Source organism: Bos mutus, chromosome 22, assembly GCF_027580195.1.
Source record: "Bos mutus isolate GX-2022 chromosome 22, NWIPB_WYAK_1.1, whole genome shotgun sequence".
NCBI lineage: Eukaryota > Metazoa > Chordata > Mammalia > Artiodactyla > Bovidae > Bos > Bos mutus.
This window is the reverse complement of record NC_091638.1, coordinates 14,804,500-14,929,552: the sequence shown is the minus strand read 5'-3', so window position 1 is coordinate 14,929,552 and position 125,053 is coordinate 14,804,500. Positions and strand designations below refer to the sequence as shown.

General features: G+C 48.4%; 3 protein-coding genes across 13 annotated transcripts; 2 read left to right on the top strand and 1 right to left on the bottom strand.

The window, feature by feature from the left end:
- The first annotated feature begins 5,607 nt into the window (after positions 1–5,607).
- SEC22C (SEC22 homolog C, vesicle trafficking protein) lies at positions 5,608–24,840 on the top strand. 7 transcript variants are annotated; one of them, XM_070360634.1, is made up of 9 exons: positions 5,608–6,210; positions 8,964–9,131; positions 9,219–9,330; positions 12,594–12,802; positions 14,650–14,813; positions 17,158–17,337; positions 20,768–20,886; positions 22,332–22,397; positions 24,296–24,840. In XM_070360634.1, exons 4-9 carry the CDS (start codon positions 12,621–12,623, stop codon positions 24,494–24,496), a joined length of 912 nt encoding a protein of 303 aa, XP_070216735.1. In that variant the 5' UTR covers positions 5,608–6,210; positions 8,964–9,131; positions 9,219–9,330; positions 12,594–12,620; the 3' UTR covers positions 24,497–24,840. The 7 variants fall into 7 exon arrangements, with proteins under 7 accessions (XP_070216735.1, XP_070216733.1, XP_070216734.1 ...); XM_070360632.1 differs by having other exon boundaries at positions 5,608–6,427; XM_070360633.1 differs by lacking the exon at positions 8,964–9,131.
- Positions 24,841–37,961: 13,121 nt separating this feature from the next.
- On the bottom strand, positions 37,962–70,994 carry VIPR1 (vasoactive intestinal peptide receptor 1). Of its 5 annotated transcripts, none has more exons than XM_070359421.1 (13): positions 70,782–70,994; positions 58,826–58,934; positions 54,620–54,727; positions 50,667–50,773; positions 48,975–49,081; positions 48,428–48,560; positions 45,854–46,007; positions 45,255–45,315; positions 44,983–45,049; positions 44,517–44,608; positions 41,620–41,749; positions 41,349–41,390; positions 37,965–40,681 (listed from the first exon to the last, which is right to left on the bottom strand). In XM_070359421.1, the coding sequence occupies exons 1-13, from the start codon at positions 70,857–70,859 to the stop codon at positions 40,490–40,492; spliced, it is 1,380 nt and encodes a 459-aa protein (XP_070215522.1). In that variant the 5' UTR covers positions 70,860–70,994; the 3' UTR covers positions 37,965–40,489. The 5 variants fall into 5 exon arrangements, with proteins under 5 accessions (XP_070215526.1, XP_070215527.1, XP_070215525.1 ...); XM_070359422.1 differs by having other exon boundaries at positions 48,975–49,078; positions 70,782–70,993; XM_070359425.1 differs by lacking the exon at positions 48,428–48,560 and having other exon boundaries at positions 37,962–40,681; positions 45,874–46,007.
- Positions 70,995–101,755: 30,761 nt separating this feature from the next.
- Positions 101,756–105,267, top strand: LYZL4 (lysozyme like 4). Its single transcript, XM_005891073.2, has 4 exons — positions 101,756–101,894; positions 101,999–102,148; positions 102,796–102,874; positions 105,198–105,267. Exons 1-4 carry the CDS (start codon positions 101,756–101,758, stop codon positions 105,265–105,267), a joined length of 438 nt encoding a protein of 145 aa, XP_005891135.1.
- Positions 105,268–125,053: the final 19,786 nt, after the last annotated feature.

Genomic DNA, 125,053 nt, shown 5'->3' with positions numbered 1-125,053 from the left:
GACTGAGCGACTGATCTGATCTGATCTGTGCTGCCAGAAAAACACTGATTTCTGCTTTATTGACTATGTCAAAGCCTTTGACTGTGTGGATCACAATAAACTATGGAAAATTCTGAAAGAGATGGGAATACCAGACCACCTGACCTGCCTCTTGAGAAATCCATATGCAAGTCAGGAAGCAACAGTCAGAACTGGACATGGAACAACAGACTGGTTCCAAATAGGAAAAGGAGTATGTCAAGGCTGTATATTGTCACCCTGCTTATTTAACTTATATGCAGAGTACATCATGAGAAACGCTGGGCTGGAAGAAGCACAAGCTGGAATCAAGATGGCCAGGAGCAATATCGATAACCTCAGATATGCATAACACCACCCTTATGGCAGAAAGTGAAGAGGAACTAAAAAGCCTCTTGATGAAAGTGAAAGAGGAGAGTGAAAAAGTTGGCTTAAATCTCAACATTCAGAAAACTAAGATCATGGCATCTGGTCCCATCACTTCATGGGAAATAGATGGGGAAACAGTGGCAGACTTTATTTTTTGGGGCTCCAAAATCACTGTAGATGGTGATTGCAGCCATGAAATTAAAAGATGCTTGGTGTGCTGCGATTCATGGGGTCGCAAAGAGTCAGACACAACTGAGCGACTGAACTGAACTGAACTCCTTGGAAGAAAGTTATAACCAACCTAGATAGCAAATTCAAAAGCAGAGACATTACTTTGCCAACAAAGGTCCATCTAGTCAGGGCTATGGTTTTTCCAGTGGTCATGTATGGTTGTGAGAGTTGGACTGTCAAGAAAGCTGAGCTCTGAAGAATTGATGCTTTTGAACTGTGGTGTTGGAGAAGACTCTTGAGAGTCCCTTGGACTGCAGGGAGGTCCAACCAGTCCATTCTAAAGGAGATCAATCCTGGGTGTTCTTCGGAAGGACTGATGCTAAAGCTGAAACTCCAATACTTGGGCCACCTCATGCGAAGAGTTGACTCATTGGAAAAGACCCTGGTGCTGGGAGAGATTGGGGGCAGGAGGAGAAGGGGACAACAGAGGATGAGATGGCTGGATGGCATCACCGACTCGATTTGGATGTGAGTTTGAGCGAACTCCAGGAGTTGGTGATGGACAGGGAGGCCTGGCGTGCTGTGATTCATGGGGTCGCAAAGAGTCGGACACGACTGAGCGACTGAACTGAACTGAACTGTGCTGCCTATGCACCATAGTGCGGAGGTGGTTTGCCGCAACATACAAAGAGGGAGCTGGGCCAACCTCTTGGGCCACACTTTTACCGCTGTTCAGTTCAGTCACTCAGTCATGTCCAACTCTTTGCAACCCCATGGACTGCAGCACGCCAGGCCTCCCTGTCCATCACCAATTCAGGGAGCTTACTCAAACTCATGCTCATTGAGTCCGTGATGCTATCCTACCATTTCATCCTCTGCTGTCCCCTTCTCCTCCCACCTTCAATCTTTCCCAGCATCAGGGTCTTTTCAAATGAGTCAGCTCTTCGCATCGGGTGGCCAAAATATTGGAGTTTCAGCTTCAACATCAGTACTTCCAATGAATATTCAAGACTGATTTCCTTTAGGATGGACTGGTTGGATCTCCCTGCAGTCCAAGGGACTCTCAAGAGTCTTCTCCAACACCACAGTTCAAAAGCGTCAATTCTTCGGCGCTCAGCTTTCTTTATAGTCCAACTCTCACATCCATACATGACCACTGGAAAGACCATAGCCTTAACTAGACCGACGTTTGTTGGCAGAGTAATGTCTCTGCTTTTTAATATGTTATCTAGGTTGGTCATAACTTTCCTTCCAAGGAGTAAGTGTCTTTTAATTTCATGGCTACAGTCATCATCTGCAGTGATTTGGGAGCCCCCAAAATTAAGTATGACTACTGGGGTCCAGCCCCAGTTGGATCCAGGGATTCCCTCGGGAGGACGACATTGGTGAAAAGGATAGAAATAGAGAGAGATAAGGAAAGAATTTTGCAGTTAAGAAAATAGAGGAGAGAAAAGAGGCTGATATTCCTTGGTTTACACAGAAAGCCAATAAAGCCCCAGCACGGGACTTGCTCTGTTCATGTAGGCCACAGGCGACTACTCAAATCGTGGAAGGTGCCCCACCCTGGGCACCTTCTCGAGTGGGTCTTAGAAGCCCAGGCAGTAAAGTGAATGCAGAGGGCCCCTGCGCTCCAGGGGATCAGCCTGAAAAAGAAAAGGAAAGAGAAAGGACGACATGGGGAGACCAAGCTTCGGTGAGCAAGGCCCGCAACTTTATTTTCCAAAGTAGTTTTTATACCTTAAGTTGTGCATAGAGGGTAATGGGGGCGGGGGAGGGGGTAGAATCATGCAAGGTCAGCAGTCCTTGATGCTTATCGAAGCCAGGCTTTCTTTCTGCAAACTTATCATATGCAAAAGCTTTAGGTGATTTACATCATCTTCTGGCCAGGAGGCCTGTTAACATTTTATGACCCTTTCTTCAGAAAACTTATTTTTCTCTAAAGGTGATTATTCTAAAGTCAGGCGCCACCCTCTGAAAGCATTAGATAAAGTTGCATTCCTATAGGGCAAAAGTGTGGTGGGCTATAACAAGAAAAGAATTAACTCAAGGGTCCAAGGTTACAAACATTAAAGCTACTACTTACATTTCTATATACCAACTATATTAATCAATACACTCCCAGGGACACAGTAGGTAAGGGATATGGAAACTTGGCAGCAAGCATTAGCTCAACAAAGAAATCCTCTACTAGTTCTAATCTAACAATTTTAACTCTCTGAGAAGCTCTGCATTGTTAGAATACCTTAAGCTTCCCAAGCCTCTCGTGGTTGGGAGGCTGTGAATCTGAACAAACCTGTCAGGCAAGCTAGAAAGTCATCAGAGGGGTTTGAATTGAAACACTCCTATTATGCCCAGGAGACTTATTAACTACAGTTTTAAGTTGATTTTCTTACAGAGAAAGGTGGTCGGGGATAGCCCCCCGTTAATGTCAGAAGAGTTGGTGAAAGTCGTGAAATAGTAAAACAGACAGATTTTGGTTTTGGGGTAGATGCTCGGGCAGGTCCAGGGGGCCTCTCGAGTTCTGATTGCCTTTGCATGTCAGATCCTCTCCCCATGACCTTTGTCATTGGTGGAACTCCCGTGCTGGCTTCCGGCATCTGACACTGTTTCCTCATCTATTTGCAATGAAGTGAAGGGACCGGATGCCTTAATCATAGTTTTCTGAATGTTGAGCTTTAAGTCAACTTTTTCACTCCTCTTTCACTTTCATCAAGAGGGTCTTTAGTTCTTCTTCACTTTCTGCCATAAGGGTGGTGACATCTGCATATCTGAGATTATTGATATTTCTCCTGGAAATCTTGATTCCAGCTTGTGCTTCTTCCAGCCCAGCGTTTCTCATGATGTACTCTGCATATAAGTTAAATAAGCAGGGTGACAATATACAGCCTTGACATACTCCTTTTCCTATTTGAAACCAGTCTGTTGTTCCATTTTCCAGTTCTAACTTTTGCTTCCTGACCTGCATATGGATTTCTCAAGAGGCAGGTCAGGTGGTCTGGTATTCCCATTTCTTTCAGAATTTTCCACAGTTTGTTGTGATGCACACAGTCAAAGGCTTTGGCATAGTCAATAAAGCAGAAGTAGATGTTTTTCTGGAACTCTCTTGCTTTTTCGATGATCCAGCAGATGTTGGCAATTTGATCTTTGGTTCCTCCGCCTTTTCTAACACCAGTTTGAATGTCTGGAAGTTCACAGTTCACAGACTGTAGAAGCCTGGCTTGGAGAATTTTAAGCATTACTTTACTAGCGTGCGAGATGAGTGCAACTGTGCAGTAGTTTGAGCATTCTTTGGCATTGCCTGTCTTTGGGATTGGGATGAAAACTGACCTTTTCCAGTCCTGTGGCCACTGCTGAGTGTTCCAAATTTGCTGGCATATTGAATACAGCACTTTCACAGCACCATCTTTTAGGATTTGAAATAGCTCAACTGGAATTCCATCACCTCCATTAGCTTTGTTCATAGTGATGCTTCCTAAGGCCCACTTGACTTCACATTCCAGGATGTCTGGCCCTAGGTGAGTTATCACACCATCATGATTGTCTGGGTCACTGGCAACCACTAAAACTCTGAAAAAAGGCCACTAAAACTCTGAAAAAAAAAAAAAAAAACTAAAACTCTGGCTGTCTTCTCTCTTGTCTAGTCCGTCCATGATGAACATGGGAGTAAGGTTGGTTTTCTCTGTAGCACAGAGTGAGAAGCAGCCATTTCACTGAGGATGCAGATCTTGGAAAGTTTTACTCCTCAAAAAGGGTATCAGGGCAATTCTGCCTTCTAGAGCTTCATTTCCCTGAGTGGTGGCCCTGATCCAGAGCAGGCTCATTTGCTTTGCTGCGCTCTCTCTCCACAATTCCTTTATTCATCCCGTGGAGGGGGTTTTATCCCATTTCACAGAGGGCTAAGGGTAAGTGATAAATCAGCTCTGGATGTGTGCAGTTTGAGGTGACCTCTAATGGAGATGTTGAAGTTTGTGGCTGGCTCTTTGGTTGGAAATCAGGGCCAAGGGCTGGCAATATAAACTTCACAAAGCATCACTTGTGGAAAATGGCATTATCCTTGAAGCTACTTTGTCACCCTTTCACATCCAATTCATCACCAAGTCCTATTGATTTTGCTTCTACATTTCTCTGCAGACTGCCCAGTTCTCTTCTGCTTCACACTGTTCCAGCCTAAATTCTAGCTTCATCTTCTCTTGTCCAGACAACTGCATTGACTTCCCAACTGGCCCTACCACAGTTTCCAAGAGCCATCTCCATTTTGATCTTAATATCAGCAGCCAAAGTGGTCTTTACAAAACATAAATCAAATCAGTTTTCACCTGTACCAAATTCTACTATGGCCTCCAATACCTTACATGATCTTACCTCTTCTATTCTCTAGTGGCTTTTACTCTACTTCTTTACTCTCTAAACTCTGAGTTTATTTTTCCTCTTTGGTGGCAAAATGTACATAACATAAAACTTACCATTTTCACCATTTTTAAATGTACAGTTCTGTGATATATAGTACATTACATTGTTGTGCAAACATCACCACTATCCGTTTCCTGAACTTTTTCATTTTCCCCAAGTGAAAGCCTGTGCCTATTAAACAACTCCCCACCCACCTCCCCTCACCACTCCCCAACCCAGGGTTGGTTTTCATCTTTCAAGGAGCCCTGCTATAGTCCACATAGAGTTCTTTATACATCTGTCTGTCTGAAGCACTCTTCCTCCCTTTGCCTAGTTAGCCATTACTCATCCAGTGTCAAGGAAGCCCCCCTGAACCACCAAATCCAGGCCAGAAGCTCCAGTAAACCCTTTCAAAACCCGTGCTCCTCTCCGGTGAGTACATAGCTCAGTTTGTACTTAAACATGTGTTGTATATTGCAGTATGGGTGCTGTCAGTCTTCTCTCTCCTCTTAATATAGATTTTAGTATCAGAAGTTACTCGTTTTGTCCGCAGTTCCTGACATAGTGTCTGGTTCGCAGCAGGTGCTTACGATTTGTTAAATATATAAATCACCAATTGATCAATCACCAGTCTGTGAGTACGTCCGCCCCCCAGATTGGAGTCCCTTGGGGCCGGACTTTGGCACCTCATCCAGGGTGGCAGCAGTCTGTGATCTTTGGTTTGACTGTCTCGGGCCTCTCGCCCAGCAGATAGCTGAACCCACGCCCCGGGCGTATCGCGTCGTCACGCGGAACCTCCTTACTTCCACACATCAGAACCTTTCGCTACCCCGGCTTCAAACTAAGCTTAAACTGAGAAGCCTCTTCGCACCTCCGGACGTGGGAATTACATACTTGGACCTCAGACCCACGCGGGTGAGAACCGGGAGACGCGAGGAAAGTTGGCAGGCGCACCCCAGCCATGCCCAATCTACATTTGGGTCGAAGCCCTTTAAGAAGTCTTTCAATCAAGACTCCTCCGGGACCCGGCAGTGGAGGCGCGCCAGGATTGGTCGGTTTGGGTGTGGGTGTTGCTCGGCACCAGCGAATAAGCGGGGGCAGGGGAGATGTTGTGGTTCAAGACTCGCGCATGCGCAGGGTCGTCTACCTGTGCCTGGGCTGCCTGTGACCCGGGCCAGGTCTGCCGGGTGGGCTGATTGCAGAGGAGGCGGAGGGTGGCGCGGCGGGAGGGCGCCGACTCCCGGAGGCCGCTGTCGGGGCGAGGTGAGGGCTGGCGGGCTGAGGCGGGCGCTGCGGTCCGTTAGCCGAGAGCAGGCGGGGTCGGGTGTGGCGCAGGGCGGGCCTGGAAGTGGAGCCCCCTACACCCCGGCCCGTCCGGCCCTCTGGCCCGGTTTAGCTCTCCAGGGCTTCTTGGGGCTTCCCGAAGTCTCGGCTCCCCTTTCTGCCGCCAGCTGCTCTCCTGACTCCAGGACGACCCAAGGTGCGAGCCTGTGGGAACCCTCAGTTGCCAGATGCCGGTGGAGCGCTGCCCACAGTGGGAGGAGACGGGGTGTGTCCGAATGATGGGATGATTGTTTACTTAATTATCCACGAACCTCACGTCAGAGTATTTTAATAACAAACTTCCCTTAGCGTGCCGATCTTGTAAGACTTGGTTTACCAGATACTGGGTTTAGTAGACCAGCTTTTGTGAACATCAGATGTCGGAGGTGATGAGCATATGTGCCCGTTATAGGATTACATCTAGATTCCAGTGCCAGAAGGATTAAGCACTCCAGTGCTTAATTAGGTTTGTAGACATCAAAGCCACAAAAGAATATTCCCAGTGGTGAAAAGTAATTGGTGAAATTTGTGACATGGTCAGGAAAGAAATAAAATTCAGACGGTGGATAGGGTCAATTTTCATTAAATGTACAAAGAAAGAAATTGATTCTGATAGAGATAATTTTAGTAAAATGAAAATGTAAATAATTGACTCCTTTGTTATTGCTAAATAGAATTAAATTGACATAATGGTTTGCCCTGGAAAACACATTTTAGGCAATGTTGTTATAGCTCTAAGAGTTTGTGTTTACAACACAGAGAACATTTTGGGGTCCCAAAGCTTTTTATCCTTTAGAGCCTCAGAGATCAAAGGCATCCAAAAATGATTGCTGATCAGAGAGGAAAAGTGACTTATCCAAAGGAATACAATGAGTGAGGAGCAGTTGTAACTAGTGTAACCCTAGGTCTTGGCTCCTTTTATTAACAGATCTCTGATTCATTCTAAGTATGAATGCTCTAGGGAAAGGAACTGTTTTAGCAAGATAGAGTTGCTGTAATCCCAAAGATTGGATTTAGAGACACAGAGTGTACTGGAAAGACCACAGGCTTTCCAGTATTTCTGAGTAAGGAAGTTTGGGATGGAATACTAGCTCTACCACTTGAGCTTTAGAACTACCATTTCCCCATCTGTCCAGTATAGATCATACCCACCTCATAGATAGTTATGAGCATTAAGCATCATCAGTGTAAAAATTCATAGCATAGTGCCTGGCATATAATACTCTGTGTGTGTGTGTGTGTGTGTGTGTGGCGCTGTCAGCCATGTCAAACTCTTTGCGACCCCGTGGACTGTAGCCCACCAGGCTCCCTGTCCATGGGATTTCTCAGGTAAGAATACTGGAGTAGGTTGTTATTTTCTTCTCCAGGGGATCTTCCCGACCCAGGGATCGAACAGCAGATGTCTGCTGTGTTTCCTGCGTTGGCATGTGGATTCTTTACCACTGAGCCACCTGGGAAACCTGGCATATAGTATTAGTTGGTATCAAATTCCATCCCCTACTCTTCTTAGCTCCTAAGGAATGGCAAACTTGACCTGTAACCCTCCTCCCTACCTCATCCCCAAGCAATGCAGAACCAAAGCACTTTCTTGAACTGCGAATGAGGTGTGCCCAGTTCTCAAGTCCTGTGGCTGAAGGTGAATTCAGTAAGGGAAACGTAATTTTCTCTATTTTGTCCTACGTATTGTGGTTTTAAGATGTGAGCAATGCCTTATGGTGAACCCTTGTGTTTGGATATATGTGTGCCAAGTCAAACTTGTTTTGCTTATTTAAATTTCTGTTTGGTAAGGCCTGGTTGTTTAGTGCTGTTTGTCTTTCCCCCTTTTTCCCTCTTTGGAAAGAGGAGGAGAAGTGTATGTGGTAGAGGTTTGGAAGAGGGTTAAGGATACAGAGATGAAAAGAAACCAGTGGGAACCAGGCTGCCCTCCAGCTAAGCACAGCCTTTTGCTAGTAGAAAAGGGACAATTGATAATATGATCAGTTTATAAATAGATGCTGAGAAAAGGATTTGGGAAATGGCAGAGGCAGATTAAAATATAATTTTTATAAACTCTAATAGTAACTAGGGTGCTATATTTGATTACTACTTCAGTTTCTTTTAAAATTTTTCATTTATGTAAACCTCTTTCTCTTTTCCAAGTGGAGATTTATTGTAGGAAAGCTTTTTTATTAGTTCTGAAACTTAGTTTTTAGATAAGCTTTATTAGTTTAAAAGTTATATTGAGAGCTTCCTAATATGTGCCAGGCATGGTGCTAGGTTATAGGGTCCCCTGGCCTGTAGAAGGAGCTAGTAAGACAGATTTGTGTGTCTGTGTGAGCACTCTTCAGCTGCCTTTGTCCTTGTATAACTTTTTCTGTAACTGAGGCATGATTTTCCAGATTCATGCCACTGCTTTCCTTTTATAAACTGAATTCTGGTTATCTGCAAGCAGCTTTTATTATAATGAATTCAGAAATTATAGTACCTTCCAGTTTGGAAATGTTATTTAGTTGCAGAGCTGCTCCCTATAAAACATGCCCTTCAATATGCATGCATAAATCATCAGAATTACAGTTAATTAGCATAAAAGAATATTGTTCTACTAGTAGAGACATTTTTAAATGACATTTAAACATAAAAAACAAGTATGAGCTGAATTTAAGTAAGGGATTAAAAACTTTAAGTTAATACTTATTTCCATTTTTATGTTAAAGTAATTATACTGACTGATTCAATGGACATGAACTTGGGCAAACTCCGGGAGACAGCGAGGGACAGGGAGGCCTGGCTGCAGTCCGTGGGGTCACAAGGAGTCGGACACGACTGTGCAACTGAACAGCAACAGCAGTTATCCTGACAAGAATGTGCAGAGATAGTACAGAGTATGACTGATAGATTGTATGATAATTGCATGTTTAGTTAAAAAAAAACCTGCCAAACTTATATTCCATGCCAAACTTATTTTCCAGAGTGACTGTCCTATGTTAAAGTCTTCTCAGCAGTGTGTGAGAGATCCCATTCCTGTGCACGTTTGCCAGCATTTGATACTGTCACTCAAAATTTTTGTATCTGTTCTAATCAGTAAGTAATATTATCTCACTGTGATCTTAAGTTGCATTTCCCTTAATAGCTAGAGATGCTAGATATCTTTTCCCATTCTTTTTTGCCATCTCTATATCCTCTTTGGTGAAATGTCTGTTCATGTGCTTTGTCCATTTTCTAACTGGATCTTTTTTATCACTGTTGGCTTTTGAGAGTGCTTTAAAAAAATTCTAAATATCTAGAGTCCTTTTGGAGGTATGTGGTTTAAAAATATTTTTCCCACTCTCTTGCTTTTCTTTTCATCCTCTTCACGTGGATTTAGGCAGTGCAAAAGTTTTAAACTTTGATAAAATCCAATTTATTGCAGTTTCTTTTATGGATTGTGCTGTTGGTCTCATACATGAGAACCCTTCCTCAAGTCCTGAACATTTTCTCTTTGTTTTCTTCTACTTTTATACCTCTAGTTTTTACATTTAAATTTATGATCTGTTTTGATTTCCTTTTTATGTAAGGTGTGAGACTAGGTCAAGATTCTCTTTTTTTCTTTTCCTTCCGTCCGTTCACACCTCCCTTTCTCCCTCTTTCTTTCCCTATAGATATTCATTGCTCCAGCACCATTTATTGAAAAGTCTGTCCTTCTTCCATTTAATTGCTTTTGTACCATTGCCAAAATCATTTGACTGTTCTTGTGTAGGTCTAATTTGTGGGTTGTGTATTCTGTTTCGCTGATCTGTGTGCCTATCCCTCTGCTAATAACACACAGCCTTGATTACTGTTGCTATACAACAAGTCTTGAAATAGGATTGTGAGGTATGGTCCCCTTTATTCTTTTTCAAAATTGTTTTAGCTATTTTAGCTTCCTTGCCTTTCTGTATAAATTTTAGAATATTCTTATTTATATCTATAAACTATCTTGCTGATATTTTTACAGGAATTATATTGAACCTGTATATCACTTTGGGGGGAGATCTTTACTATGTTGAGTCTTCTAGTTCATAACATGATATATCTCCTCACTTAGGACTTCTTTGACTTCTTTCAGCAGTGTTTTATAGTTTTCAGCCTACAAGTCCCATACATGTTTTGTTAGATTTACACCTAAGTATTGCATTAAAAACGGGGTTCCCTGGTGGCTGAGATGGTAAAGAATCTGCCTGCAGGAGACCTGGATTCGATCCCTGGGTCAGGAAGATTCCCTGCAGAAGAAAATGGCATCCCACTCCAGTATTCTTGCCTTGGAAATCCCATGGATAGTGGAGCCTGCTGGGCTACCGTCCATGGGATCACAAATAGTCGGACACATCTGAGCAACTAACATTGCATTAAAAAAAGTATAGCTTTATTGAGATCATTTTGGGGATGATGATAAATGGTATTTTAAATTTTTGTTTCTATGATCCATTGCTGGTATGTAGAAAAAGAATAGATTTTTGTATGTTGATCTTATATTCTGAAACCTTGTTGAACTCCTCCTTCATTTTAGGAGGTTTTTTTGTTTTTGTTTTTTTGTAGGTTCTTGGGGATCTTCCATGTAGACAATTATGTCATCTGCAGATAGGAGTCATTTTATTTCTTGCTTATTTCTTCCTTTCTTAGTTCCTTAGATTTTTTACATTTTTACCCCTCAATGGAAAGTCTGGGGAGATCGGAGAAATGGGCTATGTATGGTCTGTTGCCTGGTAGACTAATTTTTATTTTGTAGTTGTTGTTGTTTAGTCGGTAAGTCATGTCTGACTCTTTTGCGTCCCCACAGACTGTAATCCACCAGACTCCTCTGTCCATGGGATTTCCCAGGCAAGAATACTCTTGGAGTGGGTTGCCATTCGCTTCTCTAGGGGATTTTCCCGACCTGGGGATTGAACTCCTGTCTCCTGCATTGCAGGCATATTCTTTACCATCTGAGCCACTGGGGAAGCCTTTAGCCTTCTGTTATTTTTATACTACTGCAGTTTCTTCCTGTTTAAACTGGGATTAATTATCCATTCATCCATTACAGATATGGCCTTTATTCTTAGAACTTACCCTTAGGTAGTAGAAATGGTAAGTCAGTAACACAGAAAACAAAGAGGTAGTTTCTCTGGGAATTTAGAGAGAGGTAAAAGTACTTCTAGCAGGGTGTATTGGAGACAGTCCTTGGTGTGGATTTGGATGTGGGGAGATCTGAGGAGTGTGAACTCAGGTGAAGAATGCACAGAGCCACAGAGGTGAAAAGAGCAGCGTGTATCCTGGGGTTCCCGTTTCCTACTGCTCATGGGAATTGAGGTGCCAGATTACATCCCCATTGTTCTTTGGCAGTGCACACACCTGCTAATATCCTATCCAGGTAGAGGCCCTGACAACAGGGTCTGTGAAACAGGATGTGTGGATACATGGGAAGATGCATGAAAGCTGATAGAGCCACCCCCTTATCCCTGGGTGCAGAGCTGCCGCACGCAGGTGTGAGGTTACGCCCCGTGCGAGCACGCGCAGAAGTTGCAGATGGGGGCTGAAACCCTCGCCAGGCTCTGCCTGCAGAACTGGTCCAGGGCTGTTTCCACCCTGAGAAGCACCTTGTTCCAGTTTGCCTCAGGCATCACGAGGCCTCCAAATCTGTTTCCTAGTGTTTCTTAATGGTGCTCACCTATCATGGCTAAATATTTAGTATCTTACCATAATATCATTTGCTAAATGACTTGCTTTAGCCATCTGGAGGAACTCAGTCATCATTCTGAAGATTGGCTCAGTGTCAAACGTGAAGAAATTCAGGAGGACACGCTATCCTCTCTCTTTTCTTTTCGCCTTCTGCCTTCCTTGCCACCAGCTTTAGGTTAAATGCTCAGAATCCCTCCACTGCAGGTCAGGATATGGCAAGTGAACCACTCAGCACTTACCTCCATGGAGCACCTGAAACGCACAGCTCCCTGGACCCCGTCCCTGCTGCATCAGCGTCAGGCTCTTCGTGGCCCTTTGGGGCCATCTTGCGGCCTGTGTCCTGTTCCTCACTGTCACTGACGTGGCTCCCTTTCGGCCTGCTTCCTCACATCTCCATTGCCTCATCCCAGTTGGTTTAACTCTGGAAATGGAGACATTCATTAGAGAGAAGGAAAAGGAGGATTTCAAGTGAAGATGAGACAGGGAGGCTAATGGAGGGGCGACAGTTGGGAGTGATCTAGCAACAGAGGGCAGGGAAGTTATGATAAAAGCCACACATTTGCATTTATGGTAGAGGTGAGGGCAAGACAACCCAGAGTGAACATTTCCAGGGTGGGGTGCTGCCAGCTCATCACTGGGCCCTCAGTAACAAGGTGACCTTCCTTCCTCAGGTGTCCTCATGACTTCTCTTGCGGACCATGTCCTTGATCCTTTTTGCCTGCGTGGTAAGGGTGAGGGATGGACTGCCGCTCTCGGCCTCCACTGATTTCTACCACAGCCAAGACTTCCTGGAATGCAGGAGACGCCTCAAGACTTTAGCCTTGCGACTGGCCCAGTATCCAGGTCGAGGTTCCGCAGAAGGATGTGACTTCAGCATCCAGTAAGCAAGCCTGTTTCCTGTTCCAGAATATCAGCCCAATTTGGGTCACTCTGAACCATGAGCAGAAGTGGCATTATGCTAATCACACCATATGAAGAGGAGGTCTCATGTCAGACAGCGGTTCGAGGTCGTGTATCTACAGTAGAATCAAAGGCGCTCGAGCTTTGCAGCCTCACTCCCACCTCACTGTGAGCGGAGAGGCCATGAGCACTGTGAGCACCGGGTCACCCAGTCTTCATGCTTTTAGTCTGGTAGTTTTTTCTGCATTAGGGTGCAGGCGTGGAGAAAGGCAAGTCGGGAGGAAATACTGGATTAAAATGTCAGGACAAGGAAAAGGATGAGAGTGAGGACACCAGGAAAATAAGGCTTGACTTGGAGTTTTAGCCCTCAGTTTTTGCTTTTTAGAATGTTTTCACCTTTAAAACAAATTTTAAAGTAAAAAAAAAAATTTTATGTGACAGGAGCAGGGGAGTGAAAAATGAGCATCAGTAGGTCCGTCTTCTCAAGGAACTCCAAGTCAAATGAGAGGACACTGAGCATGCTACAGTGAGGCCAGTGCTCCAGTGGAAGCAGGAATCAGGTGGTTACAGTAATCATGGTCAGAAGAACTAGTACTGTTTTCTATGGTCTAGGCCCTATTCTAAGTGCTGCAGGTGGCCTATGAGGTAGATAATGGTATTAGACCTATTTTACAGGGAAGGAAACTGAGGTTAAACAACTTTTTAACCTAAGGTGGTAGAGCCAGGATTTGAGTGCAGGCAACTAGCAGCCAGGTTCTGGTTGTGTCATTTCTTATTTTAGGGCTTAGAGACAAAAGATGTCCTGTGAAGGGATCAGGGGCAAGGCAGGTTTTGAAATCTCACAATGGGCTGTTACAGATTTTACATCTCTCTTTTCCAGAATTTAGGTTTTCACTTCCCAAGTCCTTTTTGCTCTCCTTAATAGTAAATTTTTGATTCACCTAAGTAAGGTGGGATCCATTAGAGTAGTCCAGTCTCAGAATCAGGAAAATGAAAGGGAAAGTCTAGGCCTGCCTCCAGACTAGGTGGTGCCGTCAGGCAAGAAGAGCTGTGGCCTGAAGAGGGACCCAGATGGCAGGCCTGTGACGCTGTCACCTGTTGGCCGGGTGCCCAGGAGCCAACACTAAGCTGCATCTGCCCACATCTGCAGCTCCCTTCTCTGGGTGCCTGAAACCCCCTTCCTTGGGGGTCCCGTCCTCATTAGGCTGGAATAATCTCACATTCTATGCACATTTTGTGCTGTACCTCAAAGAGGAAACCTTTTCTCAGAAAAAGCAAAAACCTATGACTTCAAATGAAATTCTGGGCAATTCAGTCATTATTTGAAAAGTAGAATATACAGTGTTTACTCATTTGTCTTTTAACTTAAATATTCACCATTATTTTCACAGAGGAAACAGACATTTTTTGTTACAGGTGAGCAGTCCCATAGCTTGTTTAATGATTAATAAGTTAAAGTGATCCCTGGAGGAGGGCACAGCAGTGCACTCCAGCATTCTTGCCTGGAGAATCCCACGGACAGAGGAGCCTGACAGTCTAGAGTCCAAGGGGTCACAAAGAGTCGGACATGACTGAGTGAGTTAGCATGGACGCAGGCAAGTTAGAGTAATCACACCTTGTCAGTGGCAAATGCTGCTATACATTTTCGAGGAAGTGTAAGAAAGGCACAGTCCCGGGCAGGTCCACCTGAAGAGACGATATGTATGCAACAGACAGCTCCAGACTGTTCAAGGCCCAGCAAATCCAGAGTGGAGGCAAGGTGATGGCCGGGTGCAGGATGTGAATATGTGGGTCCGTTCCCTGGTGACATAGTTCCTTTCGTTACAGCTTCTCTTCTTCGCGGGACGTGGCCTGCATGGCTATCTGCTCCCTCCAGTGTCCAGCAGCCATGGCCTTCTGCTTCCTGGAGACACTGTGGTGGGAATTCACAGCTTCCTATGACACCACCTGTGTCGGCCTCGCCTCCAGGCCATATGCCTTTCTCGAATTTGGTTTGTAACCCACTTTCTTAGTTGTTGTTCTTTCTTGCAGCATTGTATGTATAGAATTTCCAGTTTGAGTTTGGCTTTGACCATCAGGGAAAATCACTGGAGGTTCAGGGCCATGTCACTGAAGAATAGCCTCATGCCATGAAATTTCAGGGGGCTTCCCTGGTGGCTCAGAGGGTAAAGTGTCTGCCTGAAATGCAGGAGACCTGGGTTTGATCCCTGGGTCAGGAGGATCCCCTGGAGAAGGAAATGGCAACCCACTCCAGTACTCTTGCCTGGAAAATCCCATGGACAGAGAAGCCTGGTAGACTACAGGCCATGGGATCGCAAAGAGTCGGACACAACTGAGCGACTTCATTTCACTTTTAATGAAATTTCACAGCAATGAAAGGGGCCTGCAAACTTGAAGCCAGGTCCAACACTCTGGCTTTTTACCTCTCCAGAGCTTGGAGCGGGGTAGAAGAGGGTGAACCCTGTATCTTATTCTAGAGCAGGGGGGTCAGCAAACTGCAGGCCGAGGGTCTGTTTTTGTAAATAAAGGGGAACACAGCCATGCTTGCTCTATTACTGACAGGTTGTCTGTGGCTGCTTTTGCCCTTCCCTGGCAGAGGTGAGCTATGACAGGCCATCTGGGGCCTATAAACTTAAAACGTTGTCTGTCTGGCACTCTGAGAACACTGTGCCAACCCCTGCTGTAGAGCAGCGCTGCTCAAGGGTGGTTGATGGACCTGTGCTTCCAGCGCGAGGCACATACAGGGAGTGACAATAAAAGGTTAGACATTCTTACGGTACTTAGACATTCCTGTGACATTTTCAATTGTATTTTATCCAAGTATCTGTCTGCAACCATTTGGAAATATGGAAACACTAGTCCTCATGCAGAGGTTCGAGAAACACAGCTCTGGAAGACAAGACTACTTTTCTAGGCTCTGTCAGAGAGGCCCTGTGGAGGCCCAAGGGTCTGGAACACAGCAGTTGTGATAGCATAGGCCCTGTTTCTGTCAGGTGTGATTCAGGTCATTTTTGAGGGGGAGAAGAGGAGTGGAGGTGGGAGTTGGGGGGTTCTCCAGTCTCAATGTAACCTGCCACGGTCCCTGTGATGCTCTTGAAAGAGGGGCTGACAGCATTTGGTTCTCAGGGTCAGGTGTAGGGCTGCCACCTGGAAATGTGGCCACTTAGGCTTTCTGGCAGCTACTGCTCACAGCCCCTCGTGTGGTCTGTGGCCAGTCCATCAGTAATAGGGCCAGCACTGTCTTTTGGTGTCACCCAGAGGTGCTGGGAAACTCCCTGGTACTCCAGCCTGCACCTGGTAGGCCTGTGACATAGACCACAAGTCCCTCTTAAGCCTCCCTGTGAGGACTGCCACTCTCAGCCCCACTTCTTCTATGTCCCCAAGTAGACCATAGCTGCAGCATCCCTTGGCTGTCGTTTGATTGGCAGCTGGTAGACCTGTGTTCTCCTCTCCCCTGTCATCTCTGCATGCCTCCTCCTTTGAAAGTGGTGGGCTTTGTCTCACAGGAGCCCCTTCCTGGCATCACGTTTGCTCATTATTGAGTGAGTGTAGAATGAAAGTAAAAGTACGTGGATATTAGAGCTTCCCGGTAGCACGGTGGTAAAGAATCCACCTGCTGATGCAGGAGATGCAAGAGACTGAAGTTCAATCCCTGAGTTGAGAAGATCCCTTGGAGGCAACACACTCCAGTATTCGTGCCTGGAGAATTCCATGGACAGAGGAGCCTGGTGGGCTACAGTCCATGGGGTCACAAAGAGTCAGATACAACTGAGCGCATACACACACCCCACACGGATATTAGAATTATACATGATTTTGTTTTGTCAATATATTTGAAACTTCACCTCAAGTACTTATTAAAAGTTGGTAATGGATTAATACTAAATGTAAATCAAATAATTAAAACCAATACCTTTCATATAATCCTGGTTTGCACAACGTATTCACATTCATTTGTAGTTTTTTTTCACACACCTTTTCTTGAGATAATCAGGTCAAGAATGACTGTCCCCATTTTGCAATCTTAGAAATCCTTTGTGAATGGCCCAGGTTTGTACTATGAGTTGTGCTTGAGCTAAGACTCAAGCCTGTCCCCTGATTCCCTTGCCACTGAGGTCCTGATGGACAGACTGTCACATTTTAATTATTCTCCTCTGAGAGACTGATGAGACCAGTCCTGATATCTACAAATCATTCGACCCTCATGTGTAGTTGACACTCTTCAGAGTCTGGCTAACTTATTAGCTTGCTTAGAAATGCAAATTTCATTGTGTACCTATTGTCTTATAACATCCATTGCGATGACATTCAGTTTGGACTGCTCTCTTTTCACAGACAATGTCATTCAGAAAGTGAAGTGGCATTTTAACTATGTAAGTTCCACCCAGATGGACAGCAGCTTAGGAAAAATTCAGGAGGAACTCAAGTTCCAGCCACCAGTGGTTCTCACACTGGAAGATACAGATGTGGCTAATGGGGTGATGAACGGACACACACTGATGCACCTGGAGCCAGGTAGGTGGCCTGCTGCGCTCTGGTATTGATGAAAATGAGGTGAGAGTGTGTATTTCAAATGGACATTGATTGTTCGACTAGGAAGGTGTTTGGGTGGGGGGCGGTATATAAAATGTGTGGGGGAAAAGACATGGGCTGATCTTGTTTCCAGGTAGCTTTTATTTAAAAAAAAAAAAAAAAAAGAAGCTTGACTGTTGTGACAAGTAAGCTGATCTGAAGGGAGGCAACTCTTCTGATGAAATTTAGAAGAGTGACTTAGCAGGTTGTTTTCTTAAGCAGGGTGAACCCTGCACATATAAATGATGTTGTTGGATCACACAAAAAGCAAGAGAATTCCAGAAAAACATCTGCTTCGTTGACTACGCTAAAGCCTTTGACTGTGTGGATCACAACAACCGTGGAAAGTTCTTCAAGAGATGGGAATACCAGACCGCCTTACCTGCCTCCTGAGAAATCTGTATGCAAGTCAAGAAGCAACAGTTAGAACCTGACATGGAACAATGGGCTGATTCGAAATTGGGAAAGAAGTACGTCAAGGCTGTGTATTGTCACCCTGCTTATTTAACTTATATGCAGAGTACATCATATACAATGCCGGACTGGATGAAGCACAAGCCGGAATCAAGATTTCAGGGAGAAATATCAATAACCTCAGATATGCGGATGAAACCATCCTAAGGCAGAAAGCAAAGAGGAACTAAAGAGCCTTTTGATGGAAGTGAAAGAGGAGAGTGAAAAAGCTGGCTTAAAACTCAACATTCAAAAAATGAAGATCATGGCATCTGGTCCCATCACTTCATGGGAAATAGATGGGGAAACAATGGAAACAGTGACAGACTTTATTTTTTTGGGCTCCAAAATCACTGCAGATAGTGACTGCAGCCATGAAATTAAAAGCTGCATGCTCCTTGGAAGAAAAATTGTGACCAACCTAGACAGCATATTAAAAAGCAGAGACATTACTTTACCGACAAAGTCCGTTATAGTCAAAGCTGTGGTTTTTCCAGTGGTCATGTATGGATGTGAGAGACCATACATATGATGTGAGAGGACCATAAAGAAAGCTGAGCACCAAAGAATTGATGCTTTTGAACTGTGGTGTTAGAGAAGACTCTTGAGAGTCCGTTGGACAGCAAGGTGATCAAGCCAGTCCATCCTAAAGGAAATCAGTCCTGAATATTCATTGGAAGGACTGATGCTGAAGGTGAAGCTCCAATACTTTGTCCACCTGATGTGAAGAGCTGACTCATTGGAAAAGACGCTGATGCTGGGAAAGATTGAAGGCAGGAGGAGAAGGGGACGACAGAGGATGAGATGGTTGGATATCATCACTGACTCAATGGACATGAGTCGGTGGACATGAGCAGGCTCTGGGAGTTGGTGATGGACAAGGAAGCCTGGTGTGCTGTAGTCCATGGGGTCACAAAGAATCAGACATGACTAAGCAACTGAACTGAACTGAAGGAGATTTTCATTCTCCTTTGCTGGAAGTCACTTGTTGAATAGTACAGATTTGTACATTCTCTCTCTCTCCTTTTTTCCTTTAACAGTGAGTCCTTATCTCATCACTGCAATGGTGAAACATTGCAAATCTCCACCAAGAAACCCCCACTCCTTGATGGAGGGCATGGAGGGCTGTGGGGATGAGAGTGGGCAGGGGTCAGGGCCAGGCCTACTAGACCTCTCGCTCTTGGGTTCTCTGTGGGACCCAGAAACATCTCTCTGTCCCTTTGGATTTCTGAGTCCTTGTCGAGGGATGAAGTGTTGATGAACATATTCACAGCGCCCTGGCACCCGTGACTTAGTGTGCCACTAACAACATGAAGCATTCAATACCTAGCACATAGCAAAGCATGCTTTTTGGTATTCTTTGTTTACAGTTATATCCAGTTAAACCAACTTTGAGTTAAAGTGGATATTTGCATTCTAAGAACTCTGTAATGGTATAATCCTTCCCTGGAAGACAGAACCATCTATACTATAACAGTCTAATTACTTTGTTAACAGTTTTATGCTAAACTCATTGCTTGAATTTTGAAAGTGGTGTTTTTTAAATGTTCACATTTTTTGGCTTAACTTTGGTTTTCGATTTGAACTGTTTCAACCAGTGAATTCCTGGATTGACTCTTATGCCATTCAGTAAGTTGTTGTAATTTACATTGGGATTGGACTTAACATTCATGGAAGGATGTCTAGGGCATCAGACCCCAAGCTTCTCCTTTGCTGTACCTGAAGACAGGGTCACTTTGTGATGTATGTTTTGTTTTTTAACCACGTAGACAAGAGGAGCACATGCAGAAGGTGACAACTTGCCTATCTTTCTAGGACGTTTTACTGTGGTTTGACTCCCCACTATTGTCCCAAGTCTAGAGTCTTAACAGGTAGCTCTGTTCTGAGAGGAGTTTTCGTAGTGTAAACTAACACACTAACAGTAGGCATCAGTTGGGCTGTGGTGTTTGTGTGTGTGTGTGTGTGTATCCATATGCGGGAAATGTGAGGACAAAAAAGGATGATTTAAAAGGAGTACAGCAAGGACTTCCCTGGTGGTCCAGTGGCTAAGACTCTACAGTTCCAGTGCTGGGGATGGGGGCTTCACCCCTAGTCAGGGAAGGATCCCACATGCCGAGTGGCACAGCAAAAAAATAAAATAAATTAATAAAAGGAGCACAGCAAGAGAATGGTGGGACCCTGCTTAATTGTGTGAACCAGAGTCAGTTTTAGCAGTTATCTTTAAAGAGGGAGTGATCATTTTGTCTTGATTAGAGTTCTGGAAATAGCTTGTAGCCGAAATAATCCATGTTTCCCTCCTCTTCCCAATAACTTTGAAATTTAAAAAATCGCATTTGCTATGAATTGCTCCAGAAGCACACATAATATTGAATATTGTCCCTATCAGAAAAAGAATGGAACACTTTACATGCTGATGGTTGAGGTGTGTAATAGAAAAGCTTTAGGGTTTGACAAGCAATTTACAACTAAAGCCATAAATTGTTTTAAATCTGGATTTCTCAGCCTAAGCCCTACTGACATTTTGTACTGGAAATTCTTTGTTATGGAAGCTGTCCTGTGCATTGTAGCAACCTGTTCCCAGGGAGGACAACCTAAAATGTCCCTAGACATTGATTGAAGAGCCTTATCTCTGGCTGAGAACCGCTGGTTTAAATAGAAAGGAAATGAAGCACTTAAGAAAATCTATGCTTTCTTAGAGAAGGGCCTCTTTCTCGAAGAAATTCACCTTGGATTTCCAGCTCCTTTCTGTCCTTCATCCCTTGCCTTTTCCCACTCTAACTACAGCTGCTTTTTAAATTAATATGTTTGCAATTGTGTGTTTAATTGAACTTGTTCATTAGCAGAGGTCTAGTTCATGTTTTTACTTTTTTTTCATATAGAAATTGTTTTCACTAAACACTTCCTTTTTTTCCTTGTGAAGCTCCTAGTTTCCGAATGGAACCAGTGACAGCCCTGGGCATCCTTTCCCTTATTCTCAACATCATGTGCGCCGCCCTGAACCTCATTCGCGGAATTCACCTCGCAGAACATTCTTTACAGGTAACCTTTTCTATACAGTTTGAATCGAAAGACAGGCGATGGAAGAAGCAGATATGGGTGCATATTGTTTACAAGGTTATTATTCACTACGTTTTAAAAATTGAAGTAAAATTCTTACTTCTCGTTTTATTCTTCATAGTGAGTTGAGCAAATAAGAAACTTGCTCTTTTGTATTTGTTTTCCTGAGAAGCCAAAGGGGCTGCTGGAATACTGGTGAGAAATGGACACCTTGCTACAAGGACAGCTGGCCACGCTGTGGCCCTGGGGACACCGAGAGTCCCTGCAGGGGCTGGATTGTTCATCCAAGGCAAAGTTTGACTCTCGGACTTTAAGATTCAGGCCCTTTTTCCCCGGGTAGAGTTGTCTCATACTCTGATTTATATCATTCAGATGGATACCAGCCTCCCTGTGTCTTTGTCAAAAGAACTGTATCACTATGAAGTTGATTTGGCAGCCTGCTCATCTCAAAGCAGCTTTCTATTCTAATGCTTTTTACTTATTATTTTTAAATTTTGAAGTATTTCAAGCACTTAAAAACAAGCATGGTACCATTATGAACATGAACAGATAGATGTTAACTTTAAAAACAGAGTTGGGGATAAGTAGATGCAAACTATTACATTTAGAATGGATAAACAAGATCCTACTATAGCACAGGGAACTGTATCCAATCTCCTGAGATAAACCATAATGGAAAAGAATATAAAAAAGAATGTACTTGTATGTATAACTGAGTCACTTTGCTGTATAGCAGAAATAACACAACACTGTAAATCAACTATCCTTCAATTTAAAAAAAAGCCAGAGTCAAGATGCTCACACCTAGGCACGTGGTAGCTAAAATCTGAAGTGCAGCTGAGGTTGAATCTCAGGGGCCTTACAGAGACCAGGGTGTTTGGGGAATGGCAGCATCCTGGGCCTTGAGTGGTGGCTGGCTGTTTCCACACCTCATCTTTGGCCAACACGTGCTATGGTTCCCGCTCTTGCTATTTATGATGACTCATAAGCGGATACTTACCAAATGTCTGTGTGCACTAGAACAGGGGTTCGTTGCTCAAGACATAGTCCCTGCCTCAGGGCACATAGCAGAGTATGGTGACATCACTAGGAGGTGGCAGTACCTGGGGTGGGAGGAATTGGGGAAAGTTAGTACTGACAGATGAGTTGGATTTTGAGAGGTTGGCAGGGCTGGGGGTGGGGAACATTCCGGGTTGCGGGCTCAGCACACATGCATGGGAACTGGACGTGCTTGGTGTGTCCAGGCCATTCAGAAGGATCTTCTGTCACCCCCCGGTCTGATACGTGAACAGGGGCTGGTTTCTCACCCAGGCAGGGATTTTGTACTGTCGGTTATACCAGACCCAATGCAGAGTAATGCACTTCATGTCATACTGTTTCATTCCCTCTGACTGTTCCTTTTCATGTGTTCCTCTTATTTGTCTTAGGTTGCACATGAAGAAATTGGAAATATTCTGGCTTTTCTTATTCCTTTTGTAGCCTGCATTTTCCAGGTGGGTGAAATGTTGATGTTTTAGTGAGTGGGTTAAGCCCATTACCTTATTTTGCTCTGTTGGAACCATCAGTGAGTTTCCAGATCCTGCTTTCATTCCACCAAGACATTGGTTCAAATCATGGACAGTCCCAGCCCTTAGCAGAACAACTTTCCACCCATCCTGTCCAGTCCTCTCATTGTACAGAGAAAAGACTTTTCGGCCCAGAAAGGGAAAGTCATTTGCCCTAGGCCTCAGGGCCTCTGAAACAGTGCAGGACAGAAACTAGAAACTGGGACCGGGCTCCCAAGAAGGGAGGGATGAGACTGCAGTGGGGATTGGGTTGGGCCTGGCCAGTGTGAGGCAGAGCCCTGCCTTGTGCTTATTGCTGGGCATCCAAGTACAGAAATGTCTTTCTGCAGAACTGATGCCCAGGTATATGTGTTTTTTTTCAGACACAGGACTGGGGAAAAAATTGTTGTTTCTAATAGAAATCAAATCTGTCCTTAGGAAATGAAATAAAAATTATAATACTAACTAGAGCGCTTTGATTATTAGTTATTTCTGGAGAAGCTGTGTGCTTAAGGGCTGGGGTAGGAAGGGGCTTTTGAATCCCCTATGAAAAGGTAGCAGTGAAAGTGTTAGTCGCTTGGTCGTGTCTGACTCTTTGTGACCCCATGGACTGTAGCCCACCAGGCTCCTCCATCCATGGAATTCTCCAGGCAAGGATACTGGAGTGGGTAGCCATTCCCTTCTGCAGGGGATCTTCTCGACCCAGGGATCGAACCCAGGTCTCCTGCATTGCAGGCAGATTCTTTACCATCTGAGCCACCAGGCAAGACTTGAATCCCCTTTAAGCAGAGTTAATTCTAACAAAAAAACCTGACTCTCTTTCCCCACCCTCTACAAAGTCTAGGATTTTAGTACCTTTTATGCATATTTAAGCCTCTTCTTCTTGTAATTAAAAGTTCTTTTCTCAGGGCACTTCCTCTCTCTTCTGCGTACATCCTAGATGGCCTATTTTTACGAATTATCTGATTGTGCAAAAAGAAATTTTCAACCTAAGATTGAAAATACACTCATTCTTTGGAAAATCAAGTCCCCGAGATCATGGGTGTTGACAAGAATAGTTTCCTGGACCTTGCGTTTCAGGGCTGCAGGGATCTTCCAGTTCCACCTTCATCCCCTCATCTGTGGTCTTACTTGATTAGCTCTTTCGATGGGGAACTCTCCCTCCCACTTCACTCTGAGCTTTTGTCAGATTGCCCTGTGTTTTCAGAATGTGCCTTTTTTTTTAAACATTGAAACAAAAAATGATTTCCACCTTTTGCAGAACAAGAATGTCCTCTTTCTGTGTGATAGCCCTACAGGAAGCATCATTCTGAAAGACCTTTCCCTGAGTCAGAGATGCTTCTGAAGATGTAATAGGGAGGCTGTCTAGGGAACAGTGGTCCCCTATGTAGTTGTAACTCAGGAAAAACTAATATAGTAAAAGCACAGCTTCTCTCACCAACTTTCTCACCTGTTATAACTCCCCCAAAGGAAAAGTTCCTTTAGGCCAGTTGCTCTTGTTAGGGTATCCCCACCTGGCTGTCTGCCCCCGACCCACATCTCTTCTTTATGTACAGCACAGCCTGGACATGTCTGTCTGTATTTCTTAAATTCTTTCAAGAGGGCTGTGTTCTCATTCCTCCTGTAACCTTCTATTTCACTTTCTTATCTCTTCCAAATCCCCACTTTCATCCACTGATTGACAACAACTGATCCAGTGAGTCCAAGCTCCACTGTAACAAATTTCAGTTTACTAAGCCAACGTGTATGAAACGCCACTGCGGGGCAGGTATTATCAGTGGACCTGGCGTCTGACCTCGGCCATCTTGCTATCTCTGATGGGCCTCCCTCTTCTGGTGTCATTTCAGTGTTATCTGTACCTGTTCTACAGTCCAGCCAGGACTATGAAGGTGGTGCTGATGCTGCTCTTCATTTGCCTGGGCAACGTGTACCTGCATGGGCTGAGGAACCTCTGGCAAATCCTCTTCCACATAGGAGTGGCTTTCCTGTCTTCTCATCAGATACTGACGAGGCAGCTTCAGGACAAGCAGTCTGACTGCGGAGTGTGAGGCTGAGGCCATGGGATGGACGGATCCTTTGATTTTCCTTTGAGGGTCATCGGCGTTTCCCCTTTTACTTCTTGGCTTCACCTCAAGTTTCCATCCTCGAAGTTCCTTTCAACCAAAGCAGACTGATCCTTCAAACCAAGATTTTTTTCACTGGTGCAGTGGGAAGCACGAAGTTGCTGGACATCTGGGCTCAGTTTTGTGTGAGAGTCACTGCAGAATCTCCAGTTCAGCACTTTGGACAGCAGAATCTGGGAGCCCAGTCAGAAAGCGCATTACTGGAAGACCAACATGGAATGATTTTGGTCTTTTACGTTGAGTGATGCAATAAACCAGTAGATTCAGTATCGGTAGTTTTAAGTAATTGGCAGTTGTCTCCAAGGAACCACTTAAACATCTGTATCAGCTTTTCAGTCTAAATGTGACTTTGGTGAGTTTTTTTTTAAGAGGGTCAGCACAGGGTGAATTAACTTAAAAAGTGGTTTATAGGTATAACATAGATAAATTTTGTTTACATTTTTGATAACTTAGGTCTGATACCTTTAGAATATTTAAATATATTTTGGATATAAATTGAACTTCACTTAGGGTTAAGAACAAACCGAAGCTGAGATAATGGTTGAGAAAACTGAACTTATTTAATTTATATATAACCTTTCATGGTAGTGGGACTGTAGGGATACAGAAATGTTTTGTATTTATTTGTAGGGTATATCTGAATATTTTTAAAATTAAGTAACCAGTGCTACTGGATCATAAGCTTATAAGCATGAGCAGAAATGAGAATATCAAGACTCCTTGCAGTTGGCCACAAACTAGAGGAGGTGGGTCACACATTCACACGTTGGCAGTTTGCAGTTACAGGTGGGAGAGGCTGCTTCATCAACATTGTATGTGGCAGCCGAGTGCCGGGCATTTTAATCATGTCCTTTAATACTTGACCCTGAGTACTTGTTCTCAGAAGACCTCACAAATTAATTACTCCTCTACACCTTTTGTAATCATCTTAATTAGATTTAGTTCAGTTCAGTTGCTCAGTCGTGTCTGACTTTTTGTGACCCCATGGACTGCGGCATACCAGGCTTCCCTGTCTATCACCAACTCCCTCATTTTTATATGAACAAAGGTTATGTGTATGTTAACTTTTTTAGAGCTTTATAGCTTATAAAGCTTTATAATTAACCCTGTGCTCAGTTCCTGGGTTGGGAAGATCCCCTGGAGAAGGAAATGGCAACCCACCCTAGTATTCTTGCCCGGAGAATCCCCATGGATAGAGGAGCCTGGCGGGCTACAGTCCATGGGGTCACAAAGAGTTGGACATGACTGAAGCAACTTTGCACACACACAGGTGCTCTGAAAAGTACTTTTCTTTCTCTCATTGTCAAAATATTGACTGATCATAGTTTTCCAAAATTTAGATCTGAATATGATCCCTGAGGCCTTTAGAAACTTCAGCCTGGGTTGTCCAGTACTGCTCAGGAGGCCATTTGGGAAGTTTGGCTTTTGGATTGTTCTTTGTAGAAGTCTGGAATATGAATAGCTCCACCATATTGAATAGAATACTCTGGGTTGAATTGTGTGATATTGATAAATTACAGATTCCTATTTTGGTAGTTTTTAAGAGTTGAAAACTATCACAGGAGTTAACGAGCAGGTAAGGAAAGCAAGGATGTCATTTTAGGGAATTCACTTGACCTTGGTCATTTCATTACTGGTGGTGTATTGTTACTGAGCTACCTAGTGTCACTTAAAAGAAAAGTTCATGTGACTAGGAACTGTAGTGGGAAAATGTTGCCATGGTAACTTTATTTTCTTATAATAGAATTTCCTATTTTTAATCAAAGTATTTGGACGTGAAAGTTACATTGGCAGCATCCTTAGATGTTAAACCTCAGAGTCATCTCCCCAGTGATTTCTCAATTTGCATAATTTTCTGCGGGGGCTTCACTGGTGGCTCAGATGGTAAGAGAATCTGCCTGCAATGCAGGAGATGTGGGTTAGATCCCTGGTTTGGAAAGATCCCCTGGAGAAGGGAATGGCAACTCACCCTAGTATTCTTGCCTGGAGAATCCCATGATAGAGGAGCCTAGAGGGCTACAGTCCATGGGGTCACAAAGAGTCAGACACAACTGAGAGACTAACACTTTAATTTCCTGCATCCCTAGCAGATAAATTGGAGAAGGCGTTGGCACCCCACTCCAGTACTCTTGCCTGGAAAACCCCATGGATGGAGGAGCCTGGTGGGCTGCAGTCCATGGGGTCGCTGAGGGTCGGACACGACTGAGCGACTTCACTTTCATTTTTCAGTTTCATGCATTGGAGAAGGAAATGGCAACCCACTCCAGTGATCTTGCCTAGAGAATCCCAGGGACGGTGGAGCCTGGTGGGCTGCCGTCTGTGGGGTCGCACGGAGTCGGACACGACTGAAGTGACTTAGCAGCAGCAGCAGCAGCAGATAAATTTTCAGGCTTTCTGGGACATAACTTTGAAGAGATGGTGAAATAGAATGGGAAGCTAAGGAGGAGAGACAATCTTTTCATATTAGCAGTGCACACAGAGCTTTTAAAGTTGATTAGAACAGCTTACCAATATATTAGTTTCATCTTGAGTTCGTGTGCTATTGGTGTTGCCACGTAGCCGGGTACCCAGATGCCCTGGGGGTCTGTGATCCACATTCAGCAAGTAGTGAAGCACAGTCCTTGCAGAGGAGACCCTCCTGGCCTAATGGAGTGGTGATCCACAAGCTGGTCGAATGTGGTCTGAATCTGTCAACACCTACATGTGGTCTGAGATTTACTTTTGCAAACCAAAGGGAAAAGACGCAGTCGGCAAACAGTACAGAGTAATGACCACATAAACATTACGTAGCTGAAATCCAGCGAAGAGCAGCCTCAGTTCAAGTGGAGGAAGAGGCTGATGATAGGAAAGGCGTTCTGGAGATTTTGTCCAAGGGAAATCGCAGGCTCGGGGTTGACTTGGTCAGGCGTAGAGCTTTTTAGCCCTGTGTCATCCTTGATGCCAGAAAGTTGACCCCACATGGCCCTCGCTCCGCCACGGGCCTTCGTTTTAGCTGCTCTAGCGCCTTTGTTTTCTCAGTCGTTAACTGATCTCACGGCTGCTAATGTTGGAAAACCCTTAAAAGTGCCTTCTGGTGTCAGATGTGGCAAGATCTTGAGCATCACTGTGTGCAGTGTCCGTCTGCTCTATCTGGGCGGGGATGTGGCTCAGTGCTGTCCGGCAGGGGCCGAGCCCAAGGCTTCCCCGCCTGCAGGTGTGCTAGTGAGGGAACCACGTAGGCTCTGCTTTTCTTTCCGGCTTGACTGTGACAGGGCCATGCTTGGGTTTCCTGTCCTGGGCAGGGACACTCGGAGGTATGTTTGGGTGGGATTTCCTCTCGGTACTAGAGGCCTCACTGCCCGCAGTGGGAGGATGACCATAGGCTCCCGGTTTTGCTTCTGCAGCTGGCACCCCTTTTATCTGTGAGTCAGTTTTAAATCTTCAAAGGGTAAGAAAAAGGATATTGGAAGGAAATGAGAACACTTAGCATCCTTCCTCCCACCCCCACCTTGAGTTCCCTGTTCTTTTCCTAGGTGCCCCCATTCAGGTCTCCCCTGCCTCTTTGCACTTCTGCTGCCTACATTCCAGTCCTAGCGACAGAGGCTGAAATTAGAGGCTCTGGATGGAGGGGGAAGCCACCTTTCACTGTAATCGACAGGGTGGGTCCAGGAGCTTCAGAGAGGGAGCAGATGACACTGAGGCCCAGCCCTCTCCCCTGAGCACCACAGGCACACAGCAAGGCTGGCTCTTTGGGGTGCAGGAAGCAGGGGGCAGACGAAGTGTGGAGCTGGGGCCTGGCTGGTTGCTGGAAGACAGCAGCTGTCTCCTTGGCATATGGGGGTTGCATGCTATACTTTCAACCAGGGCTGCTGTTCACTGTTCTTTGATGGAATCAGCCACTCGTCACACCGGGATGGGTGACCCTCAGAGAACAGCACAGTGCAAGTGAGGACTGGCCAGGAGGGAGGGATTATGGAGGCCAGATGAGCATGCAGACACCTGCCCCAGTGTTGCTCACACTCCAAGCGATTCCACACAGAATCCCAGTCAAGTGCAGGGAAGCCGTACCTGTGCGCCCTGAGCATTAATACGGGTGGGAGAAGAGAGTAGATGTGCCCTGGAGAGGTAACGCGGGATGGAGCGCCCTGTCAACTGGCCCAGGCCTGGAGGTCGGCACGGCTCTTCCACTTGGTCCGGCCCCACAGTGGGCGAGTTGTGGCCCATGGGCTGGGGTCCTCTGGGAAATGGTGGTACTATCAGCCTGCTCCCCAGCGAGGTGTTGGCTGGGGAAAAGCAGTCATGGAGGGGATGGTGGGTGAACCCATCGTTCATGTGCAGGAGAAAGGTTTTGCATTTGGTCCACTCAGCGTGCGGAGGTTCTGCACGCTTCAGGCAGCGCAGCTCAGCACAGCTGTGTCTTCTGACCTTTGCAGAAAAACGCCTCATGCTTTCACTGCAGGAAGGTAGTGGCCTCTCTTCCTGCCCCTGGACCTGCCTCCTGCCTTCCAGGCACAGCACCTTTAGTACCAGTGATGTTTGGTCCTCCAGGATCCAGGGAGGCCAGGTCTGCTGGTTAGACCAGATCTCATGGCCTGTTTCTGACCCAGGTGAGGAGAGCTCTGGTTCTGCCATCTGGGAGCAGTAATGTCAAATGTGTATTGCTGGGGAAATGTGATTGGTAGAGAACCTGTGAAAAAAGACTTGTCAGTAAAATCTGGGAATGGAAGCATGTAGGAACATCTGCCCGTATGTACTGATGGCGAGGCTGTTGCCCGCAAGCACCTTTATGTAGTGTGAAAGGATCAAATCCATTCTGCTCCTTCACCCTGTGCTGGGTACATAAGATCTTCTTTAACCCTCAGACTTAAGCGATTCTGGGTTGTTCTACAAGTATTATCCAATGAGTCATTCATACGATGTGGCCCCCAGGATTCCATTTTGTTTAATGGAGTTTTCTACTCCATTGAAGATTGAGGGCATTAAAGATTGAGGCTTGTTTAGCCAGGGAAAACCATTTATCTCACATATTAATTTTGAATGCTTGCTACCCTTGTTATACGAGCTTCTTACTGTTTTCATGTAATAACGAAGATCTATTTTGAGTATATGATGAGTGTGTTTTAACAAACTTTCAGACAGTCATAAAGTCTAAACGTGTTGATATAGGTAAAGAATGTTGTATAACCGTTTATATACTATGTATGTGTGTATATATATATATATATATATATATATATATAAAATAAAAATGAGGTGGCTCCGGAAGTGGGAAGAGAATAAATCCAAGGTGCTCATTAACTTGTGTGTTTGTGTGAAAAATTCTGAGTTGTGGGTCTGTTTTCCTAGAGGGGGTGATGTGGGCCTGGCATAATGGAGGGGGTTGTGTTGAGAGAAATGAAATTCAAGTCCTCTTGTCCAGTGAGGTCTAGACAGGTGCACAGGCTCAAATAGTCTTCAGCACTAATCCCTGGAGTCTGGAATGCAATCATGGGTCCAGGAAGAACCTTGGGAAAACCAAAATAGCAACTGTGGCCCTGGCCTGGGGGCTGGGAGGGCTGCCTTCTCTGCAGCCTCTGCTTCTGCCTGGCTGTGTGCCCCCAGCCAGTTAGTTACCTTTCCCTGTTCTGGGCTCTGAGCTCCTGTCATATCGTTTTTTCTTTTTTCATTTCCCAGGACCAGCCACCAGAGGGCACACCACCAGCTTCCCAGCCCAGGGACTGGTGCTGTTTTGCAGGGTGATTCCTTCAGCAGCTGATAGAATTCCCCAGAAAGAAAACAAATGCACCCAGCTTTCCTGACCATGCTTTAACCACATAGGGGAACGCATGCTCCAAGTTTCTCATCACCATCAGTCCTGAGCGAAGATTTTCAGAGGAGGACAAAGACTTTCAAAATAAGTATCTGGATTATTGAGTTCTGGGATTTGGGAGTTGACAGAACCTTTAGGCACCATCAGGTGCAACCCTATTGCTGTTCAGATGCAGGAGTTGAGGCCTGTCCTAGGTAGCCGGTGACAGTGTAGCCCAGAGCTTTGTCCTTTGGGTTGAGAACAAGGTACACTTGGAATAAAAAGTGCCACAGAGAATAAAAAGGGATCTTCGCCCATAAAGGGTGCCCTTTCTGTGCCAGGAGGGCTGTGTGCTAGTTTAGGCTGATGAACTGCCTGCCTTTTTCTGGGACTCTAACACTGACTCAATGGACATGGGTTTGGGTGGACTCCGGGAGTTGGTGATGGACAGGGAGGCCTGGCATGCTACAGTTCATGGGGTTGCAAAGAGTTGGACATGACTAAGCGACTGAACTGAACTGAACCAAACGTCTGTGGGGCCAGGTAGCAGGGCTGCTGCCTGACAGCTGTGTAGCATCCTTGGGCAGGGCCAGCAGAGGACTGAAGCTCAGGAAAGGGCCCACCTGAGTGCTCCTGGCTCTGCTGTAGCAGCTCTAAGACATCTCCGGTTGAATGTGCAGGACGAAAACTATTTCATTCATTGAAGAACACCAGGGAGTGTTGTATTTGACCCGGCATGAAAGAGTGCTTCTTAAACAAAACGCATCACAAGCACAACCCTCAAGGTGAAATGATCAATGAATCTGATGACATACAAATCATGATTTCATGCACAAAGTTTAAAGAATGATAAGATATTTACAATGTCTGAAATCAGCAAGGGATTAATATACAAGCAAGTCCTGAAATCATTAAGGAAGATAAAGGACTTGAACAGAAAAATGAGCAAATTGCCTAAGAGAAAACCCAGAAAGCTAATAAGCATATGAAGATGTTTAAAATCATTAGAAATACAGAGAAATACCTATTTAAACAGTTGTAAGGTATTATGCCTATGAGTTTGGCAAAACTTAGAAAGCTGGGTGGCAGCAAGTATTGGAGCAAGTTGAGGGAATATGGGACTTCATGTATGGCCAGTCTGAAGAGCTGTGCTACTGTTATTGAGCTGGACTGTGTTTTCCTCAAATTCGTATGTCAAAGTCCTAACCTCCTGTGCCTCAAAATGTGGCTGTATTTGGTGATAGGGTCTTTTAAAAAATATGGATCATTTTAAAAATCTTTATTGAATTTGTTACAATATTGCTTCTGTTTTGTTTTGTTTTGGGGGGAGGAAATCTTAGCTCCCTCACCAGCGATTGAACCCACACCCCCTGCATTAGAAAGGGAAGCCGTAACTACTGGACCACGAGGGAAGTGATATGGTCTTTACAAAGGTAATTAAGGTTAAAAAAAAAGATCATATGAAGAGGGCTCAAATCCTTAAAAGTAGAGATTAGGACACAGAGATGTACAGAGGGGAGACCTCAGGAGAGCGCAGGGAGGAGGTGCTCTTCTGTAAGCCAAGACGGAACCAGCCCTATGGATCACCTTGGTCTCCAACTATTAGCCTTCACAAATGTGAAAAAATAAATTTCTGTTCTTTCATCCACCCAGCCTGAGGCACTTTGTTCTGGCGGTCCTAGAAAACGGATACAGCTGCCTCTCAAAATTTAGCGTACCTGCACCTTATGCTGTGGAAACTTCAATTCTAGTTCTGTGTCCCTGGGAAATTCTTACACAGATCCTTAAGGGGACACGTATGAAGAGAAATGTTTACTGAAGCATTACTTTCGTTGGCAGAAAGCAACTGGTATGTCTACCGTGACGGATAAATCATGCAGGCTTACTGTGGGGCAGTGGGCAGGAAGCAGAAGAGCCAGATTTAGATGTAGCCGCATGGATACAGCTTCAGAATGTAACACAGTAAAAAAAAATGGCATTTATACAAATTAGAAACATATGTGCACAAAATGATGACATATTTCCTAAGAATATACTCCCAAAGATCCATGTCAAATTCATCTGAATGGTTGCCTATAAGGAGTCAGAAGTTTGGGAGTTAGGTAAATACAGAAGACGTAAGAGACACGGGTTCGATCCCTGGGTCGGGAAAATCCCTTGGAGGAGGGCACGGCAACCCACTCCAGTATTCTTGCCTGGAGAATGTCCATGGACACAGGAGCCTGTCCCCTGACAGGAGGACTATACAGGGCTATAGTCCCTGGGGTCGCAAAGAGTCGGACATGACTGAAACGACTTAGCACGCATAGAGAAAATAAGGAATTAAAAAAACCCACCAACCAAAAAACAACAACAAAAAGAGGACCAGCTAGAGTCAGCAGCTAGGTCTGAGAGCCCTGGAAGAACCAGGGGGTCTGCATTGCCCCTGGAGATCTTTCCAGGGTGCCCTGGCCTGACTGGACTTGACGGGTTGACAGGGCCTGCCTCTGGGTCCTCCGAAGACCTGTGTGCTCCTGGAGTGTTTCAGCCTCCTGGGCTCCACTGGGGAGCTTGAGCCAAGCCCAGGGGCTGTAATGGGTAGGGATGGTTTCTGGGACCCATGGGGGCAGGGGGAGGAGAGAGAACTGAGAGGAGGGGGTTGCAGAGAGGGAACGCAGGTGGGTGGGAGCCAACTCTGGCCGCCAGGGACCCTCTCCTTAGATTCAGGCTGTCTGACCAAGAGTTTCCTGGCGGAGGTTCTTTCCCACAGGAGGCACTCCACTTAAGGGCTCTCACGGGGACAGCACACAGCTGCAGGGGACAGAGGTGCACCCAAGGCGAGTCTCCCTCCCACCCCATAAATAGCCTGTCCTGGCTCCGGGGCCAGCAGAGTGAGCCCTGGGGAAGTGAAACTGGAGGGGGCTGGAGCTGGGAGGCAGGGGACCAGGACCATGCCTGCCCTGAGGGGTTGTTCCAGGCACATTTTCTGAGGCCCCAGGGATGAGAGCGAGGGCTGAAAGCAAGGAACACGGGGCCAGAACAAGGATGCACTTTCTCACAGGGCTGTCCAACAGCGCTCGGGGAGGTCGTGAGCACCCCACCACGAAGGTGCGCAAGCAGAGGTGAGATGACAAGATGGGACCTTGGAACATACCGTTCCCATCTCAAAGACACTGTCTCGTTCGGGGCAGCTGGTGTCCACGAGGACATCAGCCTGTCTCCCGGAACGCCTCTTGTCGTGTCCAGCCCATGGGGTGAGCCAGTCGCCAGTTGCAGGAAATAGCCTGTGCCAGCGCCCATTTGAAGAGTAAATATTAGTCTTTTCAAGAGCGGTCTGTTCTCTGTCACTTGGCACAGAGGACACTGAACCGGTGTTGGGTGTTGGGGGGGGTTGCCTATTGGCCCCCACACCCAGATGGAATCTCTGGACCGGGTTACTGCCACAGTGTAGCTCCAAGGAACAACTCTCCCCGTGTCTGAGCAGGTATCCCCTCCCAGTGACCATGCGAGCTGTGAGCGCTGGAGCCCCTGCTTAGGGGAGGTTCCAATAGCATTGAGGCCCCAAGGCCCAGGATGTAGCTCTCACATACTGTCAGGGCTGCTGCTGCACATGCAGGGGACTGGATCTTTTGACCTGGACCTCAAAGTCTCTGGGCCCCAGTTCTGACTTATATGGTTTAAAATCCTCTGATGACCAGGAAAGGGAAACCACCTGTCACCATGCCACCCTTTGGGGTGACCTTGTCCAACCACCCCAACCAACAGAGCGCCCCTTCCCCAAGCCCGTCTTGCCTTCTTTATTCTGTAATTTTCTTCTCTTATTTATTGACTCCTCCATTGGAGGCTCAGCTCTGTGAGCACAGGACCTCTGCCTTGGTCTCTGTTTAGAACAGTGCACACAGCAAGAGCTCAGTCACTATTTGCTGAGTGAACAGAATGACGTTAATACTGTGAAAATAATAAACCGGTATCATTCTCGTGCCCTAAGCCCTGAAATCACACTACTTTGAAGCCCTTCCACCATGACAACCAGGGAAGGGGTGGGGATGGGTGAAGCCATCTCTGGGAACAGGGAGGATGTGGGGAGTGGGGGATGGAGGGAAGGAGGATGAGGGGCTGAGGATGGGGGGAGGATGGGGTAGAGGGTGGATTGGGGGAGGAAAACCCAGCTTCAGCTGGTGAGTGGTGGGAAGAGGAGGGGACACATCTCTCAGATGCTTGTTTAGGTTTCATTCTCTGGGATGAAAGCTTGAAGGGAAAGGAATTGAAAACTGAAGCTAGAGTTGGGTGTGTCCCCCTCTGCATTGGAAGATAGCCTCCCCTGCCCCCCCACCAGGCAACCTGTGGCTCTCAGGAGGCCCTGCTGGGTAAAGACAGTGGAGCTACAGATTTGAAGGCAAGAAGGTCAGAGTAGGCACCTTCTCTCAAGCCTCCTTCCACTCCCAGAGGCCTGGAAGGTTCCAGAAGTTCCTCTGCTCCATGGGGCATGGGGAAGGTGGCTGAGTGGGGACCTGTGGGCCTGTCTCAGCATTGCTGGGCCCAGTGCAGAGGTGAGAGCAGCTCATCCCCAGGGTGGAAATGGAGGGATGGCTGGGGTTGGAGCGGTCTGAGGAGCCAGAGTGAACTGAGATGGGGCCTAGAGCCGGGAGCACAGGCTGGGAGTCCATGAGCGCCTGGCCACCGTGAATGTCCACCGAGACCTTAGAAGACTCTAGCCTAGTTTGTGCCAGGCTTCTTTCTCTCCTGCCACAAGGCCGCCTGTATTGGGCTCTGCCTCGTGTCTTCTTCACCCGCCTCTGCTGTTCCTGCAGGAAAAACTGACCCCACCTCAGCTGTCTCACACAGCTCTTGCTTTCTGCCCTAGGGCCTCCAGAGTCATTGTGGGACAGCTGCAGGCATCCACTTACACTCAGTCCTGCCCTGCCCAGCAGTGTGAGGCACTCCTTGGAGGGTCCCCGTGGACACGAGTTCCCACTGGCAGAGCGGTGACCAGCTCAATAGCCCCCTGGAGTATTGGCGCTCTCGGTTTCCCCGTGTCATATTTCTCTGTTCCCTGTTCCTGGTTCCTGGTCATGGGCTCTGATTTCTGGGGACTCAGGCCGCAAAGTCACCTGAGCCTCTGTGCTAGAAATGGCCCACTGGCCGTTGGTGTCCCCTCCCTGGCCCCCTCCATATTTCCCTGGGTTGCAGGGGCTAGAAGGCCCAGACCCCCCGACTGCTGAGAATTCAGATGCAACTTAGAGGGAGGCTCTTTGGGAGCAAGTGGAAGGCAGAAGGGGAGTGGGGGCCTCTCTTCCTGTGGCGTGGTGGCTGCTGGGTGGGATCTGGCAGATGTGAGTTTTTGCCACAGCAGCATACTCTGTTCCACTTCCTTGTCACCAGTTTAATGGATGTGCAACTCGGACACTGACAATAATTTCCTTCAAGGTAGTAGCTGGGGTGGTGTGACCACAAAGCTAGGCGTGCCCTAGTTTCCATTCTTCCAAACTTTTGTACGTTTGTTTACTTTCCTACTTTCAATCTCTTTCTGGGACTTCCCTTGTGGTCGGGTGGCTAAGACTGTGCTCCTAATGCAGGGGAACCTGGGTTCAGTCCCAGGGAACAAGAACCCAAATGCTGCAACCAAGACCGGGTACAATCAAGTAAATACACAAATGATAAATGTTTAAAATCTCTTTTTGCACAGAGACTTAGAGTGTTTTCTAGGTCTGACCACTGACCCATCACTGGTTTGGCTTCCTCCCCTCTGCCATCTACCACACCCACAGGCTTAGATGGAGGGAATACAGAAGGCCATACACTTACCCAAAGAGGCGTCCCAAAGGAGACTGAGAGTCAGACTCTGTTGGTTGCCTACTCAACAGCTATCTGCCTCTATCAGATCGATCCTTCTTCCTTATTAGATCGACTTGCCTCTGAAAGCCTGGTCTCTCTTACAGCCAGGGCTTGCGTGTGTGACCTAGTTCTAGCCAAGGAGCCTGAAGAGAGTATATAGAAAGTAGGTTCTGGGATAGCTTATTTTCCTGACAAAAAAGAGACACACAGGAAGCACTCTCCTCCCTGCCAGTGAATGGGGTCCTGTGAGAATGTGATGCTTGGAGCAACAGCAACCATCTTGCAATCAAGAGACAATAAGTCTGAGGACAAAAGTCAACACATTGAGGATGGTAGAGTGGACAGGAAACATCTAGGTCTAAGTTGACATTTATTGAGCCTCTGAATTAATCTTGGAGCTCCCTACTTCTAGTGGGCATCACCCTGGCAGGACCCCTTCCCTCTGGGCCACATAGAGGCTGGCTCAGAACTCTTCAAAGTTTTTTCCATGCCAATATGCTGAGCTCAGAGACACTGGGACCTCTGGGAGCTGGGCTGGGACTATGGTGAGGCAAGTGAGGCACTGTTTTTGGATGCAAAACTTAAGGGGGTTGCAAAAAACTCAGTGGTAATCAGGATAAGTATTTTAATGCAATATTAAAAAAAATCAAAACTAATGTCAAAGCACAAAATGAGCAAAAAAAAAAAATCAAGATTTTGAAATAAAGACAATAAAGAGTCAGGCTCACCAATTAGGTCTGCCTTTAGGTTTCTGTACAGGGCAATCAAAGTGAATCTGACCTTTGACAATTCATATAATGAAGCAGGGTTCTGGGGCTGTGAGAACTGAGTTCAAGGCTGGGCTGCACTGATGACTTACTGGCGATCCCAAGTCCCTTCCCTCCTCTCTGGATTTCATCTGTCCTGCCTGGGGGCTGGGGCACTGCCTGGATGGCCTCCTGACCCATCTTCCTCATCCTCCCATGGCCTGCAGAGGGTTCTGTCCCTTTTTCTGGGAGGCTGCGTCTCCCAGGCCATCGACTCCTGGCTATTAATATCTCAGCCATCCCTGGCCTGATCAGGGTGTTTAATGACTGCCAGCTGTGGCTCCGGCCCCCTCCCCCGGGAGAGATAAGAGCAGTTCCTGTTCCCACATGGAGGGAACAGCAAGGAGCGGGGGGTGCGGGTGTGGGGTCATTGCCCGTTAAAACAGGCCCTGGGCAAGTGATGGGAACTGAGGCACTGATACCAGCTCTTCACTCCAACCACCCCTGCCTGCCAACCAGATGGAGGTGCCTGGGGATATAGACTCCCTGAGCCCACCCCCAGGGGCTGCTCTGGTCTCCCTACCTCCTGCCTGGGCTCTGGCCCCTTAGATCAGGTTCCGGCAGTCTTGGGTCTTCTCCCAGGTACCCCACAGACCTTACTTCAGCATGTTCCAAACCAGGTCCTCCCCATCTGGATGATGGACTGGCAGCTTTTCCTTGGGGTTCTTCTCAGCAGCCAGAGTGGCCTGCCCAAAACCCACCCTCTCCCTTTGGCTTCATTTAAGAAGCCCCTACTGAATTCCTGCTGCAAAGAGCCCCCTCATACTTGCTTACTTGGATTCAGGTGATTCTGGCACCTCTTCTGTTCCCTTGGAATCTGGCGACTCCTCCCTAGTTCTCAGGAAGTATCCCTCACCTGGAAGATGCTCCTTATCCATTCTACTGGCAGACTGGTCACCTCCTTGGGCATCCTGTCCTCCGGAGTGGCAGGAGTCATCTACATGATGGCAGTCTGTGCCAGGATGGTGGGGGCGCTACTTGTCTTCCCAGAGTGAGCCCACCTGAGTTAACTGGGCTTTGCCCTTAGGGTCTGGGGTCAGATGTGGTCAAGGGCCAGGGCCTCGCCTGCAGGCTACCAGAGGTCTGGTTCTACCTGGGGTCACAGCTGGGTCCGAGGCTGGAAGCACTGTCACAAGGGCTTGGTTGGAGGGCCCATCCTGGGTCTCTTTCATCCCAAGCTGTCTCTGGGATCATCAATCCTGTGTCCTCACCACCTCCTCTCTCTCTTGAATCTCATTCTGAAATGGATCTGAGGGAGAGAGGCCTGACCCCTTTGTCACCTGGCCTTCTGGGGAGGGGCCTCCACTCAGGTATTTGGGTCCCTAAGGCTAACCTTGGTGAAGTCCTCGAGGCATCCACCAGGTGGCGATAGAGATGAGCTGGTCTGGTCTGATCGTGCCCAGAAAGGCAGGAGAGGTACTGGTGAGGGGTGCAGGAGAAATTCTGCTCGTGGTCACCCCTATTCTACTCCCAGTTCATACACAGCCTAGGATGTCTGTTCATGACCTCTGCTGGCCAGGAACCGTGTCTCAACTTCTCTCCATTCCTGAATGCCCCTCAACCCCTGCCAGGAGGGGGGAGTTGTGGGGTGGCAGGGCCCCACCTCTGTCCTTTTTTTTTTCTTTGTCCCTGTCTTGGGTCTCTCTCTCTTTTTCCATCCTCCTGGATGATAACTCTGCTTCTCTTCCCAGATATGACTCACTAATGGAGGGATTTTAGGCAGAGTGGTGACTGGGCCAGGACCAGGCAGAAAGTTTGCAGGAAGGGGAACCCAAGGAGGTCAACGGGAGCAATGGCTTTGAATCCATCCGTTGCTGACCAGCATCATCTTCTTCACCCTGCAGCCTCTGTGTTTAAACCTATTAGAGGCATTGTCTGTTTCTGGTGACACTTATTCTGTCCTCTGCCACCCGGAGAACGGCAACATGGTCATCTCATGACCTGCGTGCTCTTTGGGTGTCGGTGCCCAGACGTAACCACTTCTGGGACTGCGGACAGCTCTGTCAGCTGTCTTGTATAGTTCCAAGAATAGAACTGTCTCTTCTTGGTTGGATTTAGGGGGCAGGGGGACACAACAAGGACGGGATAGAACTTCACCACCCTCAGAGGAGAGAGGAGGGTACCACTGAGCAATATGTGAGTTGAAAGCCCTTAGAACTGTGTGTTCCTCACATGGAAGCCAGAGGGGTGGTGGCGTCTGACTTTGGTGACGATTTTGACCAGCCCTCCTTGGAATGAGGGATGGGGGGATGGCCACGAGTTGGAAGCTGGTCCCCATTTTATCCCACATGGGAACACCAACCACCAGGAAAACCAGGCTAATCCAACCCAGTGTTTATTGTTGCACAAGGCTGTTTGCAGTCCTGAGGGGATCTTCTGGCTGGCGCGTGGGTAGCAGGCCGTGTGGCCACAGGGGTGCAGGGAAGATACAGGCTGTGACAACCCCCAGGCTCTTGTCCAGAGGATACACGGGCCAGAGGACTCCTCAGCCACACTCCGGGGAGAATGGGAATGGGGTTTGGGGATGGTGCTAATAATGATTCCAATGGTGATACAAATAAGCAAGAGGATCCTGCTGGTTACAATATATAAAAGGCAGCATAAAAGTCTGTGCTTTCACTTTCCCATCAGCAAGATCTGAGTTCAAATCCTGTCTGTGTGACAAGGTGAGGTCCCTGCTCTATGTGAGGCTCACTGTGATTTAGTGCCCACCTTGCTGGGTTGCTGTGAGGATGAAGGGGCCTGTGAGCGTCCATCATCTCTGAGCCTGGTGCTAATAGTTGGCACACAGGTGGGCAGCTCCCATAGCCCATGAGGATCGGTAGGGCTGGAGGTAATCTACTGGAATTGGTCCAGCCATCCCGGGGCAACTCCACCTTAGCAGGGACTATGGAGATAGCTGCCCTCCCCAAACTAAAAACTCCTTGTTTACAACCGCACCTGCTGGAGGCAGAAAAACTCATTCACTGCGAAGAGCTGGCAGCTATGAGGAGGCACTGAGGGAGGGGACCGCATGTCTGGAGAGATGCCTGAATGGTGATGCTTAACCCAAAAGAACCTGATGTCAGCGGTGGAACTTCAGGCACTGTCCAGGTGGTGGTGGCAGGTGACCTTTCGGGGCAGTACCCTTGTCGCCTGAGATAACAGCACATTCCCAAATGCACTGTCTGGGGATAGGCGGTGGCCTTTCTCCGATGGCTCTCGAGAGCTACCGGGGGTGGAATCAGGAGAATATGCAGATTTCTTGCCCTCGATTGGAGGAGGGAGTCTTTGGGGGCGGAGTCTGAAGACTGAGCACGTCTTCCAGGTAGGAGCTTCCAGTGTTCCTCCACCTATGTACCCTCGTCCTCCAGGCAGGCGCAAAGGCAGCGTTCTCCAGGGGCTTCCGGACAGTGATCTGGGGGCCCTGGGAAGCCTCCTGAGCTCAGGGCTGGGGCTGACCTCGCCCGAGAGGTCTCTGTCCCCGGTGCCGCGCGGGGTGGCGGGCGGTGCCGGCGAGAGGGGTCGCCCACCCGCCTGGGCACCTGGCGGTCAGACCAGGGAGACTTCGGCCTGGAAGCTGGAGGAGCGGCCCGCACCCGGGCTGACGCGGGTCAGCATGGAGACCTGCGTGCTGCATGTGGCCCCGTTGCTGCCTGCGGACGGGTGCTGGTATTTGGGGTCCCAACCCAAGACGCCCTGCAGGTGCCAGCGCCGCCACTTCCGCCGCAGCTCTGCCTGCACCTGGGAGAAGGGAGAGTGGTCAGGCCCGCCCCAAGGAAGCCTCCTGCCATGCTGACTGGGCTGTACTCCATCTAGGATGTGGACCCGGTCAGTCATATCCTCTTGAGGAGTCTAATGTGAGGGGCCAGAGGCTACTTTGGGCGCTGCAGAGATGGGACCTCCTTGGTGGAGCCAGGTCAAATCAAGCGATTGGAGTTGAGGGAGGTGGGAGCCAGAGAGGATCAGAGAATGCAGTCTAGGGAGGGAGTGGGATGCTGCCTGGGGTGGCTGTACTGTAGTCTCCTGATCTTTGCCTTCTAAATCACTTGAACTCATCCAAGCAGATTTTTTGCTTTGTAACCAGGCTCCACAGTGACTCAACCTTCTCTTGCTGCCTCCAACCATCCCCGCTCACACTGCACATAGCCACCCAACACAGCACTTCTCACATTCTTCTCTCACGAATCACACGAATCCCCGGAGATTTTCTTAAAAGCAGATTCAAAGTCAGCAAGTCCGGGGTCGTCTCAGAAATCAGCATTTTAAGCAAGGTCCTAGGTGCCATCACTGACGAACTAGTCTGAGGCATAGCAAGGTTTGACCCTTCTCTGCTCTCCACATCAGGGCTTTTGGACCCTGGGGCAACGAGACTCTGTTCCCTGGCCCCCAAGGTCTGGGAGGGGCTTACCTCGCCATTCAGGAAGCAGTAGAGGATGGCCACCACGAAACCCTGGGGAGGAAGGGAGCAGGAGAAGTGAGGTAGATAGACCCAGAGAGCCCCAAGCCCTGCCCTACCCGTGTTCCCTCGGTTAATCAAAGGGCTAAACGTAGAGTAGGTGCTTAATAGATACTTATTACAATGAAAAGATTGGCACCTAGGGGCAAGAGGCCAAGGCCCCAGGAGAATCCCCTCCCTTAAAGCCCAGAGAAGAATGCAGCCTTACGTCCACAGTTCCTACCTGGAAAGAACCCACGACGAGCTCAAAGACCAGTTTCACTTCAGCCTTAAAGTTGTCGGGGAAGAAGGCGAACATGATGTAGTGCACGCCAAACAGGGGGATCAGCAGAAGGGTGGACTTGGCCAATCTCCTGGGGACAGGGGAGGGGCAGGCAGTGGGCATGCGTGTCCACACATGTGGCCACAGAAGACAGGGACAAGGAGCAGGATGTGTGAGGATGGGCTGTGGGTTCTCGCCAGCCCTTTGCCCACATATTTCTGTTCTGTATCTGCAGTGCCTATATCCTCATGCCCCCCGGCCGTCCTCCCCTGGACAGGCTCATGAGAGACAGAGTGTAACCCCTCTATTTCACTTCCTGGAGGAGAGCACATAAAGGAAGGCCACTGCTGAAAAACCCGAGGATGATGCGTAATAGTGGTTATTTCAGGCTCCATGGCCACTAATGGGGATATTAAGCAACGGGACATCGTGGTTTGTTTTTCCCTGGTCTCAATTTCTACAATCTGTACAATGGGGTGAGTGTATGCTCAACATGGTCAAGTAAGAGAAGTGGTTTTTCAGTCTCTACATCGTGTCCAGCTCTTTGGGATCCCATGGACTGCAGCACACCAGGCTTCCTTGTCCTTCACTATCTCCCAGAGTTTGCTCAAACTCATCTCCACTGAGTTGGTGATGCCATCCAACCACTGTAAACTCGGAAGTGCTTTGGGTGCTACAAAGTGCAATGTTTTCATGAGAGACCAATGCTTTATTGGAATTTGAGGGCCTTTGGGAAGGAAGGCTTTGTCATTGGGTTGCTGACCGCATCTGTCCAAGGTCACTTGGGAGGATGGTGGGTGCTCAAGTTTGTGCTTGGTCACCAAGGGTGACTCAGGGTCAACTAGCAAAGGCCTGTCTTTGGCTTCTCTGCTGTGTCCACTTCCTCAGGAATTGCTACCTTCTCTGGGATCACACCCCTTTCCCCCCGCCTCCCCCTGACCAATACACACAACCCCAGCATTCTCCAAAAGACCAGCTCTTCCTTTACCACCCTTGCGTGCTCAGCAGGGTCCACACTCACTTGAAACGCCTTGCCGCTTTCCTGTGGAACAGGGCTCATCCTGGTTCAGGCCTCCCAGCCCCCTGACCTGATAGCTGGTCCAGGCAGCGTGAACCCACAGTCCTCTGGCTGGGAGAGGTCTGAGGGGTGGATGTGTCTCTGCCTTTATCTCTCCTGCCCTGGCAGTCAGTCCAGGGGAGCCTAGCCCTGAGTCTAAGGACCCACAGCAAACTGTGGGCAGAAGAGCTGGCCTGGCCCCACCCACTCCTTCCTGGACCTGGTTCCCCACCACACCAGTATCCCCAGCCCTGCCCACCGCTATCTGGCTGCAAACCTATCCCACGCACCCGCGACTGGCAGATGGAGGCTTTCTTTAAACTGAAGGCTTGTGGGGATGTGGAGAGTGGGAGCTGACAGTCCCTCCACAGGGAGCTCCATCTTCCACTCCCCCCACCTCTTCTGCCTGCCGACAGCTGTTCAGTTTCCACCTCACCCACGTGGACCTGGCGATGACCGGCTCGCTCTGCCTCAGATGCAAGCCCTTTTGAGCAGTTGTACGTTTGGGGGAAACAAGGCCCTGCAGGCAAAGTAGAGGAAGAGGGGGCACAGGCCTGCTGTGCTAGCCCTCCGGCCCACTGCAGCCCCTGAAGGGCCTTCCTTTCTCAGACTGGAAGGGAAGCCCCGCCTCCACACCCAGCAGGAGGGAGAGCTGTCACACCAGGAACTCAAGTCCTCTTAGTCTCATCAGAGAGAATCGCAGGATTCCAGAATAGAATCCTAAATCCAGCAGCTCGTGACATTCTTTCTAGCCAGATTAGAACAACAGCACAGATTCCCCAGAGAGAAGCTGGGCCCAGGAGAACATTCTAGAATCCCAGCACTGAAAGGCCCTGGTGGGATGCCCCAGGTTTGCCTTGTCTGTGTGGTGCATATAATCAATCTCCCGTTCCCATCTGTGGGTGTACAAACCGACTCACCCTCCCACAGCCACCCGCTTTGGGTTTCTCTAGTTCTGTCTTCCAGCCTAATTGTTCTCATGAAACCTGCCGGTTCTCTCATCCCCACAAGCACAGGAATGCCCCTTACACCTTTCAAGCAAGGCTATGACCTCTGTCCCCACGGGCAGTGTGCCCTCGCCCTGCCATTGTGATGTGCTCCCAAACCTTTGAGGAGGAGGAGGGAGTATGGGTCAGTTTCCTCATCTGTGAAATGGGTATGATTTGGAGGAGACTAGGAGAAGGAAATGGCAACCCACTCCAGTATTCTTGCCTGGAGAATCCCATGGACAGAGCAGCCTGGGAGGCTACAGTCCATGGGGTCACAGAGAGTCAGACATGACCGAGCGACTCACACTTGGAGGAGACTATATGGATGGAATGAGATGAAGCCTGGAAACCCCATTGCACGCACCTGGCATGTAACCTGCGGGTGCCATTACTACTCTCAGGGGGTACTGAGTCCTGAATGTGGCTGTCTCCTTGGTAGACCTGGGGCTCCTCCTAGGCATCTGTCTACCACACCTCATTTTTGTGCCAGGCACGAGTCAGGCACTGGGCACATGGTGTGAAAAGGACACAGGTTATCCACTATCTTCTCGAGCTCCCTAGTTTAGCAGCAGATACACAGCAGGGCAGATCCCCTTCTACGTAAGTCGTGAAGAGAAGTAGGCCTGGGACTCACGGGCCAGGGGAGGGTTGGGGTGGGGACATGTGTGGACTGAGCCAGGCCATGGGGTGGAGCTGGGCAGAGCATGCTGGCTGTTTGGTGACTCTGGAGGGGAGCTTCTAGGGAATGGGTAATGATCTGAGGACTGGAGCTGGGGATATTGGGAGGGCTGGGGCCCTGGGCCTGTACTCACGAGTACGGGCTGCTGTCACTCTTCCCGACATCTGGGGGCCGCAGTTTCTGAACCAGGATTCCAATGATGCGAATGAACAGGATGAAATTCACCTGGTGGGTGGTGGGGCCAAGGTTAGGTGGTCAGGGAGGGGAGGCAGGGTGTCTAGTCCCCTGGACTGATGGCCTTTTCCACCAAGGCCAAGTTACCTGTCTATTGTACCTTTTCCCTAGCTCTTCCCTGTTCAGGAGAATCATCCAGGAACCCTCTTTCACATCCCCAAGGGCTGGGCCTCCCCATTTGCTTTCTCTACTCTAAAGGAAGAACTTCTGGGGAAAGAGCTGGGGACAGTCCTGCCTCAGGCATCGATCAGGAAGTCTAGGTTTCAGTTCTGACCTAGACGTGAATGTCCAGTGGGGCCTTGGTCAATTGCCTACCCACTCCGGGCCCAGTCTCCCCATCTCTAAGTGGTGGGAGCAGGGCTTACCAAGATGGAGGCAAGGATGGGGGCCTTTATGATCCACCACAGTGAGGAGTTGATTGTGTCCCAGCATCTGGGGCGGGGGACGGTGGGAGAGAAGGAGAGCTTGTCCTTGACCCAGGAGAGTCAGTCCCCCTCCCACCGTCCCCAGCTCTGCCCCGGAGCCCTTTAAAAACCACTGGCCCCGAGGCTGTTACTCCCCAGCCCCTCCTGATCCCACCCAGGGGATCTGCCCTGAGTGCCGGAAGCCAGGAGGAGGGGGCCAGCTGACCGCTCACCCATAATCCTCAAAGTGGATCCTGATGATGGTCCAAACCAGGGTGAATGTGCTGGGCACCCCTGTCAGGACCGAAGGAGAGAGAAAGAGGAGAGGGCATGGGAGAAAGAGGGAGAGATGAGGAGGAAGAACCAGGGAGGGACAGGGAGAGAAAAGGGAGGGTTTCCAATGCGGTCACTTGTGGTGGCATATGCAGACAGTTCACTCTGCAGAGATAAGCTACTGAGGGGGCGAAGCTTTGAGACTGAGGGACTGTGCCTGTCTACAGAAAGCGGGAGTCTTTCTCTCCTTTTGGCAGAGGTGCTTTATAGATTAGCAGCATCCCTGTGTGTTTCGAGGGGTGAAGGGGAAGTGAAAGGATGTTCAGAGAGCCTGTCTGTCCCACAGGTCAGCCCGAGGTGCAGCTGGAGCCAGAGGGCACCTGCTCAGGGGTCAGACAATTGGAGGATTTTTCTCGATCCTTGGCCGAGTGCCCTGCAGGTGGGACTTGCAGCCCAGCAAGACCTAAGGGTGCAGGCTGGGTTGGTACCCGCCCCCCTAAAGAGCTCCCCGAGCTTTGCCCCCTTGTTCCCATCCTGGCAGCCCTCCCTGGTACCATACCCCAGCCGATGAATATGTACCCCCAGAAGTACTTCCGCTCGGAGAAGAAGGAGACGGCGAGCAGGGTGTGCAGGTAGAGGCCCTCCACCAGCAGCCAGAAGAAGTTGGCCATGACACAGTACTGGAATAAGACCACGGCTGCCTTGCAGCCCACCTGCAGGGGAGGAGCAGGGAGGGGGCTCACTGGAGCAAGCAGGGGTCCCTGCCTGCCCACATTTCTGTCTGTGGTGATCAACAGAACTGCAGTACAGCCAACTTCCTTGTTAGCTCTAATTTTAGACCATCAGATGCTTTGGAATAAGCTCACAATTTTAATTATCCACCCATGAATGTATTATCTATTTATCTTCCTGTCTATATATCTATTAACTCACCTACCCACCCAGTCATCCATCTACCCACCTATCCACTTATCCATACACTTACCCACCTACCCCCAGCATCCACTTTCAAGTCACCCATCTTTCTATCTACCATCCATGCATCCATATATCATCTATCGGCAACCACCATCTTCCATCTGCCAAGCCATCGACACACTCACCTAGCAATCTCTCCATTCATCTATTATCTACATATCAGACATCCACTACAGACTCAGACAGCTGGACATCTCTTCATCCATTCATTTATCTACTTGTCCATCCACCCACTGATATACCCCACCCCTCTACCCATCATCTATCCAATTTTTCTTACTTCATCCTTTTATCCTTCCACCTACTCAAGTCATCTGCACATTATTTACTCAGCCATCCAGCTACCAATCCATCCACTTACCACCTCTGCTACTCAATCACCTTATTCCTATTACTATGGAAAGTAGCTGGAAGAGGTATAAGGAAGGATTCTTGCTCTTATTAGCAAGAGTCCCTTGAGTGTGTAGGGAGAGGAGCTGTGGACTGTGTCAGGAGCCTCAAGGACAGGGGAGGGGAGGGGAGACAGATTGCCTGTAGCAGGAGGGGCTGCGAGCTCTAAAGCAAATGGGGGGCGGTGAGATGGAATTTTGGGGGAAAGATAGGGACAGAGAAGAGGAGGATAAGGGGGATGAAGAAATTAGGAAAAAGAGGAGACGGGAGGGGTGCTCATTCCTCTTGGGGGCTGGAGAAGATAGGTGAAGAACGGGTTCCCTAGACAAGTGGGTGAGGACAAGGGAGAAGTCAGGGACACCCCTGGGGAGGGCAATCAGGGGCTCTGGGAGGCCCAGCTGGCATGATCAGAAGGTCTTCTGGACCCTCTGTCTTCTCCCAGAAACAGTCTTCCATTTCAAAGTAAGCCCAGATACATGTAAGCCAGAGTTTAGAGACACTGTCCTCCAGGAAGTCTTCTGTTTTTCACTCCTCCCTGTACCCAGACCTCAGGTTCCCACCATTCCCTCCTGTGCCCTTGGCTTTGAAGCATCCTCAGAGAGCAGACTCCACTCTTCTCCTGGCTGGAAAGTCCTTCCTCGGGTCTTACTTAGGTCCCTCCTGCTATAGGCAGTCCATTCCCCCCCTCCTCCCGCATTTGCTTGACAGCAAGAATAACTCAGATCTTTAACAGGACAATTATCTGTGCTGCTTCTTGCCTTAGAAAAGCTTCACAGAGCTGCTAATGAATAGGGAAGCCACCATTATCCTCAACAAGTGCGCTGGAGGCTGCAGGCTGCTCCCTAGGCTCTGGGGCTCATGTCCCACGGGTCTGAGCCCAGCTCCCAGGTGGGGTCATCTGAGGCACTCTGGGAATGGCCAGAGGGCTCCTCTTGGTGTTCCCTCTCCCTTGAGACACTGAGATTCTACCATCACTCTCTGCAGAGATTCACTTTCAATCTCACTCTTTGGGGAGAAGGTACTGCTGATCCCTGAAGTAACACACTACCTCTGAGGTCACTCGTGAGGCAATGAGTCTTTGACCACAAGGGGTAGACAGGAGCCAGGACTGGTCTCAAGCTCTCTGTCTCTGCTCAGGGCTGCGAGGCACTCAGGAAGGGGCTCAGAATCACCTGGAGATGGATCCTTAGTGATGGGCAATGACTTCTTTAAATGTTCTCAATCTCCCTTCCCTAGGCAGGTCCAGAGTGACTGACGGCAGGGGAAGAAACGAAGAAAAGCAGGGCAGTGTGGGGTGGGACTGGCTCCAGGTGGCATGTGGTAGGAAAAAGGGGGGCACAGTGAGCAGAGCCCTGGGGATGCAAATGGCAGGGAGGAGGGTTGGAAGGAAGCTCAAATGTCTTTGCATGATGGGGAAACTGAGGCAGGGAGTTTCCCTAAGGTCCCATGGGAAGTTAGCAGTGGAGGCGGGAAGGGGGTTATGGGCTGTGGCACCAAGTGTCCCCTTTCCCACCTACAAGAGGTGTTTCTCATTGGCAGGAGGAGGTGTGTGAACCCCCAGATAGCCAAGCACCCCCGCCTGCTGTGGGAGGGAAGTGGGATTCAAGGAACTGGCAGGCAGGGTCAGACAGGAGTTTGGCCATCTTTGGAGAGAGAGAAAAAGAGACAGGGAGAGAGAGGGGAAGGAGAAGACAGGAGGGAGGAGAGAGAGAAGAGGAGATTCAGGAGAGAGGGCAGAGGGCGGCAGGCCTGGATGGGTCCTCACCGAGCCCTTGGAGCAATGGTCCGTCTCCCCACTGTTGAAGAGGGCCAAGTCTTTGATGAAGACGGCGGCGGCCCTCAGGATGAAGGATATGAAGAGGTGCATATGGATGTAGTTCCGTGTGCAGTGGAGCTTCCTGTGGGAGGCGGCCAGATCTGGGAGGCCGAAGAAGGCCTCAGACCCCCACCCCATCCAACACATCCAGCGCTCTGAGAGAGGGGAGGACTCGAAGCCTCTGAAAGTGGACCCTGCCCTCAAGGGGGACCCTGTCCCCCGGCATCCTATCCACATGTGCAGCCTGGCTTGCTGTACCTCCTTCCAGGGCACAGGCCTCTGGTGACCTATCCCCCAGTGACTGGCACCCTGTGAGGGATGAGGCTGACACAGGGGATCACTTTGAGTGGCCTGCTGTCTCGAGGGGAGGCTGGCCTGGAAGGGGAGCAGGGGCAGGACTGAATAGGGGCTGACCGTGGAGCGAGGAACAGCATGCCTGGGTGCGGAGTGACCTGGTCGGTCTGCTCTGAGGCCTGTGGCTTGGGCTGGTCCTCACCTGAACAGGCTCAGGATGGCCGTGGCGACCAGGAGAGTGGCGAGGGACAGGCTGTAGCCGATGGTGTAGCCGGTCTTCACAGAACTGTAGAACATTGTCTGCTGCTGCTAGAGGGAGGGGGGTGAGGATCTTGGGTGGGGTGAGGGGCGCTCACCTAGGGGCGGGGTGCCCTATGCATCCTGCCTCCCTCCCCTGCCCTGGCAGACCAGGAGGCTGAGGCCTGGGGCTCCCAGCCCCCAGACCCCCTGACTCCCTGGTTTCCACAGACGAGTCAGGGCTGCTTCCCAGGGTGGGGCTGGGGGTTGATCTCAACTCTTCTCTGCTCCTTCGCAGGAGAAATGTCAGTGGAGGAAGGAGGAAAAATGCCACACGTTCCACTGGCCCACCCATTCACTTTTCAGTCATGTGTCCAGCAGACCTTCTGGGCCAACTCTGGGCTTGGTATCTTTGGGCGTAAGACTGCTCACCCTTCAGACCCTCACACGAAGCCCTCCCTCCTCACTGAAGACAATGCTAAAGAAGACACTGCTGTTATTTAGTCGCTAAGTCTTGTCTGACTCTTTGTGACCCCATGGACTGTAGCCCTCCAGGCTCCTCTGTCCATGGGATTTCCCAGGCAAGAGTACTGGAGTGGGGTGCCATCTCCTCCTCCAGGGTATCCTCCCGACCCAGGGATCGAACCCAAGTCTCCTGCATTGACAGGCAGATTCTTTACCACTGAGCCTCCAGGGAAGCCCAAAGAAGACACTAGGGGTGGGTAGTGTCACAAATTTGTGATTTGTCGGGGCTGAGGTTAGCAGGAGGAGGGCATTCTGGCCTTTCTGGGGAGGTGGGACAAAGTTGGATGCCGAGGGCTTCCTGCTGCCCCTTCCCCATGGATGCACACACAAAGCCAAGGTCACTGGGCAGCCCTTCCTTCCTCCCCGCCTCCCACTCCCTGCTGGAATAGAGGCCAGTGGTTAGATAGGATTTAGTGGATTTAGATCCTGCCTGAGGATCTGGTGGGCTTTGAAGGCCTCTGAGAAAATTTCTGCCCTCTTGGGAGCAGTAAAAGTCCCTATCTGTGAAGGGCATCGGGAGTGGGACAGAAGTCATCACAGACAGCCAGACTGTGTTCACACATCAAAGCTGTGAGGGGCTCCTAGCTCGGGACTCCAGTCATATTCCAGCCTCCCCATCAGTATCTCTCCCTGGCTTCTGGCTCCACATCCTTACAGAGATCACTGACAGTCTGCTCCAGGGCAGCTCCTGCCCTGGGACTGAGGACAATGGCCCTGGCCCTGTCTCTGACTGGCTGCTGGGTATCTGAGGCCAGTTCCTTGTAGGACCCGCACCTTGGTTTCCCTTCTGCATGACATGGGGGAGGGGTCCTGTCTGCCCTGCCATGCCCAGGGCTGGAGCAAGGTTCCTGTGAGGGGGTGGGGTGGGCAGCCTCAGGGTGATGCTTCAGCTTTGCTGCTATGTGTCATCCTCCTGGACCCTTCAGGGGAGCCGGGGGATGAGCCCCTGGGAATGTGCGCCTGGAGAGGGAGGAGGCTTGAGGAGGGCAGATGCCAGGAGTCCTGGCTCCTACACAGAGGGCAACCGTGCCCCTTGGTGGGAGAGAGTGGAAGGAGCCAGCAGACCCAGGCACTCATGTGTGTGCGTGTGTGTGTGTGTGTGTGTGCGTGCGTGTGGTGCATGGAGGCCCACCTCATCCAAACTCGATGAATTGTCATCCAAGCCACAGGCAACGGGGTAGGGGCCAGGTTCCAGGGGCGTCCAGCCCGCTTCGGTGCAGCTGCGGCTCACGTTGCGGCCTGGGTGGAGGGTGGGGTGGAGAGGAGAGAGGTTGAGGTGGGAGCTGGCAGGTTGGAGGAGTAGGCATGGAGGCTGTCTATCTGTGGGCTCAGCCCTACTCTTACCACCCGCTGCAGCATCAGGTTCCAGCTGTTCTGACCTAGATATCCAGGACACCACGCGGCAGCCTGGGGCAGCCTGGGGCAGGGAGAAGCCCCTCCAGGGCCGCCAGTGGACCCTCCCACACAGATGACAGGGCAGACATTCCTGCCCCTTGCTGTGTATAAACCTGACCTCAGGGCGATTTAAACCCTGATCCTCATCACAGGCAGCCTGGATCCTTGGCACAGACTGATCCCTGACCCTTGGCATGAGCTGAATGCTGACTCCTGTCACAGGGTCATGGATGCTACTGTGTCATTTGGTTTCTTGGTCCCGTGTGTACAGACAGCAGCCCTCTGGCTGGGGTCAGGGGCCCAGGCCTGCCCAGTTCTCCTGGGTCAGTCTGCCTGGGCCTATGGGTCTGGGTTTCCTCCCACACCCTGGGGCCAGGGGTTCAGATGTGCTGCTGGAGAGGGACCAGAGTAAGGCAGGAGGTGGGTGAGAATTGGAGGACATCTTATAAAGGCACAGATGTGAAGTCCTGACACATGGAGAAGTGGGAGTTCCTGGCAGGAGCACCTGCCCAGGCAATGGCAAGCATGAGAAGAATTGAGCCACACAGGATTGCAGAATCTCGGGGCTGAACCACTGAGGCTGGGTTTCCGGGGCAGTGTACTGTCCTCTGCCCCTGGAGGCCCAGGGCTGCAGCCAAGGGACAGGACCATTAATGGGCCATGTGAGGTGAGGGGTACCCCCTAGGGTCCCCCTCTTCAGGGCAGGGAGGGGCTGGATAGAAAATGGGGGAGACAAAGAGGAGCCCCCTTGCCTCTATCCCAGGACTGCTTACAGAGACACCGAGTCCAGAAGAGAGCCCACCTGCCAGGCTTGTTGTTCGGGAGGGAGGGAGAAGGAGGAGGGAGATGAGGAGGAGGAGGGAAAAAGGAGAGGGAGAGAGGATGAGAGGAGAGAGAACAGGTAGGAGGAAGAGGTAAGAAGTTGAGAAAGAAGGTGGGAGGAGAAAAGATTAGGGAAAGAGATGAAGCGAGCTGATGAGGAGGAACTGAGAAAGAAGATGGCTCCTGACATCCTTGCCTTCTAGCTGCTTTCTCACCTGAACCACCACCGTCAGCGCCACCATCAACATCATCGCCATCACCATCACCACCACGGACGTTTTGAGAACTTTCCCCAGGTATACTGGATAGAGCACTTCGGGCACATTATCTTTTTGGAGCCCCTCAATTATCACAGTTGGGGAGCCAAGCTCGAAGAGGCTGGTCACTTTTCCAAAACCACATAGGAGATACAGGGTAGAGCAGGTGCGGTCCCCACAGTCTTCCCAGGTAACTTTGACCCTCATCTGCACTGACGTGACTGAGGACTTAGTTCAGGTGTCCAGGTGCAGAGCTGTAGGAGGCGGGAGGCGTCAAGCTATCCTGAGCTTGGGGAGGGTCACTGCGCATGTCTAATATTTCAAACTTTGCCGTGTGCTCAGAGCATCCCAGGTAACTCCCTATTCACTATTTCTGTGAATCCTTCTGGCTGCCATTTGAAGGAGGTGCTTGTCACCCCATTTTCTGGATAGGGAACTGAGGGATGGCTGGGGTAGGGGGAATCTCCAGGAAGGAGCAGTCGGCTGTGAGGTTCCTTCCTGCCACCGTGGCAGGAAGGACTTTGCAGAGGAAGTGGCACTGGGCTAGGCCAGTTTCCTGGGTTACACTTTTTTCATCTAGTTGCCCAGGAAAACACACCCTCTTTCCCCTACAGATTCAGCCCCTAACCCAGTCTCCTATTCCTCACCATCATTTTCAGAGTCACCAAGGATAGCTGTGAGGGTTGCTCACTGCACAAGGGCATCTGGCTGATGGACACCGAGGGGTAAAGTGTACTTCCTATTCAGCTTGTCACAAGGTGGGCTCAGTGAGCAGTTGACTGACTCCACCTGAGGAAAAGCTGCCTTCTCTCATCAGCCCGAGGGCTCGGTGGGGGCCCCAGTGAGGCTGGCGGCCTCCGTGTTAGCCAGATGGTGGGCTGGAGTTCCGGTTCTCAAGTGAAGGAGCTGCCTTCTCAATTCCAGCAGAGACAGAAGGAGGAGCCTCAGGAGGGATGCAATTAGCATAGTGTCAGAGTGGAATGCAATTAGTGGGTGCTTCCAGGGATCCGAAGAAAGGCTGGTTGCCAGGCTCTGCAGAAGGGAGCATGATGAGAGCTGCCCCAGAGAGCTCAGCTCCTACCTGCCCAGGTGCTGGGTCCCCCTGGAAGAGGGTTGGGCTAGCTGGGTGCTGGCCTGGACTGTGACATGCCTGTGGCTGAGGCATGTCACGGAGGCCACCCTCAAGGACAGCACCCAGATCTCCTTGGCCGCTGAGCACGCATCCCTGAGCACTGGGGAGCAAAACAAGACTGCCTCACAGAGACGATTTGGTCCCCCTCCCATTCTCACTTTACAAATAGGGAAATAGGCCCAGAGTGGGAAAGGTCACCTGGAGAGACTTGCTCATCCTCTCAATTCTTATCTAGGTCCTGTCCATCACCACCCCTTCCCACCCCAGCCCTGCTCCTCCCTCTGTCCTCCCCCAACTCATCAAACCCATACCTGAGTGGGGCACGCTGGATCTCTCCCTCCCTCTTCCCCCACCTTCCTTCTTCCCTCCCCTGACTTGCCGTCCACCCAAGTCCAAACCATCAGCATCTCTCCTCTGCCCTGGGGTTGTACTCCCAGAATCCTCTCTTCTCACAGAAACCAGTTATCAGTTAAAAATCCCCAACTGGACTGTGTCCGTCACCTGCGCAACCTCTGTCATGGCTTCTGAGTGAACTCAGGGGAGAGCCCACGCCCTGTCAGCCCTCCAGGCCTCTGCCTGCCTGGGCCCTGTTCCCTCCTCCCTCCCCCGAGCTCACGTGGCCTCCACTGAGTTTCCTCAGGGCTCATACCACAGGCTGTGGATCCTCTCAGCGACCCCCCGCCCCTCTGCCCCCCGGCCAGGATCTTTGAGACTCTTTCCCAGCCCAGGTCTTCAGACAGTAGTCCCAGTATCACCTCCTTGTAGAGGCCGCCGGGACAGCTGCCTTAGGTTGCTTCTGTCTCTTCTCTCTCCCAGCACTGCTTACTACTTACAATATTTGCATGTGCTTTCTTGCTAAATGTCTCCAACTAGAACATGAGCTCCCTGAACACAGAGCATTTTATCCTTCTGACCCATGCTGCGTTTGTCCAGCCCAGTGCTGGTCAAGCCAGTAGGTGTTTAACGAACATTCTCGGAATGAAACTATGACTGACTATGTGCCCTCAGCCCCTTTAATTATTCAGTAGCAAGACGGCCCATTTCCTGAAGAGGTCCCCCCTTTTCTTTTCTACCTTGTATGCGCACGTTCACTTAAGCAGGACCTGACAAGTTGTGCAAGAAAGGCCAGTTTGCAGAGTCTGGAAGATCATTGCCTCCAGGTAGTGAAAGAATGAACCAAGACCAGCCCCCCAAAATGGGAACATGGGAGTCATAACTGCCAATCAGTTATCAATCGCTGAACAAATATTTAGTGAGCCCTTCCCACATGCTTATCTTTCTGGGAAGAGCTAATCAGATCCCATGAGCCCTTCAGAGAGCTAATAGTGCAGCCTCTTCCAGGAAGGCCCCCCACACCCCCAATTGTTCTAGCCCCTTGAGCACCTCCTTTGCCTTCTCACTTCCTTGAGAGGTGATTCCCCACTCCGGCCACCTCTACTCCTGCCACCCAGCTCCCGCCCTTCAAACCGAGGTTCTTACCTTGAATGGAGGAGAAGAGCTTAAAGATGAGGGGACAGGCCAAGACAACCACCTGGCCCCTAGGGGTGGCTGGCCAGCAGGTGAGGTTGTCCCACATCTTGCCACAGCCTGTGGAGTGAAGGCAGAGGACACACGGGTCAGCGTAGTCACCAGGGGCCTCCAGCCTTGGTCCTGAGCCCACAGGCACCCACTCTTTTCCTCCTTGTCTAGGCTCCCACCTTGAGGAGCCTCCAGTCTGAGAGGGGAGACAGGGAGGGAGGAGAAGGAGGCATAACTACAGGTCCATGGTTTTTGGTGAGAGACAGAGCTCCCCTTGTGTGTTTCGAACAGTGGAGGGGGTTTGTTTGTAGCAGAGCTTGTGAGGAAGGGCTTCCCCAGCATTCGACGCACAGGCGACAGGGATGCCAGGCCGGCATTTTGCACGGTCCTGCACAACGGCGAGTTGTGTAGCGTCTGGGACTCTCAAATAAGAGTTGCTGGGTGTTTGCACAGATGAAAACCTTTTGTAATGACCAGAGGCTAGACTCTTACTCCATTTTACAGATAAACACAAGGCACTTATTGTACGGGTTTGACAGTACAAGTTTTCCAGGAAAGAAGCAGCCAAGTAAAGGGAGAGAAGGCTGGGCTTTGCTGTGCTCTGAACTTTACTAAGAGTTGTTCAATGTTTTGGAAAATCACGTTACTTATGGCAATGCTGCCCATAAACCTGGGTCCGTGATGCAACCAGCGTATATATCAATCTACATTTAAAGCTCTCACATTCCCAGAATTTATATTTATAGGTACAACCTTTAGACTCTGTCTTCTTATCTTTTGGTGTGATTGTGCTGGAATGTGTACACAGTATTTTATTATATATGTCTTTATTCTATTTTTGTTTTACGTTATAATTAGGACATCATTAAAAAAAAAGGTGTATGTCCTAAGTTTCATTTTAGAATAGTAAAGGAAGCATTAGAAAATATTTGTTATAAAAAAGAGCTGTTGGGTATGATAGGGTGATGAATATACTGGGGTTTATCTAGTTCTTGAGGAGTCTTCATAAAACTCATAAAACAACACCAAATTACCATATGGACTGTAGCCCACCAGGCTCCTCTATCCATGGGATTCTCCAGGCAAGAATACCGGAGTGGATAGCCCTTCCCTTCTCCAAGGGATCTTCCTGACTCAGGGATCGAACGCCAGGGCTCCTGCATTGCAAGTGTATTACTTACCATCTGAGCCACCAGAGAAGCCCACCATAAAACAACACAAATGCCTCCAATCCAATAAAATTGTGAACTGTGACAGAGGCTGGTGATTAGGGAGTGAATTCGGATAAAGCCCTGTATCACAGGCTGTGTTCTCCACTGCGCACCTGTTCACCTTGGCTGGTGAAGCCTGCACAGTGGGGTCTCTAGGGGTCCGCTTGAATAGGCAGATGCCAGTGCTGTGGTCTTGCCTGTTCAGGGCCTGAGTGCCCCTGAGGAACAAGGACTCCTCTGGATGCCCTCCCCCGAGGGAGGTTTAATTGTCTCTTTGCAACACTGCCAGTCCCATAGATTTACTCAGGAAACCCAACCCCTGAGCCAAAGTCAACGCCAGCTGGGCCAAACCCAGCCCAGCCCAGGTCCGAAGGTTCACGAGTTCCCAAGAACGGGGCCTGGGAAGAGGAGGCGGAAGGACATCCCCATTCGGGGAAGAGCCTTGAGCCTCTGGATACTAAGGTGGGCCAGCAGTGGGGAGGGTAGGGGTACCTTCTGGGGCTGCAGGAGCCAGGGGGCACCTGCCCCTGAAGGCTGAGAACGCCTGGATCTCGGGGCCTGGTCAGAGAGCACAGGCTCCCTGCCTTGGGGACCCCATCTGCTACCACCCGTCCTATCCTGAGTCTTTTGCGGCCTCACTAGGGCTCCCGTCTCTCTTCCATCCCTGTGCCCACATCTCTGGAGGCCATGTAGCTGTCAGTCAAACCTTGCTAGATCCTGTTAATGGTATCATCAGCAAACACTTATGCAGCCTTTATATGTGGGAGACATTGTTCTACCCTCTTTATGCTAAGAACTTATTTAACCCTCCCATTTTACAGACAAGCAACTGAGGGATAGAGTCATTACACAACTAGCTCCAGGTCTCCGGCAAACTGCTTGCCCTCTGCCTGGTCCGAAGGACTCGAGACCCTTTCTCTGGGAATTCTGCTTGGCTGGTCTGTGGATAGCCCTAACAATGCTGGGCATGCCCTGGTTTGCAGGCCTGCTATTGTGTCTGGGTTCTTGCCAGGCTTCAGGCTCTCTAGATTTCCAGTTGCCACCCGGATCAGGAATGGATTCAGAACTGGGTGTCCTGAGCTCAACTTCACCGGAAGTGGCACAGAGAGGAGGGAGCCTGGGCTCTATGCCCCCAGGGTGGCCACACTTGGCCTCAAGGAATCTCAGTACCACCAGGGCTGGGCTGTAAACTGCTGGGGCACAGGCTGGTGGACCGGGTGGGGCTGGGGGGAGCCAAGGAAGAGGGGCCGGTACCTGGTCAGGGAGGCTTCCTGCAGGAGAGAGCAGGGTCAGGAAGCTGAGAGGGGTGACAGCCAAGAAAATGCTGGGCATCTGGGGTGCCTGTGGTTGTGAGCTGGGCCCGGGAGTATTCTCTGTGTGTCTGCCCCAGGGAGGCCACACAGGTCCCACTGCACATGTCACCAGGCCCACAGAGACCCAGGGCCCAGGCTGGCTATGTGTGCCCACAGTGGGGCTGCAACCTCAATGGGAAAGAAAGCTCAGCCTGGGTGGGGGATGGCGAGGCAGGGTGGGGGCCTCTGCTGTGTCATTCTATAGATGTGTGTGCACAGACACACGCTGACAAGCATTCCCTGGCACATAGAATCACAGACACACATGTAAACATGCATCCAGGTACGCTTACTTGAACATGGAAGAACCAGACATAAGCAAACACAGGCACAGAGAGACACACACAACTCACGGACACACGTGTATAGACACAACTGAGCATACCACAGACATTCACACACACACACACACACACACACACACACACACACACCACACACCAGGCAGACATATCCAGGCAGGTCGAGGCTTACACAGACATATGCCTCCAACATACAAAGACGCTCAGAGTCAGACACAGGCTCCAGAGGCACAGATGCAGCCCTAGACAGACATGGGCCAGGAGTGCACAGCCAGATGTGCACGAACACGCAGAGTCCTGCACAAGATCATGGGGCAGACTCACCGCCCACAGACCCTTCATGGCCTCCTCTGCATCTCAGGCCGACTGCCTGGTGAGAGTGTTGGCTTCCTACAGGCACCCTGCGCCAGCAATGACCTCATTGGGATCACAAGGGTGGCCTGCCTCCGGGCCTGGGAGGTGCTCTAGTGGGGCCTAGAGTCTGGTGTCTGGGCCTCTCCGGGCTGCCCATGATCCTGGATCTCACTGTTGAGACTTTCCAAAGCTGTGTGCAGCCTGGTCTTGACTTCCTGCCCCAGAGGCAGGGGCAGGGGGGCGTACAAACTGTAGGCAGGTCTGGGCCATAGTTTCAGGGCCCTGGGAGACAGGGCCATAGTTTCAGGGCCCTGGGAGAGAGAGGGCCATCCTTCCTTGAGAGCTGGGAGAGGCAAAGGCCGTCTGTGATGCTGCACACACTCAGTGCTGTAGGAGGTGGGAACCAGAGCCCAGGAGGAGGGACTTAGGCTGGGGTTCATGACTGTCAGCCTCAGTGAGATGGGAGGACAGGGGAGCCAGGAAGAACAAATGCTCCCTGCTCTTGAGCCAGGCTGCTCTGTAGCTGTAACCCCAGCTTCAGGGAGGTGACCTCTGGGAGAGAGACCCAGAGCTAGCCCAGGCACCCCACTGCTTCAGCCCCTCCCCCTCCCAGAGAGGCATGAACTCTACACCCACTCCCCACCCGCCACAGGCAGTCGGCCTTGGCACCTTCTGACTTCCCAGACTGCTTCTCCACATCCTGCCCGCCCTTGAGAGTCTGGCTCCAGCAACAGCTCTTAAAGGAAGCCCTCTATTTCCTTCCATTCTTACCCCACAGTTGCTGAGCCAAACGTGGGGAGCACAAGTGAAGACCAGAGGGTGATACCAGGTGATCCGATGGCCCTGTCGCTAGGCAGCCTCAACCTGAGAGTGGAGCAGGGCTCACGATGAGAGGGAGGTGGGCTACATGGAGGGAGGAGGGTTCTCTCTTGCCACCAGGGGCCTCACCTGCTGTTTCATTCTCCAGCTGCGCCTCCTCCAGGCACTGTTCGTGCTGTACCGCAATCATCCGTAGATAGTCACACTCTTCCTGCTGCAGCCCCACCGCCCAGCCGCCCTGGGGGAGGGAGACAGGGAGGGGGACCCGTCAGCCTCATTCATCCACAGCCTACCTGTCCGTCCAGGGGCTCCAGGAGCGTGGGGCTAAGCAAGGCCCAGTCACCGGACTAACCCAAGTTCCAGACTGAACCCTGGCCCCAGTCTGAACTCAACCTTAGACTGAAGTCTGAGCTTGACCTAGATCTGACCCCAAACTCTTATCCAGTGTCCCCTGAAAAGCCCTCTGCTGTGAGGGCCCTGTCATGGCTTCCTGCTGGCTCCAGCAGTACTGTGGCTGTAACAACACCGTCTCTGTGGGTGGCACAACTCTGGACAGAGGTCAGAGGGCCTCTCCCTGGAGCCCAGAGCTGGCCCACTGGACCTCCAGCTTAGGCTGGGAGCCCTGGGTCCCTGTTTCAGTCTCTGTGGATGAGTGGGGCCCAGCAGGTGCTACCTTGTTCTGAGTTGGACCCTTCTGGTTCTCGGAGCCAGGCCTGGGAGGAGTCCAGGAGTCTGGCTCCATTTTTCATCCTCTGTCCCCATTCCTGGAGCCTGTGCTTCTTCCCCGGGTCACCGGTCTGGGAAGGGAATGGTGGTCCTCCTTGACCAGACCCTCCACCCTGCTTCTTAGCTTCTGAATAATTCAAGCTCTAGCAGATCTAGTGAGGGTGAGGGAAGTCTCAAGAAGTAAGAGGCCCCTCTAGAATGGCTCATGATCCAACCAGGCCTCCTCTCACAGAGGTCACCAAGAAGCCCAGGCTTTTCCCCTCCCTCCGCTGTGCCCTGGCCAGGGATTAAGGGTAAAGTCAAACCTGTGTGCCAGGGAGATATTGGCATTGGGGCAGACATGTGAGTAGGGATGACAGCTGCCCAAGAATAGCCGGAAAAAACAGGTCTTGGGAGTCAGGTCTTGTGGAGAAAGGTGTGGTAAAGGCCTCAGTAAAGGAACCACTGGGCTGGTGGCAGTTTCTGCCAGTCTTTTTGGCATTAGGGAAGTGGCTGCCACCCCACTTCCTCATCTCTGCCCAGGGAGAAGAATGCCACAGTCCCCAACATGGCTGTGGGGAGAGTCCCGCAAGATTGCTCCAGAATCAGAATTTCTTAGTGTCTCTTCCAGCTTGCCCCCCTCACCCTGGAACAAGGTCTTGGCCCTCAGTTTCCCTAAGGGCCAAATGGACTTCGGCCCCCTCCCCTGATGACTCTAAGGCTTCTTGCAGTAGGGTTTTGGGGAGAGCACAGGTGTTTTGGGAGGTTCCCCTTATTTCCTTCTTTTAAGGAGATCCCTGTCTGGCCCCTAGGCACCAAGGGTGTGACTGTAACCATTGCTCTAGACAAGTCAGTCCCACTGTAAGCACGCGACTCCAAAGGTGCAGGACCACAATCTTAAATCTCATACCTTTTCTTTTAAACAGTTACATGAACAACTGTATCATGCTCCATAATAGATCTGTGTTACTTTCCATATGTCAGCTTTTAAATGACTTGTGCTTAGTCGCTCAGTTGTGTCCGACTCTTTGTGACCCCATGGACTGTAGCTTGCCAGGCTCCTCTGTCCATGGGGATTTTCCAGGCAAAAATACTTGAGTGAGTTGCCATGCCCTCCTCTAAGGGCTCTTCCCATCCAAAGGATGAAACTCGGGTCTCCTGCATAGCATGTGGATTCTTCACCATCTGTGCCACAAGGGAAGCCCAGGAATACTGGAGTGGCTAGCCTATCCCTTCTCCAGGGGATCTTTCTGAACCAGGAATTGAACCAAGGTCTCCTGCATTGCAGGCGGATTCTTTACCAGCTGAGCTACCAGAGAAGTCCTTTAAATGACTTACTAGCTAATATTTTTACCCTAACTGACTGGTAGAGTTAACAGTCCGAGATGGAACCCACATTCTCTGTGTGGCTTTCATGCTAATGGCTCATGGGTGAGTGAGGTCTGGGTGCTGGGTCACATGCTTCCCCTCTTTCCCCAAAGTGTCGAAGATTCTCATGGAGCTTTGTCTTAAGGGATTTGTGTTGGTTCATCCTGCTGGGGCATAGGAACAAGGGTGGCCAGAGGGATCCCGGAGGTGGACTCTGGAAGAGGAATCTGGGGTTTGGCCAGCCCAGCTTGTGTCCCACCATTGGTCTTTCTTGCTTTGTTGGAGCACACTTCTCCCAAGGGTACCTTCCAAGCTTGTCCTCAGTCACAGGGTGTGTTCTGCCTTCTGGTGCTTCCCCAGCCTTGCCTGCCTCTTCTGCCCATTTTCAGCTGCCATCACCCCCTCAACCAATTTTAGTTAAACCCAATGGCTCAGCAAGTAAAGAATCTGCCTGCAAAGCAGGAGGTGAAGGAGATGCAGGTTCAACTCCAGGGTTTGGAAGATCCCCTGGAGAAGGGCATGGTAACCCACTCCAGTATTCTTGCCAGGAAAATCTCATGGACAGAGGAGCCTGGCAGGCTAAGGTCCACGGGGTCGCAAAGAGTCGGACATGACTGAAGCGAATGAGCATGCACTCCTCCATGTGAAAGCAGGATGAATAGTAAGTAGTAGACATCAGAGTTACTGCCTTCTATCATTCTTTACAACTCCTCCGGTGGCATATCCTCATTCTGTCTGAGAAATCACGTCTTTCCCCACTGCTAGTCCATAGGTTCTGATGAACCCTCTCTCAGGGGATCAACATGTAACCAGACTTAAGTCAGTTAGTGTTCCTGGCCATAGTGCCTGGCACATGGTCCAATTCACTCCTCAGAGCCAGGAAGCTCATTCCTGGGACCTCGGATTAAGCAATTAGGTAAGTGGATTTGTTCTTGCCCACTGGACTGGAAACCTCAGAGGATGCAGGGGCTAGAACTACTGCTCCCACCTGGTTGCCAAGTAGAACCCAGTGATGAAAGCTGCATGTTAAAGGCAGGAAAAAGAGATGGAGAAAAATGGGATCCTCTGGACATTGTCTGAGCCCTTGAATGCAGCCATGCCTGAAACCAACCCTGCTTCCAGCAACATGACCCAATACCTTTCTGTATGGCTGAAGCCAGTTGAGTTTTCTGTCCCTGTAACCAAGAGTCCAGACTTGTGCTCTGAGACTAGGACAAAGGATGCCCTCATTTGCTGAGCCTTCTTTTCTTTTTCTTTTTTTAATATTTATTTGCTTAGTAGGTTGCACTGGATCTTAGTGCTGGCACGCAGGATCTTCAGTTGCAGCATGTGAACTCTTAGTTGTGGCATGTGGGATCTAGTTCCCTGAGCAGGGATCAAACCCAGGCCCCCTCCATTGGGAATGGAGTCTTAACCACTGGACCACTAGCGAAGTCCCTGCTGAGCCCTCATAAGCCTGGGCTATGGCCCTGCTGTTTGCCAGGACACATTTGTTTTCTAATCACTGAGGGCATCTCAGGGCTCCTGGCAGTTTCTGCTTGCTACTCTCTGAGGGTGCAGACTGCGGGGTTAACTTCTGTAAGCAACTCTGCTCCCCCAGAAGCACAGTAACAGAGTCTCTCCTGAGAGGCACTATGTAGAAGCAGGGCAGGAGCCCTTGGGGTCGCCTGGGATATCTCTGAGTAAAGTGGAGGTGGTCTAGAAGAGGAGTTCTGCTTTCACCATGGCCGAGTATTGGGCCCCATCTGGAGAATGGTAGAGGAAATAGAGACCCAAAGAGGGACCAGAGGTCAGTCAGCAATGCACATTTCCCAAAGGACCTAAGTCTCTGACCACTGGTCTGGACAGCATCAATCCTTCTCTGTGGGCTTGCCTCGGGCCATCTGGTCAACCATTGCCCTTTGGAGGACAGGGCCAGGGCAGCTTCCTCTAGCCTTATCACTGAGGAATTTGGGCAGACTTTGAACTTCCTCTTCTATATATTTTCCTATTCTAAACATCCTCATTATCCTGCTGGACTCCAGACACACAAAATTAGAAAATTCCCAGCCAGATACAGCCAAGTCTATGGCCCCAGGGAAGGGATATAGCTGGTGTGTGGGATTCAGAGAATGGGCAGTAGTGGGCCTTTGAGGTTGTGTAAGAGTCTGATAATTAGAGGTGGAGTAAGGACATTCTAGTCAAGGCTATGGTTTTTCCAGTGGTCATGTATGGATGTGAGAGTTGGGCTGTGAAGAAAGCTGAGCACCGAAGAATTGATGCTTTTGAACTGTGGGGTTGGAGAAGACTCTTGAGAGTCCCTTGGATTGCAAGGAGATCCAACCAGTCCATTCTGAAGGAGATCAGCCCTGGGATTTCTTTGGAAGGAATGATGCTAAAGCTGAAACTCCAATACTTTGGCCACCTCATGCGAAGAGTTGACTCATTGGAAAAGACTCTGATGCTGGGAGGGATTGGGGGCAGGAGGAAAAGGGGACAACAGAGGATGAGATGGCTGGATGGCATAACCGACTCGATGGACGTGAGTCTGAGTGAACTCCAGGAGTTGATGATGGACAGGGAGGCCTGGCGTGCTGCAATTCATGGGGTTGCAAAGAGTTGGACACGACTAAGCAACTGAACTGACTGAACTGAACTAAGGACATTCCAGAAAGTAGGAACAGTGTGTGCAGAAGCACAGAGGCAGGAAAATGCCTAACACAGTCAAGTTTGCAAGAGGTCTGATGTGGCTTCAGTAAGGGGTGCTGGAAGCATCAGGAAACAAGTTTGGAGATGTGGACAGGGGCCAGGGCTCATCAGTCCCTGCTTGGACTAGTGTAGAAGCTTTCAGCCCCACCACCTGCAACCTGAGGGATCTTTGTAAACCGTGTGTCTTCATTCTCATTCTCCTGCATCAAATCTCTGATGGTCCTAGGAGTCAAAGCCCGTACATCAAAATGGCACTCCAACCCTTCCAAACCCCACCACTGCCTACATCTCCTAACTTGTCTCCTGCCACTTCATGTGGAGAGGAGAAAGTGGGGCTCAAACGCAGTCCAACCTTGTTTAGTTGTTCAGTTGTGTCCGACTCTTTTGTGACCCCATGGACTGTAGCCCACCAGGCTCTTCTGTCCATGGAATTCTCTAGGCAAGAATACTGGAGTGAGTTGCCATTTCCTTCTCCAGGGGAATCTTCCTAGATTAGGAATCGAACCTGTGTCTCCTGCTTGGAAGGTGGATTCTTTATCAGTGAGCCACCTGGGAAGCCCTCACTTTGCAGTTGGGTTAAGATGAGAGCTTCAGCCCAGTCTAGTTCCCCACTACCTTCTTTGTGACAGGCATTCCTGAGCCCAGAAGAAGGGATTCAGGCAAGATGAAGAAGTCCCTAGCATCTTTGCGGTTCTGATCCTGTGTCTCCTGCCATTTTGTTGGCTGCATGTGGGAGGTAACTGCCTGGGGATTTGCAGTATAGTCCTGAGTGTCTGGCTGGGGGTCTGGATTAGCCATGTCTTGTTAACTCCACCTGCTCAGGACACCCCTTCCTGTCTATTCCCACAGTAAGGGGCTTGGGAGAGAGCTTTGCTTTCTCCTCCTAATGGGGCCCCCTGAGATCTGGGGTAAAGGCTGAGGTGGGGCAAAGGGGGAAGATGCTGGGAGTTCTAGCTGTTAGGTGCTGGGGGCTTAGCAAGAGAGGGGTGAGCCCACCTCAGGTGTTGGGGGCCATACCCAACTCCCCTCAAGGGAAGCTTGAGACCACAGCTACTGGCCTGGATGAGAAGCCCCTGCTTCACCCAGGGCCAGAGAACTATGGCAGAAGAAGCCAAGGAAGACAGCTGGGTGGTGGGGGCACATGAGTCCCTCCGAGGAGCAGCTAGTCTGTGAAAGCATCTAAAATGCAACAGGCTGGAATCTATGAAACAGGAGAAATTCCTGCCTGTAAGGTACCAAGCACTGGGGGCCACCGTGGATGATCTGTGTTTCCGAGGTTTGTCAAAGGAGGGCTCTCTCTCTCTCTCTCTTTTTTTTTTTTCCTGCTAGGGATAGTTGGAAAAAGCCGTGGAAAGGGAGCAGAGAGAGCAGAGGCTCCCATTACCATGTTACATCCCACGATTTACTTAAGCCCCTCCCTACCACCACTGAAATAATGGAGCATCAAAGGGTCATGCGGGGAAACTGAGGACTCAGAGAGAAAGCAGTGTGATCAAAGGTACATAAGACCGCAAACCAGTTTCCCGGATGTCCCCTTCATTTTGGTTTCTGTGTTTAAACTGGTGAGGAGTTGCAGATCTTGTAGTCAAGGAAGAAGTGAGGGTGGAGAGGAGAGGAGGAGGAGGAGAAAAGAGTCGGGGCGGGCACAGGAAGGTGAGGTAAATCATGGGATCCAGAGGTCACAGAAAAGAGGAGAAATAGGCTCCCGCCTTTTCAGAGGGCACAAGAGGAAGTAGAGATGATTATCTTAGTGGGAAGAGAAACAAGGGAGTCTGCTGGGCTGATAGGAAGGTATCATAGGTTGATCTGGGTGGTGGCTACACAGGTGTACATGTGTGAGACAATTCCCTGAGCTATCACTTCTGATGTGTACATCTCATTAATTAAAACCTATCTCTAAAGTCCCAGGGCAGCGTATGGCATGCCATAGCCACTTTGGAAGAAATAGTTACTCTTATAAGATGGCATAGCCTAGTTAAGTCCACGAGTTCTGAAAGCAGACTTTTGGCCACTTCCTGGCTGGGCGAACTTGAGCAAGTCACCTCAGTTCATCTGTAGAAGTGGCAACAATGACAGCACCCAGGCAGCCTGAATGTCCTTCCCACTGACAAGTGGCAGCGGTGTCCACCAGAGGAGAGGTCTCAAGCCTGGTTCTCCTTTGCCCCCTATTGCTGTCTGATTCTCTTACCCTCCCTGTATTTTCACGTTCTTTGGCCAATAGTCCAAAGCCTCTCGTCTCTGCAAATCCTGGGAAGGCTGGACATTCCTGATGGTCCAGTGCTTAAGACTCTGTGCTTCCAATGCAAGGGGCAAAAGTTTGACCCCTAGTCCAGAAACTAAGATCCCACATGCCACATTTTTGGCAGCACGGCCAAAAAATAAATAAAAGTCCTGGGGAAGGTTGAACTCTAGGGAGTAGGAGGATGGAGTGAGAACTTGTGCTGGGGGGTTGAGGGTAAGAAAAAGAGGGAGACATAGGGACATAAGCTTGGGTCTGGGGCAAGAAAGAACTTTCCGCAGTTCAAGGTGATACCAGGATAAGGGCTCTCATTATTAGGATGCAAAGGAGTTCAGCTTGGTGTTAAGCCTGGACCCATTAAAAGGCCCTTCTTGTGAGGTTTACTGAGGGCCACGAAGCCTTTCAGGTTTTTTTGCAGAGGATCACCATGAAGAGGGCCTTTACTACCTTTGTTACCATGAGGTCACTTTGCTAAGCAGGGGCAGTAGGGACTCAGGTTTCAATCCTCTGTCTTTTGAAAGTCATCCTGGGTACCACTGCAGAAATAACACTCAGTTTCAAACATGGTGTCTGTGGGTGATGTTGGTGTCTGCTCAACTGCAGAAAGCAGGGCACCAGAACCTGGAGCCATGAGTCCTTGACATGTTGGCTGGTGACCTCTTCCTCTCCCCTCACCCCTCTTACCTTCCCCTGGGCAGGAAGAACTTGTTTTCAAGGTGGCCGGAGGCACTCCCTGGGAGACACAGACCTTCACATCATGAACCACATGAGAAGGGGTGCAGATAAGATTGAGCCCTGTCTGGTGAAATCTAGCCTGCTGCCCACCCACCTGCTCAAGGCCCCCTGCTCTTCCCCTCACCCACCTGCCAGCTCACTATACAGTCCCATCATGGCACAGGCAGGAAAGTTCCTTGCAGTAAATGCAACACCCTTCTTCCCCCCTGATAATATCACCACACATCTTGTGATGCTTGATTAAATGCTACTGGGGGACATCAGCTATTGAATATAAGCTATTAAGGAATCCCTGTTAATTTTATTAGGAGTGATGATGGTATACAGGAAAATATCCTTGATTTTAGAGATGCATCTTAAAATAATTTGGCCTATGATATCTATAACATATTTTCAAATACTTCAACCAAAAGAGCAAATGGTGCAAATATTAATGGTTAATAACTTTCAAATCTAGAAATTTGGAGTGGACAAACATTGGAAATTCCTATACTGCTGTTTTTGGTGACATCACTCCCGGAAATGGGCATTTCCATGTTCATTATACTACTTGCTCTACGTTTTTTTATATGCTTGAAAATGTTCACAATAAAAGTTTTAAAAAACCCATAATGTGGCAGAGAGATTAGATTGTATTTCTTTTTTTTCTGAAATACATCTAAGGCATGTGAGAGAGCTTGCACACACTGCACATTTTCCTTGGTACAGTGAGAACAGCTTTGTGTTGGGGAGGTCAGACAGGAAAAGGAGGAATCTAGGAGGTTGAGAAGATGGAGCAAGGAGGAAGGGATGAGGTTTTGTCTAGTCCCCAGACCCCATTCCTGCATCCACAGCCAGAGGGGCACAGTGAGGAGTTCCTGTAAGTGGCAGGCTCCTCAGGCTGGATTGCCATGAGGCTGCCACCATGCGGAAGGGCCCATCATCCAGTCCTCCCTAAGAGGACTTGTCACCTGCCTGGGCCTGGAACCTCATGCCCCATATTGTCTGGCCACTCAAGAGGACATACCACCCCTGTGCCCAGGACTCCTGCCTTCCCTGGAAACTCCTGGGCAAGGGGAACAAGAGAGAGCTGAAGAAGGGTCCACAAGGCTCCCAGGCTGGGGATCCAGAGGAAGGAACAACCTGCCACACAGTTCACACAGCACTCTCATATCCTTCAACCACAGAAGTCCTGACTGGAAGGCCAAGCCCTTTTCATAGTCAGTTGTGAGGCTGGGGTGAGATGGGGTGGGATGGGGTGGGGTGGGGAAGACGTGGCTCCAGCCAAGGTGGAGCTGGCCTCTTTTCCCATTTCTCCTGCATGTTGGGCCAAGGTTCTCACCCTCCTTTTTGTGATGAGGAAACAGAGGCCCTTCCACAGAGAGGAAACATGTTCTCCAGGTCAACTGGCCATGGAGTGCGCTGAGGACACAGCTCAGGCTACTCATCTTGGAAGTTCTAGAAATGTCTGGAAAGATGGATGTCAGGGCAGCATGGGACAGTGGAAACCTAAGATGGGAGCTCGATCTTCCAGCACAGCCCTGCCCACCCCCCACCCCTGGGAGCCTTGGGCAGGCCTAACTCACACGCTCACTCAACTTAAGGAGGAGACTTGACCCCTCTGTAGCCGTGTTTCCTAAACACCACAGGTGGCTGGCTAGGGGCCGGGATTGCTGGGTAGCCATGGAAGCTCCTGGAGCAGCTGGAAGCAGATGGCTGGGGCAGGAGGCCTATGGCAAGGTGAAGCTTTCAGGAGACGGCCATTAAGTCTCAGAGAGAAGTCAGAGGAACCAGGTCCCTCTGAATCCCTGGGCCAACCCAGCCTCTGGGCAGCGGGGTAGGGGGAGCTGAGGGCTTCCTCCTCCTTCTGGGGACAGGCCCATTGGTCCTGCCAATAGAGGCTGTCTCATAGTCTCAGGTGGAAGACTGGATCATTTGGTCAAACTCTTTAGGGACTGCCCTACCTCCTCCAGGGAGCTTTCCCTGACCGCTCCTCTGAGCGACCATTACCCCAGTTCTGAGAGGCTGCAGCCCACATCTGGCTGGGCTGGTTCTCCTGGGTCGCTGGCTCCGCTCTCTGCTACTAGCTGGAGAATCTTCCTAGGGCAGGGCATGGGTCTGCCCCTTCTCTATGACACCTCCTGTCTCCGCCCTTGGGCTGGGCACTGGCCTGAGCAGTTCTGCTACCAATGAGGAGCTCCTGTGCCTACTCTCCAGGGGGTAGGGGCAATGGAAAGCTTGAAGGGTGGCCTTGGGGAAGACTTCCTCTTCTGAGACACTGGAGGTTTTCTTTCCTTTTTGGCTTCCCTGTTCAGAAATTTCCTCTTCTCAGGCTGAGGTCAGGGCTCTATAAACAGGAGTGATACGGCCTTGGGTCTTCAAACTGAACTTTGCAGCTGCCATTTTATGACTCTGATAACACACTACCCCGCTTCCCCGAGTCTGGCTGAAGCAGGATTGCCTGGTGTCTATTTGGTATGGGAGCAAGTGGTGGCTTGTGTGGAGAAGGGAGAAGTAGAGAGGGAAATAGGGGCCCCTCATTCCAGCCTGCTCTCATCGACTCCTGGGTGAGTCCCTTCTCCTCCCTCTGCGGGCCCAGCCCTGCACTGGGCTGTAGGGGACATGAGGAGGGTGAGAGACCTTAGGCCTTGATCCCATGGGATGGTCAAAAAGCCCCAGGCTAGGGTTGAAGAGTGAGGTCAGAGTGGGAAGGGCACAGTGGGTTGGAACAATCAGGGAAGGCTGTCTGGAGGAGGAGCTGGAGTTGGGAACTAACCAAATAAGATGTGGAAAGACAGGGGAGGGGAGGCATGGCAAGACCAAGGCTTGAACTGTCTCATGAGGTGGGGGACAGAAGTTGCTGGAGAGGGGACCCCACTGAAACCAGTCTGCCCCTAGACTGAGAAGCCTCCAGCAATGGGAGAATGTGGTGCCAGTGGTGGTCCCAAGATCCCTGGTTCATCCATGGAAAATTTGAGTGGTCAGAGCTCAGGGGTGGGAGAGCCAGAGGGTTGCTGGTGAGGCCTGGAAGCTCTGTGACCCTGAGAGGCTGTAAGTGTTGCCAGAGTATGCCTTTAGGGCCAGAACTTGGTGGGGCTTTGAGAGCTCAGAAGGTGGGTCTCACCATAGCTATCAGTGAGAGAAGAATTATGCCAATTGTCATAATGTCTGCTTCCAGGACAAGCAATGAGCATCCCAGCCCAAGTGTGCAGCACATTAGCGAGATGGAAACAGAGATTCCTTCCCTGGTGGAGGTGATGGTCAGGGAGATCCTCATGGGACAGAAGAGACTATAGATGACCCATATACTCCATCCACCCACCAGCCACCTGGAACCCACATGTTTTAGGCTCTGCTCAAGCAGCAACCACAGATTCCTCAAGCTCCAGGGGAGGGATAGAAAGAAATCAGCTTCAGTCCAGGTCTGATGGGTGGGGGATAGGTGTGGCTCTGATATCTTTGGGCCTCACTTTGCCCATCTGTAAAATGGGCTTGGGTAGTCTTCAGGTCTTCCCTGATCTTATAGGAAGATGACTCATGCATCTCCTGCCTCAGCCAGAATCTGCCCTGCAGCCCAGGTGAGTGTCCCCCCCTCCACTAGGCACACACATGTGCACAACCACACATGGGACACATGGGCACCAGGGGTACACACACACACACCCATGTGGAGATGAAGCCGAAGTGCAGGGAAGAGGGTGGCCACTGCTTCTTGGTTATTTGCTCCCTTCCCATGCACATGTCTGGCCTTCTCCAATAAACACCACCCCAAATCCTCATTGCCCACCACCTTGCACCTTGGGCTCCATCTCTTTCAACTCTGCTCAGTGGGAGGGCACAGGAAGGGTCTGCCTGCCAGTCACCTGATCCCCAAAGCCCCTTCCCCCCGGGGGTGGAGGGCGCTCAGTGCTTGGTCTGCTGCTGAATGTCACTCCTACAAGTAACTTAATGCCCCACAGACACCTTCCGGCGGGCACAGCACACAACGACGACCCTCACAGCCTCCCCCTAACCTACTGTCTACCAGACCTTCCATTTCAGTGGCCCGCAGTCCCCGACCCTGCATTCACTGACTTCGCCAACCCACAGCCGTTACACGCAAGGCAAGTTTGGAGCCAGCTCTTTCCCGCCGCCCCTCTACGAGTGTCCCAGATTCTGACGCAGAACGGGCTCCAGACTGCGCGGGAAGGGACTAGGCGCGAGGGAGACCCTACCCCTCCCTCGGGTCTAGATCCGGTCTCAGGCGCAGCGAAGAGACCATGCTCCGCGCCCCTTATCCCCTCCATACAGACGTGAGCACACAGCCGGGCTCCTGTCACCCCTTCTCCACCCCCAGCTCCCGGGACTCCGGGCTGCCCGGCGGACACTCACCGCGGGGCCGAGGACGCAGACGAGGGCGCCGGTCAGCAAGCAGAACCAGCGGGCGGGCGGCGGGCATGTAGGGCGCATGGTCCGCCCCGAGCCGGCGGCGGGCGGCCCCGCGCCGGTAACTGGCAGGCGGGCGGCGCACCACGCGGCCGACGGCGGGGAGCCTGACAGAGTGGCGCTGCCTAGGTGGTCCGGGCGCTATGAGGCGCCGCTCCGAGCGGGGGCGGGGGCGTGGGCGGGCCCTGGGGGCTCGTCTGACGGGCGGCGGGTCTAGCCAATGGCTCGGTAGAGGCGGGGCGGCCGCGCAGGTGTGGGGCGGGGCTGGGGGGCGCCCTGGCTAGTAGGGAGTCTGCGCGCTCCCCCCGCCAGTCTCGCACTTCAGTCCTCAATCGCGAGGTGTGGGTAGACCTTCGTCCCCTGGGACCGCATCTCCGGGAATCCCGAGAGCCCAAATGCCCCATTCTTCTGTGCTTGGCTCACGACGTTTCCAAGAGCCTGACTGCGATCTCCCATTCCCGCATGCCCCTTGAGACCCACCCCAGGGCGCCCTGCTCTTTCACCTTCAGAGCCACCTGCTCTAGTAGGCCTCCCAATCTCCCCATTTTTCACTTCTGCACCTCGGAGGGTAGGTGCAGGCGGGCCGGACTACAAGACAAAACGTGACTTTTGATGCCCCAGGCTGACGGCCGAGACTTGCTTAAGGTTCTGGGCTGCAAGTGCCCCAGATAAGTGGGGCTCACTGTTTGATCCGTTTTCAATCGCCCCAACTCATCCCTCGCGCGGGAGAGGCCACACGAAAGGAAGTTAGGGCGCAAGTGAGGCCCGATTCTTTGATCCGTGGTGCCTTCCTTGAGCCCTGGCGGCCTAGTAGGGCGCGCTTGATACCGGCTGTGCTCTCGGATCACTCATGACCAGTCGAGGGTCGTGCTTCAGGAAGGATGGCATGTCCGCGGCCTCGCGCGTCTCGGGCCGGAGCACCTCCGAAAGAAGGTAGAACCTAAGTTCTAGCGCCATCGCGCGGAGAAGGAAGGTCTGTTTCCCAGCGCACGAGTCCAGAACCCGCGCATCCGACCTGAAACAACCGGAGTCCTCCTCTTCCCGCCTTCCGTATGTTACAGCTTGGGAAACCGAGGTACAGAGAAACGCCTGGACCTGGGCCGCCTTCCTCCGATACCTCGCTTCCAAGATTCTGCGGCTGACATCGGACCATCCAGTCTCCACCGTGCATCCTCAGGGCTTGGTTTATTCTTCCTTAGAATGAGGCGCAGGTTCATTGACGCGGCGGCCTGAAAGGTCTCCTTCTTGTGGACCAAATGCAGGTGGCTGCCTTGCCCTCTTTCCAAGGGTTCTAGAAGGTGAGATCGAGGCTGGAGGTGGCGGTGGTGGCAGTGGGGTAGGGTGGCTGGTGAGTGACTGAGATAGGAGGAGGGAGGTTTTGATTGGGGGAGGGCGGTTTTTTCTGGAGAGGCGGAGAGGGCTGCGCATCCCTGGGCGCCTGCGAGGATATGCGGCAGCTTGAAGGAGCTATTTCAGGCGCTGGGTGACCCGCAGGTGCGACGGAGTTCCCTGCGGACCCAATGGGGTTTTCCTCCCTACAGCGCGGGGAACTCTGGCCACTGATGGAGCAGGATGGAGTTATAGAGAGACAAGGGAAAGCCAGGAAAGGAGGAGCGTCCAGCCCCCTCCTCGATTTCGGCTTATTTGGATGCTAGCATTTGCTTTCTCTCTCCCGCCCTCCCTTTCCTTCTTCCCTTCCATGTCTACTCATCTTCTACTCTCTCCCCCCTCTCTTTCTCTACACTTCTTCCCTCCCATCCTCCCTTCCTCTCACATTCATTAATAGTTTTCTATGTGCCAGACTCTGTGCTGTGCAGCAGGGCACAGAGATGGAGAAGTCAGCAGCATCTCTTGCCTGGGAAGGACCTGGGGAGCTATTGTACTCCCCTTAGAGTTCCACCTCCTTCCAGTGGAAATATAATCAGTTATATTTAATATAACTATTAAACATAAACTATTATAAATATATAAACTAATATAAAATATAAACTATTAAACTATGGAAATATAATCAGTTAGCCTGGACAGAAGCGCTTCCCCAGACTAGAGAACTGTGGAGATGCCTTTGCCCTGGCCATTCTGGGGCTTGGACTCAATTCCTTCGGGGAGGAAGTGTTTGAAGAATGAGTCACCAACCACTTCTCAGCCATTCTCACTTCTGGAGGCCAGATTAGGCTCAGGGGTCAGAGGGCCTTGCCTCTCCCTGTGCCCAGCCAGTACCCCCACTCAGGCCTCAGTTCTCTAGCAGGGCAGTGGAATTTTGTCCTCATTCTGGAGTGTTACCTCTGCTGGCACAGTGCCCCAGGAGTCCTAGATGCGAATGGCAAATCCATGAGCTTTGGCTCTCATAAACCCTTTCCCATTCTACACACACACACACACACACACACCACCTGATTACCTGCAGAATAATGCTCATGAAGTCCCACAATTGAGGCATGTCCTTTGGCCTGCTGAAGTTCTGCTCTCTCTGAGGACAGATAGTTTGGGTGCTTGAGAGTGCATTTGAGGGGGTTGAGGATTGGGGAATACGAGGGAGTCAGCCAGACCCCACTTGGGGTTTCCCTGGTGGCTCAGTGGTAAAGAATCCACCTGCAATGCAGGAGACACGTGCAGGAGATGCGGATTTGATTCCTGGGTTGGGAAGATCCTCAGGAGAAGGAAATGGCAAACCATTCCAGTCTTCTTGCCTGGAAAATTCCATGGACAGAGAAGCCTGGTGGGCTACAGTCCATGGGGTGGCAGAAGAGTCAAATGTGACTTAGCAACTAAACAACAATAACAACAACAAAAAACAAAGACCCCACTTAGCCAAGTGACTCTTGGTGAGGCCCAGAATGGTGGCAGAAGCAGGTGGGGGAGAATGGAAGTGAAAGTGAAGTCACTCAGTTGTGTCCAACTCTTTGCAACCCCGTGGACTGTAGCCTACCACACTCCTCTGTCCATGGGATTTTCCTGGCAAGAGTACTAGAGTGGGTTGCCATTTCCTTCTCCAGAGGATCTTCCCAACCCAGGGATCGAACCCAGGTCTCCCACATTGTAGGCAGATGCTTTACCATCAGAGCCACCAGGGAAGTCCTGTGAAAATGGAGGAGGGGTGGAAATCTGACGGCTCCCAGCTGGGGGTGGCTGCTTTCCTCTCTCCTGGAGGGTATCCACACGACACCCCCTCCTTAGCTGGAGGGCTATGTGGGCAGGCTGGTGGCAGTAAGAATGACTGGCAGGGCCCCTGGATGCCCTTGCAGTCCTCATACTCCCAGGAAGGAAGCAGGTGACTAAGGAATAATAGTTTCCGTGTAGATTCTTTACAGTGAAAATTACTTTTGTTTTTTCAGAATTGTTCTCCTGGGAGACCCACACTTCCTTACCTAGCAAATGGCACAAAACAACTTCAGAAGTGAAAAAAGGTGCAGGAAAAGGAAAGTAGCAAAAACAAACAAAAACTTGAAAAACTCAAACCATGAGTCAGTTTGACCTTGTTTTGATCAGCTGTTCCTGCATGTCCAGTTCTATGTCCTGAGGCACTGAGAGGTCTCCCAGGGGCCTACTCCTGGGGAATCCTTGGGATCTGATGAAACCATCCTTTCACCTGCCTTATGGTCTGGGGAAGCTTCTTGGGTTGGGGAGGGATATCAGAAACTGGAGGTGTGTAGGGGTAAGGAGCAGGGAGACAGACTACTTGAGGGTATGGGAAGCAGAGACTTGAATCTCCACTCCCCATCCCCTGCCCTGTCTGAAGCCCGAGTGGCTCTGAGTTGGCCTTTGCCAGGTTTGGGAAGGGGGCTGCAGCCACCTCCTGCCCTTTGCTCCCTCCTGTCCTTTGCTCCCTCCTGTCCTTTGCTCCCTCCTGTCCTCTTGAATGGATTTCTCCCGGAGTATTCTGTTCTGATGTTTCTCTTCCTGGATCCTTGGAACTAGTCTCCAGTCTCTGGCCCAAGCCCCACCTCCCTTCTGGATGCAGGAATCCAAGGGGTGCAAGGGTGTAGGGGGAAAGAGAGAGAGAGTCACTTGCCTTTCCCCGTGATGACAGGCAAGGCAGGAAAGAATCTGCAGTTACTCATTTGGAGCCTGCCTGGCTTCCTGGCTGCCTGCCGCATCCTAGCAGCGGGTGCCACTCTTGCCTCCCCCAGTCTTCTCCCACCTCCTGAAGTCGAGTCGTGCATGCACTACTTGAAGGCTCCCTGCTCAGGCACTCACAGCACAGTCTGGCCTTCATGGTAGGAACCAGGAACTGGCCTGGGGAGTCACTGTTCAGGATGCCCCTTCCAGAGCCATCCACATTGTTGGGTGGATGCAAGCAAGCTTTGGCCTTTCTGAGTTTCTGAGTTGAAGACACCTCCATCGAGAGGGACTGCCCACCACTTCCCCAGCAGATGCTTATTAACTCCAAGCTGTGGTTTGGTGGAAGGCAGGAGAGGCCCGTTGCTTAAAGAAGCAATAATCCCTTCATCTTGTCTGTAACAGCTTGCAGGGAATAGCATTCCTTCATCCCTTTTGTATCACCACCTCCACTGACCTGGCCCTATGATAAGTACTGGGGATGTCACAGTGACTTAAGACACTGGCGACCCCTCTAGGGCAACCTAGCATTGCTTGAGTGGGGGACTGGAGGGACATTCTCATGATGCTGCAGCTGCACCAGGAAAATAAACAAAGTCCATAGAGTATAGATGATGGAGAGAGAATTGTTCTGACTTGCGAGATTGGGAAATGAAAAAGACCAGGGACAGCTTCTGAAATGGACTATACTATCCCTTGATCATGGAGGCTGGGGTTTAGAGCTCAGGAATGGGTGGGAGCCGAGAGGAGGTGACATTGCCAACTCTAGGTGCATGAGTTCAGACCCTCCAGTGATCAGATGCTGGATTGACTTAGGATTATTGGATGTTAGGAGATGACAAAGGAGGAGATAGATCCCTATGAATGATAAAGGAGGAGAAGGCAGGAACCAGCAGGGAAAACCACAAATTGAGATGCAGCTCTGACAGAGCCTCTGCCAGCCTGACCATGAATTGCAGAGCCAAGGTGGCACACAGATGCCTTAGTAACCCTACTGTGTGCAGTCAGTGTCTGGGGGCCATCTGGGAAGAGCAGGCCTTCACCTCAAATGCTGTGGTGGATCCTGAAGGTGCTACTCCTAGAGGCTGTCAGCTCACTGAATTCAGCTCTCAGCTGAAATGGCAAGTTCTTTCTTGACAGGAGATCCAAGTGATACATGTCTGCAGCTAGCACAGAGGGGAAAGTGAGTCATGGAAAATGAAGGTGGGGGAGAGCTCCTGCTTCAGGAGACAGAGGAAGTGGAGACCATGGGCCTACCCTTGGGGAATGCCTATTCTGGGCACAGACAAGGATGACTCCAGAAGGAAATCCTCTGTGACCCCACCACAACCATGATCATTTTAAATCGTCATCGATCTTTCATTTTATCTGTAAATATCTCAGTAAAAGTGTAAGTGAAGTTGTGTCCAACTCTTTGCAACTCCATGGACTATACAGTCCATGGAATTCTCCAGGCCTGAATACTGGGGTGGTAGCCTTTCCCTTCTCTAGGGGATCTTCCCAACCCAGGGATTGAACCCAGGTCTCCTGCATTGCAGACGGATTCTTTACCAGCTGAGCCACAAGGCAAGCCCTAGAATACTGGAGTGGGTAGCCTCTCCCTTCTCCAGCGGATCTTTCCAACCCAGGAATCGAACTGGGGTCTCCTGCATTACAGGTGGATTCTTTACCAACTCAGCTATCATGGAAGCCCAAATATCTCAGTAGGTAGCTCTAAAGCATAAGAACTTAAAAAAAAAAAAAAAAAGACCCACAATACCATTATCACACAATACCATTTTTATGCTAACCACCCCAACCTACCCAAATTCCTAAACAGCATTAAATAGTCATTAATTAATTTTCCTTCTTTGCCTCACAAATGCCTTTATTTTCTACCAGTTCTTTGTTTAAATAAGGCTCACACATTATAATTCAAGACAGTCTCCCTCCATCTCTCTGCCTCTCTTTCTTGCAAGTTCTCCTTGGAAGAAATTGGGATGGGGTCCTGTCTACTGGCTTTCCACAGTCGGAGTTCTGGTGACTGCATTCTGTGGTGTTATTTAACTATTTCTCTAAGACGGATTACTTTAAAACACATCTTAAAAACATAAGTGAGGTGATTTGCTTGTGAGTTCAAATTGCCCACAGATCCTGAGTGAGATCCTTCTTTATCTTTCCTTGACCTCTCCTCTGCTACTCCCACTCTTGTCTCCAGCCACAATGGCCTCCCTGCTAGTTCAAAAACTCATTCATGGTCCACTCTGTCTTTTTTTTTTTTAATTGAACTATAGTTGATTTACAATGTTGTGTTAGTTTCTGCTGTAAAGCAAAGTGATACATGTACATATATTCTTTTCCATATTCCTTTCTACTATAGGTTATACAAGATGGAGAAATAGTGAAAATAGTGAGAGACTCTATTTTGGGGGGGTTCCAAAATCACTGCAGATGGTGACTGCAGCCATGAAATTAAAAGACACTTGCTTCTTGGAAGAAAAGTTATGACCAACCTAGACAGCATATTAAAAAGCAGAGACATTACTTTGCCAACAAAGGTCCATCTTGTCAAAGCTATGGTTTTTCCAGTGGTCATGTATGGATGTAAGAGTGGGACTATAAAGAAAGCTGAGTGCTGAAGAATTGATGCTTTTGAACTGTGGTGTTGGAGAAGACTCTTGAGAGTCCCTTGGACTGCAAGGAGATCCAACCAGTCCATCTTAAAGGAAATCAGTCCTGAATATTCATTGAAAGGACTGACGCTGAAGCTGAAACTCCGATAATTTGGCCACCTGATGTGAAGAACTGCCTCATTAGAAAAGACCTTGATGCTGGGAAAGATTGAAGGCAAGAGGAGAAGGGGACACAGAGGATGAGATGGCTGGACGGCATCACCGACTCAATGGACATGTTGAGTTGTGATGGACAGGGAGGCCAGGTGTGCTGCAGTCCATGAGGTCGCAAAGAGTTGGACACGACTGAGTGACTGAACTGAACTAAACTGATACAAGATGTAGTTCCTGGGCTATATAGTAGGTCCTTGTTGGTTATCTATATATATAGTATGTGTATATGTTAACCCCAAACTCCTAGTTCATCCTCCTCTCCTTCCCCCTTAGTAATCATAAGTTGGTTTTCAGTTTCCTAGCATACTCTTGCTCTTAGGTGTTAGATCCCTCTGCTTGGAATGCTCTTGCCCAGGTATCACCATGGCTCCTGACCTTTCTCTTTAAGGCTGATTCCCCTACTTTATACTGTAAACTGCTTCCCCTCAGGTTGGGGCCCCTCACCTTCTGTAGACTTTTTTCCCCACTGTGCTTATCACCTCCTAAGGCACAATGTCCTTTCAGTTCAGTTCAGTTCAGTTCAGTCGCTCAGTCGTGTCCAACTCTTTGTGACCCCATGAATCACAGCACGCCAGGCCTCCCTGTCCACCACCAACTTCTGGAGTTCACCCAAACTCGTGTGCATCAAGTTGGTGATGCCATCCAGCCATCTCATCCTCTGTCGTCCACTTCTCCTCCTGCCCCCGATCCCTCCCAGCATCAGGGTTTTTTCCAATGAGTCAACTCTTTGCATGAGGTGGCCAAAGTATTGGAGTTTCAGCCTCAGCATCAGTCTTTCCAATGAACACCCAGAACTGATCTCCTTTAAGATGGACTGGTTGGATCTCCTTGCAGTCCAAGGGACTCTCAAGAGTCTTCTCCAACACCACAGTTCAAAAGCATCAATTCTTCAGCACTCAGCTTTCTTCACAGTCCAACTCTCACATCCATACATGACCACTAGAAAAACCATAGCCTTGACTAGACTATTTGTAAATTCACTTTATTACACTTATTGTCTTTTTCTCCCTGCTCACAGAGAAGTTCCACGAGGGCAGGGATTTTCAGGTGTTTTGTTCCCAAATGTATGTCAAGTCCTTAGAATGGTGCCTGGCAAGCAGCCCTCTATTCATGTTTATTGAATGAACAAATAAGAGAATGATTCTTCCTAAAATCCATAGCTTATGCCGCCTTCCCTCTGTCCCAGGACTCTAACCCTGCTCTCTCTCAGGCTCTGAGGGAACCTCCTCCCTGCCCCTCCTTAGTCTGGCTTCAGCTGCTCTTCCCTGCCCCAACCCAAGCCTGGGCTCTGCCATGTAGAACACCAAACTCTTTCATGCCTCCCTGGCATTGCCTAGGCTGTTCCTTCTGCCAGGAATGCCTTTCTCCACACATCTCTTACGGGAAATTTTGTCATGCTTTAGGGCCTTAGTCCATGTCAGTCACCCCTCTGGGAAGACTTCTGGGGTCTCTCCTGGGATGACAGGCCCAGCGTGGTGATGACTGGATAAGCAAGAGAGATGGAGGTCCTCCAGCAAGCTTATTCTGTTTAGACCTGTCTTAGACTCTAGTCCAAATCTGACCCTTGATCACAGGTTGCTCCCTAACCATGATCTAAGGCCTCCACCCCAAGTTACACGTGACCCTATACTTTTCCCAACTCTGGCTTGACTGTTAACCCTTATCATGGGTCTCAAATAAGACTAACCTTTGATCCTGATCATGGGCCCCAATCCAGGGTGACCCATGACCCCAGAATGATACCTAACTTCTTAATATGGGCATCAGCCTAGTGTGACTTCTGACACCAATCCACATTGCCTGTCACCAGGAGTGATAATGTGTGACTGGCTCCTGGAGGCAGTCCCTGAGTCTCCTGAGTCCACAGTCCCTAGAGAGGGGCCACAGTCTCCAGAAAGGGGCCAGGACCTCAAGGCTGGGAGTCTTCAGGGAACCTGGGGGAAGTTCTCACTTCTGTGCATCAGCTACCCAAACCTCCCTCTGGCCCCCAATCCAGTGGATTCTGCACCAGTCTGAGGGGAGACACAGCTCTTCCTCAAAAAGTCCTATTCTGAGGAGAAACAAAGCCGTGTCCTTGAGGAGACACAGGAGGGGAGACACAGTACTCTCTTGGGGACCTGGAATCTGAGGGGAGACAGAGCCCTGCCTCAGAGAGGGTGAATCTGAGGGTTCAAACAGCCTTGTCTTCAGGGAGCCATAGTCTGAGGGGAGACACTTTCTTACCTCAGGGAGCCCCATTATGAGGAAACACAGCCCTGCTCTCTAAGAACCACAGTCTGAGGGGGAGATACAGTCCTTGCTCAGGGAGCCCCACACTGAGGAGAAACACAATCCTGATTTCAGGGAGCCCAAATCTGAGGGCAGACACATCCCTGCCTTCAGGGAGTCCCACTATGAGAAAACACAGCCCTGATTGCAAGAAGCCCAAGTCTGATGGGAGATACCTCCCTACTTCAGGGAGCCCTACTATAAGAAAACACAGCCCTGCTCTTGAAGAACCATAGTGTGAGGGGGAGATACATCCCTGGGTAAAGGGAGGCCCCTCTGAGGGAGAACACAACACCAACTTCAGGGAGCCCCAGTCTGTGGAGAGACACTCTGAGGAAACATAGACCTGCCCTTGAGGACCCACAGTGAAGGGGAGACACAGAGCTCCCACAAGGACCTGGAATCTGAGGTGAGACACAGCCCTGTCCTCAAAAAGCTCCAGTCAGAGGGGACACACAGTCCTGACAGGGAAGCCCAGTCTGAGGGGGAAAAGAGCCTTGTCTTCAGGAAGGCCCATTCTGAGGGGAGACACTGCTCTATATTAGGAAGCCACACTGTGAGAAAACACAGCCCTGCTCTCGAAGAACTGCAGCCTGAGGTAGAGATACAGCCTTCACTCAGGGAGCCCCAGTCTGTGGAGACACAACTCTTCCCTTGAGGATCACAGTGAGGGAGAGATACAGTGCTCCCTCAGGGACCCAAAATCTGAGGGGAGACACAGCCCTGCCTCAGGGAGGGTAAATCTGAGGGGAAAACCAGACTTGTCTTTAGGGAGCCCCAGTCTGAAGGGAGACACCTTCCTACCTTGGGGAGCCCCACTATGAGGAAACACAGCCCTGTTCTCAAAAGAACCACAGTCTGGGGGCGGGGAGATAAAGCCCTCCCTCAGGGAACAGGAATCTGAAGTGAGACATCACTCTATCTTCAAAGAGCTTCAGTTAAATGGTAGACACAGCTCTGCCTTCAGGGACCCCAAGTCTGAGTGGAGGCACAAATCTGCCTGAGGGAACTAGAATCTGAGGGGAGATACAGCCTTGCTGCTGCTGCTACGTTGCTTCAGTCGTGTCCGACTCAGTGCGACCCCATAGGCGGAAGCCCACCAGGCTCCCCCGTCCCTGGGATTCTCCAGGCACGAACACTGGAGTGGGTTGCCATTTCCTTCTCCAATGCGTGAAAGTGAAAAATGAAAGTGAAGTCGCTCAGTCGTGTCCGATTTTTAGCGACCCCATGGACTGCAGCCTACCAGGCTCCGCTGTCCATGGGATTTTCCAGGCAAAAGTACTGGAGTGGGGTGCCATTGCCTTCTCCCCTTCAGGAAACACCATTCTGAAGGGAGATACAGCACTTCCTCAGACAGCCTGAATCTGAGGGCAACACAACTCTTCCCTCAGGGAGCCACAAGCTGAGAGGAGAGACCGCTTTGACTCAGGGAGCTTCACTGTGAGGAAAACTCAGCCCTGCTCTCCAAGAACCATAGTCTGAAGGGAGATACAGTTCTGCCTCAGGGAGCCCACTCTGAAGAAACCTAGTCCTGCCCTTGAGGATCCACAGTCAGGGGGAGATACAGAGCTCCTTCAGGGAACTTGAATCTGAGGGGAGACATAGTCCTGTTTTCAAGGAGCTTCAGTTAGAGGGGAGACACAGCCCTCCCTTAGGGAGCCCTGTTCTGAGGGAGAACACTGCCCCAAATCAGGGAGCCCTGAGAAAACACAGCCCTTCCCTCAAAGAGCCCCAGTCTGAGGAGGAGACAAGCCTGGCCTCATGGAGCCTTATAATGAGATCTGAAACTGTCCTGCCTCAGGGAGCCCGGCTGAGGGGAGACACAGCCCTGTCTTCAGGTCACTTGACTTTGTGGCCAGGCACCAGAGGATGGGATATGCTGGCCAGACCAGCCCATGCCTCTTTTTGCTCAGATCTGGGTAAAAATAACTTCAGTTACACATGCCTCCCATTCCCCCTTTATCCTGGACCCTGCCCAGACCCAAGTCACTTGTCAACTCTTCTTACTTCTCAGCCTTTTCTTGCCTGGGATGGGACATGGCCCAGAAAGATGGGGCTAGGGGCCCAGGCAAGTTTCGCAGCTTTGCTGCAGCCCAAGTGAATCCTGACACCTGTTGCCGCTTCCAGGTAGCCACCCTGGATTGGCTGTTGGCTCTCTTGCCTTGTGATATGAAATAATTTGTTCCAATTTGTCCTTCCTTGAAGTGTGTAGACATCTCTGTCCTCTGCCTTGAAGGTGGTGATGAGGTAAGGAGGCCACTGCTCCTGTCCTGGGAGCCATCAGGGTTGTTGGGAGACCAGAATCCTCTGGAAGGATGAGTTAGGGTATGAGTGGGGCTACAGGCTGGGCTTGGCCTCTCTGGGTGGTACAGCCCACAGGAGGGGCTCAGTGGGAAACATGCTCTGGAGGGGATGGAGCATCAGGGAGGGGAGGTCTTGAACCGGTGGTGGAAGTGGAGTATGTGTGTAGATAGCCTACAGCTGAAGAGCAGGAAGGAAGTACTATTGAGCTGAGGGTAGAGGACTTGTAGGCCAGAGGGCCTTTGGGGGCAATTGGGTATCAGCCAGATGACCAAGAGAAGAGGTCCTCCCCAGGAAGTACGCAGCTGTGTGCATTAAGGAAATATCCCATCCCTCGTCTTGGAGAAGCACCAATTCATGGGAAAGCTTGGGCTCGAGGATCCCTTAATCTGCAGCCATAGTAGGGTTGGGGTTGTAGCCTTCCCTCCAGGGGCTGGATGCATTTTATTATGGCCAGGCTGCTCTAGCCTGGCACATGCTGGCCTTTCAGCAACTGGAGTCTTTTCCTTAGTCCTCCTGATGTCACTGTGAAAAATACATCCACGCAGAACATGTGCCTTCTGGTAACACATTGCTGATTATTGGGTGGAAATCACCACTTCCCTACTCTTCGTCCATGTGGTTCAGTGGTTGAGTCAGGTTCAGCCTTCCTCTGGCTTCGGTAGTGGGTATGTGCTCTAGGTCTGACCAAGGAGAGCCTTGCTGATGGTCACGTCTCAAGCTGAGCCAGTGAACATCAGCCCTGGAACTTTCGCTGGAACTCTGGGAAAGAAGTGTTTCTCTGCTAGTAAGCCAGGAAAAGATAAGCCTGCTGCTGTTGTAGCCATATTGGCCTGCCTGAGATTTGAGCCAACACACAGGAAATCAGACTCAAGAGATGGTGAGAGGCATATCTGATGCCATTTATTTGAGTCCCTGGATTCAGCTGCACCTAAAACTAGTTTACTCATGGACTTTTCAGTTTCTGAGATACAACTCCCTTTTTTGCTTAAGCTAGTGTATGCTGGTCTTCTGTCACATCAAACAGAAGGAGTTCTAATACTACTAGAGTTCAAGCTGTTCCGGGAGGCCACCCTCAGATCGTGCTAGGTGCCTCCATTGTCAGTATATAGAAACCCAAATCTGACCTTGTTATATAAGTCCTATGCTTTAATTCTTTCTGAATTACATCTTCTCCATCAAAATTTACCTGTCCCATGTCCCACCCTCTTGACTGTTCTCCTGCCTAAGAGTTGGCTAATTGGATAAACAACTAATACATTAATGTGTTAATTGCACATGCAATTAACATCCATGCAGAACATATGCCTTCTGGTAACACATTGCTGATTATTGGGTGGAAATCACCACTCCCCTACTCTTCGTCTATGGACAAAGGAGTCTGGCAGGCTACAGTCCATGGGGTTGCAAAGAGTCGGACACAACTCTTTGCACACAATATGTACACATGCAAACCTTGGCGAGCATTTGTCTCAAAGAACCTTTTCCAAAAGGAGAGATTCTAATCTTGATAATCTTGAGCCCTCTGTGGACAAGGTTTCCAGAGAGGCTTTGGGGACCTGTCTCATTTCACTAGTCAGGTAGCCCAGTGGGAGTTCCTAGTTCTGAGGGCTTAGTAGCTTCACCTCTGGTTGCCTTCAGTTTGAGTCCTAGCCACATGCCATGTGGCAGCATCACCACCAGATGGCAGTGGCGCCAAGTTCCTATGGCCTCAGAATACTGCTTACCCCTGCCATTAATCTGGGAGAAACAGCTTCCACCACCCCTGCACATTCTCTGCTTCAGATTAGAGAGGTCTCTGTGTCCTGGCTTAGAGTATATGGGGATTTGTGCCGGAGACATTGATGGTTTTCTTCTGGGGCCATCACTCCTTTTCTGTGCCCAATTCTCAGAGTTTAAAACTCATCTCTTAATTGTCTTTCCTCTATCCTGGCATATCTCTGCATTCCCAGCATGCCAGGGCTGACAGGAGGGATGGCTGGAGACCCTGAGCATCTTCTGGGTAGGGCCAGCCCTCTCCATGGTCCTGGAAGTGTCATTGCCCGGTCTGCCCTCAGTCATAGGCTTGCGACAGTGACCTCTCACTCCAGAATTCCTTAGGCCAAGCCCATGGAGGATAAAAGTACCAGTTCTGGAACCAAATAGCCAGCCTAACACCTCAGTTCTGCCCCCTGCCAGCAAGGTGACGCTGGGATACTCAGCTCACTTCTTTGCTTATACTGCCTCCTCAGGAAAATGGAAATAAAAATACCTACTTTATAGGGTTGTTGCGAGGGCAGAGGAGCTGACAAAGAAAAGACTAATGCATTTAGAGAGTATTAAGGATAAAAGTATGCAAACAATCACTAGCACAGTTCTCGATCAGTGTGAGCTTTTACTGTTTTTGCACAGACACACATGTACTCTGTGTGTGTGTGTGTTTGTGTGTGTGAACATCTGCTGAGTGACACTATCAATCGCTATGTAAAGGAAGTGCTCCTTGCAGGTGGCAACTGTGTCCTCCTTATCTGACTTTGGAAACCATACCTCAGGCTGGCTCTGGGGCTCCCTGGGAAGCAGAGCAAACATTTTCCTTCCCTGTTGCTGGCCTTGGTGATACAACCCAGGTCACTGTGTCCTGTGGCCCTTCCTTGCCTCTATCTCCCTCTTCAAGCTTGGAGTAAGGGGGTCTTTCAGATTCCCCTAGGAAATGAGGTGCAGAAATGGGGCTGCCAGATTTAACAAGTAAAAATACAGGTCACCCAGTAAAATCTGAGTTTCAGGTAAACATGGAGTGATCTTTTACTCTGTCCCCGGTATTGTATTTTATCTGCAACCTTAGGCATGTGCCCTCTCTGTTGGGACCCCCCCCACCCCAACACACACACCTGTCTGAGGTCCCTGTCCTATTCTCCATCCTCTGCAGGGTCCATCTGGTGGGTGGTGGAGGAGCAGGGCTGTTTCCAGGGAAGCCCCCAGGGTCTACCTCCCTTGCTGCCCATGTGACTCCTCTCGAAGTGCTCCCTTCCTGGATCTTGGCACCCTCCTCTCCTCCGAAGCAGGGAAAACTAGGTCTGCCCTATCACAGGTCTTCAAAGTTTTTAGACTGTCTGTAAATTTCATACCAAGTCCTTCAGTTTCCTATAACTCAGAGTTGACTTCGGACGTTTAAGAGGCAAGCTAAGGTTTTGACTCTCTTGTTCTCCCATCCTGCCCCTCAGGAGGTCTTAGGTATTGGGCTGAAGAAGAACAAGGAAACACAATGAAGTGCAGCTAATATTTCCATGTGTTTCCCAGCAACACACAGAGGGTCTCATTGAAATCTCCCCATAGTCCCATCATGATTCCCATCCCAACCCTGTTCTTTGTTTCCATGGCCCCTGGGGTGCTGGTTGTTACAGGTGTCAGGCTATTAAAGGACAGGTGTACCTGGTTCATTCACATCCTCCTCCCTTGTCATCTGTCAGAGAGGATGGCAGTTGGCTCTTGGAGCTACTTCCCAGAGGGGACTATCATTGTGTCTGTTCTGTCAGCCAGATGCATCACATCAGAGAATCTCTCTGCCGTGCGCTCAAGAGGGAGAGAAGACAGAGGAGGCTGCAGAGATTTCTAAGCAGCCAAGGACACCTTCCAGCAGATACTGCCTCCATGTCTCCTTGTCATTTGGGCGTCACTGCCGAATGCACTGGGAACCCGCACAATCAGGCTCAGGAGACTGAGGGGACTTGGGCATGACATCCCCACATGGCACAGTGAAACTGCAAGACAAAGGGAAATGGGGATTCAATTCTGGAAAGAATTCTTCCTCAGCCATCAGGCTAAAAATGCACCCATTTGTGTAAGACACAGGACTTAGTCACTGAAGCAAGTGAATGTGTGACAAAAGGAAGCGTCCTACACTTGGCAAACTTGTTGAGAATTCACACTTCCTGAGTCAAAGCCACTGACATTTCAGAAGAGCCAAATTTAGTCAAGGCGTTTTTGAAAGATCCAAACTGAAACAGAGAGACATGAGGCCCTATTATCAGCATGAATCTCGATGACTATGCGGAATTGCATTTGCTGGGAAGCACAGCTTTCTCTGAAAGTGATGGGAAAATCAGTTTTGCAAGACTTGGAAAGAGGGTTTGTTTTAAGTCAGGGTATTAGGATCAAGGGGGAAGCCTGGTGGCTCAGCGGTAAAGAATCTGCCTGCAATTCAGGAGACGTGGGTTTGATCCCTGTGTCAGGAAGATCCCCTGGAGAAGGAAATGGCAACCTACTTCAATATTCTTGCCTGGGAAATCCCATGGACAGAGGAGCCTGGAGGGCTACAGTCCATGGGGTTGCAAAAGATTTGGATGCTATTGAATGAATAAACAACAACATTAGGATCAACTATGGAAAGAACTGTAATTGCTATTTCCCCCAGGATGCAGCTCAGAATGTCTTGGGCATACAGTGTGCAGTTTTGCAGACTTGAGGATGGTAGCCTTGAGGATTAGGGATTCAAGGGAAGCCTCATTTAAACGCTAAAATGCAAAACCTGAAAGGGAGCTGCTCTGAGGAGAAGACTTGGCGGCCTCTGTCTGTCCCTGTCTGATATTTGCCTCATCTGTCTATCTGTCTGTGCATAGTATTTCTCCCCCTACTAGAATGTAAGTGCCACAAGAGCAGGACTTAAATTTTTTTTTCTCTATTTATGATTATATCTCTGGTTAGTAGTCATTTTATTTATTTTAAAAAATCTTAATGGAAGTATAGTTGAATTACAATGCTGTGTTAATTACTGTTGTACAGTAAAGTGACTCCATTATACACACATATATATTCTTTTTCATATTCTTTTCCAATATGGTTTATCACAGAATAGTGAATATAGTTCCTTGTGCTATACAATAAGAACTTGTTGTTTATCCATTCCATATATACCAGTTTGCAGCAAGAACAGGATTTTTAAAAGCATAATTCTTAAAGGTTACACTCCATTTACAGTTATTACAGGATGTTGGCCATATTCCCTGTGTTGTATAAATACATCCTTGTAGTTATCTTACAGCCAGTTGTTTGTGCCTCCCACTCCTTTCCCCCTATATCGCCCCTCCCTGCTTCCCTCTCTTCACTGGTAACCAGCAGCTTATTCTCTATATCCCTGAGTCTGGCTCTTTTTTTGTTAAATGAATTAGCTTGTTGTATTTTTAGAGTCCTCATATAACTGATATCAAGTGGCATTTGTCTTTCTTTGTTTGACTTATTTCATTTTGAATAATGCCCTCCAAGTCCATCCATGTTGCTGTAAATGGCAACATTTCATTCTTTTTAATGGCTGAATAGTATTTCATTTTTCCACCCTGGTTTGTTCACTATCATATCACCAGTGTGGTGAACACTGTCAGGTACAAGGTAGACCTTGGTACGTATTCATTCAATGAATGAATGAATGGATAAATGAATGAGTGAATGAATGAATGAGAAGAACTCTGAGGCCATGCACATCACATCCTATATACTATTGTTAATATTTATTAGCATCCACTTACATCCTGTGTCCTAATGGCGTATTAAGCAGCTCATACACCTGATGTTGGCTTCCTTGGTGGCTCAGTGGTAAAGAATCCACCCGTCATTGCAGGAGACACAGATTTGATCCCTGGGTCAGGAAGATCCCCTGGAGGAGGAAATGACAACCCACTCCAGTATTCTTGTCCAGGAAATCCCATGGAAAGAGGAGCCTGGTGGGCTATAGTCCATGGGGTTGCAAAGAGCTGGACACAACTAAGCAACTAAACAATAAAGAATTACAAGTAGCAAGATGCTATTTTCCTTGAATCTATGGAGAGATATTATTTTCAGTTCCTGTTAACATTTATGTCTTCCCAGAGCTAACTGATAGTCAACAAAAGAGTCTGAAATGCAGTACTTGGAGGCAATCTCAAAAATGACAGAATGATCTCTGTTCATTTCCAAGGCAAACCATTCAATATCACGGTAATCCAAGTCTATGCCCCGACAAGTAATGCTGAAGAAGTTGAAGTTGAATGATTCTATGAAGCCCTACAAGACCTTTTAGAACTAACATCCAAAAAAGATGTCTTTTTCATAATAGGGGACTGGAATGCAAAAGTAGGAAAATCAAGAAACACCTGGAGTAACAGGCAAATTTGGCCTTGGAATACGGAATGAAGCAGGGCAAAGGCTCATAGAGTTTTGCCAAGAGAACGCACTGGTCATAGCAAACACCCTCTTCCAACAACACAAGAGAAGACTCTACACATGGACATCACCAGATGGTCAACACCGAAATCAGACTGATTATATTCTTTGCAGCCAAAGATGGAGAAGCTCTATACAGTCAGCAAAAACAAGATCGGGAGCTGACTGTGGCTCAGATCATTAACTTCTTATTGCCAAATTCAGACTTAAATTGAAAAAAGTGGGGAAAACCAATAGACCATTCAGGTATGACCTAAATCAAATCCCTTATGATTATACAGTGGAAGTGAGAAATAGATTTAAGGGACTAGATCTGATAGACTGAGTGCCTGATGAACTATGGACAGAGGTTCATGACATTGTACAGGAGACAGGGATCAAGAACATCCCCAAGAAAAAGAAATGCAAAAAAGCAAAATGGCTGTCTGAGGAGGCCTTACAAATAGCTGTGAAAAGAAGAGAAGCAAAGGAGCAAAGGAAAGATATAAGCATCTGAATGCAGAGTTCCAAAGAATAGCAAGGAGAGATAAGAAAGCCTTCCTCAGCGATCAATGCAAAGAAATAGAGGAAAACAATAGAATGGGAAAGACTAGCTCTTCAAGAAAATTAGAGATACCAAGGGAACATTTCATGCAAAGATGGGCTCAATATAGGACAGAAATGGGATGGACCTAACAGAAGCAGAAGATGTTAAGAAGAGGTGGCAAGAATACACAGAAAAACTGTACAAAAAAGATCTTCATGACCCAGACAATCATGATGGTGTGATCACTGGCCTAGAGCCAGACATCCTGGAATGTGAAGTCAAGTGGGCCTTAGAAAGCATCACTACAAACAAAGCTAGAAGAGGTAATGGAATTCCAGTTGAACTATTTCAAATCCTGAAAGATGATGCTGTGAAAGTGCTCAATGTGCCAGCAAATTTGGAAAACTCAGCAGTGGCCACAGGACTGGAAAAGGTCAATTTTCATTCCAATCCCAAAGAAAGGCAATGTCAAAGAATGCTCAAACTACCGCACAATTTCACTCATCTCACACGCTAGTAAAGTAATGCTCAAAATTCTCCAAGCCAGGCTTCAGCAATATGTGAACCGTGAACTTCCAGATGTTCAAGCTGGTTTTAGAAAACCCAGAGGAACCAGAGATCAAATTGCCAACATCTGCTGGATCATCGAAAAAGCAAGAGAATTCCAGAAAAACATCTACTTCTGCTTTATTGACTATGCCAAAGCCTTTGACTGTGTGGATCACAATAAACTGTGGAAAATTCTGAAAGAAATGGGAATATCAGACCACCTGATCTGCCTCTTGAGAAACCTATATGCAGGTCAGGAAGCAACAGTTAGAACTGGACATGGAACAACAGACTGGTTCCAAACTGGGAAAGGAGTACGTCAAGGCTGTATATTGTCACCCTGCTTATTTAACTTATATGCAGAGTACATCATGAGAAACGCTGGGCTGGAAGAAGCACAAGCTGGAATCAAGATTGCCGGGAGAAATATCAATAACCTCAGATATGCAGATGACACAACCCTTATGGCAGAAAGTGAAGAAGAACTAAAGAGCCTCTTGATGAAAGTGAAAGAGGAGAGTGAAAAAGTTGGCTTAAAGCTCAACATTCAGAAAACTAAGGTCATGGCATCCGGTCCCATCACTTCATGGCAAATAGATGGGGAAACAGTGGAAACAGTGGCTGACTTTATTGTTTTGGGCTCCAAAATCACTGCAGAGGGTGACTGCAGCCATGAAATTAAAAGACGCTTACTCCTTGGAAGGAAAGTTATGACCAATCTAGACAGAATGTTAAAAACCAGAGACATTGCTTTGCCAACAAAGATCCATCTAGTCAAAGCTATGGTTTTTCCAGTGGTCACGTATGGATGTGAGAGTTGGACAACAAAGACAGATGAGCGCCGAAGAATTGACGCTTTTGAACTGTGGTGTTGGAGGAGACTCTTGAGAGTCCCTTGGACTGAGAGGAGATCCAACCAGTCCATCCTAAAGGAGATCAGTCCTGAGTGTTCACTGGAAGGACTGATGCTGAAGCTGAAGCTCCAATACTTTGGCCACCTAATGTGAAGAGCTGACTCATTTGAAAAGACCCTGATGCTGGGAAAGATTGAGGGCAGGAGAAGAAGGGGAAAACAGAGGATGAGATGGTTGGATGGCATCACCAACTCAATGGACCTGAGTTTGAGTAAACTCTGGGAGTTGGTGATGGACAGGGAAGCCTGGCGTGCTGCAGTCCATGGGGTTGCAAAGAGTCAGACACGACTGAGCGACTGAACTGAACTGAACTGAGAGCTAACTGAAGAGGATCCAGAGATGCTCAGATGATTATCCCTCCACCTGACTTTCTTCTTCCTCTTCCCTGAACTTATTTATTGAAATTACTTCCTACACTGAAGGAAGGATTGGAGGTGGTGACAACCGGCAGCTGGTAGATGGTGGGAGACATCTCTGGGATCACGAATCTTGGGTGGAACTGAGGGTTTTACTCAGAGATTTCATCTCTTATCCTTAAGAATCACTAATGTTCACTTGATTTCTAGGTTGGAAGCCTGTATTTAAATTCACAAAAGCAGGTCTTCTGTGTCTTTTTACCCAGGAGCTGCACGGAGGGAAAATGAGTGGGGATTTGGAGTAGATATTTCAAAGACTTGCAGTCCCTGATGAGATATATTTCCAAATAGTTCTCTAGTTTTCCAAAGCTTTTATGACTATTCTTATCTAAACACACACACACACACACACACACACACACACACACACACATGCTTTCCGGCATTTGATGTTTCTGAAACTCAGCCTGAGGCAGAACCTTAAACACATCTCGGAGTTGTGATCACAGAAGCAACTGGCTCCCACTGGGTCTGAGGTTCTGTAGAGCATTTTATGATAAATTTATCAAAGCCACAGGAGCCAGATCTTTATAAATAATTCTGACATCCTTCATTACTCTTTTTTTGCTGCTAGCCCGTGGGGGGCAATTAATCTTCATAGGAAAGAGAGACTTCTTGTTTACACATTTGCATTCACAGCACTTTTGTTTTTATGAACACCTCATTTCCTCAGTCTCCAGATTTTTTGCAATATTGGAAATTTTTAATTTATGAAAACCCTGTAAAACTACAGTGCTTCAGTTGAACCTAAGGTTGTCTATCCATTTGGAGGTCATGTCCTGACAAACTGCTGACCCGCTGTTTGCTGGGCAATATTGGAAGAGGAGGTAAAACCTTGCAGATGTATCTCTGGACATGAGCTGGAGACATTCACAGAGTGGAAACAGACAGAGTTCAGTGGGAAGAATTCCCAGAGGCCATGCATGGGAAGCAGATAAAGGAAAGGGGGAGGATACCAAGGAGAATGGTTAGGTTTTTGAAGGATGTAGGGAAGTCAGACAGATGAAAAAAGAAGGAAGGGTTTTCCAGGCACAGGGAACAGCATGTGTGAAGGCACAGAGGTCTGAGATAAGTGATCACTTCTGGTGCGTCTGGGAGCGGAGGTAAGGTCTCAGAAGGAGGAAGGTTATGCTGTGTGTTTGGGCAGAATGAACTTGATCCCTGGCATTTTAAGAATAATACTCTATGACTCCTGATGAGTCAACTGTTTAGAAAATATTTAAAGCTTAAAATATGCTTTTGCCAACCATAAAGTCACAGTGGTAAAATCCCTGATTTAAAGATAAGAAAAGGAGACTGATTTTGAGGAAAACAAAAGTTTAAACTGTGCCAGAAGTAAAAGAAAATTAGTCAAAAGAAAAACTCCTTGATTAGATTTAGAAATGATAACATATATGAATCTATAATATATACATTTGTAAAATACACACACATGCATAAATATTATATATAATGCATGCATATATATTATATATGTGTGTGTATATAGTGTGCATAGGGTAAGTGTATACATATACATGTATACACGTACGTATATATATATATCAGTCCGTGTTTTAAAAAATTGAGGTAAAAGTTACCACAGTGCAATTTTAAAATCTTAAGCTTGAGGGAAAAATTTTTAAATGGAAGTATGGTTGATTTACAAATTTTTTTAAAATTTATTTATTTATTTTTGGCTACACCCCAAGACATGCAAAACTTCGCCAACCAGGGATCTAACTTGTGCCCCTTGCATTGGAAGGTGGAGTCTTAACCACTGGACCACAATATTGTATTAGTTTCAGATGTTATATTAAAGTGATTCAGTTACACATATACACATATATTGATTCTTTTTCATATTTCTTTCCATTTAAATTAAAGAGAGATATTGAATTTAGTTTTCTGTGCTATACAGTAGGTCCTTGTTGCTTATCTATTTTATATATAGTAGTAAATACATTCATTTTTATATGCGGAACTGGAGACTCAGAGGTGACATGAGTTAGTAATTAGAGGAGCCAAATTTTATCTCAAGTCTGCCTGGCTTTATCACATGTCACAACCTTTTCACAGGACTGTAGAGAATTCACCAAAATCTAGAATCTGGCTGGCTGAAGCCTCTTCCCACCCTTGCTGGCTAGAAATCAACATTCTGTAGTCTGAAAAAATGGCATGCGTATCATTGAGATCTAAGAATAATCTTACTTAAAGTTACATTTAATGACAATTACAGCATTGAATTGATTTCAGAATACTTGTGTTGTTAAGTATTGAGAACTAAAATTTGGACCTCAGCCACTAGGCTGCTTTAATCAGATTTATATAATTCACCTATTGCAATAAGATATAATATGACAATTTGCAATTCTGTGGCACATGATAAATATGGTACAGGTAAGTGAAGGAACCTTGTAACAGAAGAGGCTTCTTTATAAAGGTGTCTGGGATAAGCAGAGGATTAACTGTAGGGATGAAGAGATTTAGTGAAATTGAAAGGCCACAACAGGTCATAAAGAACATTTGTAGAGTGACATTATTTGTTTAATTGGTAGCTGCATGAAGGGCCATAAGACTATCCAAAGCATTAATAAAGATTATCCATCTGAGCACTTTCTGCTGCATGTGACTCAAACTACTTAAAGCATGGACTTGTGGTTTTATTTACTAAACCATCCAAAGAGAGATGGGACAGGACTTCAAGGCTCAAAGGCTGTGTTCAGGACATGGTTTCTCTCTTCATTTCTGGGCTCTGCTTACTTGGTGTTGAGTCCATTAACACAAAGACTCTCCCCTGTGATCCCAAGATGGCAACTGCCAGCTTCTCACTGCTGTGGCCACAGCCTTCATGTTTGATATCAACAGAAAAGAGTCAAAGAACTTCTTTTAATTTTCACTGAGCCTTATGGGTCCTGAGTGGGTCCATGTATCCGTCCCTGAACCAGTAACTGTAGCCAGGGGTATGGGATGCACTGAGTGGCTCAGCCTCGGATTACATGCTCCAAACTTTAATATAGACCCTGAAAGTAGGTAGACCCTGAAAGAAATGTGTGGCATTATCTGAAGTGCTAATGGATGGTGGGAAGCAAGCCAATAGAATTTTATTTTAGTCTGCTTCAGGATACTCTAAAACAGATTCAAGGAAGTGATTCAGGGGACTGCTTAGGGGTTCCCCGAAGTTGTCTGTACTTGTGATTTTTTTTTAATATTTATTTTTATTTATTTGGCTACATTGGATCTTAGTTGCAGCATGTGGGATCTAAGTTCCTTGATCAGGGATCGAACCTGGGCCCCCTGCATTGGGAATGCAGAGTCTTAGCCGCTGGACCACCAGGGAAGTCCTGGTAGTGTGCATTTATGTTCATTTTATAGGGGCACGGTCCATAGCTTTGATAAGATTATTAAAGGCCAACCCAAAGAGTTGGCTCTGCTAAGATAATGGTAAATATTGAGCCAGACAGAAGTGCTTTGTAAAAACTGAGCCTTTGTGCTTGTACTGTCTTCTTGAATGCTTTCGATTTAAGATGTAGAATCTGCTTTCTAGCTGCCTGTTATGAAATGATGATGAACCTATTGGGATTACCAGAGATAGTAAATACTGATTAAAATATCATTTCTTGAGGTTCCAGAAGTTGGGGCCCCCTTTCCCTGCCAAGAAAGTCCTGTTTCTGGGGCCACAGCAGAGGGTCCCCCACACTCTGTCACAGACGCTGAGCTCACAGCCTTGCTGGGAACCCAGCCACCACCCGCTCCCCTTAGACCTGGCCTCAGCAGCCTGTTTGCCCAGGGATGGAGAGCTGCTCAATCTGGGTGAGGACAAGGCCGTTTGGGAATTACTTCCCTGTCATAATTCCAAGGCCTCATGCAGGCTGATATTTTCCTGCTAATCCCAGGCCAGGTGCATTTTTGACACCAGATAATGTTAGCCTTCTGACTGATACAGTAGCAGGGGAGCAAACACCCCGCGGCCAGCAGAATCCCTGACTTCCTGAGCATCCGCGATCGTGGATTCATTGAATTTAAACATATAGAGACCCGCCACACCCTTGCCCTTTGCATTTGCCAGATTAGGCTATCTGTGAGTGATTGCTGTAAACAGCTGCCCCTCATTTCCCCCTCTCACTTGTACTTTGGCTTTTAAATGGGCTCCAAGTCTGGCATTTTGCTGATTTCCCCCCATCTGTGACCCACAGACTAGCCCAGGGATGCTTAGAGTTTAATGTACACAGGAGAATTCCCTGGTGATCCAATGGTTAGGACTCCACACTTCCACTGCAGGGGGCATGGGTTTGATCCCTGGTTGGGGAGCTAACATGCCACTTGCCCTGTGGCACAATCCAATATGGCAATTTAATATTAATTAAATTAATTCATTAAATTAAAAAAATAATGTGCACACGAATCACCCAGGGATCTTGCACAAAAGCAGATTCGACTCAGCAGATCTGAGGTGGGCCTGAGATTCTGCATTTCTAACATGCTTCCAATGACACTCCTGCTTCTCCAAGGTCCTCATGTCTAAGAGCAAAGGTCTAGGCCAAAAGCTTTCAACTCTGGCAGTACACCGGTGTCACCTGGGGAGTTGTAGAAATACCAGTGCTTGGGTCCTACTTTCAGATTGTAGGACCCAAGCACTGGTCCTACTTCCTAGTTTGAAGTGTGACACCCCAGATGCCTCTGATGTGCAGCCAGGGTAGATGTCCACTGGTCTCACCCCTCAGCCTACAGTCTCTGCCTGCCAGCTCTCCTCACTGCCAATCTGGCTCACTCACACTAACTTTGCGCTGCCCTCCTGGAGTCCCTTCTCCTTCATCCTTGGAACTCACGGAGGGCTTATTATGGACTAGAACTTTCCACACAACCTGATCTGATGAAGTCAGCACTACTTCTATCCCCATCTTGCAGACAGAGAAACTGAGGTTTGGAGAGTGAAACATCTTGTCTTAGGTCACACAGCTATTAAGCAGCAATGTCAGGACTCACCCAGGTCTTCTATTCCCAGAGCATAGCAGCAGTAGAGTAAGGGTTTAAGAGGATGCTGGCCTCGGGAGTCAGACAGACCTGGGGTCCACCACTCACTGTTGGTGTGACCTTGGGCAGGCTACCCAGATCCTGAAGCGCTGGGTCCTCCTCTGTAAAATGGAGCCATTTCTCAGGGCTGTCGGGAACATAACAAGCCGTGACCTGTATAAGCCATGCCCCAAGGGCTTCCCAGGTGGCGCTAGTGGTAAAGAACCCGCCTGTCAATGCAGGAGACATAAGAGACGAGAGTTTGATCCCTGGGTCAGGATAACCCGCTGGAGGAGGAAATGGCAACCCACTCCAGTATTCTTGCCTGGGAAATCCCATGGATAGAGAAGCCTGGTGGGCTACAGTCCACAGGGTTACAGAGTTGGACGTGACTGAAGCGACTTAGCACTCCTACACAGCACACACCAGACCCTGGGCCGCAGGAAAGGTTCTGGTGGTCTCCACATTGCAGTACTTCCTGTGGGCCCATCTTCTTTGGCACTGGGCACAGATGTCTAGATTGTAAGTCATCTTTTCTGTGCTCTCATCAACTCTTCAAATGGAAAGCAATTTCCTCCAAGACAGAAAAATGCAAGTATGAGTATGAAATGTCTGTGGATGTGATTTTTTGGATTCATGGCTTCAAATTGGTTTTCTTTGCTTCAAGAGGCCTTGCTGTAAGAGGCAGTGGATTCACTGGTGCTTGTCCATGGATGGAATTAAGTGTCGATCAATGGAAAATGATTGTGTTCAAAGCACGAATAAGTAATTACCCCACTGAAGTCATTCATTCATTCATCTACTCATTCATCCATTCATTCATTGCCTCTGTTCCCTCTGACCTTATGGGTTTACTGAAGACAACTCAGCCTGAACCCCCCAACAACAGACCAGGCTGTCTCTGTGGCTTGTTTCCCATCACGCTGGGGGCTAGAAAGATGAGAAGGTCAGGGCTCAATCTCATGTGTATCTCATGTACACAAGGAACTCCTTTTTAGAAGCTCCACACCCAGGACTTTCCAATTTTAACTCTAAAAGTCCCACATCCCTAGAAATCCCTGCATCCCAGACAAATGCGGACAGTTGGTCACCCAACCCCAACCACATGGGTCTGGGGGATGCCCTTTCTTTTACAACCTGACAGCTCTGTGCCTTTCTGCCTCCCTTCTCCACGGAGGGCCCTTTAGTGTGAGGTGGTTCCTGCTGGTTTTTCTCATCTCCTTTGTGTCCCAAGCCTCTGGGATGGGAACCGTGGCTGCCTCCCTCCAATGCCGAGACTCAAGGTCATGGGTCTCCTGCTGGCTCTCTGCTCAGCGTCTTTCTTGGCTCAGCATCTCTCCTTCCATTTCAGTAGCTGAGGGAGGCTTTGTCCTACACGGGAAACTAGAAGACTGTTCATAAAAGAGAACACCTCCTCTTCCCTCCCCCTTTCTGCAAACACACTTTGCCTCAGACAAGCGCTCAGTGAGTAGACAAAAGTGGGGCTGTTTTCTTTCTGATGCCATTTCAGATAAAGTTTTAAAATATTCTTTGAAACTAGGCAAGCAACACCACAGCTAAAAATGCTTGGCTTTGAAAATAAACCTGTGGCAGATTTACACAGATCCTTTGAATCTGTCAGAGATGCTTTCAGCAGCAAGTACAAGTGTGGCGAAGTGGGGGCTCACGCTGCACAGCTTTGTTTTTCTTGCATAAGAAGTCTAGAGATGGGCAGCTGCCGACAGTGATTCAGGGATCAGGGGTGTCAGGCTCTGATTATCTGTGTCATTTTCTATGTCCTCTCATGTCAAATAACAGCATCATGCCTCGGATGGCTAAGTTCAAGGGGGAAGCAGGGTGGCCTTGAATGGGACACTCTCTTTCCTTGTTTCTGTTACCAAAGGGAAATCATTGCCAGAAGCACTCTCGCCAGTGGGTTTCCCCTTACATCCACTGGTCAGAACTAGGTCATATACCCATCTGGAGGCCAGGGACAAGGGCCACCTCCTTTGCAGTTCAGTGCCAATGCCTAAACACTGCTGCTGCTGCTAAGTCGCTTCAGTCATGTCTGACTCTGTGTAACCCCATAGACAGCAGTGCACCAGGCTCCCCCATCCCTGGGATTCTCCAGGCAAGAACACTGGAGTGGGTTGCCATTTCCTTCTCCAATGCATGAAAGTGAAAAGTGAAAGTGAAGTCGCTCAGTCATGTCTGACTCCTAGCGACCCCATGGACTGCAGCCTACCAGGCTCCTCCATCCATGGGATTTGCCAGGCAAGAGTACTGGAGTGGGGTGCCATTGCCTTCTCTGCCTAAACACTACTGAGGTTCTTTTAGGGAGGAATGGTTTTGGCTGGATGACCAAAAATGGATTCCCAGACTTCTTTGGGCTCAGAAGCCCTGAGCTCTGGTCCTGGTCCTATTTCTGTCTTTCTCAGATATGAATAATGTGGTGAACGGGATGCTCCTTCCCCAAGCCCTGATATGGCCTCTATGGGCCACTTGCAAAGACAGCAAGGAAGGTGAGCTGGCAGTGAGGGTTTCTGCGTGAGATTGGCTCCATGGCAAGAAACACTTGTGAAAATAGGTAAACTAGATCATTCCAAAGTGAACTTCTACCTGGAATGTTCCTGAGTGTTTACAGGATTGACTGGCCAGCATCTGTTCTTATCTCCAGGCATTTTGTATGTTTGTGTGCAGACACTGTATAGATATAGATGCAGATACTGACACAGATACAAGTGTAATTATAGACTGTGTTATTGGGTGATGTCTGAAGAGCAGATGGATCTCCATCTGCTGGGGAAGGCTCAGGAGAAGTTCAGCTCAGGCCCAGGGCTGGGGAAAACTCAGAGACCACAGCCCTATGAGAGCCGGTGAGACTCAGGGACTCAGGGCTGGATCCCCATCCCCGATTAGAAGAGGCTGAGCCTGGCCCCATTTCAGGGACCCTGGCTCCTGTAAGGGACTTGAAGCCGCCAGATCTATCTAACTGTTGGATTATAGGTGACAAATGATCTTTACAGAAACCAAAGCTGTGATGGAACAGCTGGCATGATCCCCCTTACATGCATATCTCTGTATTCTGGAGCTAAATGTAGCCTTCCTGTACACTCAGGTGTTCTCCACTTGTGGGAGAAGGGATTCCAGCAGCTTTGCTGGGAGACTTGGGACCAAAACCCAATGACTGATGCCTGAGTCATCAAGCCTGGGGAAAAGAAGATGAGTGGTGAGTGTGCTGGTGTGTAGCTTTCCCTGTAGGGCATGAGTGGCATATAAGATCATGCCATCTCACTGCTGTCAGGGCTGAGCCTAATGCCTTGGTTAGAGTGCTGCCACCCAGATTTCTCCACATTAAAGCACATTCTCTGCGCACCCTCCCTCACCACCTTTATAATTAATACAAGCCGGGGGCGGGGGGTGGGCGGGGAAGGAAACCACATCCAGTTAGTTCTAGGACTGCAGAAGAGGATGGTTTCACAGCACACCTTCTCAAAGCAAGCACATCTCTGTCCACTCCCAGAACCCAGAGAGTGTCCAGATAACAATAAGCTCATATAATATCCACTCCCAAGGCTACAATTTTCTCCCCTGATGCAAATTCCATTCAGGTCATGGCCAGTGAAGAATGAGTGATGATGCATTATCCCTTGGAGAGGGATTATAGCATCAGAGCTTTCAGGGATCCCAGGGACCAGCTAGAGTTGCTCCCTTGGAAACGCTCCCAGAAGCAGAAGGTGGATGTCTCATAGTAGAAATGACCATAACCCTCATGCCTCCAGTCCAGGCCCCCTGGCAGAAGCCTTGTTTGTGGGTAACTCCAAATGATGTAAACGGAGAGATTATCCTGAAGAGTCTGGGTGCACCAATGCAATCACATGTAGCCTTAAAAGTGGACACAGCAGGGGAAGGACAGGCTAAAAGAAACTGAGAAAGTATCATTGACATATACTTGCATGTCCAGTGTCACCTACAACGGCAGGCAGATTCTTTACCACTGCGCCACCTACGAAGCCCTTAAAAGTGTATCTACACACACTAGCACGTGTAGAATGGATAGCTAGTGGGAAGCTGCTGTACAACACAGGGAGCCCGGCCTGGTACTCTGTGACGGCCTAGAGGGGTGGAATTGGGGTGGGGGGTCTCAAGAGGGAGGGGATATATATAAATAATTATGACTAATTCATGCTGATGTACAGCAGAGACCATCACAGCATTGTAAAGCCTCAAAAAAAAAAAAAAAAAAAAGTGGGAGAGGAAGCAGAAAGTGAGTCCATGAGATGCAACAGTGGAAGGGGAGACAAGTGAGATTCAACGTGAAAGAGGGTTTTCAACCACCCTTGCCATCTTTGAAGATAGAAGACGGAGGTAGAGCCTAGAAAGGCAGATGGCCCCTAGCAGCTGGAAATGACCCTCAGCTGATAGCCAGCAAGGAAACAGAGATCTCAGTGCTACAGCTACAAGGACTGTAGTCTGCCAGCCACCCAGATGAGCAAGGGAATGGATCCCCTTTAGGTCCCCTAGGAAGGAGAACAATATTGCCAACACTTTGCTTTCAGCCTGGTGAGCCCTGTTAGACTTCTGACCTATAGAACTTCGAGATAATACACTTGTGTTATTTAAGCTGCTAAGCTGAAGATAACTTGTTATAGCAGCAATAGAAAACTAATACAAATGCGTTGGTGACCAACTGATCCCTGTGTCGGAATATTCTGGTGCATAGCAACTGATGTCATAGAAAAGATTCCAGAAAAGCAGGTCAGGAAGAAGGACTTACGGTTTGGAAGCTTTTGAGTGAAGGCAAATGGATTATCAAGGCAGTGAAAAGTCCAGAGAACAGAGTGTAGATAGAGCAACTCTCCTGCAATAAGGGAAAGGCTGCCACAGTGGCTGCTCTCCCCTTCCTCTGAGGAGGCACCAAGGGCCTCGGAAGAAGGGTGAGTGAGGGTATCTTGGGCAGGAACTGGGACAGGCAGATTGATCCCTGGCTGCAGGAGATGCTTATCAGCAAATTCACTTACTGCTCATCCGATGACAGTTCTGTTGGGAAGAGGAGGTTTTTATTCATTCATTCATTCATTCATTCACTCATCAAAGATTCACTGTGGACCTACTGTGTCCCAAGGTCTGTTCTGAGTTCTGAGGATAAAGCAGAGAACAAGACAGGCCAAGTTTCTGCATGCCTGCCGCTTATACTCTGACAGGGGAGGTAGACAAATGAATGAATAAATGAACAAGGACCTTTCTGAAATTTACATATATTACGAAAGAAAACGAAAGCTATTTTCTGTGATAGGGCAGTGGGCAGGTGATCCTATTTGAGTTGGTGAGCTTGTTTGAGCTGAGACTGTGAACAGGAAAGGGCAGGCTCTGTGGTGGTTGGGTGAAGAGCAGATGAAGGACCTGTGGTAGAGATGAGATGGGCATGTACAGAGAAAGGAAACGTGCAAGGTGAATGTGACAGTGTGAAGGTGAACGAGGGGGAAAGAGGTGTGAAAGGAGAGGCTCTCTGAGGCTAAGGGACTTCTCTGCCATTTCCAGTGAATCAGTGGCATGTCTGGACTGGACCAGGTCTCCCTGTGAGGACAAGAGACAAGGTCCCTGGAGTTTTGTTTGTAGAAAATCTGGGGTCAAGACAGGATAAAGGTTAAGGCCACAGCTCAGAATTTGTATTCCAGGATAAAAAGCAGTCGTGGAATAATCCAATATGACAGTGGCCATTGTGCTAGTCATGGCGGGACTCTGATGAACTAAGTATTATGGTTAAGTCAGGAAGGCCTCTCCCTTTTCTGAACATACTGAGTTGTATACCCCCAGACCCACAGCACCCTTCTCTTCTGCCAGGGTCCCTGCGGTCTCAGTGGGGATTATTTGTGACTCCATCCTCTCACCTAGCAGCCAGCACCCTGAGCTTGGGAAGATGAAGGCGTCTGTGGTGCTGTCTCTCATTGGGTACCTGGTGGTTCCAAGTGACACTGCAGTTCTGGGGCGCTGCGTGGTGGCTAAGAAGCTCCATGAAGGAGGCCTGAGTGATTTTGAGGGCTACAGCCTTGAAAACTGTGAGTGGCCCCTCTCAAGCCTCCTCCTCACCTCTTTAACCACTAGCTCCTTTCCAGGCTTCCCCAGTGCTCCTCTGAGCCACACCCTGTCTGTTCCATCTTAGGGGTGTGCCTGGCTTATTTTGAGAGCAAGTTCAACCCTATGGCTGTCTATGAAAACTCGCGCAGTGACTTCATTGGCTACGGCCTCTTTCAGATCCGCAACCATGACTGGTGTGACCACGGCAGGAACCGCTGCCGTATGTCTTGCTCTGGTAGGTCCCTCCTTCCATGCTGGGGGCTGTGGAGGGTGGAGGGCAGCCACGTTGAGCTCAGAGGGCTGCTTTCCCAGTGACCAGAGTTTACAAGTTTGGAGCTGAAAGGAGGAGGGCCTGGTGAAGGCTGGGCTGAACCAGATCCAGAGTGGGGTCGCAGGAGGCTATGCCGCACTGCCCAGAGTCCACAGGGAGAGAAAGCTGTGGGCTTGGTGGCCTGGGATGCAGCAAGGGAGACTCATGTCCAGATGGGCAGAGGAGGAGGCAGGGAGGAGCATGAGGGGTAAGACCAGGCAGCTAGTATGACTGACACTCTTCCTCAGGGGGAGCAGAGGCTGCCACTTTGACAGGCGGAAGTGATCACTGGGAGAAGACAGGCCTGTAATGTATACCTCACAAGAAGATGATGTGTGTTTATCTCCAGAATCCAATGGCAGAAACATGCAACTGTCTGTAGTAGAGGTGGTATGGGGTGTTGTGATGAAAATACGGTAGAATAAATACCCTGAAAAAACCCTCCTACTAGATAAAATGTAAAAAAAGGAAAAAACCCTCTCTAACGTGAACTCCTGGTAGCTCCCTTGACATCACTCTGACTTAGCTGCCGAATGGTGACGTGGTATCATTCCACTTCATTTTCTTCACAGCTTTACTGAATCCAGATTTAAAGAAGACAATCGAATGTGCCAAGACAATTGTAAAAGGAAAAAGAGGGATGGGAGCATGGTAAGTAGCCTGTGTTCCTGACTTTCACCCACACATCAGGTCCCATTAGTTTGTGACTTTAGATGGGTGGTGGTGGTGGTTTAGTCGCTAAGTTGTGTCCAAATCTTTGTGGCCCCATAGACCGTAGCTCACTAGGCTCCTCTGTCCATGGGATTTCCCATGTGAGAATACTGGAGTGGGTTGCCATTTCCTTCTTCAGGGGAATCTTCCCAACCCAGGTATCAAACCCACATATCCAGCAGTGCAGGTGGTCTCCTGCATGGCAGGCAGATTCTTTACCACCGAGCCACCAGGGAAACCCATCATATTGCTTATGTCCTAGAGAACACATGGAGAAGGAAATGGCAACCCACTCCAGTATTCTTGCCTGGAGAATTCTAGGGACAGAGGAGCCTGGTGGGCTGCCGTCTATGGGGTCGCACAGAGTCGGACACGACTGAAGTGACTTAGCAGCAGCAGCATCCTATGCAGGGAGAAGGCGATAGCACCTCACTCCAGTACTCTTGCCTGGAGAATCCCATGAACGGAGGAGCTGGTAGCCTGCAGTCCATGGGGTCGCTAAGAGTGGGACACGACTGAGCGACTTCACTTTCACTTTTCACTTTCCTGCATTGGAGAAGGAAATGGCAACCCACTCCAGTATTCTTGCCTGGAGAATCCCAGGGACGGGGAAGCCTGGTGGGCTGCCGTCTATGGGGTTGCACAGAGTCGGACACGACTGAAGCGACTTAGCAGCAGCAGCAGCATCCCATACAAGGCACTAAGCCAGGCATGTAGGTTATACCTGAGCAAATGAAACTGAGTCCCCACCTACAGGGTTTATAGGGCAGTGTTGCTTTTACATGTCTCATACATTTCCTAGTTAGATGTGTAGCAACCAAGATGGAGCCAAGATTAAGATGAAAGATTGTAAAGAAATCAAACCATGTTTTTCTCTCTGCTGGAACAGTGCCCGGAGCAAAATAACCTATATTAAGTTTTTGTTAAATAAATCATAAAATAGAATTGTCATTTTTAAAAAATACTTAAGTGTTGGTCCTTCTTGAAACTTACGTTGATATGAAAAGTGAGATAGGGAATCCAGATTCGTATTTTTCAAATGCTAGTCGGTAGTCTTGACATCACTTATGCCTTAACCCGTTTTCTCACTAATAGATTGCATTTTAAAGAGGGAATCCTCTTGTTAATGTTAACTGTCTTCTGAGTGTTTGAAATATCTTTCATACATAGTCTTGACTTTCCAGTTAATTTGGAAGCTTGGCTGGCCCCCTAGGGTAAGCACTAATGAGATAAAATCATCTTTGTTGTGTGGCACTAAGTAGAAACGTGTTGGGCCAGGCTGATCAAGGCTTCTCACGTCCTCAGAATTCCCAGTGGAGTGAGCTCTTGTTAAGTTAATAAGCTGCGGTGGCTTTTCCAAAGCTCAGATCAGGCTGCTCTGTGAAGCTGGTGTGGACAGGATGGGAGAAGACCCAGGCCACCCCTCCTTCCTCCTCATCGTCCTCAGGAGTCCCATCTGCAATGCCTGCTCAGGGCTAAGGAGGGTGCTGTGATTTCTGCAAATATGTCTCTGCATGCTCTCCCTGCTCTTTGCAGCCACGAGGGGCCAGGGGACCCCAGCCCCTGTTCCAACTGTGGGACAACCTACCATGGAACCTCATACCTGACCAAGGGATGAGATGAACTAACAGGATGTCTAACGGTCTGCAGCTGGCCTGGTGACTCCAACAGCTTCTGGGATAAGAGAGGAGGACGTGGGGTCTGGAAGCTGGCCAAGGGGCTGGAAATAGGCAGGGTCATGTTTACAGACACCTGGGGAAAAGGGTAGAGAAACTCAGTCCAGCTGACTTAGGGTTGAAGGTTGAGGAGCTGGAAGGAATTTTGGAAGGTGAAGGGTGAGACAGGTGCATGGAAAGGTGGCCCTGGCTCGGGTACAGGAGTTCCCATTTCAGAACTAGAATCTGCCAAGTACTCACCACATATGTCACAGAATTTCTCCGATGCTCCCTTCAGGGAAGTTAAAAATGCCTTGCAGGACTGGAGAAGGATTTCACAGTTCACAGCTCAGCCTCCCCATCTCACAGTGTGGGGTTTATGAGAAAGGGGGTGTTGTATAGCTGATGGAGGGAGCACTCGTGCTCACGCCTGCGAAAGTTGGAGGAACCATGGAGAGAGACGTACTTGGGATGCACAAAAGCCTTCAGAACTGTGCCCACTCAAATGCTCCAGGCATCAGGCAAGGGGTGTAAATGGGCAGGCGGGGGCTGAGCTGCAATATAGGGAGCCCCCTCTGGTTCACTCTCCCCGGTCTTCCTCCCTGTAGGCCCTCTTGGACTCTCAACTGCCAGCATTCTGACACTCTGGCACGGTGGCTGGACGGATGCAAGCTGTAGTTGCTGGGAAAGCCCTCGCCATACTTGCCGCTGGCATCTTCCTAGTGGAGATGCTTTCCTGCTTCACTGCCTTTACTTATCCTGTTGATTATCCCACTGCTGGATGCTCCAGAGGGAAGACGGCAAAAGTTTGCTTCGTTTGGGGATGCAGGATGCAGAATAAACTGCTAGTTATTCAACCTGGCCCAAAGGGCTCTGCTTGTCTTATTGTACTGTGATTGTTATGGTGGACATCATTATTCACCATTAGCATGCTTCCTTATTGTTCCTTATTCCTTAATCTCAGGTGAAGGACTGCCCCCCCCCCCTCAAACACTAACTGCTGCTTCCCAAGTAGGGAGATGATGGTACAATTTTTTAATTTAAAACTAGTTTTATTTATTTTGACCACACCCTGTGACATGCGGGATCTTAGTTTCCCGACTGGGGATTGAATTTGGCCCCCTGTATGGGGAGTGTGGAGTCTTAGCCACAGGGAAGTCCCTTCTTGCACTTTTAAAATTAAACAACATACATTTAATAGGTAAAACTTGGAGAGTACAGAGTCATAAAGAAGGAAATTAAAAATGCTCATCATCCCCCCACTGGAAGCAGAAGTTTTCATTACTGTTATGTAGACACAGTTGAGGGTACCGTGCAATAAGGATGGTTAGTGTTAGTCTGTTCATATGCCCTTTCCTACTTGGGGGTGGATGTGGTCATATTTTTTTCCATATAAGCTTGAACTCCTACTGTGTACACAGTTCTGTATCTTGCTTTTTTTCACTTCATATTTGTGGTCTAACATTTCCAAAATTGAAGGCAGGAGGATAAGGGAATGACAGAGGATGAGATAGTTGGATGGCATCACCAACTCAACGAACATGAGTTTGAGCAAACTCCAGGAGCTGGTGAAGGACAGGGAAGCCTGGCATGCTGCAGTTCATGGAGTAGCAAAGAGCTGGACACGACTGAGTGACTGAACAACTACAATATTTCCATGATTTAGACGGGGATCCCAGCACTGTTTTTAACAACTGCATGATCTCCACTTAGTGGACAAACTATAATGTAGTTTACACACGACTGTTTATACCCGCTCTTGTTACTCCGTTCGATCTATACAAGAACAAAACAAAATGATGTGACTGAATCATGGCCACCTGAAAGTCAGGCAACACTGAGAGCAAGTCAGCCCTTCGTTTTGTTTGCATCCTGGTCTCTTTCAAAAAGCTGAAGAAAGAGCTGCAAGTGAGAATTTCAGAGGCAGAACTTCTCCTTAATCTCAGCTTTGACTGATCAGCTTAATCAGTTGGTTTTGTATGGCTTCCCCCACCTCCAGGGAAAAGGGTGTTTGACAGTTCCTGCCCACACAGCACGAATCATACAGTGAAATTCCTGCTGGCAGCCTCCCTTGCTGTTGAGGTCACTGAGAAGCTTTGGAGACCGTGAGAGCTCCTCATTGAGCTGGGGACACACACCGTCTCCAAGGGTGGGGCTGCATGCGATAATGCACCTGATTTCAACCCAACTTTAACCCAGACATTAATGACCACCTACAATTGATTAAAACTATCTCCTCAAGAGCCACATCCATTGGGCTGCCGCCTCCTTCCAGCCCATTACTTCTGCCATGGCTCGTCATCATCCTCTAATGGCCACTTGTGTCAACATGGGCGTGAGGCTTGAGGACAAAGCAAATGTTAGTGTATCGATCAGACTGCCTTCTCTAGGGTTTCCCAACGCTGTCTCCTGGTGTGAGGCTCTCAAAGCCACTGGTAACAAGCATTACAATGAGCTCTCATCCTGGGGCAAGATCTCGCTGTCTGGTTTATTCATTTATTTATGGTTGTGCTGGGTCTTCATTGCTGCACAGGTTTTTCTCTAGTTGTGGCGAGCCAGGGCTACTCTTCATTGCAGTGCACAGGCTTCTCATAGCCGTAGCTTCTCTTGTGGAGCACAGGCTGAGCACAGGCTGTAGGGCATGGGGGCTTCAGAAGCTGCGGCTCCCAGGTCCGAGAGTACAGGCTCGATAGTTGTGGTACACAGGCTTAGCTGCTCTGTGGCATGTGGGATCTTTCCAGACCAGGGATTGGACTCATATCTCCTGCATTGGCAGGTGGATTCTGCACCACTGAGCCACCAGGGAAGCCGCCCTCCCTGTCTGATTTACAGAATGATCAAAGCTAGATTTTAAAAATCTTGTGAACAATGACTCCTGGGGTCTCCCTGATGTGGTCAGTGGCAAAGACTCTGCACTTCCAATGTAAGGGGGCCTGGGTTCCATTCCTGATCAGGGAACTAGATTCTGCTGCAACTAAGACCCAGCATGGCCAAATAAATAAGTAAAAATAAATATTAACCAAACAAACAAACAAAAAGACTCCTGTTACTGTTACTTCTATCACTAGCAGCTACCATATGAACTCCAGTTTTATAAAATAATATACTGAGGCCTTTACATGCAATATTTTCAGAACTTGCAAAACCATACAAGGCAAATATGAATCATAACTATATCACAGGTGGGGAAATTGGGGTTTGGAGGGGCTAAAAAACTTGACTTTACTCCAGCCTGGTAGATGATGGGGATGTAATGGGTATCCTCTCAAAACCTATCACTTCCTCACACAGCCCCTCCAAACTCTGGTACTGTATCAGTGTTCATTTTCCATCCCATTAATTAGCTGGAAAATCAAGTCTCCAGTTTTTGAATGAAAGACTTGGTATTGAAGAAGCTTTAGGCAACTGGCACAAAACAATGGGTCACTGTCAGAGTGCTCAGAGGCTTGAAATTGAGGCCCCAGGAGATGAAGTAACTTTCTCAACTACAGAAAAATCAGTAAAGAAGGCAGTGTGGTGACTTGTAATGTTTCCACACTTGTGTCACCATGAAAATCACCTGCAATGGCTGTTAAAATGCTGATTCCTGGGCCATGCCCTTTCTGGCCTGGGAAATATTGATGCGCACCAGTTTCTATGAGATGGGGAATGTCTATTACCTCCATTCTGCCTTCTAAATGTCTGCAAATGTAGCTCAGTGGAGAAGCCAAACCTGCATCTGAAACCCTATTGGTACAGGTATCTCCCAGGCCCCCAGCTCCTCCAACTTCAGGAATAACAGAGAAGCAGGGGTGTTGCTCATGATGCCTCCGTGGGAGATTTATTTACTACAACAAGGGGGAAGTGGGAGGGTGGGACGAGTTGGGAGATTGGGACTGACATAGATACACTGTTATGTATAAAGCAGATAACTAATGAGGACCTACTATATAGCATAGGGAACTCTACTCAATGCTCTGTGGTGACCCACATGGGAAGGAAACCCAAAAAAGATGGGATATATGTATACAGATAACTGATTCACTTTGCTGTACAGTGGAAACTAACACAACATTGTAAAGCAACTATACTCCAATAAAAGTTAATATAAAGAAAAGAGACAAAAAGGATTGTACAAATCCTCAGAGGTCTGATTTTATTTGGTTAATTTGTTAAGTACTTATTGTAGCAAAAAATTCTAATGTACTTTGTTTCTTCTATTTATGTGTTTATTTTTGGTTGTGCTGCATCTTTGTTTATTTTTAAATGAAGGATAATTGCTTTACAGAATTGTGTTCGTGTGTCTTTGTTGCTTTGTGCAGACTTTCTCTAACTGCAGTGAGTGGGGGCTACTCTCTAGTCATGGTGTGTGGACTTCTCATTGCAGTGGCTTCTCTTGTTGAGAACACAGGCTCTAGGCACACAGGTTCAAAAGTTGTGGTGCATGGGCTTAGTTGTTCTGTGATATGTGGGTTCGTCCCAGACCAGGGATTGAACCCATGTCGCCTGAATTGGCAGGCAAATTCTTATCCACTGTGCCATCAGGGAAGTCCACTTTGTTCCTTTTGATTATTAATTTTTATATCACTCTATAAGCTCATAATATAAAGAGCAAAATAGACATTACTGTGAAAGAGATGACTGCTCATTGTCAGTGGCTTTGAGAGCACCAAGCCAGGAGTTGGTCTTGGGAGACCTTGCCACTACTGCATCTCCGGGAACAACAGCTCACAAATCTGGCGTGGATGAGCCTTCATAGGTTTTGTCTACACCACATGTCCTCACCCTCTTCACCATCCCTGAGAGATATAGGGGAGAATCCAATTTTGATAACGTCCATCATATTCTCTGTCCTTGAACTGAGGGGCTGGACCTTGGGTTGCTGAGTCATGGACAAGCCAGTTCACTAAAGAGGTCATCAGCAAACCTACTGCTGAGTCCACATACCTGCCCCTGGCTCCTACCTGTCTCCAGCCTTTGGTTGGCTGTTCCTTTTTACTCTGTGGGATCCAGAAGTACTTACACAGTGAGTACTCTGTCACTCAGTTGTGTTCAACTCTTCATGACCCTTTGGTCTGTAGCCCACCAGGCTCCTCTATCCACAGGGTTTTTCAGGCAAGAATACTGGAATGGGTTGCCATTTCCTCCTCCAGGGGCTCTTCCTGACCCAGGGATCGAATCAGTCTTTTGTGTCTCCTGTATTGCAGGCAGATTCTTTACCACATTGGGGAAGCATTTATATAGTATGTACTGCTTTTTAAGATAGCCAGAATAGGCTTGTCTCATATGCATCCTAAGAAACTTAACCCAATGGAGAATTAAAAAAAAAAAAAACTCCAAAAACCAAAACCAAGAAACAAAACAGCAGATGGTTTATAGCAGTGAAGGTTCAAAGAGATGCTATTATATAGTCAAGGTTCCCAGCTCTGTGTCTGCACAAAGTAGGTCATCAATATGCACAATACGTACCTCATCTCCCTTCCTTGTTTCCTTCTCTTGGGTGGCTACTCAAGAGATATACTCATTACCTCAAGAGGCCAGAAGGCTCTGGAGTGTTGTCCTACTGTTCCAGGAGCCCACAGTCCTCTGCCCATCTCATCTCCATACTAATGCAATTTCTGAGCATGATATATCGTAATTGTGGCAAAAAATTCTGGAAGATTTATTAAGTTCCCTAGTTCTTATAGGTCAGAGAGAATTTCTTATAAATTCTTGCTTTTGCTAAACACTTTAATATGCCATTGTCTAGGCAACAGAATTTTCCTCAATTAGATTTTAAGGCTAATAGGGGGAAGAACTTTCCCCCTTCCTCTCCAACACTATCAGGAAGGGCCATAAGTCCTGATCAAGAGCAAAATTTGCTGGTGCCTTGCAGGGGAACTTCAAACGTGATTCTGTTTTGCAGCAAAACTGAGTCCTACCTCCTGCCCCAGACCTGATGTCTTGCTGAGGCAGAGGGGGCTGCCAGTAGGAAGAGCCCTCAATCACAGTGGACCCACAGTGGAGTCCCTGTCCTGCCCAGAGAGTCTCCCACCAGGGGACACTGACCCCTGAGAATGAGTCATTCATCTGGTTCTGATCATCAGCCACATAAGCTCAGAAATTCCATCTTTTACATCCCAGAAGTTATTATTGCTTGAATAAACATGACCAGTGAGGGAGCTGAGAACAAACCAGAATGAAATTTACTAATTTCAAGCAGCCTAGAGGTTGATAGCAGTGAGGGGAGAACATTCTGTCTCTGGAGGCATTGCTCCTCAGGAAGCCAGGTTATTCACTGGTGCCTTGGTGAACATGAACTCAGAGAGCGAGATATTAATCGTTCCAGGCTCTTTCTTGGGCAGAGGTTGGGCAGGCCCCACGAACATGCAACTTCTGCCTCTCCTTCAGGCTTCCCTGGTCTATCAACCTTCACCGAGGGACCCATTCTCCCCACAAAGGGGTGACTCCACTGTGGGCCTGAGGCCTCTGCACTTCTGTTTACTGGGTCTCGAGCTGATTTTCTGGTGTAACTCTCAGGACATGCTTAATTCCTTCCTTTCCACACTCTTGGTCTCTTTTTTTTTTTTTTCCGACTGCACTATGAGGCATGTGGGCTTCCTCATAGCGTAACTCAGTTGGTAAAGAATCTGCCTGCAGTGCAGGAGACTTGGGTTCGATCTCTGGGTGGGGAAGATCCCCTGGAGAAGAAAAAGGCAACACACTCCAGTATCCTTACCTGGAAAATCCCATGGACACAGGAGCTTTGTGGGCTTCAGCTCATGGGGTTGCAAAGAGTCGGACACAACTGAGCGACTAACACTTGCTGAGGCATGTGGGATCTTAGTTCCCTGACCAGGGATTGAAATGCATGCCCCACTGCAGTGGAAGCCTGGAGTCTAAACCACTGGACCACCAGGGAGGTTCCTAGGGGTCTCTTTTAGTCATCTGCAGATAGAATTTGGTTTGGATGGGCCTTGAGAGTGGGCAGGAGGGAGGAGTTAAGGTTGACTCAAGTTAGAAATTTGGTGGCAGGCTGGGCAGTGGCACCATCCTGAGTAGCGTGACAACAGTCCCCGTGTACGGAGGGGCTGTGCTATGGACCTCAGAATCATCACCTCATTTAATTTCCCAGTGTTCCTATGAGGAAAGTCCCAGTATATTTCCCAATAGGCTGAATGGCAACTTTGATAAATTCGCTTGTTTTGTTTAATCATTTCGTTTTAATTGAAGTTTTCATTTTGTCTTTATAGCAGCATTTAAAAGGAGCATTCAGCGCGTCCTTGCTCCCATTTCCTGCTGCTGCTGCTGCTGTCGGAGCCTAAGGGTGGAGAGAGGGAAGATGGAGGGAAGGGAGAGTAATATATTCTTTAATAAGGAGACTTCTTATGAGCATATTCTTCATTCATGCTTTCTTATTCATACGGGTAACGTATTTATGAGAGTCTTCATAATAAAGAGCACAGTCTCGTGAACGTATTCTCCTTATATATCCCCCAGCCCTCACCCCAGCCTGCCTCTCTTTACTCCTCTTTCTCTCCTTTAATCCCCTCCCCCGCTTGGTGCTTCAATCTCCAGTTGCAGCAGCAGAGAGCCTGGAAGACAAGAGCTAAATATCCCATAAAATCCTGTTATGGGGACCAGATGAGAGTTGATCAACAAAAACAGGATCCTTCAAAGAATCGAGTGATTTGGTGAATCACTTATTTGGCAGGCCGGCTCTTAGTATTTTGGGCAAAGTGAACATTTCACTTGGCTTTTGGCAAACTGCCCAGGTTAAGTGACCTGAAGTCCTTTTCCAGATAAGGAAGCAGAGGCTAGGGAAGTCGAGGAAGTTGTCTGAGGTCACAGTAACAAATGTGAGATTCACAACGTTAAAAAGGCTGGTTAGAGCATGAGTTGGTGTCTTTGTGTTATTCAGCAGGATAAGGCCGCAGGAGAGAGGACAGAAAACCCAAGGATGGTTTCCAGAACTGAACTGGGGAAACTGATTTTCTTCTTTTTAAGAACAGTTAAAGATAAATTTGTATTTTAATTTTTAAATGGATAAGAGAGAGAATCAAATAAAAATTCCATTGAATTCATCTAAAGAAGTTGCTTTTTAAGTGTCAAAACCTGAAATGCCTACAAAGACTGGGAAGGTGAGAAAACAATTGAGGGGGTAAAGGGATTAGAAAAATCTAACTTACTCTAAGAAAAAACAGTGCAAAGTGTGTTGCTACCTGGCTCCTGTTACTTGGCATCTAGGACAGGGAGGCATTAGAGATGGGTGAGGTACTGTGGTAAGTAGAAAGGGGAGCTGCCATCAGTATTGTAGATCCTCTGATTATTCAAAAGGAGCTGGGAATCTTGATTTTGATATCAAATCTCCCTAGCATAAGTGTAACTTCAAATTACTTTTAAAAGTAATTTGTAGGCCAATGTAGGGCTTTCCTGGTGGCTCAGATGGTAAAGAATCTGCCTGCAGTGCAGGAGACCTGGGTTCAATCCCTGGGTAGGGAAGATCCCCTGGAAAAGGGAATGGCAACCCACTCCAGTATTCTTGCCTGGAGAATTCCATGGACAGAGGAGCCTGGTGGGTTATAATCCATAGGGTTGCAAAAAGTCAGACATGACTGACTAACACACACACACACACACACCACACACACACACACACGTGCACACCAGTGTAAGCAAACTTGCATGGTGGATCTAGTCTCTAAACTTGTAGTCTTGTCAGTTAGTGGACATGGAACCATCACCAAGTCTGGAATTTGAATCAAAACAATGGTTTCCATGTGGCTGTGGAGATTCTGCAAATTCTGATTATTCTAAAGAGTAGATAAAGAAGTCAAGAAATGACCTCAATTGTCACAAGAATATAATTTTACTACTAAAAGGAAATCAATTTCAAATATACCACCTTGTACATGGAGTGAAGAATTTAAAGAGCAGGCTTTGGAACCTGAGAAATCTGGTGCTGAATCGCAGACCTCTCTCTTAATGCGCTGTGCAGCCTTGAGCAAGTCAATTAACCTCTTGGTGTCTTTACTTCCTTATATCTGAATTCTTATGAGGCTTCAACACAATAAGATATAAAAATCAAGATAACTGGCACATGGGAGATTCTCAAGAAATGGTGCTTGCTAAAATAGCAATAGAGATCATTATCACTGATGATAATGATCATGATTATTATCAGTACATATATTTATAAACTCTGAGGAAAGTGCTAATTAAACTTGTGTTCTAAAAGCTCTTTTCCTGGGTGATTTTTCCATGATACTGGAGAGGCATTTTAACGTTACTTTCTCATTTCATTATACGTATATTTGGAAGTCACAAAGCCTAGCACTTTTTGGTAATTCTATCTGCAAAGCACTCAGGGAACTCAAGTAGTCCATTCAAATCCAAGCTCAGTGGGAATTTCTGACATTTGACTTATACAGCATAAGACATCTCCAAATACTGATATCCACTGGCCTTTCAGCAAGGCTTTTCCTTGGGAGGATTCACATAGAATTCAGCCCTTTTCTCAGGCATAGGGCTCCTTAATTCTGTTGTCCACCTCTTCCATGTTGCCCATCTCTTATTGTGCTATTCAGCTCAGCTCAGTCTGCAATCACTGCATTTTACAAGTGGTAATCTTCCAGGCAGTCCTCCCAGGACTTGCTTGTGCACACACACACGTGTATGTGTGCTATCTCCCGCTTCCATGGTTGGGGTGAATCTAAAGAGCTGGTAGTGAGTGCCGAATGAGGGCATGTGTGGGAAACAGGGACCCTTATGTTTTGAAAAGAATGAGGAAATCACCATAGTCCCAAGTTATTCCTGCAGAGAGAAAGCTGATCTGCCTCACACCCTGGCCAGTGCCCAGGAACACAAGACTTGGGGCTCCAGAACACTTGATGACAAATGTCCACGATCTATCACCTCATTCCTGACTCATTCCTCACCTCCCAGGGCCATCTGTACCAGTTTCTGGTTTTTAAGTTTAAAAAAAAATTTCTTTTTTGGCTGCACTGTGCGGCATGTGGGATCTCAGTTCCCCCAACAGGAATCGAACCCTTGTCCCCTGCACTGGAAGCATGGAGCCTTAACCACTTGACTGCCAGGGAAGTGCTGACTTTTATGTTTTGCGTCCTACTTCTAGACCAAGTTCAGACCGGGTATGCTGACTTCTCCTGATGAGCTGTGTGCCCTTAAAGCAGATACTGTGGGTGTCTTGCTTTAACCATTCCCGTCCATGATGTCCCCAGCAACTGCAACTTGCTGCTTTAAGAAGCCTTTCTCTGACTACTTAAACCTACTTGACACAAGGAGCAAGTAATGCTGGGAAATTAAGTCCTGCTCCCAGCAGCCCTCAACCAATGGTGGATGGTCACCAGGGTAGACGACTACTCCATCTTGCTGAGGTGTGTTCCACCTGCTTTCCAGAGGTCCCAAAGGGGCTGAACTCTAATTGCTCACGGGGGTATCCCACACATTAAACACTCCCTTTTCTGACTCACTTCCCCATTCTCACACTGATACTTCCCAAGACCACCTCACAAATAGTCTCCTTGGCTCTGAGGGAGCCCAGCCTGAGACAGCCCTCTGTCTCAGGATGTCTCAGGATGATACAGAGAAGCATCACCCTCACTGACCACCTTTATGTGTCAGACACAATATTCACCTCACGTCAGCTCCCTGGGGTGGATGCTGTTAAAACTCCCACTTTACAAGTGAGAAAATGAGGCCACAGGGTCAGCAAGTGGCAGGGCTGGGATTTGAACTCACATCTTTCTGGCTCCAAAAGTCCCACGGGTCCCATCACAAGATACTCACCTGATTCCTTCCATCTCTCCTGCCTATTTAAACCTTGGCTACCAGGACAGAAGTGGGCATGGTTGACCAGTTACTGTGAGACCAATTATCACCACAAATAAAGAGCAGGAAATTATAAATTGGGAACCAAGTGTACCAAGACAGCTGGCTCCAGCCCACAGAGGCAGGCAGGCAGCACCATTATTTTGAGAATCCTCCTGGGCACAGAAAAACAGCCTTCATGTCTATGGAGGTTGGCACAGGGATGCTGATGTCCTCCCCAGCAACAGGCTGTGTAGGAAGACCCAGTGGAAAAACCCAGCCTGGACCCTCTCTGGTCTGTCACTTCTTATAAGAAACAGAGGACTAACAATCTGGAGTCTGGGCTTCTAATTCCCACCCTTCCCTTAACCGTCTGTGTGAATTTTGGCTTCTTGCTTCCCCACTCTGGACCTTGGTTTCATGGGTTACATGTCCCGAAGCTACAAGCACAGACCAACACAGTCCCCTCAACTGCTGCAGGAAGGGTTGAGTGAATTTTAAGAGTGGGGTGCTTCATTTGAAATATTCTCCCAGGTGTGTATGCCTACTAGTGGGATTGCTGGGTCATAAGGCAGTTCTATTTCCAGTTTTTTAAGGAATTGCCACACTGTTCTCCATTTGAATCAGTTCTAATGAGGTGGATGAAACTGGAGGTGGAGTTCTAATGAGGTGGATGAAATTTACAGAGTGAAGTAAGCCAGAAAGAAAAATACCAATACAGAATACTAACGCATATATATGGAATTTAGAAAGATGGTAACGATAACCCTGTATGCGAGACAGCAATAGAGACACAGATGTATAGAACAGTCTTTTGGACTCTGCGGGAGAGGGAGAGGGTGGGATGATTTGGGAGAATGGCATTGAAACATGTATAGTATCATATATGAAACGAATTGCCAGTCCAGGTTCAATGCATGATACAGGATGCTTGGGGCTGGTGCACTGGAATGACCCAGAGGATGGTACGGGGAGGGAGGTGGGAGGGGGGTTCAGGATGGGGAACATGTGTATACCTGTGGTGGATTCATGTTGATGTATGGCAAAACCAATACAATATTGTAAAGTAATTAGCATCCAATTAAAATAAATTTATATTTTAAAAAATGAAATGTTCTCCCATAATGCTTAGCCCGTGGCTGACCCCAGATCCAATTTCATCCTTGGACAGGGTAAATAAAATGGTGTCCCACTTGGGCTCTCTCTGCTCCCCCTTGAGTGATGGCCTCAAAGAGGTCCCCCTGGTAGAGGAATAAGTCATAGCAGCTCGTAGAAAAAGGTAAATCTCCAGACTAGAGGTAACTGCTTCCAGTATTGCAGAGGGGAAGGGCATGCCCAGAGAACCAAGAAGGGCTTTATAAAAAGACATGCTGCTTGGCTGAAGTCCTGAAAGGTATATAAGACTTTTTTTTTTTTGAGATGAAACAGGATGTTCCAGACAAAGCAAAGGCCCCTGACATTGATCAGGGCACACACTCTTTCATTTAGAGGCAGCAGAGGCCATCAGAAAACAAAAGGATAACGGGGAAAGGCTGAATTCAAGCATTCAGATTGTGTGAGAGACCTTCTGAATTCAGACAAAAGAATGGGCAACTTCGCAGAGGAGACTTGGCCTATGAGCTCTGCGAGTCAGGACTATGTGACAAGCCACAGAAATCAATTCTAACTGACTTTAGCAAAGAGAAGAATTTATTAGGAGGATGTGACGAAGCTTGCAAAATTGAAGGAAAAACTGACCAACCAGTCTCAGAAAATACAGAAATCAGGACATCTAGAAGGAAATAATGGTAGGAGTAATGAGTAATGAATTTGTCAGATTGTGCCACAATAAAGCTGCTTTAACAAACAGTCCTCGACTCTCAGTGACTCTCAACCTTTGATTTTTCCTGTCCAGGGCCTGGGGGTTGGCTGGGATGGCTCTGTTTCAGGCTCCAGTTAAATTCAGGTGTGCAATACATGTCTCCTCATTCCCCTTGGACTTGGGGCTACCTGGGGCTTGTCTTTTCATAACAGAAAACAGAAGAGTAAGCCAAACCACAGAAGGACATTTAAGACCTCTGCTCCTGTCGTGTTCAGTAATACTCCATTGGCCAAAGCAAGTCCCGTGGAGAAAGAGAAGGAAAAATAAGAAGGTGGAAATTCACGAGGGATGTGGGTACGTATGTGTGGGAGAAGAGGGTGGTTTTTCAAGAAAGATACTATAACTACTAAATAAGAGCAGTTTGTCCGCAGAATTACAACATGGGGGTGGACAGCCAGCCAGAGCCCCCTACTCTCCTCGGAACCTCAGTGACCCCAGCTTTTTCCAACTTCCTGCGGAATGCCCTGAAAGTGTTAATATCCCCTAAGCCTCATGGTATGGGAGACCCTCAGGTGGTTTTACATATTCCTGCTCAGACCCAAGTGAAAAGGCTGAACCCCCAGGAAGCAGCCTTCATATTCAAATTCTTGAGTGAAGTATTGAGCCCCGTGGCCCCCAGTATTGATCACTGGGGAGCACCAGGGGTTGTCTCAGATCACTCAGGGGTTGTGGCACCCAAGTCGAAAGCACCGAGCTTCTAGTCACTCATCAGGATGGGGAGCAAAACTCCCCGAGGTTGTCCCTGAAGCCATGCCCCTACCCCAACTCTGCATCAGGACTCTGAATCTGAGGTTCTCCTGGGAAAAAAATCTTGGCTCTTCTTTCTCACTCAATGCTGTGCCTCTGGCTGCTCTCGAGCTCAAAGCTAAAACTTTTCATTCCCCTGGGTGATTTTCCTCTCTCGACCAGGCCACAACTTAGGTTTCTATATGCAGAGCGCTGGTTGCTAGGTGACAGCCTCGCTCTGGGTTCCAGAGGCAGCCAAAGCAGATATGGACTTAAGAATCTGAAGCTTCCTCTTTCAAGACAAAATATGAAAGTTAAAAGAGGAAATAAGACCCTAAATTAATTGGAGGGTTATATAACAACCAGACACAGTCCACATGCCCTTCTCACCACCCTGCCAAGACCAATGGGATATATTTAAATGTATTTTTCAAAATAGGGGGGAAAAGTAGGAAGTTGAACTGATAAATATAGTTGGCTCTTTTGATTGGGAGAGGAACCTTCTAATTACATCGCTTTTCTAAGCTCTGTCAATCAGATCTACACCTTCATTAGCCTCTGAGTCATTAGTGGGACTTATTAAAACAATTAGAGCTGCAGAGAACTGCAGCCATAAGCAGTTCTGACAGCTGTGTTGGAGATTTAAACTTTTCATTAAAATTGGATCGGGGCTCTTACAAATCAATACGGAATAGGCGAGCATTTCAAGTGATAAATGAGCAAAGAACGTGAATAGGCAATTCATACAAGAACCACAAATGGCCAATAAACAAATGAAAAAAGTTCCAATTCATTGGCAGCTAAGGAAATATATTAACCAGAATGAGAAAGCATTTCTCAAATTTATTAGATGACAAAGCATTTTAAAAATGATAGTATACAGGATGGGCAAATATACAGAACATCTGCTAATTCTGACACACTGTTGGAATGTGGATAGAGCAGATCTTTCTGGAAAGTAATTTGGCCACATACTGAAAGTGGTAAACACATAAGCATATTTTGAATGAGCAATGTGGTGTCCTTATTTACAAAGATGTTCACACTGCAATGTTTATAAAAAGGGAAATTTTGAAAAAATATCTAACGGTGGGATGATAGTTAAGTCAAAAGAAAGCATTTAATCCTACAAACCATCTTCCTCTGGACGTGGTACGAAAGTGGTCAGGGAAGAGAGGCTAGTTCTCATGAGTTGAGCACACATGTGTATCAGGTAGATTCCATGCAGAATCAGGGCTGGGCTTCTTGCCCCCTGGGTGATGGCTGCTTTAGCAGTTGCTTTTCTCTTTTGCTAAGAAACCCAGGGGATTGTAGAATGTGAGGTGATAACCCAGGGTGGAGTTCCTACCTTCAGCCTCACCCTTGGACCCAAGGCCCTGAAGATAAGGCTGCCTCTTATCACGGATTCATTTTTACTGTCTTTCAAGGCCTGGACAACAGGTGTTTATAGGTGGACTCAGCTGGAGCTGAGTGTTGATTTTGCTTTGGAGGAGTCACATCCGTGGAGCCTGTACATCGACAACCTTCATCCATTATGCATGAGGTTGGACACCCAAACAAAGAGCACATTCATGCGATGGCCTGTGGGAGTTGATTATCCATACAGAAAAATGAGGAACATTTTCTCCTGGAAGAGTGAGCATTTATCATCACTCTGTTTTTGTCATCATCCTAGGCTTTAATTCTTGTGCAATTTTGTACCTTTCAGTGCTTCATGGTTAGAAATGAATCAAACTCAACTCACCACATCAACCAGGAACAGCGCAACCCAAGGACTCAGAGGACAGGCCTGTGGTGTGGTGGGGAGAGCACTGATCAGGAAACCAGAAGATGAGACCTGCCTCCAGTTTTCTGTTCCTTACTAGCTTTGGGTCTCAGCTTGCTTTTGTAATCTATAAAATAAGACATCTGAATGATATTATAATAATCAAGTGTAGTGTCTAGTATATCATTTGTGTCAAATGTAGCTGCACCAATATTTACCCACCAAAACTCAGATAGGCATGAAATGTAATTTTCTTTGTGTATGCATGTTTCTCTATGTGAGTGTATGTTGTATATGGGATATATGACCGTATATAATGACCACACACACACACATGCATATGACCATATCTTGCTTTAAAGTCATTTCCCTCTGAGGGCAGAAAACATCTACATCTATCAGTGAAAGGTAAAACTCTCTCCTGATTTCAGTGTCCCTTTTGTGTAAATATTTAGTAAATTCTAAGTTCAAACTTCATGTCTGGAATGACAATGCTCATCTGTCACGGAGTCTCCTTAATCCCTTTCTTTTCCAAGGAAAATGCAAATCAAAACTATAATGAGATATCAATTCACACTCACTAGTGTGGCTGTAATCAAAATGACAAATAACAAGTGTTGGTGAGTATGTGAAGAAGTAAACCCTCAAGCAATGCTGGTGGGAATGTAGGACTATGCAGCCACTTAGGAAAACAGTCTAGCAGTTCCTCAGAAGGAATTAATATGACCCAGTAATTCCACTGTTGGGTATATACCCAAGAGAAATGAGAGCATGTGTCCACACAAACACTTGTGCATAAATGGTCATAACTTCATTGCTAATAATAGCTCCAAAGTAGAAACAACTCAAATGCTCATTGACTAATGAATGGATACATTAAATGTTGTATATCCATATAGTGGACTATTTAACAACAAAAGGGATATAATACTGATATATGCTACAATATGGATGAGCCTTGAAAGCCTTATGCTAAGTGAAAGAAAACATCACAAAGGACACATATTATATGATTTCATTTATATGAACTGTTCAGAACAGGCAAGCAGTAGAAATAGAAAGTAGATTGATGGTTGTCTAGGGTTGAAGGTGATGGTTAGGGGACATGGAGAATGACTGCTAAAGGACATAGAGCTTTGTTTCGGGATGATGAAATGCTCCCAACTGATTGTGATGATGGTTGCATAATTCTGTGAATAAATATCCTAAAACCCATTGATTTATCAAGAGTGTGAACTTAAAGAGGATAAGCTGTTTAATATGTGAATTCTGTCTCAAGAAAACTCCTACAAAAAGTGAAGAGATGGTCTCTTTCCTGTGATGTTAAACTGGTAGAATAAAAACTTGAAACCACAAATGACCATTTTTGCCTATTTCTGAAGGAAGCCAACACAAAAGAAGGCAAAGACAAGGGTCGAGAAAGTTTCCTGTAGATATTATCTGGGTCCCTGGTTCAGCCATGCCTGAAGCCATATTCTCTGGTGACTTCTTTGGTTATGCGAATCAGTTAATTCTTCTGTTTTAAAACATTTTGTTTTGAGTGTCTCTATCTTATAATTGAAAATATCCTCACTTGTATAGCAAGATAGGCAACCTGGCTTTGTAGCATTTACCTTGGTTACAATTCCAACTCTAATTTGGAACAAAACATCCAGAACTTTCTCAGCTACATAAACCTCAGTATGGGTAAGAGGTGCCTGACTCTGCACACAGGTGTACCGGGCTCTGAGAAACACCTGCACTGAGCCCACTCCTCACCAGGGATGAGCTTGGCTGGGACCCCAGTGACCTGAAGCCCATAGTCACAGGCCAGCCTGTGACTGATTTTGACACGAGGCTGATTTTGCTGCAGGGGTAACTATTTCAATCGCCACAGCTTCTTACTTGAAAATATCTCAGATGCTCAGACATAAAGTATGCAAACTCATTAAAGCCACGGAACACTTGAACTGGAGATAAAAAGTTACACAAACCTCAGTTTGTTTCTAAAAAGCTATGTGAAATGTATTCAAGTTATTCAATTTAGCAAAAGCAAGACCTTAAAAACAGATGTTTAAGCTAGAAGAAATCTAAGGCATTATCTGGCTCAGAGGTTTCTGTTTTCCAAACTGAGTTAATGAAAAAAGAAAAAGAAAAATACTTTCCTTCCTGTACATTTGAAGTAACAGTATTAAACTCAGATTTCACTCTGAAGAAGCATTAGGGTGGCTTCCTTGTGGATCCAAAGGTACCATGGGCTGGCCATGCAGGGACCACCCATTTTCTTACTCAGACCAAACACCATCATCTTATTAAAACTCATTTTAAGAGCAGATTTCATGTTAAAATTTAATCACACAATTTGAGTTCATCAGAAAGTGAGAATGAGGTATTCAAACTCACTCCAGTTTGAGTTCATCAGGAAGTGAGAATGCAGGGACCACTCATTTTCTTACTCAGACCAAACACCATCATCTTATTAAAACTCATTTTAAGAGCAGATTTCATGTTAAAATTTAATTACACAATTTGAGTTCATCAGAAAGTGAGAATGAGGTATTCAAACTCACTCCAGTTTGAGTTCATCAGGAAGTGAGAATGTAGGGACCACTCATTTTCTTACTCAGACCAAACACCATCATCTTATTAAAACTCATTTTAAGAGCAGATTTCATGTTAAAATTTAATTACACAGTTTGAGTCCATCAGGAAGTGAGAATGAGGTAGATGTAGGGCTATAGACTGATGGGCAGCAAACAGTCAGGCTCACGGTGGGTGGTGGGGGAAATGGAGAGAAAAGGCAATGTGTCCAAAGCTCAGGAGGCAAGAGGAAGAGTCTAAATCAGTCAAAGATGGAGAAGAGAAGAAAAAAAAAAGATGGAGGAGAGGGAAGCTCTAAATCAATCAGGTCTCCATCCAGGGCTCCAGTGAGAGTTGGGACCAGACGGGTTGGGTGGGAGACTGGAGAGCAAGAACCTAGGAGTTTGGACAAAGATCTGGGTCAGCAGAAGACAGGGAAGGGACAAGTCTGAAAACCAGTGGAGCTCAAGGCCAGCAGGAAGGGTTCGCGAAGCCCCAACTCTGGGCTGAGGGCCACCTGTCGGGACAGACGTTCCTGGCTGGGTGGGAAGTCAGGGGCCACTTCTTCCTGCACCTGAAACTGGCTCTACCAAGGGCTCTCTTCCCACCTTGACCCAGCCCCCTGACCCCTAGTGCCCGGCTCTGCGTGCTGTGGATTTGGACCTGGCTCCTGTGTTCAGAAGTTGGCATCTGATTTCCAGATAGTCACCCTGCCTGCCAGAGCTCTGGTCTCCACCATAACTCACCCCACAGCTTAGAGCCTGAAACCTTCCTCTCACTCCCAGTCTCACGGTCACTGTTCGGTGGTGGCCATTGCCCTTTCCCTCCCCCCATGTCACCTCTGCTCCCACCAGACTGTCCTAGTCTTCCGGACACAATTCCCTCCTCCAGAAACCTGCCCTGTCCCCTGCAGCTTGAGTGAACAATACTCAGACCATGATCTGAGCTGCTCCTTTGGCCCTTACATTGCCCGTGGGTGTCAGTCATCTGATTTGTGAGCCGTCTTAACCTCTCAACTAGAGTGGCAAGTCAACAGAAAACACTTTCCTTGCAGCCTTTATATCACTGACACCCAATAAAGGTTTCAGTTGAGTGAATGAGGCCATTGCATAGAGTTTTCTTTTCCAACTGGCTTCTTAGCCTGATTGCAGGAGACTTTTGTTAACAAGCTGTTCTAAATAACATTGGTTTGGTATTTCAGCATTTGGAACTGCTTATTGGGCTCTGGGTAGAAACCAAACCCAAGGGTGCCTTTCAAGTAAAGGACCCAATGTTTAAAGCTTACAGTGAAAATAAAATAATGAATACCCAGGAGGAATCTTGAAGTCAGGGCTGGAAAATCAAATTCGTTATAATTAATTTTTGTCCAGCTTGAGAGCTATGAAAGCAACTCAGAATGTCCCTCAAATCTAATCAACAACCTCCAGGAAAGGAATAAAAGACTGTCCTTGGACCAGAGTCACTTGGGGAGGGATGTCAATGAAGACATCCAGGCTGGCTGGCTCAGGAGATTTACCTGAGCATCAGGGGGCTGTTCCTGGGCCAGGAGAGCAAAGAAAAAGGTGGAAATGCAATGCTTGTTTTCATAGAAAAATGCCAGTGAGTAAAATAAACATAAATAAAATGTAGTGATATTAGATCATTATTGAGCATCTTTTTGGTGTTGATAATGGTATTGTGGTTATGCTTCTAATAAAACTCTTTGTATTTTAGAGATAGCTACTAAATGATTTACTAATGAAGTGATAAGCGCCCTGGGATTTGCCTAAAAATAAAAGACATGCAAGTCATGGGTAAATGAAAATTTGTTATATTGTTTTCTCTACTTTTATACGTGTTTGAAATTTTCCATGATTTGTCGTTGTTTAGTCACTAAGTTGTGTCCGACTCTGTGTGACCCCATGGACTGTAGCTTGCCAGGCTCCTCTGTCCATAGGACTTCCGAGGCAAGAATACTGGAATGGGTTGCCATTTCCTCCTTCAGGGGATCTTCCCCACCCAGGGATGGAATCCAAGTCTCCTGTGTCTCCTCTGGAGCTGCCAGGGAAGTCCCTACCTTAATATAAAGTGAAAATGAATAAAACACTCCTGAGCCATCTCTGCTGTCTGATTCCTACCATTCATGACTATGGCTTCAGAATTTCTTCACAAGCTGACTGACAGTGGTTGGGGGTGGGAGGGTCAGCTAAGGAAATTCTATGAAATATGTTTGCATAACAAGGGCATTCCTTTCACTCAGATGGTTTATTTGGAATGACCTGGTGATTCCAAGGTCCTGTGACAGTTATGGGGGAGGGGATGGTAAAGCAACCCAAAGACTGGCTAATCCTGGGGAACTCCTGGTGAGTTTTTCTTGAAGTCAGACTCCTTCTGGAACATTTGACCTGTTCCTGCAGTTTTGGGGACTTAGAGGAGGAAGAGAATCAGCCAAGCCACAACTACTGCTTTATCTGGCTATAGAGGGACTTGGTCTACTCCTGTGACCTAGGCTGGCCTTGCTCCGTATGGCCAAGCACTGGACTCAGAGTTCAAAGAGTATTTGCAAGTTGATTAATTGATCCATCAATTGATGATCCCCATAAAGTAGGTTGTTGAAAGCACGCACTTGGCCCAAGCCTAGGCACACTCCACAAGCAGTCATCCCCTCCCTGGGATCCCACATATTATCTACCCCTTGCGTATATCAAGGCTGCATAGAACAGTTAAGCAGTTAGCTCAGATCCTGAAGGTACAGAGTGAGCATTATTCACTTACAATGAATATGG

Bases quoted from the DNA above. Each gene is read 5' to 3' on its own strand.
- VIPR1 (XM_070359421.1), bottom strand. From the start codon at position 70,859: ATGCGCCCTACATGCCCGCCGCCCGCCCGCTGGTTCTGCTTGCTGACC. The intron at 49,082-50,666 runs GTGGGCCTCCAT...CCCTCCCTCTAG, and splicing joins ATTCATCGAGTTTGGATGAG to CAGCAGCAGACAATGTTCTA. The intron at 46,008-48,427 runs GTGAGGACCCAT...CCTCCCCTGCAG, and splicing joins ACCATTGCTCCAAGGGCTCG to GTGGGCTGCAAGGCAGCCGT.
- SEC22C (XM_070360636.1), top strand. From the start codon at position 12,621: ATGTCCTTGATCCTTTTTGCCTGCGTGGTAAGGGTGAGGGATGGACTG. The intron at 14,814-17,157 runs GTTTGTAACCCA...CTCTTTTCACAG, and splicing joins ATATGCCTTTCTCGAATTTG to ACAATGTCATTCAGAAAGTG. The intron at 20,887-22,331 runs GTAACCTTTTCT...TATTTGTCTTAG, and splicing joins TCGCAGAACATTCTTTACAG to GTTGCACATGAAGAAATTGG.
- LYZL4 (XM_005891073.2), top strand. From the start codon at position 101,756: ATGAAGGCGTCTGTGGTGCTGTCTCTCATTGGGTACCTGGTGGTTCCA. The intron at 101,895-101,998 runs GTGAGTGGCCCC...GTTCCATCTTAG, and splicing joins GGGCTACAGCCTTGAAAACT to GGGTGTGCCTGGCTTATTTT. The intron at 102,149-102,795 runs GTAGGTCCCTCC...TTTTCTTCACAG, and splicing joins CTGCCGTATGTCTTGCTCTG to CTTTACTGAATCCAGATTTA.